At 46.9% G+C, this 112,823-nt stretch overlaps 1 protein-coding gene across 2 annotated transcripts; it reads right to left on the reverse strand.

The window, feature by feature from the left end:
• Nucleotides 1-10,741: 10,741 nt before the first annotated feature.
• On the reverse strand, nucleotides 10,742-87,979 carry LOC138796629 (tachylectin-2-like). Of its 2 annotated transcripts, XM_069976243.1 has the most exons (5): nucleotides 87,775-87,979; nucleotides 51,956-52,796; nucleotides 22,780-22,960; nucleotides 21,573-21,635; nucleotides 10,742-11,006 (listed from the first exon to the last, which is right to left on the reverse strand). In XM_069976243.1, exons 1-5 carry the CDS (start codon nucleotides 87,785-87,787, stop codon nucleotides 10,803-10,805), a joined length of 1,302 nt encoding a protein of 433 aa, XP_069832344.1. In that variant the 5' UTR covers nucleotides 87,788-87,979; the 3' UTR covers nucleotides 10,742-10,802. The 2 variants fall into 2 exon arrangements, with proteins under 2 accessions (XP_069832344.1, XP_069832345.1); XM_069976244.1 differs by lacking the exon at nucleotides 21,573-21,635 and having other exon boundaries at nucleotides 87,775-87,975.
• Nucleotides 87,980-112,823: the final 24,844 nt, after the last annotated feature.

Consider the following 112,823-nt stretch of genomic DNA (forward strand, 5'->3'; position numbering starts at 1 on the left):
TTTTTGTATTTTTTTCTGCTGCTCCTCCACCACTGACATGCCGGCGTCTCTGCACACAGGGACGCCGGCATCAGAGTGGGAGGTGGAGAAGCAGCAGGGCCCAGGTGACAATGCCGTCCGACCCGCCCCCCGCCCGTCCGAGCACCCTCACTGGTCCAGTCCCAGGCCCCGTCCCGCCGCGCCTGTCCATCCATGCGCCCACCCGTCAAGTCCGGTCCCGGCCGGCGTCCCCCCCCCCGGCCCGCGAGCGCTGCACATGTCAATGTGCTGTGTGTGCAGGGACGCCGGACTTGACGGGTGGGCGCATGGATGGACAGGTGCGGCGGTACGGGGCCTGGGACCGGATGGGTGGGAGGGTGGGGGTGAGGGCGCTCAGATGGGCGGGGGGCGGGTCGGGCGTTATTGTTACCTGGGCCCTGCTTTTCCTCCACCTCCCGCTCTGATACCGGCGTCCCTGCACATGTTATTGTGCTGTGTGTGCAGTGACGCCGGCATGTCAGAGCTGGAGGAGCAGCTGTACCTGTAGTCCCCTCAGTAACAATACAGGGCTGTAACATAGGAGGAATAATGGGCTGCAGCAGGCAGGATAAGTTATAGGAGACATTGTTGTGTGTGGTATCCTGCCTGCTGCAGCACATCTATTCCTCCTATGTTACAGCCCTGTATTGTTACTGAGGGGACTACAGGTACCAGCATGCACCTCCCTGTATAATACTCTCCTATCCGCCTGCCATCCCTATGTGCCCCCCAAAGTTACACGCCCCTATTCACCCCTCCGTATAGTCATACACCCCTATCTGCCCCCCTATGTGTAGTCATACACCCCTGTCCGCCCCCCCCCAGTATAATCATACACCCCTGTCCGCCCCCCCTATGTATAGTCATACACCCCTATCCACCCCCCTATGTATAGTCATACACCCCTATCTGCCCCCCTGTATAGTCATACACCCCTATCTGCCCCCCTGTATAGTCATACACCCCTATCTGTCCCCCCTGTATAGTCATACACCCCTGTCCGCCCCCCTATGTATAGTCATACACCCCTATCTGCCCCCCTGTATAGTCATACACCCCTATCTGCCTACCTGTATAGTCATACACCCCTATCTGCCTACCTGTATAGTCGTACACCCCATCTGCCCCCCTGTATAGTCATACACCCCTGCCCACCCCCCGTATAGTCATACACCCCTATCCGCCCCCTGTATAGTCATACACCCCTATCCACCCTCCCTGTAGTCATACACCTCCGTCCGCCATCCCTGTATAGTCATACACCCCTATCCGCCCCCCCCTGTATAGTCACACACCCCTATCCCCCTCTGTATAGTCATACACCCCTATCCCCCTCTGTATAGTCATACACCCCTATCCGCCCCCCCTGTATAGTCATACACCCCTATCCGCCCCCCCTGTATAGTCACACACCCCTATCCCACTCTGTATAGTCATACACCCCTATACGCCCCCCCTGTATAGTCATACACCCCTATCCGCCCCCCCTGTATAGTCATACACCCCTATCCGCCCCCCCTGTATAGTCACACACCCCTATCCCACTCTGTATAGTCATACACCCCTATCTGCCCCCCTGTATAGTCATACACCCCTGCCCCCCCGTATAGTCATACACCCTTGCCCCACCGTATAGTCATACACCCTTGCCCACCCCCCATGTAGTCATACACCTCCGTTCGCCATCCCTGTATAGTCATACACCCCTTTCCGCCCCCCCTGTATAGTCATACACCCCTATCCGCCCCCCCTGTATATAGTCATACACCCCTATCCGCCCCCTGTATAGTCATACACCCCTATCCGCCCCCTGTATAGTCATACACCCCTATCCGCCCCCTGTATATAGTCATACACCCCTATCCGCCCCCTGTATAGTCATACACCCCTATCCGCCCCCCCTGTATAGTCATACACCCCTATCCGCCCCCCCCTGTATAGCCATACACCCCTATCTGCCCTCCCTGTATAGTCATACACCCCTATCTGCCCTCCCTGTATAGTCATACACCCCTATCCGCCCTCCCTGTATATAGTCATACACCCCTATCCCCCTGTATAGTCATACACCCCTATCCGCCCCCTGTATATAGTCATACACCCCTATCCGCCCCCTGTATATAGTCATACACCCCTATCCGCCCCCTGTATATAGTCATACACCCCTATCCGCCCCCCCTGTATATAGTCATACACCCCTATCCGCCCCCTGTATAGTCATACACCCCTATCCGCCCCCCCCTGTATAGTCATACACCCCTATCCGCCCCCTGTATATAGTCATACACCCCTATCCGCCCCCTGTATAGTCATACACCCCTATCCGCCCCCTGTATAGTCATACACCCCTATCCGCCCCCTGTATAGTCATACACCCCTATCCGACCTCCCTGTATAGTCATACACCCCTATCCGCCCCCTGTATATAGTCATACACCCCTATCCGCCCCCTGTATATAGTCATAAACCCCTATCCGCCCCCTGTATATAGTCATACACCCCTATCCGCCCCCCCTGTATATAGTCATACACCCCTATCCGCCCCCTGTATAGTCATACACCCCTATCCGCCCCCCCCTGTATAGTCATACACCCCTATCCGCCCCCTGTATATAGTCATACACCCCTATCCGCCCCCTGTATAGTCATACACCCCTATCCGCCCCCTGTATAGTCATACACCCCTATCCGCCCCCTGTATATAGTCATACACCCCTATCCGACCTCCCTGTATAGTCATACACCCCTATCCGACCTCCCTGTATAGTCATACACCCCTATCCGCCCCCTGTATAGTCATACACCCCTATCCGCCCCCTGTATATAGTCATACACCCCTATCCGACCTCCCTGTATAGTCATACACCCCTATCCGACCTCCCTGTATAGTCATACACCCCTATCCGACCTCCCTGTATAGTCATACACCCCTATCCCTCTGTGACCTGTGTATACCCTGTAGAGGCTGTATACCTGTATATACACATGTCCAGGTCTCTGCTGAGACCCCCTAATAATGACAAATAATAATAATGATAATAGACTAACCATGGGTTGCTGCTCAGTGAGTTCTTTTTAACTTTTTTTTAATCAAAATATCGCCAGTTTGGCACGGCAAGTGGGTGTGGTTTGCAAAAAGGGGTGTGTCATAATTATCGTTCAATTATCGTTACCGCGGCTACATGTGCGATAAACCGCTATATTGATTTAGGCCAATATTGCCCAGCCCTAGCGCCAGTCCTGTGGAACAATCCCTGTCGTAATAGAATCTTTAAATATTAGGAATATCGGTCTGTCTAACACAGTACATAATTCCTGCAGTACTCTAGGATGGATACCTTCTGGGCCCGGTGACTTATGGATTTTGATGTTTTTAAGGCGTCTCCCCACTTCTTGTTGTGGTAGGCAGGTGAGATTTATGGGAGGATTTATATTATCCCTAGTCATGTCCTCTGTTATGGGATTCTCCTCTGTGAATACAGTAGAGAAGAATGTATTTAGTAGATTGGCCTTTTCCTCTTCCCCCTCCACCATTACACCCAGATTTTGAGGGGACCAACATTTTCAGTTTTAAGTATTTTGCTATTTATATAGGTGAAGAACATTTTGGGATTCCTGTTACTTTCTGTGGCTATCCTTCTTTCTGTTGCTATTTTTGCTTCTTTTATTTGTTTTTTTACACATTCTATTCTTCTGTCTATAGTAGCTCAATGCTTCCCCACTACCTTCTTGTTTTAGTAGTCTGAATGCTTGTTTCTTATCATTTATTGCCCCCCTTACAGCTGATATGCAAAACAAGAGTCCGTGGAGCCTCAGTTACGAGTCTCAAAAAACGGGATAGCCAGATATCTCTAGCCTGTTGCCCCAACTAGCCAGAATCCTACCCCACACTGACGAGGGGCAAATACCCCAAAACGGCTGTCTGTGGGTGGAGGCCTGCCTTTGCAAGCCCTTGTCATGATCGCAATACTCGCACCTTGAGTTAGACATTGACAAAAGGGGCCACCCTGTTGTTTCCCTGTCTATGTTCCAATACTCGCAACCGAGTAGGACTTAAAGCGTAACCGTCATTTCAGGGTCATTTTTTTTAAAAAACATTAAATATCAACAGTTCAAGCGATTTTAAGAAACTCTGTAATAGGTTTTATGTACTGAAAGAGTTAACTTCTGGACTAAAAAAGCCATCTCCCAGCCCCCACCCTCACTGCAAAAGAAGCAGGATTTCTGTGTCCATTATGTGTCTATGGAGAGGGGAGGGGCTGTTAGGAGTGAGTGAGCACGGAGCAGTCCTGCACAGCACAACACCCTGCAATCTTCTCTCAGTAAGTTCATAGATAAGCACTGACCTTTCTGAAACCTGAATCCAGCGTTTTAGGTGCCCAGAGAGTCTACAAACAGCTGACCTTCATGTCACCTCTTCCTGCTCCCTCATCTCCCTCGGCCCCTCCCCCCTTCATAGGCTTACAATGGAGAGAGCAGAACCCGTCTTCACTGGCTTCTCTGTAATGAAGACGGATTTGCCTGATAATGCACAGATAAGAAGTCAGGGGGGGGGCTGGGAGATTGCTTCTTGAGTACAGAAGGAGGCTTTTTTGGCTGATAAAACCTATTACAGAGTTTCTTAAAATCGCTTATACTACTGATTTCTGCAATAAAAAAAAACATGACAGTTACACTTTAACCCCTTAAGGACCGGGCCTGAAATGGCCTTAAGGACCGGAGCAAATTTTATGAATTTGACCAGTGTCACTTTATTCATTAATTACTTCGGGATGCTTTTACCTATCCGGCTGATTCTGAGATTGTTTTCTCGTGACATATTGTACTTCACATTTCTTGTAAATTGGAGTCGATACTTATAACGAATCTTTATGAAAAAACCCAAAATAGCGTGAAAAATTGTGAAAAAATGCATTTTTCCAACTTTAAAACTTTTCTGCTTATACAGAAAATGGTTATATCACATAAATTATATATTAAATAGCATTAGCAACATGTCTACTTTATGTTGGCGGCATTTATTAAACTATATTTCATTATTTTTAGACAATAGGAAGCTTAAAACATTAGCAGCAAATTTCCAAATTTTCTGTAAAATTTCAAAATCAGATATTTTTAGGGAACTGTTCAGGTTTAAAGTGTATTTGAGGGGACTGTGTGTTAGAAAGCCTCACGAAGCACCCCATTTCAGAAACTGCACCCCCTAAACTCTGCAAAAGCACATCCAGAAAGTTTTTTAACCCTTTAGGGGAGTCACAGAAATAAAAGCTAAGTGTGTAAGAAATTTGAAAATTTTAATTTTCTGTGCAGAGATTTTATTGTAATCCAATATTTTTCATAATTATAAACCTATTACCAGAGAAATGCACCCCAATATTGATTGCCCCGTTTCTGCAGTTTATAGAAATACCCCATATGTGGCCCTATTGCGCTATTTGACGCAACCACAAGCCTCAGATATAAGGGAGCGCCTAGTGAATTTCAATGGCTCCGTTATTTTTGGTCATTTTTGACTGTACCACTTCAGGTTGGCAGAGGCTCTGGGGTGCCAAAACCTAAAAAACACCCCTAAAGGGACACCATTTAGAAAACTACACCCCTCAAGGAATGTAACAAGGGGTGCGGTGAGCATCTGGACCCCACAGGTGCTTCACAGATTTTCCAAACAATATGGCTTGAAAAAAGACTAAAGTATTTTTTACACTAAAATGTTGTTCTAGCCTTCAATTTTTCATTTTCACAAAGGGATAAAAGGAAAAAAAAAAACACAAAACATGTAGCACAGTTTCTCCCAAATACGGAAATACCCCACATGTGGACATAAAGTGCCAAGCGGGCGCAGGACGAGCCTCCAAAGGGAAGGAGCGCCAATTGGCTTTTGGAAGCTGGATTTCACTGGAATGGATTTCAAGGGCCATGTCGCATTTACAGAGCCCTCGTGCTGCCAAGACACTGGAAACCCCCCACAAGTGACCCCATTCTGGAAACTACACCCCTCAAGGAATCTAACAAGGGGTGCAGTGAGCATATGGACCCCACTGGTGACAGGCACAAATGTGGAAAAATGTGACGTGAAAGTGAAAATTTTCATTTTTTCACTTTCATGGCACAAATGTGCCCGTCATCCAGGGGTCCATATCCTCATTGCACCCCTTGTTAGATTCCTTGAGGGGTGTAGTTTCCAGAATGGGGTCACTTGTGGGGGGTTTCCAGTGTTTTGGCAGCACAAGGGCTCTGTAAATGCGACATGGCGTTCATCATCCATTCTAGCCAAATCCAACCTCTAAAATCCAAATGGCTCTCCTTCCCTTCGGAGGCTTGCCCTGCGCCCACATGGCGCTTTATGTCCACATGTGGGGTATTTACGGACTCGGGGGAAATTGCTCTACACATTTTGTGTTTTTTTTTCTCTTTTAACCCCTTGTGAAAATGATAAATTCAAGGCTAGACCAACATTATAGTGTAAAAAATTTAATATTTCATTTTCACGCCACATTGTTCCACATTTGTGCCCGTCACCAGTGGGGTCCATATGCTCACTACACCCCTTGTTACATTCCTTGAGGGGTGTAGTTTCCATAATAGGGTCACTTGTGGGGGGTTTAACTGTCTTGGCAACACAGGGGCCTTTTGAATGCAACATGGCCCCTCGAAATCCATTCCATCCAAATCCAGCCTTCAAATGGCGCACCTTCCCTTTGGAGGCTTACCCTGCACCCGCATGGCGCTTTATGTCCACATGTGGGGTATTTCCGTACTCAGGGGAAATTGCTCTACACATTGTGTTTTTTTTTATCTTTTAACCCCTTGTGAAAATGAAAAAATCAAGACAAGATCAATGATTTAGAGTAAAAATTAAAAAAAAATTACACTAAATGTTGGTCTAGCCTTGATTTTTTTCCATTTCCACAAGGGGTTAAAAAAGAAAATGAACACAAAACGTGTAGGGTAGTTTCCCCTGAGTACGAAAATACCCCACATGTGGACATAATTTGCCATATGGGCACAGGGCAAGTCACCAAAAGGACAGAGCGCCATTTAGAGGCTGGAATGGGGGATGGAGGCCATGTCGCAATTACAAAGCTCCTGTGCTGCCAGAACAGTAGAAACCCCCGACAAGTGACCCAATTCTGGAAACTACACCCCATAAGGAATCTAACAAGGGGTGCAGTGAGCATATGGACCCCACTAGTGATGGGCACATGTGTAGAACATGTGCCGTGAAAATAAAAAATACCATTTTTTTCATTTTCACGTCCCAAATGTGGCCGTCACCAGGGGGCCATATACCCGCTGCCCCACTTGTTAGATTCCTTATAGGGTGTAGTTTCCAGAATGGGGTCACTTGTGGGGGGTTTCTACTGTCCTGGCCGCACAGAGGCTTTGTAATTGCATCATGGCATTTTCTAATGGGAATGGCGGCCATACCTATTTAGCTGGGGAAAAGGGACAATTCTAATTTATTTGGGGGTATTAGGCCAATTATTAGTTTATAAGGTTGGAAATGACAGGTGTCCATCAAATTCAACCTGTGTTGATCCAGAGGAAGGCAAAAAACCCTCGTGAGGCAGACGACAGTAGCCTCATCACAGGGGAAAAATTCCTTCCCGACTCCATAATGGCGATCAGAATAATCCCTGGATCAACGTGACCCCTGAAATAGGAATAAGGGACGGAATTTAGATAATGTAGAACTCCGATGACGTGTGGTGCGCCTTGGAGCGATCCAGTATGCTAAGGCCGGGGTGATCAGGACAGGTGTCACACGGGAAAATGGTGTCCTTCCTGATCCCCCTGTTACCCCACACTCTGCACTTCTTCTGGGGTCTCCCGTTCTCCAGTGTGGGGGACGTCACCTGGAGAATGTTGCCCTGGTGCGATAGGGGGTCCTTCATATCCAGAAACGCTGGGTCCGCTCCATGGCTGCTAAATATTAGGGCGCTATTACTACTTCTGATATGTTCGGATCGTGCCGCAAGCTACAGGGCAGCGAGGGACCGGAAGAGGGGGCGCTGGTATAAAAGTTATCCCCGTACAGGTGGTGGTGACCTTTATCCAGCAGTGGGAAGATCAGTTCCCGGACGATGTCCCCACTAACTCCGAGGATGGGGGGGGAGGGGGCATCTGGGGGCTGGATTCGAGTGTCCCTTCCTTCATACACTCTAAGGGTACGTGCACACTGCGGAATCGCGAAGGATAACCCTTTGTGCATTCCGCAGTTGGCACCCGCCGGCGGACTGATGCAAGCGCACGTCTCCGTCCGTGTCGTAGACTCCATTCTATGCACGGGCGGATTCCGCTCTGCGTCCAACGTGTTGATGGAATGACGGATGATGGAATCCGCCCATGCATAGGATAGAGTCTATGACACGGGCGGAGACGCGCCCCTGCATCAGTCCGCCGGCGGGTGCCAGCCTTGGAATGCACGAAGGGTTATCCTTCGCCATTCCGCAGTGTGCACGTACCCTAAATCTGTAAGTGTACCCTGAGGTACTCTCACAGAGTTTGTAGAATTTCACGCCATACCGTCATCTCTTATTGGGACGGTACTGGCAGAAAAGACGTGTCTGGGGGGCAGCGTACGCTACGCTACTCCCAGACACGTCACTGGATGATGAGGAGGATGAGGATGAATGGAGGAACAAAGGACCCCCCATTCATCCTCACTGGCTGTTTCGGTGTCGGAGGCAATAATAATGTATACGTCCGACGCCGAAAACACCCTAGGGGCCATCTTTATATGGGGATTGGTATATGGGGTATGTAGTGGTGTAGTGTCAAACTTTATTCAATGTAGTGTGGTGTAATGTAGTGTTTTTTTACGTGTTTTTTACAGTAAGTATACAAAAAAAACCTACGCCAAAAATGGTGTTGCTGATGAATGCCGCACTTATGTTCGGCACTTATCAGCAGACCGTGGCAGTAGGATATAAAAAAAAACACCCTACGCCAAAAAGGAGGAGTTGCTGATTAGCAGCGCACTTTCGTGCGATGCTGATCAACACTCAGCGGCGATAGGGTGCGGAAAATAGAAAAAAAAAAAATTGGGAAAAAAAAATTTTTTTTTACTACATTCTGAACATCCCTGTAGTGGCTGATACGTGTATTACACTTATCAGCCGCTAGGGGGCAGCAGAGAGCAAGATCCGAAAATAGACGACGCTGGAGCCGGAAAAATACGAAAAAAGACGACGCTGGAGCCGGAAACAGACGATCGGGACTCACGGAAGAAGCCGAAGTCCCGACAAGATGAAGAGGACGCCGGGAACCCGGAAGACGCCGATCAGGACCCCGGGACAGGTGAGTAATGTACAAATACCTGCTCCGGACCCCTCAGCTACCTAGCTGAGGGGTCCGGAGCAGGTATTTATTACTTGTGGGGACTTTGATCGCCGTGAACGGCCGGCCGGCTGGCCGGCCGTTCACGGCGATCGGGACGGTGGTACCGTGACCACCATTACTTTTTACAGTAATGGCGGTCGGTGCCGTCCTCGGACAGCACCGACCGCCATTTTTTTCCGGGTCATCGGGCCACCGATGGCCCGGAAAGGTTCCGATCGCCGCTATGGGCTTATCAGCCAATAGCGGCGATCGTCGGCATGGGGGGGGTTAACAACCCTCCATGCCGACAGGGAGAGATGGCCTGCTATGTATTATAGCAGGCTATCTCCCCCGATCGGGACCCGGCCGGCCGCGGCGCCCGTTTAAAGGGCTGACGTACCGGTACGTCATGGGTCCTTAAGTGACAGTGATCCATGACGTGCCGGTACGTCATGGGTCCTTAAGAGGTTAAGGGGTTATTTATCAGGGTGGTGTGGTGCTCTCCCCATCGTGGAGGCACCCCGTTGGCAACAGGCTAGAGATATCTGGCTATCCCGTGTTTTGAGACGCGTAACTGAGGCTCCACGGACTCTTGTTTTGCATATTTAAATTTTGGGGGGCATCAGTGGAGACTCTTGATTGAGTACTTCATTGGAGTTTTTTTCGCTGTTCTCCTTGAGTTCAGTGATTACTGTGTTTTGTTGACCCCTTACAGCTGAACTTAACCACATTGGATTTCTCCTATTTCTACTACTTTTATTCCCATATGGTATGTGTCTTCACACGATTTACCCAGGATGCTCTTAAATATGTCCCATTTCTCCTCTGCTATATAGCAGCTTTCAGGAGACTGGGCCTGGATACAGTAAGTATAGCTGTTATATAGCAGCCTTCAGGAGACTGGACCTGGATACAGTAAGTATAGCTGTTATATAGCTGCCTTCAGGAGACTGGACCTGGATACAGTAAGTATAGCTGTTATATAGCTGCCTTCAGGAGACTGGGCCTGGATACAGTAAGTATAGCTGTTATATAGCTGCCTTTCAGGAGACTGGACCTGGATACAGTAAGTATAGCTGTTATATAGCTGCCTTCAGGAGACTGGACCTGGATACAGTAAGTATAACTGTTATATAACATGTCTTCAGGGGACTGGACCTGGATACAGTAAGTATAGCTGCTATATAGCTGCCTTCAGGAGACTGGACCTGGATACAGTAAGTATAGCTGTTATATAGCAGCCTTCAGGAGACTGGACCTGGATACAGTAGGTATAGCTGTTATATAGCTGCCTTCAGGAGACTGGACCTGGATACAGTAAGTTTTGCTGTGTTATAAAGCATGAGAACTAAAAAAAAAAAATATCATGATTTTGAAAATTATAACAGAGACAGTGACTTTAATAATTTTTAATCCAATTTAATCATTATGATTTGGAAACAGTTTATCTTGGGACATGTGATCTACTTATCATAATCTTCCTGCTTAACTATCAGGTTGTAATGTGAGACCCCTTTCCACATTCCACGAATTTCAACCTCAGACCCAAACAGGGTGCGGGCGATCGCCTTGTACGGGACGTCTATTTCAGCTTTCATCACGGAGGACACAACCCGAATGGCGTTACCAGGCTCCAGCTCTATGATTGTGTTAGATTCAAAAGAAGTCTGTAGAAGATAAAGACAATAGGGCCCTTAGTGACCATGTGTTATTAGTATATCAGTAGAGCGAACAAAAGTCAGAACTGTCCAATATCTGGTATTTTTTATTGTTCTTTGTAAGAAATTCAAGGATTCAATGTGGTGAAAATGATTCTGATGACAATTTTGAATGACAAGATGAACAGTTCTATAGCCAAATCAGATTGATACCTTAGCTAAAAATAAGAATAAGGACTGAGCCTCATGAGCTTCCATAGCTATGACCCAGGAGGCTTCAAGGAAGCCTCTTGTTGTCATAGCAACCATTGCTTCTGCACAGCCCCGATGGTAAGCATAGGCAGGGCCGGCTCCAGGATTTTGTGGGCCCTTGGTCGAAAGAGCCTCAGTGGGCCCCTTTGTATAGCAAATTATGTGGCATCATTGTTAGAGGGTCTCGGGTCTCTATCTCTCGATTCTCTGTATGAGTGTGAATATATCTCCCCATTCTGTGTAGGTATACAGCAGTGTACTATATACTTATCATCCTCCTGTATGAGTGTGTATATATATCTCCATTCTGTGTAGGTATACAGCAGTGCATTATATACTTATTATCCCCCCCTGTATGAGTGTGTATATATCTCTCCATTCTGTGTAGGTATACAGCAGTGCATTATATACTTATTATCCCCTCCTGTATGAGTGTGTATATATCTCTCCATTCTGTGTAGGTATACAGCAGTGCATTATATACTTATTATCCCCTCCTGTATGAGTGTGAATATATCTCCCCATTCTGTGTAGGTATACAGCAGTGTATTATATACTTATTATCCCCCTGTATGAGTGTGTGTATATCTCTCCATTCTGTGTAGGTATACAGCAGTGTATTATATACTTATTATCCTCCTGTATGAGTGTGAATATATCTCCCCATTCTGTGTAGGTATACAGCAGTGTATTATATACTTATTATCCCCCTGTATGAGTGTGTATATATATCTCCATTCTGTGTAGGTATACAGCAGTGCATTATATACTTATTATCCCCTCCTGTATGAGTGTGTATATATCTCTCCATTCTGTGTAGGTATACAGCAGTGTATTATATACTTATTATCCTCCTGTATGAGTGTGAATATATCTCCCCATTCTGTGTAGGTATACAGCAGTGTATTATATACTTATTATCCTCCTGTATGAGTGTGTATATATATCCCCATTCTGTGTAGGTATACAGCAGTGTATTAAATACTTATTATCCCCCTGTATGAGTGTGTATATATATATCTCCATTCTGTGTAGGTATACAGCAGTGCATTATATACTTATTATCCCCTCCTGTATGAGTGTGTATATATCTCTCCATTCTGTGTAGGTATACAGCAGTGTATTATATACTTATTATCCCCCTGTATGAGTGTGTATATATCCCCCCATTCTGTGTAGGTATACAGCAGTGTATTATATACTTATCATCCTCCTGTATGAGTGTGAATATATCTCCCCATTCTGTGTAGGTATACAGCAGTGTACTATATACTTATTATCCCCCTCCTGTATGAGTGTGTATATATCTCCCCATTCTGTGTAGGTATACAGCAGTGTATTATATACTTATTATCCTCCTGTATGAGTGTGTATATATCTCCATTCTGTGTAGGTATACAGCAGTGTATTATATACTTATTATCCTCCTGTATGAGTGTGTATATATATCCCCATTCTGTGTAGGTATACAGCAGTGTATTATATACTTATTATCCCCCTGTATGAGTGTGTATATATCCCCATTCTGTGTAGGTATACAGCAGTGTATTATATACATATTATCCTCCTGTATGAGTGTGTATATATGTCCCCATTCTGTATAGGTATACAGCAGTGTATTATATACTTATTATCCCCCTGTATGAGTGTGTATATATATCTCCATTCTGTGTAGGTATACAGCAGTGTATTATATACTTATTATCCTCCTGTATGAGTGTGTATATATATCCCCCCATTCTGTGTAGGTATACAGCAGTGTATTATATACTTATTATCCTCCCCCTGTATGAGTGTGTATATATCTCCATTCTGTGTAGGTATACAGCAGTGTATTATATACTTATTATCCTCCTGTATGAGTGTATATATCTCCCCATTCTGTGTAGGTATACAGCAGTGTATTATATACTTATTATCCTCCTGTATGAGTGTGTATATATCTCCCCATTCTGTGTAGGTATACAGCAGTGTATTATATACTTATTATCCTCCTGTATGAGTGTGTATATATATCCCCATTCTGTGTAGGTATACAGCAGTGTATTATATACTTATTATCCTCCTGTATGAGTGTGTATATATCTCCCCATTCTGTGTAGGTATACAGCAGTGTATTATATACTTATTATCCCCCTGTATGAGTGTGTATATATATCTCCATTCTGTGTAGGTATACAGCAGTGTATTATATACTTATTATCCTCCTGTATGAGTGTGTATATATGTCCCCATTCTGTGTAGGTATACAGCAGTGTATTATGTACTTATTATCCCCCTGTATGAGTGTGTATATATCTCCCCATTCTGTGTAGGTATACAGCAGTGTATTATATACTTATTATCCTCCTGTATGAGTGTGTATATATATCTCCATTCTGTGTAGGTATACAGCAGTGTATTATATACTTATTATCCCCCTGTATGAGTGTGTATATATATCCCCATTCTGTGCAGGTATACAGCAGTGTATTATATACTTATTATCCTCCTGTATGAGTGTGTATATATCTGCCCATTCTGTGTAGGTATACAGCAGTGTATTATATACTTATTATCCCCCTGTATAAGTGTGTATATATCTCCCCATTCTGTGTAGGTATACAGCAGTGTATTATATACTTATTATCCCCCTCCTGTATGAGTGTGTATATATCCCCATTCTGTGTAGGTATACAGCAGTGTATTATATACTTATTATCCCCCTCCTGTATGAGTGTGTATATATCTCCCTATTCTGTGTAGGTATACAGCAGTGTATTATATACTTATTATCCCCCTCCTGTATGAGTGTATATATATCCCCATTCTGTGTAGGTATACAGCAGTGTATTATATACTTATTATCCCCCTCCTGTATGAGTGTGTATATATATATCCCCATTCTGTGTAGGTATACAGCAGTGTATTATATACTTATTATCCTCCTGTATGAGTGTGTATATATCTCCCCATTCTGTGTAGGTATACAGCAGTGTATTATATACTTATTATCCTCCTCTTGTATGAGTGTGTATATATCTCCCCATTCTGTGTAGGTATACAGCAGTGTATTATATACTTATTATCCCCCAGTATGAGTGTGTATATATCTCCCCATTCTGTGTAGGTATACAGCAGTGTATTATATACTTATTATCCTCCTGTATGAGTGTGTATATATGTCCCCATTCTGTGTAGGTATACAGCAGTGTATTATATACTTATTATCCCCCTGTATGAGTGTGTATATATCTCCCCATTCTGTGTAGGTATACAGCAGTGTATTATATACTTATTATCCTCCTGTATGAGTGTGTATATATATCTCCATTCTGTGTAGGTATACAGCAGTGTATTATATACTTATTATCCTCCTCCTGTATGAGTGTGTATATATCTCCCCATTCTGTGTAGGTATACAGCAGTGTATTATATACTTATTATCCCCCTCCTGTATGAGTGTGTATATATCTCCATTCTGTGTAGGTATACAGCAGTGTATTATATACTTATTATCCTCCTGTATGAGTGTGTATATATCTCCCCATTCTGTGTAGGTATACAGCAGTGTATTATATACTTATTATCCTCCTGTATGAGTGTGTATATATATCTTCATTCTGTGTAGGTATACAGCAGTGTATTATATGCTTATTATCCCCCTCCTGTATGAGTGTGTATATATCTCCCTATTCTGTGTAGGTATACAGCAGTGTATTATATACTTATTATCCCCCTCCTGTATGAGTGTATATATATCCCCATTCTGTGTAGGTATACAGCAGTGTATTATATACTTATTATCCCCCTCCTGTATGAGTGTGTATATATATATCCCCATTCTGTGTAGGTATACAGCAGTGTATTATATACTTATTATCCTCCTGTATGAGTGTGTATATATCTCCCCATTCTGTGTAGGTATACAGCAGTGTATTATATACTTATTATCCCCCTCCTGTATGAGTGTGTATATATCTCCCCATTCTGTGTAGGTATACAGCAGTGTATTATATACTTATTATCCCCCAGTATGAGTGTGTATATATCTCCCCATTCTGTGTAGGTATACAGCAGTGTATTATATACTTATTATCCTCCTGTATGAGTGTGTATATATGTCCCCATTCTGTGTAGGTATACAGCAGTGTATTATATACTTATTATCCCCCTGTATGAGTGTGTATATATCTCCCCATTCTGTGTAGGTATACAGCAGTGTATTATATACTTATTATCCTCCTGTATGAGTGTGTATATATATCTCCATTCTGTGTAGGTATACAGCAGTGTATTATATACTTATTATCCTCCTCCTGTATGAGTGTGTATATATCTCCCCATTCTGTGTAGGTATACAGCAGTGTATTATATACTTATTATCCCCCTCCTGTATGAGTGTGTATATATCTCCATTCTGTGTAGGTATACAGCAGTGTATTATATACTTATTATCCTCCTGTATGAGTGTGTATATATCTCCCCATTCTGTGTAGGTATACAGCAGTGTATTATATACTTATTATCCTCCTGTATGAGTGTGTATATATCCCCATTCTGTGTAGGTATACAGCAGTGTATTATATACTTATTATCCCCCTCCTGTATGAGTGTGTATATATCCCCCCATTCTGTGTAGGTATACAGCAGTGTATTATATACTTATAACCCCCCTCTTGTATGAGTGTGTATATATCTCCATTCTGTGTAGGTATACAGCAGTGTATTATATACTTATTATCCTCCTGTATGAGAGTATATATATCTTCCCATTCTGTGTAGGTATACAGCAGTGTATTATATACTTATTATCCTCCCCTCCTGTATGAGTGTTGATATATCTATCTCTTGGGCATATATATACATACTCATACAGAAGGAGGATAATAAGTATATAATACACTGCTGATCCCCTACACAGAATGGAGAGATGCTGTGAAGGGTCCCAGCATACAGGTCAAATAAAGTTTGACAAAATACCCGGAAATAAAAAACGTAATTCAGTAACTCACAGGTGACGTCTTCTTTGATCTGAGGGGATTGCTCTCCATTTTCTCTCCATCTAGCCCACACCACCATGATTATTTCTTGCAGCTACAATTCTTCCCTTCAGAACCTTTCAGACAAACCATCTTAGGCTCCGCACATTTCCAGCAACTTCCTTCCCACCCATAGGCTCCTGTACAGTAGTAATTCTGCTGCTTGGTGTTATGTGCAGTAAAGTAAGGAGGTATGTGGGTCCCGTATGTAGGATCCCGTGCTATGTCCCCAATATAGTAATAATGTCCTCATGTTGTGCCCCCCATATAGTAAAAATGTCCTTTGTCCCCATAGTAATGTCCCTTGCTGATCCCCCATAGTAATGTCCCCTGCTGATCCCCCATAGTAATGTCCCCTGCTGATCCCCCATAGTAATGTCCCCTGCTGATCCCCCATAGTAATGTCCCCTGCTGATCCCCCATAGTAATGTCCCTTGCTGATCCCCCATAGTAATTTCCCCTGCTGATCCCTCCATAGTAATGTCCCCTGCTGAACCCACAAAGTAATGTCCCCTGCTGACCCTACATAGTAATGTCCCCTGCTGACCCTACATAGTAATGTCCCCTGCTGATCCCCCCATAGTAATGCCCCTGCTGACCCCCCCATAATAATGGCCCCTGCTGACCCCCCCATAGTAATGGCCCCTGCTGACCCCCCATAGTAACACAAACAAACAAAGGCATACTCACCTCATCCGGCCAGGGGACGGGTCTTCCCTCTTCTAGCTCACCTCTCCCTTCTGTGTGCCAGGGGGATGGATCATCCGGCAGGCGCGATTACATCATCGCTTTGCCCTGCTGGGGAGATCTCATGATCCATCCAGCGCTGCGGAGGGAGGCCCAGCTCAGGACGTCATGGAGGGGGAGAGTGGCGTCCCGCCGCATCCCCTCCCCGAGACTCAGGGTCGGCAGCACCCCACCCGGGTGACAGCGATGCTGACCTTGATTACCGGGGAGGGGATGCGGCGGGACGCCACTCCCCCTCCATGACTTTCTGAGCTAGGCCTCCCTCCGCAGCGCTGGATGGATCATGGGATCTCCCCAGCAGGGCAGAGCGATGACGTCATTGCGCCTGCCAGATGATCCATCCCCGCGGCGCAGCGGAGGGAGGCCCTGGACGTCATGAAGGGCATGCGGTTAATCATTACTGGGGCAAGTGCCGGGGGGGGCCCTTGAGCGGCTGTGGGCCCCGGCACTTGCCCGAGTAAGCCGGGTGCTGACGACGGCCCTGAGCATAGGGGAATCCCTATACAGTACACTATAGGTACTGTGATTGCCCTGATCGCAGTATCCATAGGGTTGACTGTCAACATCGGAGCGTGGCTCTGATGCTGACAGTTGCGGCAGGTCCCTGGCTATCACAGCTGGGACCTGCTGTGGGAAGGCATGGTCGCATGTTTCATCCCAGGACGAAACTGAACATCCTTGAGCGGTAACTCACTGCAAAAAAGGACAGTAACTCCCTTAGTCCTGAAGAAGTTAATAACCTTTGTTGCCCTCCTGTGCACTCACTCTAGTTCAGCTGTGTCCTTCTTATATACCGATGCCTGGTGCTATACACAGTATATACCATGTGGGGTCTAACCAGTGATTTATAAAGAAGCAAAACCACATTCTCATCTTTAGCATCTATACCTCTTTTGATGCACCCCATTATTTTATTAGCCTTGGCAGCTGCTGCCTGGCACTGATCACTAAAGATGAGGTTACTGTCCACCAATACCCCCAGGTCCTTTTCGACAGCATTGTTACCCAGTGTTTTATTATTATTTAGCAATAAATGTACTTATTTTTATTTTTATACTTACATTTTACATTAACCTTACATTTATCCACATTAAAGGACAAGTTCCATGAAAAACTTTTTCCCAGTAATTGAAGCACATTACAAAGTTATATAACTCTGTAATTTGCTTCATTCACCTATCTGCCTCCCTTCCCTGTCTTTTCCCCCCTCCACCCCCCACCAGGAAGTGTAAGAAACTCACACAGACCTGATTACTGTTGTCACCGTCACCAAGCTCTTCTCTCAGCTCCTTCTCCTGTTACACCAGCCTCCCCCCTCCCCTGCCTTGTCAGGTGACAGGCTTGCTCAGCTCCCATTGGCTGAACAACTGCAAGCCATCACTTGTCACATCTCACTTGCTTATCTTCCCTCACACTGACTGCGGCACATAGGCAGCTCCCCCCTCCCCTCATACCCTCTCTCCCCCCTCCCCTCATACCCTCTCTCCCCCTCCCCTCATACCCTCTCTCCCCCTCCCCTCATACCCTCTCTCCCCCCTCCCCTCATACCATCTCTCCTGCTGCCGTGAAGGAGTCATGTCACTAGAGAAGATAAGCTGAGCAAGCAGAGTCACCTGACAAGGAGGGGAGGGGGAGGCTGGTGTAACAGGAGCTAGAGCAGCCCTCCTGCTGATGACTCATCCTCACAAGAAGTTCTGCCTGGTGACGGTGACGACAGTAATCAGGTCTGTGTAAAGGCCCTATTCCACGGAACGATTATCGTTCGTTTTCGGACGATATCGGCCGCTACGGACGATAATCGTCCCGTGGAATAGAGTGCAACGATCAGCCGACATCGTTCATGTCGGCTGATCGTTGCAGTCGCTTGTTTTTCAACATGTTGAAAAACAAGCGACTGATATAGCAGCGATCTGCTGCCGTCGCTCCGTTGAATAGGAGCGTCGGCAGCAGATGCTGCTATATCCTATGGGCTGCCCGGACGATCTAGCGTTCCCCCGGGCAGCCCCCCCGCAGCTCCCCGCCGCCCCCTCCCGCACTCACCCGCTCGCTGAGGCCGCGTTGAATAGCGGCGGCAGCGAGCGGCGAACGAGGAGCAAACGAGCACTGACAGCACTCGTTTGCTCTTCTGACGACCAGTGGAATAGGGGCATAAGTCAGGACACTTCCTTGTGGGGGGTGGAGGGGGGAAAAGACAGGGAAGGGAGGCAGATAGGTGATTGAAGTATATTACAGAGTTATATAATTTTGTAATCTGCTTCAATTACTGGGAAAAAGTTTTTCATGGCACTTGTCCTTTAAGCCTCATTTGTCATTTATCTGCCCAAGCCTCCAACTTCTCAGAATCCCTCTGTAATATTTTTTATCCTCCTCTGTGCTGATTACTCAGTTTAATATAATTTGCAAAAAATGATTCTACTCTACAAGGTCATTAAAAACATATTAAAAAGAAGCAGCCCTAATACTGCCCCCTGTGGTGCTAGTGGGGTACTGCCCCACTAGTAACTGTGACCCAATCTGAGCATATTCAGTCAATGACCACCCTCTGTTTTCTATCACACAACCAGTTACTTACCCATTTGCATACGTTTTCCCCGAGTCCCAGCATCCTCATTTTGTAGACCAACCTTTCATACGGCACAGTATCAAATGCCTTAGAAAAGTCCAGATACACAACATCCACAGCTTTCCCCAGATACACAACGTCCACAGCCTCCCCCGATACACAACGTCCACAGCCTCCCCCAGGCCCAGTCTATATACACAACGTCCACAGCCTCCCCCAGATACACAACGTCCACAGCCCCCCCCAGATACACAACATCCACAGCCTCCCCCAGATACACAACGTCCACAGCCTCCCCCCGATACACAACGTCCACAGCCTCCCCCAGGCCCAGTCTATATACACAACGTCCACAGCCTCCCCCAGATACACAACGTCCACAGCCTCCCCCAGATACACAACATCCACAGCCTCCCCCAGATACACAACATCCACAGCCTCCCCCCGATACACAACGTCCACAGCCTCCCCCAGGCCCAGTCTATATACACAACGTCCACAGCCTCCCCCAGATACACAACATCCACAGCCTCCCCCAGATACACAACATCCACAGCCTCCCCCAGATACACAACGTCCACAGCCTCCCCCCGATACACAACGTCCACAGCCTCCCCCAGGCCCAGTCTATATACACAACGTCCACAGCCTCCCCCAGATACACAACGTCCACAGCCTCCCCCAGATACACAACATCCACAGTCTCCCCCAGATACACAACATCCACAGTCTCCCCCAGATACACAACGTCCACAGTCTCCCCCAGATACACAACGTCCACAGCCTCCCCCAGATACACAACATCCACAGTCTCCCCCAGATACACAACATCCACAGCCTCCCCCAGGTCCTGTCTATATACACATATACAGCCTCCCCCAGATACACAACATCCACAGCCTCCCCCAGATACACAACATCCACAGCCTCCCCCGGGTCCTGTCTATATACACATATACAGCCTCCCCCAGGTCCTGTCTATATACACATATACAGCCTCCCCCAGATACACATATACAGCCTCCCCCAGATACACAACATCCACAGCCTCCCCCAGATACACAACATCCACAGCCTCCCCCAGGTCCTGTCTATATACACATATACAGCCTCCCCCAGATACACAACATCCACAGCCTCCCCCAGGTCCTGTCTATATACACATATACAGCCTCCCCCAGATACACATCATCCACAGCGTCCCCCAGGTCCTGTCTATATACACATATACAGCCTCCCCCAGATACACAACATCCACAGCCTCCCCCAGATACACAACGTCCACAGCCTCCCCCAGATACCCAACATCCACAGCCTCCCCCAGATACACAACATCCACAGCCTCCCACAGGTCCAGTCTATATACACAACGTCCACAGCCTCCCCCAGATACACAACGTCCACAGCCTCCCCCAGATACACAACATCCACAGCCTCCCACAGGTCCAGTCTATATACACAACATCCACAGCCTCCCCCAGATACACAACGTCCACAGCCTCCCCCAGGTCCAGTCTATATACACAACGTCCACAGCCTCCCCCAGATACACAACGTCCACAGCCTCCCCCAGGTCCAGTCTATATACACAACGTCCACAGCCTCCCCCAGATACACATCATCCACAGCCTCCCACAGGTCCAGTCTATATACACAACATCCACAGCCTCCCCCAGATACACATCATCCACAGCCTCCCACAGGTCCAGTCTATATACACAACGTCCACAGCCTCCCCCAGGTCCAGTCTATATACACAACATCCACAGCCTCCCCCAGATACACATCATCCACAGCCTCCCCCAGGTCCAGTCTATATACACAACATCCACAGCCTCCCCCAGGTCCAGTCTATATACACAACATCCACAGCCTCCCCCAGATACACATCATCCACAGCCTCCCCCAGGTCCAGTCTATATACACAACGTCCACAGCCTCCCCCAGATACACAACGTCCACAGCCTCCCCCAGGTCCAGTCTATAACTTACCTCTTCATAGAAGCCGATCAGATTAGTCTGACAGGACCGATCACTCATAAATCCATGCTGGTGCTGCGTCATAAGATTATTTTCATTAAGATTCTCTAGTATAGCATCACTTATATAAGATACTCCAGTATAGCATCTCTTACAAACCCCTCATATACTTTACCCATGATAGATATTAGACTTACTGGCCTATAGTCTCCAGGATCACTTCTTGAATATTGGTACCACATTAGCTATGCGCCAGTCATGTGGAACAATCCCTGTCAATATAGAATCTTTAAATATTAGGAATAAGGGTCTGTCTAACACAATACCTAATTATTGCAAAACTTCTTGTTGTGTTAGGCAGGTGAGAGTTATGGGAGGATTTACATTATCCCTAGTCATGTCGTGTGTTATGTGATTCTCCTCCACTATTACACCCAGATTATTTTAAAGGGGACCAACATTTCTGGTTTTAAGTCTCTTATTATTTATATAGGTGAAGAACATTTTGGCATTCTAGAAAAAAGTTTTTCGCTTTGCTCAGTTTACTTGGAGAAGTCATACTAGACCTCTGGGAATTGGGGCACCTAAACTAAAGAACTAATATTTCCAGACAAAATTAATTGGATTCATATTGGTACCCTAATGGGGACAGGAACTAAAAACACTATGTAAAGTGCTGTAGAATCAGTGGGTGCTATACAAATAAAAGCATTATTAGGCTATGTTCCTACAGCATGAGAGAACGGCCGTTCCGTGACCCAGCTGGGTCACGGAACCACCGGTCTCTGAAAAGATCATCCCGGCCGGTACTGCAGTTCCGGCCAGATGATCTTTCCTGCAGCAGAGTTCTGATGCGTCCGCAGCCGCTCGCTCAATAGTGTGTACATGGTTTCCTGTGGCTGCTATTCACTGAGTTCTTTGCGGCACCGTTAGGGATCCCGGCCAGAGTGTATACTATGTGTATACGCTCCGGCTGGGATCCCGTAGAAGATAATGCAGCATGTCTTTTTGTGTTTTTGCCGATTGCAACAACGGACGTGCATTTATGAAAAGATACTCTGTGGGAACATAGCCTAATACTGTCAGTTTGTTCTCCTAGTTATATGATCTTACAATACCAACTCCAGCTGGATGAGACGCCATTTACATTCATGTTTACCCCATTATAAATTACCCAAAGACCAGCCATGTATTTTATAGTGTATCCTCAGTGACCTACCTCAGTTTCATTAGTCTTTTCCATGTTCCAGTTGTGGGTGGTGTTCATGCTCATTGTGACAGTCACTTGTCCTTCAGCAACAACAGGAATTCCCGTCTTAACGGTAGTCTCAGCTCCGATTCCAAACGTAAATCCATGATCACGGGAAAAACTGCTGGATTCCCTTACAGTTTTATTGATCCTGATACAACATAAACAGCGTTATAAGGTCCCAATCCCTAATCCGTTGTTTTTGTCTGTGGCTGACTATAGGAGCTCTCAGTTATGGCCATAAGCCCTGGTTACAATACATCTGCACGTATAAGACTGTGGAGATATTCTACCCATATTGGATGATTAATATGTTATGATACTAATGTGTAAATTATATACTAAAATAGACGCAAAAATTCACATTATTAAGATTTATATTTGTATGTCTTATAATTCTTGTTCTCTACCTATCTAGTATCTAGTAGAAGCAGAAATGTCGCCCTCCATATCTGGGCAATGGGGATGAATCCAGAAGCTTTCTTTGTTAATGATGTTATTCTTCGCACCTGTTTATAAGCGGTACGGCAGATCTGAGATTCTGTTTTTATAACAATCTCTTATGATGATGTTTTAATCAGGGCTGAATTACAGGGAGTGCAAACTGGGCACATGCTCAACTGGGCACAGACATCCACAATATCGAGATGTGGAAGGTCTACACCAACTGAATTGACTGGGCAGACAATAGCTGATCAGCATTGTGAATGGAGATTCCTTTATGTAGCCCAGACACACAGCTAAAACACTTCCTCTGTATAGATGCTCCTTTACCAATGCTTTCTATGCTACTTTATTGGTCTAGCCGCTGCTGCAGTGCCACCACTGTCCATTAGTGAGCACCCATGGCAGCTTGCTGTGGATTTAAAGCGACACTATCAGCAGGTTCTTCCCAAAGAACCTGCTGATATGCCGCAGTAGCTGTGTCCCTCAGTAGTATATGGCCATTAGTTTCACCCCTCTCCTCCCCCACATTGTTTCTAAAATCGTTAAATGCTCTTAAGTAAAGGCCAGACATAACACAGTTTAAGGGAGGCCGGCATGACAGGGAAAATGGGACATAGTGGGTTAAGAAGTACTGCTCAGCTAGGGCGGGAGTTGCTAGGGGTGGAGCTGGTTGTGAGGGGAGGTATTATAGCATACCTCCCAACCGTCCCGGATCCAGCGGGACAGTCCGGATTTGGGGGTGATGTCCCGCTGTCCCGGAACGGCCCCCCTGTGTCCCACAGGCATCACTGAAGCCATCTGACAGTGTCAGATGGCTTACGGGACGCTGTTTGCACAAGCAGGGAGCTTCTGGAGCAGACAGCCTCACACACAGCTCAGCTGCTGCCCCGGAAGCTCTCTGCTCCAGCCCCGCACGGTACCTGCATTCTTCTTCTCTCCTCTTCTCTCCTGTCTGCTGCCGTGGCTGCTGCTGATGACGTCACAGGTCAGGGAAAGGCTGGAGAGAAAGCAGATACCGCTGGACTGGAGCTGTGAGCTGCGGGGGCAGGGAGCAGTGTGACGCTGTCTGCTCTCTCCTGCTTTGTCCCTGACCTGTGACCAGCTTGGAGAAAACCGTCAGCAAGCTGGGATCTGACTGCTCTCTGACTAGGTGGGTATATGTTGTTTTTATTATTTTCTGTCAGGGATGGGTCTGCCTAGAGGAGAGGGAATAGGGGGGGGGGGGGGGGGGAGGTTACTACAGAGGGACCTATGATATGGAGGTTACTACAGAGGGACCTATGATATGGAGGTTACTACAGAGGGACCTATGATATGGAGGTTACTACAGAGGGACCTATGATATGGAGGTTACTACAGAGGGACCTATGATATGGGGGGTTACTACAGAGGGACCTATGATATGGAGGTTACTACAGAGGGACCTATGATATGGAGGTTACTACAGGGGGACCAATGATATGGGGGGTTACTACAGAGGGACCTATGATATGGGGGGTTACTACAGAGGGACCTATGATATGGAGGTTACTACAGAGAGACCTATGATATGGAGGTTACTACAGAGGGACCTATGATATGGGGGTTACTACAGAGGGACCTATGATATGGGGGTAACTACACTGGGACCTATGATATGGAGGTTACTACAGAGAGACCTATGATATGGGGGAGGGTTACTACAGAGGGACCTATGATATGGGGGTTACTACAGAGGGACCTATGATATGGGGGTTACTACAGAGGAACCTATGATATGGGGGGGTTACTACAGAGGGACCTATGATATGGAGGTTACTACAGAGGGATCTATGATATGGGCAGTTACTACAGAGGGACCTATGATATGGAGGTTACTACAGAGGGACGTATGATATGGGGGTAACTACACTGGGACCTATGATATGGAGGTTACTACAGAAGGACCTATGATATGGGGGGTTACTACAGAGGGACCTATGATATGGGGGTAACTACACTGGGACCTATGATATGGGGGTTACTACAGAGGGACCTATGATATGGGGGGGTTACTACAGAGGGACCTAAGATATGGGGGTTACTACAGAGGGACCTATGATATGGGGGTTACTACACTGGGACCTATGATATGGGGGTTACTACAGAGGGACCTATGATATGGGGGGTTACTACAATCGGACCTATGATATGGGGGAGGGTTACTACAGAGGGACCTATGATATGGGGGTTACTACAGAGGGACCTATGATATGGGGGTTACTACAGAGGAACCTATGATATGGGGGGGGTTACTACAGAGGGACCTATGATATGGGGGTTACTACAGAGGAACCTATGATATGGGGGGGTTACTACAGAGGGACCTATGATATGGGGGTTACTACAATCGGACCTATGATATGGGGGAGGGTTACTACAGAGGGACCTATGATATGGGGGTTACTACAGAGGGACCTATGATATGGGGGTTACTACAGAGGGACCTATGATATGGGGGTTACTACAGAGGGACCTATGATATGAGGGGTTACTACAGAGGGACGTATGATATGGGGGTTACTACAATGGGACCTATGATATGGGGGTTACTACAGACGGACCTATGATATGAGGGGTTACTACAGAGGGACCTATGATATGGGGGTTACTACAGAGGGACCCATGATATGAGGGGTTACTACAGAGGGACCTATGATATGAGGGGTTACTACAGAGGGACCTATGATATGAGGGGTTACTACAGAGGGACGTATGATATGGGGGTTACTACAATGGGACCTATGATATGGGGGTTACTACAGACGGACCTATGATATGGGGGTTACTACAGAGGGACCTATGATATGGGGGTAACTACACTGGGACCTATGATATGGGGGTTACTACAGAGGGACCTATGATATGGGGGTTACTACAGAGGGACCTATGATATGGGGGTAACTACACTGGGACCTAAGATATGGGGGTTACTACAGAGGGACCTATGATATGGGGGTAACTACACTGGGACCTAAGATATGGGGGTTACTACAGAGGGACCTATGATATGGGGGTTACTACAGAGGGACCTATGATATGGGGGTTACTACACTGGGACCTATGATATGGGGGGTTACTACAATCGGACCTATGATATGGGGGGTTACTACAGAGGGACCTATGATATGGGGGTTACTACAGAGGGACCTATGATATGAGGGTTACTACAGAGGGACCTATGATATGGGGGAGGGTTACTACAGAGGGACCTATGATATGGGGGTTACTACAGAGGAACCTATGATATGGGGGGGTTACTACAGAGGGACCTATGATATGGGGGTTACTACAGAGGGACCTATGATATGGGGGTTACTACAGAGGGACCTATGATATGGGGGTTACTACAGAGGGACCTATGATATGGGGGTTACTACAGAAGGACCTATGATATGGGGGTTACTACAGAGGGACCTATGATATGGGGGTAACTACACTGGGACCTATGATATGGGGGTTACTACAGAGGGACCTATGATATGGGGGGGTTACTACAGAGGGACCTATGATATGGGGGTTACTACAGAGGGACCTATGATATGGGGGTTACTACAGAGGGACCTATGATATGGGGGGGTTACTACAGAGGGACCTATGATATGGGGGTTACTACAGAGGGACCTATGATATGGGGGTTACTACAGAGGGACCTATGATATGGAGATTACTACAGAGGGACCTATGATATGGGGGAGGGTTACTACAGAGGGACTCATGATATGGGGGTTTACTACAGAGGGACCTATGATATGAGGGGTTACTACAGAGGGACCTATGATATGGGGGTTACTACAGAGGGACCTATGATATGGGGGGTTACTACAGAGGGACCTATGATATGGGGGGTTACTACAGAGGGACCTATGATATGGGGGTTACTACAGAGGGACCTATGATATGGGGGTTACTACAGAGGGACCTATGTTATGGGGGTTACTACAGAGGGACCTATGATATGAGGGGTTACTACAGAGGGACCTATGATATGGGGGTTTACTACAGAGGGACCTATGATATGAGGGGTTACTACAGAGGGACCTATGATATGGGGGGTTACTACAGAGGGACCTATGATATGGGGGTTACTACAGAGGGACCTATGATATGGGGGTTACTACAGAGGGACCTATGTTATGGGGGTTACTACAGAGGGACCTATGATATGAGGGGTTACTACAGAGGGACCTATGATATGGGGCGTTACTACAGAGGGACCTATGATATGGGGGGTTACTACAGAGGGACCTATGATATGGGGGGTTACTACAGAGGGACCTATGATATGGGGGTTACTACAGAGGGACCTATGATATGAGGGGTTACTACAGAGGGACCTATGATATGGAGGTTACTACAGAGGGACCTATGATATGGGGGTTACTACAGTGGGACCTACTATATATAGGATTAACTGGGGGAGGGGGATTACTACAGTGGGATTAACTGGGGGAGGGGGATTACTACAATGGGATTAACTGGGGGAGTGGGATTACTACAATGGGATTAACTGGTGGAGGGGGATTACTACAGTGGGATTAACTGGGGGAGGGGGATTACTACAGTGGGATTAACTGGGGAGGGGGATTACTACAATGGGATTAACTGGGGGAGGGGGATTATTACAGTGGGATGAACTGGGGGAGGGGGATTACTAAAGTGTGTCCTATGGGGAGATGGGGGGGTTACTACAGTGGGAATTACCAGGGGGAGGGGGGTACTACAATGGAATATGGAGGCACAGAGGGGTTTGTACCATATGGGGCACAGAGAGTTACTGTGAAGCAGAAGAGGATGATACTGGAGAGAGGAGCCTAAAATGTATGTCTCGCAGATGGCCGGAGAGGTTTTCAATATGGCCGTGCATGATAGCGAAGAAACACAAAAGTGAACAACAAGAGAAGATGTCCCCTGTGAGTCACTGAATAACTGCAATATAATCACCTATTAGGTCTGCAGAGCCTATGTACAGCCTAATCTACAGCTATATGGTCAGTGTTGAGGGAGAGTATTGCTTTGTGTATATTGGATGTTATGTAGTAATGGTATAAGGGGGGGCTAAGTCACTATGTGGTGAAGATCTGGTGGTAATATTTGTTTCCTATATAATGGTAATAGGTGATGCCGTTATGGGGGCGTGGCACATTGCCGTGACTGTCCCCCTTTCCTCCTAGCAAAAGTTGGGAGGTATGTTGTAGGGCCTTTACAGCAGCGACAAGCAGCACACGTGGAGGAGCAGTGGAAGAGTGTAGACGTGTGTGGCTGTGTTCCCTGTGAGGCAGTGTGCATGTTGCTGACATAGTGCAGTGGTCGGTTTCGAAGCTCCTGCAGCACCTGAGAGAGGTGGCGGTGGCGTTCCACGACCGGGCCTGGCTGGACACCCAGATGCAGGCCATCCTGGCGACTCCTGCTCCTTCACTGGCAGTCGGCTCTCCTGTGCGGGTGGCCCCGGACCCCTCTGCGGGGGTGTCCCCTGTCCGGGAGCTGTCTCCTGGCTCTGCGTCCTCCCCTGCTCCAGCTGGCTCTCGGGAGGTGGAGGTGAACTCGCCCCTTCCCACCCGGCAACGGAGCTCGCGGTGCTCCAGGCCTTCAGCCCGCCTCAGCCCTACTTCTCCCCCTAGGTCTCAGCGCCAGAGCAGGAGCCCCTCCACGGACCTTCCATGTCAGGCTCCCCTCCTCACCACCCGAGGTCGGGCCTCCCGATCTGGGAGGAATCCGAGAGCGCGGCTGGGATCCGCGGGCCGGGGGAGGTCTCCGCCCCCATCTCTGGGCCCCCTCCCCCTGTCCGGACGTCCCATGCAGCTGTTTGCGGCCGGCTTCCCCGGTGATGACCTGGCCGGGCCGTCTGCCAGTCTTGCCCCCATCCTCCAGATGAACCAGGTTCCTGCACGCCGGCCGCTCCAGTGATGACGTCATCAGTGGCGGCCGGCCGTGTGTTCTCCTGCGATCTTCAGTTTACCAGCCAGCCTTCTGGTGTGGGGAGAGTCGCTCCTGCCTCTGGTTCGTCTTCCCTGGTTTGCAGTCCTGATTCTCTTGATGCCCTTCCTGTGCCTGGTCCAAGTGTCCTGGTGCTGAATCAACGGTTGGATCCGGAGTCTCCGGCTGGCGGGCCCACAGCACCCAGGCAGCCTGGTGAGTCTCTGTCTTTTATGTCAGTGGCTGCTAGCGTGCGTGGGGGGTCTTTGGGTCAGGGGGATTCGCCTTTAGCTGGGGTTGGTCAAGGGGGGTTGGGCCCTTGGGCTTGTCTGGGAGCGAGTTGGCTGGAACTGCTGTCCGGCCTGAGGGCCATAGTGGCGGGGTCTGTAGTGGGTCAAGGTGTGCTGCCTGCGGGGGTTGTGGAAGGGCAGGGGGCGGTGGGTCCCTCGGTTGCGGCTGGGTCAAGTGTTGCACAGGCGCCTGTTGCTGCGTGGGTGGGGGTTCCGCCGGTAGCTCCTTTAGCGGCTGTGGTGGGGCGTGAGCCTGTGGGGGTGGCGGTTCAGGCTGAGGAAGTGGACTGGGTGCAGCTGGACGATAGGGCAAAAGGTGAGGTATACGTGTGTTTCGAGGGGCCCTTGGGAGATTATGTGAAGATTTTCTCCCTTCTCCCGCTAGAGAAGTTTAATTTGGATAAGGGTAAGCCTTTTGAGTTGAAGAAGGAGGAGGAAGAGAAGTGCCGGCGGCGCCTGATTCCTCAAACGTTTACTAACTGGCTCCAGGCGTTTGCCATTTTGGCGAGCGTGATTGGGAAGAAGGCTCCGGCTAATTGCTCGGGCCTTTTTTGCTGCCTGGACTCAATTGGCAAAGCATACCGGGTCTACGGGGTCAGGCGTGGCTCCGGTATGATGAGCAATTTAGGCAGCGGAAGGCAGTGCGGCCGAGCATCAAATGGGACCAGAAGGACATTGGTCTTTGGTTGCGGGTTATGGGGCTGTCTCGTCAGGGGCAGCCCTTTCGGGGGGGGGGGGGCAGTCTTCCTTGCAGGGTCAGTCTTCCCAATCTGGGGGAGGGCGGGCCGGTTTGTGTTGGCAGTTTAATGACGGCCAGTGCAAATATGGGACGGCTTGCAAATTCAGGCATGCTTGCTGGACATGTGAAGGGACCTCCCACGGCTCTGCCCGATGTTTAGGAAAGGCAGAGGTCGTGGTGATGGAGAAGGGGGTGGCGCGATGCGCCCCTTTCTAGACAGATATCCGTAGAGGGTCAAGGCGGATCTGCTCATTAGAGGTTTTACGGACGGTTTTGTTATCCCGCCTCCGCCTTATGTGGTTCCCTTCTCGTTGCAGAACTTGCGGTCCGCGTATCAATACCCCTCGGTGGTTTCTGAAAAGTTGTCTAAGAAAGTGTCCCTTGGCAGGATGGCGGGCCCCTTTTCCACCCCTCCCTGGGGGGACCTGGTTGTGTCCCACTCAGGGTGGTCCCCAAGAAAGAGTCGAATAAGTTTCGGCTCATTCACCACCTCTCTCACCCCCATGGCAGGTCAGGTAATGCTGGCATAGACCCGGAACTGTGTTCCGTTGTTTACACCTCATTTGATGCGGCGGTGGAATGGGTGCGAGAGTATGGTCAGGGGGCATTGATGGCGAAGGTGGATATTGAGTCTGCCTTTCGTCTTCTACCTGTACATCCAGGAAGCATGCGTTTGCTGGGCTGCCACTGGGGGATGTCTTCTTTGTTGCTAGGTGTCTTTCCATGGGCTGCTCCCTTTTGTGCGCTTACTTCGAGGCGTTCAGTTCTTTCCTCGAATGAGTGATTCGGGATCTGGCGGATGTGAAGTCGGTCATTCATTATTTGGACGACTTTTTGTTTGTCGGGCCTCCCGGGTCGCCCATTTGTCGCACTTTGCTGGGAACCATGGAGTGGGTGTCTGGTCGTTTCGGGGTCCCGCTAGCTAAGGATAAGACGGAGGGTCCGGCGACTGTTCTTTAATTCTTGGAATCACTATTGATTCTGTTCGGATGGAGTGCAGGTTGCCTGAAGATAAGCTTGAGGCTCTAAAGGTGGAGGTGAGGCGGGCTCAGGCTTTGTAAAAAATTCAGCTGCGGGAGCTTCAGTCGCTCTTGGGCAAATTGAATTTTGCCTGTCGCATTCTACCCATGGGGAGGGTGTTTTGTCTGCGTCTTGCAGGGTGCAACTGCGGGGGTAAAGGCGCCACATAATTTTGTTCATCTGACTCAGGATTTGCGGAAGGATTGGGGGGTGTGGTCTTCGCTCTTAGACACATATAATGGGAGGTCGTTGGTTCTTGCCCTGATGATTGGTAATTTTGATTGGGAGCTGGGTTTCGTGGGTTTCGGGGCATATTGCCAGGCACAGTGGTGCGCGGGGTTGTGGCCCAGGGAATGGGTGGAATGCGGGCCTTGTGCGGAACCTGGCTCTCCTTGAACTTTTCCCCATTGTGGTTGCAGTGTCGGTGTGGGGGGAGAGGTTTCAGGACAGGAAGGGCCGTTTTCTTTGCGATAATCAAGCAGTAGTGTCGGCCATCAATTCGAGTTCGGCTTCTTCCCCTCCTGTGGTTTGTTGCTGCGTCATTTGGTGCTTAGCTGTTTGGCCCTTAATTCATGGGTGGTTGTGGTTCATGTGCCAGGTGTTAGTTACTCAGTCGCTGATTCTCTTTCTTGCCCGCAGTGGGAACGGTTCCTGTCGTTGGTCCCGGAAGCGGAAGGGATCATCTGCCCACGCCATCTGTGGAGGCTTGTCTGCTGAGGGCGGGAGAGCTCCTGCGATGTTCACTGGCAGAAAGCACCTGGAAGGCGTGTTCAGCAGCATGGGAAGAGTGGGAGTCTTGGGAGAGTGGGTGGGGTGATGTGCGGTCAGATCAGGAGCGAGTGTTGGTGGTTTTGGGCTGGTTAGGTAATGCAGCGGCAGTGGGTTGGTCTGTTGCGCGGGTGAATCGCTTTGTGGCGGTGCTGGCTTTTGGGCTGAAGTTGCGCGGGCTTCATGACATCACTAAGGATTTCATGGTGGGCCAGGCCCTTAAAGGTTTTCAGAGAGGTGGGTTGCAGGCGGATGCGAGGAGGCCTGTGTCATATGCTTTGTTGGAGCGGCTGGGGGCATGCTTGGAGTTGGTTTGTAGGTCAGCAGGGGAGGTTTCTTTGTTCAGGTTAGCGTATTCATGGGCGCTTTTTAGGGTGCTGAGGGTGGGGGAGCTGGTGTCCCCGTCGGCTAAAAGGGCTGAGGGGCTGTTGCAGGAAGATGTTTGGCTGGAGGCTGATAACGTGGTCTTCAGGATCCGCCTTTCAAAAACGGATCAGAAGGGTAGAGGGCGGGAAGTCTTGTTACGTGCGATGGGGGGGGGGTCGGAGATGTGTCCACTACGTTGTCTGGCTGCGTTTGCTTTGTTTGCAGGGATGGGGGTAGGCCCCTTGTTGAGGCACGCAGATGGTTCCTTTTTGTTCTGGTATCAATTTTCTGTGGTTTTTAGGTAATGTTTGGGGATTCTGGGGCTAGATGGGTCTGGCTTTGCTCCTCATTCCTTCCGGATTGTGGCTGCTACTGAAGCGGCGAGTTGGGGGTTGAGTGCAGAAGTGGTGCGCCGTATCGGTGGATGGGAGTCCGGGCGTTACAGGTCATATATCAGGCCTCATTTACTGCCGCTCTAAAGAGGTTGGGTACTTTTGTTGTTGGCTTTGGTTGCTTTTTTTCGCTATTTTTCCTGGCCCTCTTTTCTTTTTCTTTTGTCTGTTTCAGGGATCGGCCCCGCACTCGTGTGGATTATGGGGAATTCCTATGTCTGCAGAGGTGCGCAGAGGTCGGAAGTGCCCCCTGAAGGGTGTCAGCTCGGGTTTTCCAGGAGGACTGTAGTTGTTCGGTGGCTGGGGGTTAGCGAAATGGTGTAGAACCGTGTGCTTTCTGAGTTCCATCGTTTTGCGCAGCTGGACAGGCCCCCAGATATCTTGGTGTTACACGTGGGTGGCAATGATCTGGGGGTCTGTCCATTCCGTGAGTTAATTAGAGAGATTCGCTATGACATGGCATTGGGATTTGGAAGATTGTGCTGGAAATTTTTGGTTGGGGGATGGTGTCCACTTGAACATCATGGGGATCAACTTGTGGGCATTGGCATTACAGGACGGTTTTGAGAGGGCCCTTAGTTTGTGGAGGAGCTTGCACGTTTGAGGTGGTCAAAGGTGCTCGTTGTGGCGGGGTAGGGGGTCCTTGGGGTTGGCTAAAATGGATGGAAAAGGGGTACACGAGGAGTGGTGCACCCATCTTTAATTAATGGATCATCGGGTTACTTGGAGGATTTTGGGCTCCAGCAGGGTGGTGTCCCGGGGAATATTTGGGTGTTATGGATAATCGGCCAGGGTAATTGGAGTTGGGCCCCTGAGCCTGTGGTAACCGGCTTGGGGCAGTGATTATAATAATAACAATAATGCAGTTAATAGCATTAATGGAGAGTGCATTGTTATGGGTGGCCGGTTATGTTTTTAGCTTCAAGGACCCCCTCCTATTATAGAAAGCTTGGTATAGTTTGGGTAGCATATTTATTGCTATTGATATATTTACATTACTGTTAATTTTATGTATGTTATTTATTTTAATAAAATTGGCTGCTGTGGCCAGAAATTATCCAAAAGCCGGGTGTTAGAGTTCAGTCTGTGTGTGTGAACTCGGCTGGAAGAATCAGCCGACGCCAGATTTCTCTCTGACCTGTTCACACTTCTTGCTCTGCCAGGGAGCCGACAACCGGCTTCATGCTTCTCCTGACTCCTCTCTGGTGCTCGTGGGGTTAAGCCTTCAGGTGTTGCATTCTCCTGAGGCTTGCTCCTGTCTGAGTACAGTGGAGGGCTCCCTGGCTGCTATTGGAGTCTCATGCTGCTGTCAGACTCCTTGCTCCTATCAGAGGCCGGGGGCGGGAGCTCTGGTAGCATTTAAGCTGGTGATTTACACCTTGTAGTTGCCAGTGTATGTTTGGTCTCCAGCTATACCAGCATATCTTATTGTTCTAACATATACAAGATTTGGTCGGCACAACCCCTTCCACAGCGTCGGGCCCGTGCAGGAGACAGTAACGATGGGGTGCCAACTTTCCAAAGCAATAGTCTCTTGAAAACACAGTTCACGAAGAGGAAATGAATGAAGTGGCACTCACCATCGGATGAATATTTCTGGACTTTATATAAGCGATGCAGTGAACAACATGGCAAACGCCAGCAGGTGAGGGGTAACAGTCTGTTTCGCAGTAAAGTTGCTTCTATGGACCGCCTACCTGACAGGTGTCGTCACTCAGTTATATAGTCATATGACCGGTGACGACCATTTAAACAGATCATGTGATTAAAAGCATAAGAATATAACGTGAAACATATAACAAGTGCTTTTACAAATTTAAAAAAAACACATAAATACGCACAAGTATAAACAGTACATGAGACTCACTACACAAGATCAAATCAGGAAACTACGATCACTTTGTCATTCAGCCCAGCCGGGCCTTCTGCTTCTAAACGTAATATCCATTCTGTTTCTAACTTCATAAGCATATAATGTGTGTCTTGCCCTTTCGTATTATAAACTCTTTGTATACCAGCAAACCTCAAACAAGAGGTATCGCCATGATTCACGTCTCTCACATGTTCAATGAGTCTAGGAGCCCCTGAACCTGTTTTTATAGAATAGAAATGTTCTTTTATACGTATATGAACGGCTCTTTTAGTTTTACCCACGTAAAATCTGCCACAAGGGCAGAATATTACGTACACTACCTGGTTGGTTTTGCAACAAAAAAAGTCCTTTACCTGTATATCTAAACCATTGACAGTGAGAGACGTGCCTCTATGCACCTGTTTACATAGTTTACAATTACCGCAGCGGAAATTTCCACTTAGTTCATTTCTCAACCACATTGTGTTTTTATTTTTATTTTTTGTAAATCTACTGCGGACCAAAATATCCTTTACGTTAGTGCTACGTCTGAAGGTTATGAACGGTTTAGTTGTAGACCAAGCACCTAGAGTTACATCATTTTCTAATAGACTCCAGTGCTTAGAAATAACCTTGCGTATTTGTGACGCCATAGGAGACAGCTTAAATGAAAAGGCAAAGTGTTCACATTTAGTCTTCTGTTTAGGTCTAGTACTCTTGCGCAGTAATTCATCCCTATCCTTTTCTAAGGCTTTTTGTAGGGCGCTGTTTAGACTCTGTTCGGGATAACCTCTGTTCAGCAGGCGAGTTTTCAACTCATGAGCCTGCTGAACAAAGGAATCCTCAGAACTATTAATACGACGTAGACGCAAGAATTGGCCATAGGGAACAGCCCTTTTAGTGGCCTCTGTATGATAGCTATCGTGATGCAATAAAGTGTTACAAGCGGTGGGTTTCCTATACCCCCGAGTGGTAATTGCTCCGTTCTCCTTATAGACCATGACATCCAAGAATTCCAGGGACATTGGATCAATCTTGGATGTGAAAGCCATGTTCATGGTATTAGTAGTATTAAGATGGGCCACAAAGTCTCTGAATTCATCACCGGTACCTGACCAAACTATAAAAATATCATCAACAAAACGTGAAAAATATTTGATGAATTTAATAAATGGATTACTAACAGAGAAGAAGATGTGGCGCATCTCAAAATAAGCCAGATATAAATTTGCTACACTACAAGCCACCGGAGTACCCATGGCTACTCCGGAGACTTGCAGGAACCATTGGTCGTTAAACTGGAAAGCATTATTGAATAGGACTAACTTTAACCCTGCACATACAAAAGAGATAAAATCCTCTCCTTTTTCTGCCCTTTTAAGAAAAAATCCTATAACTTCAATTGCCATGTCTTGGGGAATACGTGTATATAATGACTCAACGTCAATAGACGCAAGCAAGGAAGAGTCCTCACATGCACAATCCCCCAGGCTGACTAGTAGCAACATCACTCAACATTGGCCCTAAGAGCCAGTCAATATATTGAGATAAAGGTTCCAGTATTGATCCTACACCAGACACAATGGGTCGACCTGGGGGATTGTGCAGTGTTTTGTGAATTTTGGGCAGAAAATACCAACATGGAGTCTTGTATGTGGAGGGGAACAGTTTGCGAGCTGTATTGTCTGATATTATGCCTTTTTCAGTATATATCCTTAAAAAGGTCTGCAATTTATCTCGTATCTTATTAGTGGGATCAGAAGATAGTTTTTGGTAATTCTTGATATCGTCTAGCTGTCTATGAGCTTCAGAGATGTAATATTCCCTGGTCATTAGTACGATCCCCCCCCCCCCTTATCCGCACTTTTTACCACTATATCTTCTCTTTGTTTCAAACATTGGAGAGCTAACCACTCTTCTTTTTTAACCCCTTAAGGACCGGGCCTGAAATGGCCTTAAGGACCGGAGCAAATTTTATGAATTTGACCAGTGTCACTTTATTCATTAATAACTTCGGGATGCTTTTACCTATCCGGCTGATTCTGAGATTGTTTTCTCGTGACATATTGTACTTCACATTTCTTGTAAATTGGAGTCGATACTTATAACGAATCTTTATGAAAAAAGCCAAAATAGCGTGAAAAATTGTGAAAAAATGCATTTTTCCAACTTTAAAACTTTTCTGCTTATACAGAAAATGGTTATACCACATAAATTATATATTAAATAGCATTAGCAACATGTCTACTTTATGTTGGCGGCATTTATTAAACTATATTTCATTTTTTTTAGACAATAGGAAGCTTACAACATTAGCAGCAAATTTCCAAATTTTCAGTAAAATTTCAAAATCAGATATTTTTAGGGAACTGTTCAGGTTTAAAGTGTATTTGAGGGGACTGTGTGTTAGAAAGCCTCACGAAGCACCCCATTTCAGAAACTGCACCCCCTAAACTCTGCAAAAGCACATCCAGAAAGTTTTTTAACCCTTTAGGGGAGTCACAGAAATAAAAGCTAAGTGTGTAAGAAATTTGAAAATTTTTATTTTCTGTGCAGAGATTTTATTGTAATCCAATATTTTTCATAATTATAAACCTATTACCAGAGAAATGCACCCCAATATTGATTGCCCCGTTTCTGCAGTTTATAGAAATACCCCATATGTGGCCCTATTGCGCTATTTGACGCAACCACAAGCCTCAGATATAAGGGAGCGCCTAGTGAATTTCAATGGCTCCGTTATTTTTGGTCATTTTTGACTGTACCACTTCAGGTTGGCAGAGGCTCTGGGGTGCCAAAACCTAAAAAACACCCCTAAAGGGACACCATTTAGAAAACTACACCCCTCAAGGAATGTAACAAGGGGTGCGGTGAGCATCTGGACCCCACAGGTGCTTCACAGATTTTCCAAACAATATGGCTTGAAAAAAGACTAAAGTATTTTTTACACTAAAATGTTGTTCTAGCCTTCAATTTTTCATTTTCACAAAGGGATAAAAGGAAAAAAAAAACACAAAACATGTAGCGCAGTTTCTCCCGAGTACGGAAATACCCCACATGTGGACATAAAGTGCCAAGCGGGCGCAGGACGAGCCTCCAAAGGGAAGGAGCGCCAATTGGCTTTTGGAAGCTGGATTTCACTGGAATGGATTTCAAGGGCCATGTCGCATTTACAGAGCCCTCGTGCTGCCAAGACACTGGAAACCCCCCACAAGTGACCCCATTCTGGAAATTACACCCCTCAAGGAATCTAACAAGGGGTGCAGTGAGCATATGGACCCCACTGGTGACAGGCACAAATGTGGAAAAATGTGACGTGAAAGTGAAAATTTTCATTTTTTCACTTTCATGGCACAAATGTGCCCGTCATCCAGGGGTCCATATCCTCACTGCACCCCTTGTTAGATTCCTTGAGGGGTGTAGTTTCCAGAATGGGGTCACTTGTGGGGGGTTTACAGTGTTTTGGCAGCACAAGGGCTCTGTAAATGCGACATGGCGTTCATCATCCATTCTAGCCAAATCCAACCTCTAAAATCCAAATGGCGCTCCTTCCCTTCGGAGGCTTGCCCTGCACCCACATGGCGCTTTATGTCCAGATGTGGGGTATTTACGGACTCGGGGGGGAAATTGCTCTACACCTTTTGTGTTTTTTTTTCTCTTTTAACCCCTTGTGAAAATGATAAATTCAAGGCTAGACCAACATTATAGTGTAAAAAATTTAATATTTCATTTTCACGCCACATTGTTCCACATTTGTGCCCGTCACCAGTGGGGTCCATATGCTGACTACACCCCTTGTTACATTCCTTGAGGGGTGTAGTTTCCATAATAGGGTCACTTGTGGGGGGTTTAACTGTCTTGGCAACACAGGGGCCTTTTGAATGCAACATGGCCCCTCGAAATCCATTCCATCCAAATCCAGCCTTCAAAAACCAAATGGCGCACCTTCCCTTTGGAGGCTTACCCTGCACCCGCATGGCGCTTTATGTCCACATGTGGGGTATTTCTGTACTCAGGGGAAATTGCTCTACACATTGTGTTTTTTTTTATCTTTTAACCCCTTGTGAAAATGAAAAAATCAAGACAAGATCAATGATTTAGAGTAAAAATTTTTAAAAAATTACACTAAATGTTGGTCTAGCCTTGATTTTTTTCCATTTCCACAAGGGGTTAAAAAAGAAAATGAACACAAAACGTGTAGGGTAGTTTCCCCTGAGTACGAAAATACCCCACATGTGGACATAATTTGCCATATGGGCACAGGGCAAGTCACCAAAAGGACAGAGCGCCATTTAGAGGCTGGAATGGAGGATGGAGGCCATGTCGCAATTACAAAGCTCCTGTGCTGCCAGAACAGTAGAAACCCCCGACAAGTGACCCAATTCTGGAAACTACAGACCTCAAGGAATCTAACAAGGGGTGCAGTGAGCATATGGACCCCACTAGTGATGGGCACATGTGTAGAACATGTGCCGTGAAAATAAAAAATACCATTTTTTTCATTTTCACGTCCCAAATGTGGCCGTCACCAGGGGGCCATATACCCGCTGCCCCACTTGTTAGATTCCTTATGGGGTGTAGTTTCCAGAATGGGGTCACTTGTGGGGGGTTTCTACTGTCCTGGCCGCACAGAGGCTTTGTAATTGCATCATGGTATCCTCTAATGGGAATGGCGGCCATACCTATTTAGCTGGGGAAAAGGGACAATTCTAATTTATTTGGGGGTATTAGGCCAATTATTAGTTTATAAGGTTGGAAATGACAGGTGTCCATCAAATTCTACCTGTGTTGATCCAGAGGAAGGCAAAAACCCCTCGTGAGGCAGACGACAGTAGCCTCATCACAGGGGAAAAATTCCTTCCCGACTCCATATTGGCGATCAGAATAATCCCTGGATCAACGTGACCCCTGAAATAGGAATAAGGGACAGAATTTAGATAATGTAGAACCCCAGTGACGTGTGGTGCGCCTTGAAGCGATCCAGTATGCAGAGGCCGGGGTGATCAGGACAGGTGTCACACTGGAAAATGTTGTCCTTCCTGATCCCCCTGTTACCCCACACTCTGCACTTCTTCTGGGGTCTCCCTTTCTCCAGTGTGGGGGACGTCACCTGGAAAATGTTGTCCTGGTGTGATACGGGGTCCCTCACATCCAGAAGTGCTGGGTCCGCTCCATGGCTGCTAAATATTAGGGCTCTATTACTACTTCTGATATGTTCGGATCGTGCCGCAAGCTACAGGGCAGCGAGGGACCTGAAGAGGGGGTGCTGGTATAAAAGTTATCCCCGTACAGGTGGTAACCTTTATCCAGCAGTGGGAAGATCAGTTCCCGGACGATGTCCCCACTAACTCCGAGGATGGGGGGGAGTGGGCATCTGGGGGCTGGATTCGAGTGTCCCTTCCTTCATACACTCTAAGGGTACGTGCACACTGCGGAATCGCGAAGGATAACCCTTTGTGCATTCCGCAGTTGGCACCCGCCGGCGGACTGATGCAGGCGCACGTCTCCGTCCGTGTCGTAGACTCCATTCTATGCACGGGCGGATTCCGCTCTGCGTCCAACGTGTTGATGGAATGACGGATGATGGAATCCGCCCATGCATAGGATAGAGTCTATGACACGGGCGGAGACGCGCCCCTGCATCAGTCCGCCGGCGGGTGCCAGCTGCGGAATGCACGAAGGGTTATCCTTCGCCATTCCGCAGTGTGCACGTACCCTAAATCTGTAAGTGTACCCTGAGGTACTCTCACAGAGTTTGTAGAATTTCACGCCATACCGTCATCTCTTATTGGGACGGTACTGGCAGAAAAGACGTGTCTGGGGGGCAGCGTACGCTACGCTACTCCCAGACACGTCACTGGATGATGAGGAGGATGAGGATGAATGGAGGAACAAAGGACCCCCCATTCATCCTCACTGGCTGTTTCGGTGTCGGAGGCAATAATAATGTATACGTCCGACGCCGAAAACACCCTAGGGGCCATCTTTATATGGGGATTGGTATATGGGGTATGTAGTGGTGTAGTGTAAAACTTTATTCAATGTAGTGTGGTGTAATGTAGTGTTTTTTTACGTGTTTTTTACAGTAAGTATACAAAATATACAAAAAAAACCTACGCCAAAAATGGTGTTGCTGATAAATGCCGCACTTATGTTCGGCACTTATCAGCAGACCGTGGCAGTAGGATATAAAAAAAACCACCCTACGCCAAAAAGGAGGAGTTGCTGATTAGCAGCGCACTTTCGTGCGATGCTGATCAACACTCAGCGGCGATAGGGTGCGGAAAATAGAAAAAAAAAAATTGGGAAAAAAAATTTTTTTTTACTACATTCTGAACATCCCTGTAGTGGCTGATACGTGTATTACACTTATCAGCCGCTAGGGGGCAGCAGAGCGCAAGATCCGAAAATAGACGACGCTGGAGCCGGAAAAATACGAAAAAAGACGACGCTGGAGCCGGAAAAAGCCGATCGGGACTCACGGAAGAAGCCGAAGTCCCGACAAGATGAAGAGGACGCCGGGAACCCGGAAGACGCCGATCAGGACCCCGGGACAGGTGAGTAATGTACAAATACCTGCTCCGGACCCCTCAGCTAGGTACCAGCTCCGGAGCAGGTATTTATTACTTGTGGGGACTTTGATCGCCGTGAACGGCCGGCCGGCTGGCCGGCCGTTCACGGCGATCGGGACGGTGGTACCGTGACCACCATTACTTTTTACAGTAATGGCGGTCGGTGCCGCACCGACCGCCATTTTTTTCCGGGTCATCGGGCCACCGATGGCCCGGAAAGGTTCCGATCGCCGCTATGGGCTTATCAGCCAATAGCGGCGATCGTCGGCATGGGGGGGGTTAACAACCCTCCATGCCGACAGGGAGAGATGGCCTGCTATGTATTATAGCAGGCTATCTCCCCCGATCGGGACCCGGCCGGCCGCGGCGCCCGTTTAAAGGGCCGACGTACCGGTACGTCATGGGTCCTTAAGTGACAGTGATCCATGACGTGCCGGTACGTCATGGGTCCTTAAGAGGTTAAAGTGTCACTGTCGTGAAATTTTTTTTTGCAGAAATCAATAGTCCAGGCGATTTTAAGAAACTTTGTAATTGGGTTTATTAGCCAAAAAATGCATTTTTATCATGAAAAAGCAGTTTGAAGCTCTCCCCCCTGTCTTCATTGTTCTCCTATGGAGAGAGCTAAAGAAAAGACCGAAACAGGACAACAAAGAGTTAATCTACAAATCCCTCACCCTTTATCTTCTTGGACAGTCACCAGTGACCTGTCTGAGCTCATATTACAGCTGTCACCCAGCTCCGTGCCTGTAATCCTCTGTTATCTGCTTTCTGCTGCCGGCTAACTCCCTCCTTCCTCCTCCCCCCTCCCCTCTCCATAGGAACAGACAGAGTGTGACTCATGCAACAAGTCACAATTTTCAGATTTTTTGGAGTGGATGAAAAAGAGGAAGGAGGGGGGGACCTGGGAAAAGGCTTTTTACATGCAGATAATGGCAGATTTGGCTAATAAACCCAATTACAAAGTTTCTTAAAATCGCCTGGACTATTGATTTCTGCAACAAAAAAAAATATGACAGTGACTCTTTAAGATTGTAAGTATCTGTAGGGTAAATAAGTGCTTTAATGTCTTCCATAACCTTTTTTTTTAAAACAGTCTAGATTGCTGCCTGGTGCAATAGGGGGGGGAGAATGAATGATCTGAACAGAGCCAAAGCGGAATTAAAAACAAGGTTATCGGATGAACAATTTATATTCTTTATGAATCGCCTGGAGAAAAAACTTGCAACCTTACAAAAAAATCACAAGAGAACAGAAGAGAGACAAATTTCTACGTGATAAAATAGATTATGAACAGAACAAAGTGTTTGAAAAGAAGGGAAAAACGAACAGGAAACAACGTAAGCCCAGATATAGAAACCGTTCCAACAATGACCACTGGACTACTGATTCTGATTCCAGTCGTTCAGTCTGCGACTAATCAAGGATCAGCTGGAGTGGAAACTAGTGTTACCAATGCCCCGGCTCCCTCACATCCAACACCCCCTTTAGGCGGAAGACGAGAAGAGGAGGTAAGAGGAGAAGGAAGGCATTGGCAAAAAGACGCGAGGGGAAAAAGGAAGAATGTCTCGTGGAGACGTTAAATGTGGGACTGAACGATGACGGTAATTCTAAGAATATTATAAATCTAACTGATCTAGTTTTAGATACCCCCACTGTATCTGTATTATCTAAGGGTTTGAATATTTGTATCCCCAGCCTTTTGATTGTGTTGAGTTTGAAACTGACCTGGTAAAAGCTATGCGTAAATTGAATATAAAAAAATATTTTGCTAATAAAGGTATAACTAATAAAAATAAAAAGGAAGGTGAGATACGTATATCCGTTGGCCCTATGGGCTTTATTCCACCTGATATTAATAGTGACAATGAAAGAGCAAGCTTGGCCATCTTATCCAATTTAGCAGAGGGTGAACCTCCGTCAGCCCCAAATTTTTTTCGGGATGACAAAGCTTTCACCAAAGGGGTTAAATCTTCCTTCTCCCCCCCCTATTGCACCAGGCAGCAATCTAGACTGTTTTCAAAAAAAGGTTATGGAAGACATTAAAGCACTTATTTACCCTACAGATACTTACAATCTTAAAAAAGAAGAGTGGTTAGCTCTCCAATGTTTGAAACAAAGAGAAGATATAGTGGTAAAAAGTGCGGATAAGGGGGGGGGGGGATCGTACTAATGACCAGGGAATATTACATCTCTGAAGCTCATAGACAGCTAGACGATATCAAGAATTACCAAAAACTATCTTCTGATCCCACTAATAAGATACGAGATAAATTGCAGACCTTTTTAAGGATATATACTGAAAAAGGCATAATATCAGACAATACAGCTCGCAAACTGTTCCCCTCCACATACAAGACTCCATGTTGGTATTTTCTGCCCAAAATTCACAAAACACTGCACAATCCCCCAGGTCGACCCATTGTGTCTGGTGTAGGATCAATACTGGAACCTTTATCTCAATATATTGACTGGCTCTTAGGGCCAATGTTGAGTGATGTTGCTACTAGTCGGCCTGGGGGATTGTGCATGTGAGGACTCTTCCTTGCTTGCGTCTATTGACGTTGAGTCATTATATACACGTATTCCCCAAGACATGGCAATTGAAGTTATAGGATTTTTTCTTAAAAGGGCAGAAAAAGGAGAGGATTTTATCTCTTTTGTATGTGCAGGGTTAAAGTTAGTCCTATTCAATAATGCTTTCCAGTTTAACGACCAATGGTTCCTGCAAGTCTCCGGAGTAGCCATGGGCACTCCGGTGGCTTGTAGTGTAGCAAATTTATATCTGGCTTATTTTGAGATGCGCCACATCTTCTTCTCTGTTAGTAATCCATTTATTAAATTCATCAAATATTTTTCACTTTTTGTTGATGATATTTTTATAGTTTGGTCAGGTACCGGTGATGAATTCAGAGACTTTGTGGCCCATCTTAATACTACTAATACCATGAACATGGCTTTCACATCCAAGATTGATCCAATGTCCCTGGAATTCTTGGATGTCATGGTCTATAAGGAGAACGGAGCAATTACCACTCGGGGGTATAGGAAACCCACCGCTTGTAACACTTTATTGCATCACGATAGCTATCATACAGAGGCCACTAAAAGGGCTGTTCCCTATGGCCAATTCTTGCGTCTACGTCGTATTAATAGTTCTGAGGATTCCTTTGTTCAGCAGGCTCATGAGTTGAAAACTCGCCTGCTGAACAGAGGTTATCCCGAACAGAGTCTAAACAGCGCCCTACAAAAAGCCTTAGAAAAGGATAGGGATGAATTACTGCGCAAGAGTACTAGACCTAAACAGAAGACTAAATGTGAACACTTTGCCTTTTCATTTAAGCTGTCTCCTATGGCGTCACAAATACGCAAGGTTATTTCTAAGCACTGGAGTCTATTAGAAAATGATGTAACTCTAGGTGCTTGGTCTACAACTAAACCGTTCATAACCTTCAGACGTAGCACTAACGTAAAGGATATTTTGGTCCGCAGTAGATTTACAAAAAATAAAAATAAAAACACAATGTGGTTGAGAAATGAACTAAGTGGAAATTTCCGCTGCGGTAATTGTAAACTATGTAAACAGGTGCATAGAGGCACGTCTCTCACTGTCAATGGTTTAGATATACAGGTAAAGGACTTTTTTTGTTGCAAAACCAACCAGGTAGTGTACGTAATATTCTGCCCTTGTGGCAGATTTTACGTGGGTAAAACTAAAAGAGCCGTTCATATACGTATAAAAGAACATTTCTATTCTATAAAAACAGGTTCAGGGGCTCCTAGACTCATTGAACATGTGAGAGACGTGAATCATGGCGATACCTCTTGTTTGAGGTTTGCTGGTATACAAAGAGTTTATAATACGAAAGGGCAAGACACACATTATATGCTTATGAAGTTAGAAACAGAATGGATATTACGTTTAGAAGCAGAAGGCCCGGCTGGGCTGAATGACAAAGTGATCGTAGTTTCCTGATTTGATCTTGTGTAGTGAGTCTCATGTACTGTTTATACTTGTGCGTATTTATGTGTTTTTTTTAAATTTGTAAAAGCACTTGTTATATGTTTCACGTTATATTCTTATGCTTTTAATCACATGATCTGTTTAAATGGTCGTCACCGGTCATATGACTATATAACTGAGTGACGACACCTGTCAGGTAGGCGGTCCATAGAAGCAACTTTACTGCGAAACAGACTGTTACCCCTCACCTGCTGGCGTTTGCCATGTTGTTCACTGCATCGCTTATATAAAGTCCAGAAATATTCATCCGATGGTGAGTGCCACTTCATTCATTTCCTCTTCGTGAACTATATCTTATTGTTCTGCTAGATATTTTGACACTTGGACTTCGCTTTTGCCTCATCCTCTGTACTGCGTTACCTCTCGTGTTTGACCTAGGACCGGACTCTGTTTACCCCTTGTTTGCTGATTCGGATTTTGACGTGACCTCCTGTTGCTGACTCGGACTGCCTGACCTGTTTGTATATACCTGTCTGTGTGTACTGTCTACCTCCCCATATCCCTAGGTAAGTTAGGGACTGTCGCCCAGTTGCTGCCCTAGGGGTTAGCCTAGGGGGGCAAGCAGGTAGGGACAGGGGTTGTGGGTCTAGACAAGGGACTTCCATCTTCCCAGACCCCAGGACTTCCTGACAGATACACTGGCCCACAAAAATGCTGAGTCTTATATAAGACCAGCAACGTTTTTTCCTCCAATGGATGAGATGTCTGCAATGGCGGTTCAGATTGATGCCCTTACCTCCCTGGTACAGGATCTGTCTGCTCGCTTACAGCATCAGGAGCAGAGTGTGGCACCCGCCCAAGTTCCAGTCCTTCCCGTCACTGTCTCTGAACCACATGCTACCTTGCCCGATTTTTTTTTTTTTTTTTGGGTGATAGGAGACAGTTTTTTGCTTTTCAGGAAGGTTGCACGTTATACTTTGACCTTTGTCCTCGCTCATCTGGCTCAGAGGCTCAGAAGGTAGGAATAGTAATTTCCAGACCTAGAGGGGATCCCCAGAACTGGGCGTTCTCTGTACCCTCAGACTCCCCCACCCGACAGACTTTGGACGCTTTTTTTTTCTGCGCTAGTTCTGTTATATGATGAACCAGACCGTACAGCTTATTCCGTGTCTCAGTTGATGTCACTCCGACAAGGCCGTCTATTGGCAGAAGATTACTGCGCACAGTTTCGCCAGCACTGTACTGAGTCTGGGTGGAACGACCTAGCCCTAAAGGATTTATTTTGGCTGGCCTCTCTAACTCATTGAAAGATCTGCTCATAGCCCATCCTGAGCCGAGATCCCTGGAAGAGGCCATGTCGTTGGCGATCCGTGCAGATCGACGCCTGAGGGCTAGGCGTTCCAACAGATCTAGTCCGGTCCGCTCCACTCCATCGTCATCAGCCAACACTGGGTTTCAGCCTCCAGCTGAACCCATGGAGCTGGATACTATGACTCCTCAGGAGCGGAGGGATTTTCGTTTTAAAAATAATCGATGCCTGCAGGTCAAGTGGAATTCTCTACTCCCAAGCTGAACCTCACGGTAGGAGTTTTGCATTCTGAAACCTGTTCATTTTTGGTAATGAAGAATTTGTCAGTGGATATAATTCTAGGCCTGCCATGGTTAAGGGAGCACAATCCCGTTATCGATTGGGAGACGTTAGATCTGATAAAATGGGGTCCTCAGTGTGCCGGTCACATAAAACCTCTCAGTTTGAATACCTCGGTTTGTGTTAACGGTGAATTACCTGAATACATTGCTGATTTCTCTGATGTATTTTCTAAACAGTTGTCTGAGATTTTACCTCCACATCGTAAATGGGATTGTAAAATTGAATTGTTATCTAACGCTAAGTTACCCAAAGGTCGAATCTATAACCTCACAGTACCAGAGAGAGAGTCTTTAAAAGAATATTTATGAGAAATAGAGAAACAGCGCTCTACAAGATAGTGGACATAGTCTTAGAATTTGGTTCCCTGTCAGGACTACGGGTTAACTGGGAGAAGTCCTCTCTACTGCCTCTGGATGGTGACTTTGAGACCCCCTGCCCCTTTGTGAAAATGTTGGGGCCTGGGGAATCGTTGGATTACTTAGGTGTTAAAATTCAAGCTGATGTTAGGAAATTTAAAGAAACTAACCTCACCCCATTTAAAAAAAAAAAAACCTGAAAAAAATAGATACCTGGCTGAATCTGCCACTTGCTATGGCAGACAGAATCGCCATTATTAAAATGGTTTTGTTGCCTCAGACACTGTTCTTCCTGCGCGCTTCCCCGGTCTGGATTTCGGACGCTTGTTGGTTTGTTTTGTTAAATTATTTGGTGTGGGGAAGGAAGAGGGCTCGAATGAAGTATGTCACTTGGACACTATTGGTTGGTGAAGGGGGTATGTCATTAGCTGATTTCCAATTGTATTATTGGGCTAGTAAGACCCAGGAATTGAAAAAGTGGGTTAAGTCACCGATTTTGAATTTTGTGATGAGTAGTTTGGAATATAAATACACGGATATATATGAGGCACTAGAAGCTGGATTTGGGGGTAATATGATTTTGATTCAAGTAGGAATGTATGTTAAGGTTTGGAAAGCACTTAAGAGAATCTTTGGAGTGAAGGGAAGTTTACCTTTCGCACCTATTTGGGGCAATTTTTACTTGGGAAAGTTTGTGAAGGGAGGGGATTTGTTATTTTGGAAAAAGAGAGGTTTATTGAGGATTGAGCAAATGGTGGAGGAGGGTAAGTTGTGTTCATTTGAAAATCTCAAAGTGAGATGTAGGTTAAGGGATAACCACATACTGAGATATGGTCAGTTAAGGTTTTTTTTTTGTAGTGTCACTAATGCAGAAATATGGCACATTGGGTCGCACACATTTTTTGATAAATTAAAGAATAATACAGGAGGTTGGAAATTCTTATCTTTTATTTACAGGTCCCTGATCCAGGAGCAGGGAAGCGTGCGGTTGGAGAGACTGAAAGATAGTTGGGAAGAGGACTTAGGTCCTCTTGCAAAGGAGGAATGGGATGCCAGTATTAGAAACATCAGATTCTCCTCTGTAAATACCTCACACAGTCTGGTCCAACTAAAAATTCTTTATAGATTATATCATTCTCCACAAGGGTTAGTTGATATAGGGTGTAGAAGTAACTCTGACTGCCATAGATGTTGGAATGAGAGGGCAGATTTTTTGCATTTATTGTGGGGTTGTCCCGATGTACTGGCCTTTTGGGGAAATATAGAGGAATGGTTTAAACAGAAAATTAACTATCCAGGGGTGATCGATATGAGAGGCCTTTTGCTTGGTGTCTTCCCTAACGTTGGAGATACTGGTTCCCTGTTGAATCGGCTATCCCTTATTGCCAGGAGGTGGATGGGGGAGGAAGTCCCTACGATAAGAGAATGGTGTGCTTATGTTAAAAATATTTTTAAAAATTGAAGAATATTTAGCAATGAAAACATCTGCCAAAGCTGTTAAAAGACATCATAGAGTATGGGGAAGTTGGATTAGAGGTGTGGAGGGAGAGGAGGAAAATTGAGTTATGTTTTACGTGTTTTTCTATTTTTTTTTTTTATTTTGATCTGTTGTCTCGCCTCTTCTAAGGGTGGGGGGGGGGGAGGGGGGTTGTATTTAATAATGTAATATTTGCTGTATGAAAAATGTCATGGTTGAAAAATAAAACATTGTTACATAAAAAAAAAGTATGTTTTATTTCATTTTTCCCATGTCATGCCAATTACTTGCATAAGAGCATTTAGGGCGTTGCTCGGGGTCCGGAGAGCATCGCCATGCCCCACCCAGCACGCCGCCTCCTGTCCCGCCCACTATGCATATTCTTATATGCATAGTGGACTCTATACAAGGTGGCTGCATCTCTGATGGGACTGCTTCCCATCGGGAATGCGTGAATCCCCCGGGCTGCCACCGATCTTCCCGGAGGTTCCTCAAGACATAAGTCTATCTTATACGTACGTCCTGAGGGACCTCCGGGAGGATCGGCAATGGGACTGCTTCCCTACGCAGCCCGCGTATAGAGCCCACTATGCATATATGAATATGCATAGTGGACGGGAGAGGGCAGGCTGGGCGGGACACAGCGATGCTCTCCGGCCTCGAGCAACGCCCTAAATGCTCTTATGCAAGTAATTTGCATAAGAACATTTAGCGATTTTAGAAACAATGCGGGGGAGGAGAGGGGGGAAAGTAGTGGCAATATACTACTGAGGGACACAGCTACGGCGGCATATCAGCAGGTTCTCTGGGAAGAACCTGCTGATAGTGCTGCTTTAAAACCTTTATTTACCTCTTTTTGCCTCCTCCCAATCAAATTCCACTTGCACCTACTTAAAGTCTTCCCACCCTCTCCTCCTTGCCTGAGCATTGTTGCATTGCTAGTGAAGGTGGCTTAGTACGATTCTGCTAATTCTCCATGTATCCTGACCTGTGCCTGTTTTTCAGTTTATGCTTTCTGCCTGGCCCCTGCCTGGCCCCTGTCTGTACCATGTGCCTCTCCTATTGCTGACTCCGATTTCCTGACCTTGTTTGAAGCCTCCTGCCCTGATCCTTCACCTTCCTGGCTACAATTCCTGTCTCACCCCTGGTACTGACTCACTCACTAATGACCCGGCCTGTTGACCACGTGGGCTCTGCATGTTTCCCGGTGCCTTGCATCCACTGTGTTTAGTCCATGAGGACCATCTACTGCTCATATCAAGCGACCCGGTGTCCTCCAGCCGCAGAAGTCCAGCTTCTGCATCCCAAGTGGGACAAAAGGTGAAGACCTAGAGGGAACTCTGTTCCCTGGTAAGGGCAAATCCAAATCGGTTAGCACGAAGGGCACGAGTAGCACGAAGGGTCCACACTCGCTGTCTGTTACATGAAAACTTTAACAGTAGTAGATGGGGTTAGGCACATAGGCATATGTAAGACAGAGGGAATTAGAATTTGTGGATTAGAGAGCTGGGATAATAAGTAGTATAGCCTGTGTAATATATGGGTCCATGGGAGAAGTCTGTGTAATAGAGGGGGGCTGTAGGAAGACATCTGTTATAGAAATGTGGACATGGATGGCAGTCTGTGGGGGATATCAATCCATTCCGGGGACTATGCTGGATCCTAGACAGTGATTATCACTGTAAATCGGCTATGCCCTAGACAACCAGGAATACAGACATTAGACTAGTGTTCAGAGCTTGAATACCAAGAATATCGACGTCACTGCCCTAGCGACTAGGTAAACCTTATCAAATACTTTATGTGGGACTCTTCACTTTATGCGCGATCCCATCCCGCTGTTATTCACTCTATTATAACAGACACTAATACTGGGCAGCTACAGTCTATCCAGTGTAATTTTGAGCTATTGTAGATTCTGGAGATTAGTTGGAGGCATATGGCCTTTACTTCCATTGTATTACATACTGTCGCATACTAGGGGTCTCTTCTGGATAGAACTATATTTGGGGGTCTGGTTTTAAGCTTTTGTTTCTGGAACAAGCAAGGGAACAAAGCTTTTAATTTTTTGCAAAATATGACAAGGCTTGGCACATAATTTTCCTGCTGGACTGGACCATGGTCAACTACCCTCTTGAGTCCCAGAAGTAAGACATATATGATGAAAAATGAGCCCCATAGTGTAATTTGTACACTACATTTGGCACATACAAATGAGTGGATCCAGCAGGGCATGCTGTGGTATATGTTGGCAACCCGATCTGCTGGTTTTCTGGCTTTATAACACCAACATATACTGTAGCCTTATAAAGGGTCGGACACCACACATGACATATAACATATATAACACCAACATATACTGTAGATGTCAGAACTTAGCCTTATAAAGGGTCGGTCACCACACATGACATATCGGTTACCATAAATACTAGTGTCTTATGAGATGCCATCAGGAGGAACGTTATCACACTCCTATTTGTTTCCTCCTGGAAATGTGCGACTGGATGACAACTGGTTTGTACTATTCCCTTCATAACTTAACAACTAAATGACAATTTATTGAAATATAAATATGATGACTATTAACCAATCCCTGTATGTGCTATCATTGGTTAAATAGGCGCTTGTACACACCTACACCTGTCGAGCCTTCTCCTAGACCACGTGGTTAGGCGTTTCTATGTTCTACTAGTGTTCTCCTCCTCCTGCTGATGGCGTGGTTTATATATTTAAGGGAGTGTCAAGAGGTGAGGCCAAATCAAGAAAATATTGCTACTGCAGCAAGTAGGGCATACCACTATTTCTTCCTCAATATGGGGGATAGGATATTGTCTATGGGCTGGTAAGGTTTGTAAGCCAGGGCTGCTTCATAGTCACAGGTTATCTCAGCATCACGGTCCAACAAGTAACAGTAATCAGGAGATAAACCATTCCCTGTCCAAACTCTGAAGAGCGGATTCTAAAGGTCTGCATACACCTTATATTTTTTTGGCCAAACTTACTACACATGGCGGGTTCGGCAGTCAAGGAGCACATGGCTCTCCAAAACAACAGATAGGGGTCAGGTGTGATCAAAAATCACGGCCGAACCATTTGTTTTGGGAGAGATAAGCCACAGCAAGAGTACTTTTCATACTGCTTATCCCTCCTCTCCCCATACAGGAACACAGGAACGCTCAGGCGTGATGAACATTCCCATGTATGGGAAGGATGGCCGACTGTCGAGAGAGATAACTGATGGCCGGACGATCATTCAGTCATCAGTTATTGAAAGCATATGGGAATCTTAAGAATCACATCATCTTTTAGTAAAGTACTTACTTGTATTCGTGTTTCATAGTAGTATTGCTTTTTCTGTTGTCGTAGAGCTTCTCCTCTAAGACCTGAGGGCTTTCGGACACTTTTTTCCCCTCATCAATCAGGAATTCAAAGCTGATAATCTTATGAATTGTTTTGTCCTTTGTAAAAGACAAAAATCTGTAATTATTATAGCCCCATCCTAAGATATCGGCAAACATCCAATTCCATGGTTGTAGTCTTGGCGAGTCTCCTCTGTAGAGGGTTCCTTTGGGTACATCTACAGCCCACATTTTCTTATCATCAGTAAAGGCCATAAAGTGAGTCATACTTTTCCAACAGTCCCCTCCAATAATAAGTTTACTCCATGCAACATTTTCATCAGTGGGTGGAGGTCCTGTGTAAAAACTCTCATTGTCCAAACCAAAAAGATTGCCATCTATATCAAAGAACAAGGCTAAAAACACATTCCAGTTCCCCCTTCCGATCCTTGTTGCCTGAGAATAGAGCCAAGGTACATGCTCATTATCTGGTGGGGGGCCCTTATAAAAATCTCCTTTATGGGTGGTGCAGTATAAATCTCCATTGGGGTGGAAGAAAATAAGTTTAATTTTGTTCCAGTCAAATCTTCCAACTCTTCGAGCCACCGTGAACCAATCAACATCTTGCTTGGAGGGCATTGGACCTCTGTACAGGTCACCAGAGCGGATGCAGAAGAGCTCCCCAGCCGGGCTGCAGGCTACATGGCTGACATTGTCAACCTTTCCTAAGAAGGCTGCTCTACTACTAAAATTATCTTGATGATGCTGGGGTGGTAAGCCGATCTGAACAGAGTAATCCTGAGTCACGGCCAGAAGAAGCGTGTCTAGAATAAAAAGAAGACTCAAATGAGATATCGAAGTATATACAGAATAAGACCATGTATCTATTATTGATTAGAAGCTCCTATGGTGCGGACTCTTACTTCTTCCACACTTTTTATAGATTGGTATTTGAGATGTGCGAGTAGTGAAATATTCAACTTTCGAGAATTCGAATCGAATAGGCACCGAGATTCGACTATTCAAACAAATATTCGATCCCATTATAGTCTATGGGAAATAAATTCTCGGCACTTGGAAATCCAAATTCGACCACTTGGAGGTCACCAAGTCCCCCATGAAACCTCCCTAAACGATGCCAACACCTCCGGAAACTCGGACATTAGGGGGAGAATGCCTGGGTGCACTCAACACCCCAAAATCGCAGTATAATGTCACTCTCTGCAGTTGCAAAGGAAAAATATTTGTGAACGCTTTACGAACGTTTATGGCAATGTTCACACATTTCGTTAGTATTGCTTGTGCAGCGTTATATACATGATTCCAATGTGCGTCTGTAGAGCGTCATGTTATTCGTGTGTATCATGCATTACGCTGTAGGTCACAGCAGAGCAGGGATTAGGAGAGGTAGAAAAATGTCCAGGCGATCGGCCCCTTTTGGCCATGAAAAGCTGAAGCTCATGGTCCAAATCATGGATCAAATGGATTATGGCCTAGAACGTATCCCTGTCACTAACCCCAACACACATAAAAGGCGTATAATGGACTTCCGGTTCCGGCGCAGGCATGTGAGGAAGGAGGCGCAGGAGCTCCCGCCGACCCTGCTAATTACCGGCTAATAACCGCCTGCCTGGGCGACCGATCCGCTCCTGGGGACACCCCTTCTCTCCCTGGCAAGCTCCGGACGCTGTAAGCCCGCCAGGACACCGACCCGCCGCCTGGAACCGCTGCGGCGAGCTGCCGCCGGAACGGAGCAGTGACGCGGTCACCATTACACAGACCCAGCGCAGAGGGTGAGGAGAGCGGTGGCTGCAGGGTCAGCGCTCACTGACTCCCCCGTACAGCCCCGCGAGTCCGCGGACAGTCGGCACGGCACTGCAGATACCAGTGCCATCGCATACCCTTCTCCTGGTGCTGGGGGAGGGGGCGCCATCTTTCCCACGTGGGCGGCCGGCACGGCAGAGGCTCCAGGCCATAAACCTAGCAGCACACTCCACTGCTGCCCCAACCAAACCTGCACCTGCAGTATTAAAGTTACAGTGCCTCAGTCAGTGACTATCTGCATCCAGCTCCCATCCTGGTGGACAGCGATCTGCTTAAGTGAGGTGTACAGGGACTGCCAGGGGTTAATTTGTTCGGGTAGTGAGGAGTTAACAGTCCCGTGCCTGGGTTCCCTCCCCTCTCAGTTCTATTGGAGGTTTGGTTGTTAAGGGGTGGTAGTTAAGCCCTGGTCCAATCAGCAGAGGCTTCTGCTCGTTTTAGCTCCTTCCTGTCAGTGAGCTTTCTCTTTCGGTTCAGACAAGCGAGGAAGAGGACGTCCCTCCCTCCCACCCTGTTATGGTTGGAATTCTAACATATGTTTTCTGTTACTAGATTTGAAGTTAAGTCACAGCTGTTGGCGGTTATGAGAAGCTAAGCCACGAGGTGAAGGTGGTAGTGCCCGCCGGGAGCGGCGGCTGGCATACCCTGAATGGAGACCTCCGTTTTCTGGCAGTTATAAATGGTTAAAAGAAAAGGTTATAAGAGAAATAAAAGCTGTGGCCCGAGACCGCCCAACAAAAGTTATTATGTCTGTGTTTTATTATGGGTTATATCACGGGACTAGGGGATTGTAGGATTAAGTGTTATCCTGGCAGTCTTTAGAGCATAGTGCCCAGCACCCTGACCTCTCCTACCACCCCTCTGCAACCATCCCTCTCCATAAGGGCCATCCCTTGTCGGACAGTACTTTTCCTCCATTATTTTATTAACCTGGATTACTGTGGGGTCACTATCCTCTTGTTCCAAGATCTAGAATATATCATGCATGGTATGTGCCTTCCAACACCTGTGCACACATCCTATACTCCTGTGTATGGACAATATTGACCTGTTCGTCACTCAGTATGCACATTTCCTCTATTTTCTGAAAATTCATTATAGTCCTGGTCTGATTCTCCCTGCTATTACTACCTGCTTTGTATGTCCTCTGGAGCCACCTAGTGGATGCTTGCAACAGTTTGCTCTGCTAACACACGTGTCTGGGAGCCTATTCTCATCCTTGCTTCTCTGGCGCCATCCGTTGACCTATCACAATACTGCTGGACCTGTTGTTTGCTCGTTCTCTATTCACAACACATATCGGCTGCAGATTCTACTTCAGATACTGTTTCCTTTTTCTAAGTTTATACAGTGCCATTATGGATCGTTTTGTGCAGCGGAACGCGGGCAACCCGCCAGCTACGCAAACAACGGCGGTTTCTCATGCTGCTGACCTGGATGTGCCTCCTAGCCAGACAGATATGTTCCCAGCCTCGTTGGGGGACACGGCCCCCATTTTGCCACAAGGTACCATACCGCGGGATGCGGACATAGCTGCTGTCTCCTCTGGCATCAATCATCTGCAACTAGCTGCTGCGGTAGCAAAACTATTGGCTCCTGAGATACAAAAGACTGTCAAGGAAACCATCCGCTCTACTTTGCATCAACTTAAAGCTGAGGTCACCGCGCAGGCGACTCGCTTTGACACGCTAGAGCAAAGGCTCACTTATTTGGAGGAGGAGAACGAGGACTTATACACGAGACTCAGCAAAACGGAGGAGAGGAACGTTAAAATGGCGGACAAGTTGGAGGACTTGGAAAATCATTCCCGCCGGAATAACCTCCGAATAGTAGGAGTGAGTGAATCTATACTGCAGTCCGAGCTACGGTGTTTCTGCGCGCATGATCTACCAAAAGCCTTAGGTCTACAACATGCATGCCGTGTGGAAAGGGCTCACCGCATTGGCCCTCCCCCTCCATCTTCTCCGCACGGTAAGGACCCTGATAATATCCGACCAAGGCAAGTTATCTTTAAGTTACTTGACTACAACGATAAAATGGACATTCTACATGCGTTCCGCAAGCGCACGAAACCCCTGGAGCTACACCGCACCAAACTCTTGATTTTTGAAGACTTCTCGGCCGAGGTTGCGAAGAAACGGAGAGCTTTTAGCCACATTTGTTCCGGTCTTTACAAAGCAGATCGTAGATTCCATTTGCAATACCCTGCCACCCTGAGAGTGTACAAATCGGATGGTACATCTCGATCTTTCACCTCTCCTGAGGAAGCTGAAAAGGTTCTGGTTGATATTATTACACCTTCCAGGGGTCCTCGGGGTACTGGCAAAAATCGCTCGCCGTCGCCGATGGAAGCCAGACCGTCCAGAGCACCTGCGATGCACCGAGATGCTCTGCAAACACCAGCTGAGCGCAAAAGGAGGCGCAGATACTCTGGCAGACGCCCTGACGATGAACGATCTAGATCACCAAATTGAGATAGTTTGTATTTGCTAACGCCTATTCCTTCCTTTGTTCCTTTATAGGGGTCACATCTATGGTAAATTTGATGGTGATTATTCTCTATGTGCCTTTGTGCAGGTTTACCCTTTGGACTCTATCACAGTGATTCTTGTGGGCGAGTCATGGCGGGCAGACGTCCACAAATGTCTTGCTGCTCTCACGGGAGCCAGTTTAAATTGCGGGGGGCGGGAGTCTCCAGCGTTTATGCCTGAAAAAAGGAAGTCCACTACTACCATAGTAGAGAACTATGAAACATCGAGCTCTCTATTGGGTTGTTTTTTTAAGTTTTGTGTTTTACGTTAAGTGTTTTTGGGTTAATGTTGCACTCACAGTTTGTACCAGGTGGGACAGACTTCGTGTTTTACTTGCTCATCCAGTTCCTGTATGGCCTCTATATTCCATATGTGCCCTGCCTGATGCTTTTCCATATTTAACGGTATTTTTCCTATGCTTTATATGTGTCCTGCCTGCTGCTTTCCCATCCTCAACGACACTCCTCCTTTGCATTTACCGGTCACTTGCCCCTCTGAAATGGCCTCCCTATGGCTGAGACGATTAATGTAGTAACGTGGAACGTCAAAGGCCTCAATTCACCCCACAAACGTATTAAACTGTTGAGACACTTAAAACGCTTTCATCCCGACATAGTGCTCCTTCAGGAAACGCATTTAGATGCTGAGGATTTTGTGAGGATGCGAAAGTTGTGGGTGGGGCATGTCTTTGGGTCTCCAGCAGTAGGGGGGAAAGCGGGAGTGCTAACCTTGATCCATAAAAATTTCCCGTTCCAACTTTTGTCCCATGACTCTGATACTGAGGGTCGTTTTTCTCATATAATGCTAGATCATAGGGGTCAGACCCTAAGTATTTACAACCTGTATGGGCCTAATGCTGACAACAAACAATTCTTTACTACTGTTCAGGGTAAGCTGCAAGGGGATACTGAACCTTGGAAATTGGTGAGGGGAGACCTCAATTCAGTGGTTGATCCAGCGTTGGACAGGAAGCACCCCTCTAGACAACGTATGCCCATACGACCCAGTGACAAACTACTCCCTGTGCTCCTCACTGCCGCAGACCTGTGCGATATTTGGCGACAGCGCCATCCTGATACTTGTGACTTCACCCATTTTTCACATGTCCACCAATCGTGGTCACGTTTGGACTATTTTTTGGTGAGTCCTTTGTTATCGTCTAGGACTGCGGCAGTGGCAATTGGGGACATGGTGATCTCTGATCATGCTCCAGTGACATTGGAACTTTATACTTCTTGCCCCAAAGCTACCGACTATATCTGGCGCTTTCCCTCTTATCTAGCCAAAGATGAAGCTTTCCACGAGTTGCTGAGAGGTTGGTGGTTGGAGTTCGAATCCTATAATGCTGAACATAGACAGGTCGAAGCTATTTACTGGGAGACCGCGAAGGCGGTCATACGGGGTAGAATAATGGCTTACCACTCTACTATGAAACGTAAAACTACGGTACATTATCAGAAAGCCAGCGCACAATTACAACTAGCTTACTCTCGCTTCTTGCTCTCCCCTACTGACCTGACTAAAAAAGGATGGCAAGAGGCGAGACAGTCATATGAACTCTGGTTAGATAGACGAGAGCGGATGTACAGATCTAACATGGAGACGGACTTCTTCCGGCAAGGCAACAAGGCAGGACGCCTTTTGGCTAGACTAGCCAAGGGTAGTCACTGTCAATCCCATATCCTGGCCCTTAAAGACACCAGCGGTCATGTTCATAGGCAACCTCGTAAGATTAACGATGTTTTAGTTAATTTTTATACGACACTTTATAAATCTCCCACGACGAGTCCGCCTGAGAGTGTGGATTTTTTAAAAAGTTTGCACTTGCCGTCACTGTCCGATGATGACTGTGCTTCCCTTAGCGCTGCGATCTCTAAGGAGGAGGTTGTTGCCACCATAAAATCTCTAAGTAATGGAAAGGCTCCCGGACCCGATGGGTATCCGGGAGAGTTCTATAAGATTCTGTCAACGCAAATCACCCCGGTGCTTACTGATTATTTTAATTTTGTTCTGAGTACGGGCACCCTTTCCCCTTTGGCAAAGCAAGCACACATTAAAGTGCTCCCCAAGCCAGGTAAAGACTTAACAGACCCAGGATCATACCGGACCATCTCCCTGATAAATCAGGATATAAAGTTAATTACTAAGATCCTTGCGGATAGGCTGGCTGCTTTACTCCCTGGTTTGGTGGGGGCCCATCAGGTGGGTTTTGTGAGAAACAGGTCATCTGTAGTGAATATTCGCAAAGGTCCTGACAGTGATGGACTTCGTGGGGCGCAGGTCTCAGACAGATTCCCAACCGGTGTTACTGACACTGGACGCAGAAAAAGCGTTTGATAACGTGAAATGGGACTGGCTGGGATCTGTGCTCGATGAATTTGGGATTCGAGGCAACTTTAGGACTTTCTTATCGGGGTTATATCAGGATCTCACAGCACGTATTCACACACCGGGCATACTCTCCCCACCCTTTCCAATGGAAAGAGGCACCCAACAGGGGTGTCCCCTATCTCCCCTTTTATTTGACCTAGCCATAGAACCCTTAGCGAGGCACTTATTATTACCTGATGCCTTTGAAGGCATACATCTCCGCCACCACACTGTAAAGCTAGCAATGTTTGCCGACGACGTGCTCCTTTTTTTAAGTAATCCCGTGTCTGATTTGCCTCGCTTATTTCAGTTTTTCTTCTGGTATGGCTCATTCACGGGCTACAAGATTAATATAACAAAGAGCGAGCTCTTGCCACTGGGGAAAGCCGGTGCTCAGTTACATTCAGTAGCGACTTCGCTAGGTCTGGTGATAGCCTCCTCCTTTATAACGTATTTGGGCATCAAAATAGGGAAGACGGTCGGTCAGTTATACTCCTTGAATTATACCCCGGTTATACGGAAGGTAGCCACCGAGTTGCAGTCTTGGCGCTCCCTTCCGCTTTCTTTCATGGGGCGATGCCATTTAATCAAAATGATAAGTTTTGCTCGCTTGTTATATCCCTTGCAAACCTTGCCACTCCTGATAAAACATGCGGATATTAACACGCTCCAGACGGCCTTTACCAAGTTCATATGGAATGGCAAGCGGCCGCGGATATCTCTAGCCAAACTTATGTTATGCAAGGCGGAAGGAGGTGTTAACTTTCCAAATGTGCGTGGATACAATCTGGTGAGTCTTTTCCGCCACATTGTGGATTGGCTGCATAACTCCTCCCGCTTCTCTAATCTTCTCTTGGAAAAGGATCTTGCTTTTCCGTGGAAACTTATAAGCCTCTTGCATACTACCTATACCAAATTACCCGCGGAAATAAAGCAATCCTGTATACTCCGTGACTCGATAGTGTCATGGAAAGTACTCAGAAAGATGCTTGGACTTCCTTTTCTACTCTCCAAACACATGCCGTTAGATAGACATCCAGAATTTTTGAGGGGCCAAAATGTGGACTGGCTGCGAGTTTGGCATGAACAAGGCTTTAGCTGCGCTGGTGATCTTATGGATCCTAGTCAGCGACGTTGGCTTACACCTCAGGAAATTCGGACGAAATTCCAGTTGCCGCTTGCACATAATTTGTATATTAACCAGGTCCATGCATTTTGTACCGCTAGGCTTAAAAACGTCAGGAAGGAATCTCAACAGCATGGGCTAGACGGGATTATTGGTGACAATGCTAATAAGACATCCATATCTATCTTATATAATGCCCTGAGGAATGATTTCCTTAAGGTTGATCCCGCAAAGCTTTTTCACAAGTGGGCACTACTGACAGGGGACGAGAATATTACTGAAGTGATTTTGTCAGGATGGGCGGTTGTCAGGAAATGTGTTATAAATGAGAGATGGAGGGAGACATATTTTAAACTCTCACATTCAGCATTATATGGATTCAATATTCCTCCATCGCCTTCCTTCCCTTATAGGATCACTGAATGTCCTAAATGTCACTCTCCCCTAACCAACCTATGGCATGGAGTGTGGACTTGCCCCTCCACAGTCTCTTATTGGACCAGGATAATCACTTACATTCACACCTCCTACAAGATTAAACTTGATTTGGCTCCAAAGGTGCTCTTATTTCACCAATTGAGACCCCCCGAATCGGAATCGACATCGGATAGCGGAGCAATACCGCAATTGGTGCACATCACTTTACTGATTGCTCTACGGTGCCTGTTCACCAATTGGTTATTGCCTCATGTACCTGACCTTGATATGGTAGTGGCACAGAAAAAACTCTTTTTTGGAATTGATAAGATTGATACGCAGAGGCATAAAGATTCTGGTTCTAAGAAGTTTTTCCAGAAATGGAGACCCTTTATTTTGCAACATTATGATACGCAGGCCATTCATGACATAGTGAAGCCCTTCCAGTTCACAAAATGGTATTGCACGGAGGCGCTGAAAGGTACATTGGGGCTTTGCAGCTACCACATTGATTCTTTTTCTTTGTTACGCTGCTTGTATCTTCCTAAGCACCTTAGCCATATAGTATTGTGAACACCTTTCTTTGTATGGTATGTTGGCCACTTTATACTTCTAGGGGTCTCCTCCTATATCCGGATCTTTTGTGTTCTGATCCCATTATCGGGCTATGTTTTCACTGGGTTTGCTTTGTATGTGTTATAATCTTGGTGTCCTGCGTGACACCTTATTGTTGTTTTTGCTCATTATTTCTGAAAATCTAATAAAAAATATTTGGAAAAAAAAAAAAAGGCGTATAATAAGAAAGGTGGTACGTACCCTCCAGCAGGATCTCAACAAGAGAAGGACCCCTGTCCAAATCCAAAAAAAATGGTCAGACCTGAAATATGAGTCCCCGGAAACTTGCAAAGATACGGCACAGTGAGTAATATGCTGTGAGCCTGATCGTGGGATGTGTAATATACTGGAGTTGTGATACTGGGATGTGTAATATACTGGATTCCTGAGACTGGAATATGTAATATACTGGGATCTGCTATTGGGGTGTGTAATATACTGGGGACTCTCACAACCCTTTTACTTTGTACCCACAGAACCCCCACCCTATTTCCAACACATAGGCCCACATATATCATATGTTCCCTCCACCTGTCATGTGCAGCCCACAGCATATGGCCCTCCTCTCATAATATAAGGATTGAGCTTTTTAGGAATAAAACAGCCTAGGATGATGATGCTAATGATGATGTTGATGACTTCTACAGTATACCTTTTTTGTTGTTGTTTTTTTAAAGATCTAATGGATGAACAAAGGTGGCGCCCACAGCTGTTCGGGACCATCTTGTAAGTGTAAACATTGTATATTTAGACTATGTTCACACAATGTAACAGGACTTTCAGCCGGTGTCGGAACCTTTCACATTACTATAGCGACTTTGCACAGTGCTGTGTATGTGACCAGCAATGCTCGCGTACTGTTAAGGCCCTATTCCACCAACAGATCTGACGACAGATTATCTGCCAAAGATTTGAATCCAAACTCAGGAGTGGATTTGAAAAGAGGAGAAATCCAGTCTTTCCTTTATGACCTGCTCTCTGTTTATAGTCTGTTCCTGGGTTTGGCTTCAAATCTTTAGCAGATAATCTGCGTCACATCTGTTGGTGGAATAGGGCCTTAAGTAACTGGTCAGACACTCCAGGCATGATGGGAGTTGTAGTTTTGCAACAGCTGGAAGGCAGAAGGTTCCCCATCCCTGTTCTAGTGTATAGGAGCTGTCCAGGCATGATGGGAGTTGTAGTTTTGCAACTGCTGGGGGGGTCAAAGGTTCCCCATCCCTGCTCTGTGCAAACAGCACAGCCGTCCACTTAAGTTTCTTGAAAGGTGAGGTCCAATAAAACTAACTGGGGGATTATATGTCATCCTGAAGCTGCTAAACAGGGATACAGACCTCCTGCTCAGGGGCCCACCAATGGTTAGGGCCCACCGGGGGATTCCCATGCTCCCCTGTGGGCCAGTCTGAGCCTGCTTGCAGCACAGGCCGAGTGCATTACACACCACATGTGCTCGGAGGGAGAGGAGAAGAGCCACCGATACGGGGAAGCGTGTGGCAGGTGTTTGTTTTTATTTATTTATTTTTGATAGTTCATACAACACCACCGAGGACAGACCCTCCCACACCACCACCACTGAGAAGCCCAGCCCCTCTGACCCCATCGCCAGCAAGGACCCCATCTCCCCAGAGGACGCCTCCAGCATCGAGCCGGTCTTTAAATGGAAGGTAAAATAACGTGATACAGCTGCAATTTCTTTCTAGAAAACATCGGCTAATTTGCGCTTTTATTTTTTAGCTCCGACCCCCGGGGACTGTCTGGGGCTTTTTCGCCAGAGCCAACCAAAGCAAAGCCCTTATCAGCGAGCGGTAAGAACCTTCCCCTAATCCTCCAAACTCCTCTAGCATATACGACATGGAGAGAGAGGAGCGGCTGCACATCACACCTATGGCTGATACTAATGCTGCTACGCTTATTTTAAAAACCAACGTCAGGATGTTGGAATATATTTTGATTAAACCATACTGCCCCGTGTACCTCGTGCAGGTCTCCTGGTTCTAACGGGTCCCTACGCTAACTCCACACTGTGTCGGTCGGCCGCCAACCCCGCAAAGCGTGCACGTGCAGGGAAGGGGGGGCAAGGAATGGCCCTGCAACCCCAATGTCACAGGACCAAACCCAAAATGCCCCACCAATACCCAGCCAGCACCACCGGCGGAGAAGGCTGCCCCCAAACAACACAAGTATGGAAATGGTATTGCACTCACCATTACTGCTGCAAACAGAATGGGAAAACCATGGAGGTGCTGACATGTGAGCACAGGTATATTCTGCTGATTTGGGTCACATGGGTCTTACAAAGGGGAGTGCTAGCTGCTCAGAAAGGGGAGAAATGTAAAATACGACTTGGGTTTGGTCCTGTGACATGGGGGTTGCAGGGCCACTCCATGGCCTCCCTTCCCTGCATGTGCACGCTTTGCGGGGTTGGTGGACACCGACCGAAACAGTGTGGCGTTAGCATAGGGACCCGTGTGAACCAGGAGACCTGCACGCGGTACACGGGGCAGTATGGTTTGATCAAATTATATGCCAACATCCTGACGTTGGTTTTTAAAATAAGCTTAGCAGGATTAGTATCAGCCATAGGTGTGATGTGCAGCCGCTCCTCTCTCTCCATGTCGTATTTTACATTTCCCCCCTTTCTGAGCAGCTGGCACTCCCCTTTATAAGACCCATGTGACCCAAATCAGCAGAATATATACCTGTGCTCACATATCAGTACCTCCATTTTTTTTCCCCCATTCTGTTTGCAGCAGTGATGGTGAGTGCAATACAATATTCATACTTGTGTTGTTTGGGGGCAGCCTTCTCCGCCGGTGGTGCTAGCTGGGTATTGGTGGGGCATTTTGGGTTTGGTCCTGTGACATTGGGGTTGCAGGGTCATTCCATGGCCTCCCTTCCCTGCATGTGCACGTTTTGCGGGGGTGGAGGCCGCCAACCGACACAGTGTGGAGTTAGCATACGGACCCGTGTGAACCAGGAGACCTGTACGCAGTACACGGGGCAGTATGGTTTGATCAAATTATATTTCAACACCCTGACGTTGGTTTTTAAAATATGCTTAGCAGCATTAGTATCAGCCATAGGTGTGATGTGCAGCCGCTAGTGATGAGCAAATACTGTTCGATCGAATAGATATTCGATCGAATATTGAGATATTCGAATATACGATATTAATGCAAATATCCCACGAATATTCAAAAAATATTCGATAAGCGTTCAAATCCCCCAGCTTCCGGTTTTACTCTCCAGATGGTCGAATAGATGTTTTTCACTTATCGAATACTTGTTCCCATAGACTTAAATGGGATCGAATATTCGATCGGGATATACGTACAAATATCGAATATTCGAATATCTCACTATTCGCTCATCACTAGCAGCCCCTCCTCTCTCTCCATGTCGTATCCTCTAGCATATAGTAAAGGCAGAAACCTAAGAAACTACAGGATAGAAATGATCGCTTTTCATCACCTGTATAAGTTTTCTAATCATCACATAACTCTTTTCTACCTCAACAATAATAGAGACCCTCAACCAGCTGGCGGAGGAGACAGTCAACCTCTCTAGAAGGGCATATGGCGCCATGCACACCTTAAGGGATGTGCAGCTGGGGCTGAGAAATCTGAAGGGGCAGATTGACAACTTTTTTCTGTTTTTTTCTGTTTTTCGTTATTTGTTTTCCTAATTTTAATAAGTAAAATATGTTATTTAGATCTTTATGCGGTGTTTGTATTGATTTCTTCCGTTCGTTTTTGAATACACTATGCTCAAAGGGAGTCACTTCAGCTCAGCCTTCCAAGAAAAAGGTAGCAGGCAGGCACTTCAGCTCAGCCCTCTAAAAATTAGGTTCAGGCCCATCAAGCAAGCCCTGGAAAAATTAGGTTAAAGCCCATTGGGTGAGCCCTGGAAAAATTAGGTTGAGGCCCATCAGGTGAGCCCTAGAAAAATTAGATTGAAGCCCATCAGGTGAGCCCTTGAAAAATTAGGTCGAAGCCCATCATATGAGCCCTGGAAAAATTAGGTTGAAGCCAATTGGGTGAGCCCTGGAAAAATTAGGTTGAGGCCCATCAGGTGAGCCCTTGAAAAATTAGGTTGAAGCCCATCATATGAGCCCTGGAAAAATTAGGTTGAAGCCCATTGGGTGAGCCCTGGAAAAATTAGGTTGAAGCCCATCAGATGAGCCCTGGAAAAATTAGATTGAAGCCCATCAGGTGAGCCCTGGAAAAATTAGGTTGAAGCCTATCAGATGAGCGAGCCCCCGGGAAAATTGGGTCTAGTAGGCCCTACAGGTACAGTCAGTGGTTAAAGGAGAAGTCCGGCCAAAATTATTTTTTTTATATGTTATTACTTATGGAAAGTTATACAATTTTCTAATGTACATTAATTATGGGAAATGCTCATATACTGCTATTTCCCTTAATTTAGTGTATCAGGAAGTGTTAGAATTCTCTCAGAACCAGTGACGTCACGACGAATGGTGTAATTCCTATGGAGTGTCCAGCAGGGGGCGCTCTATATATAGAAGTCAATGAGTACCATTGACTTCTATATATAGTGCGCCCCTGCTGGACACTCCATAGGAATTACAGTGTATGTAATGTAATGTTATGCACTTTACTTTTGTGACTTTATGAATACATTTATGGAATACTTTGGGGAGCAAGTGTCCTTGCTCCCCAAAGTATCCCATAAATGTATTCAATGAATAGATTTGCTGGGCACCGAGCAGGGAGGGAGAGAGGTGCCATCTACCTCCCCCCTCCCTGCTCGGTGCTGGGAACATATACAAAGTACTACTCCCCCATTATCTGCAGATAATGGGGGAGTAGTACCTTTTGCTATCCCTATCACCGCCCGCACTGCCGCCGCTCACACAGGGGCTGCTTTTCATGCCCCCCGCCGCTCCCTCCCGGCTTCAAACATGAAAAGCAGCCCCTGTGTGAGCGGCGGCAGCGCGGGCGGTGATAGGGATAGCAAAAGGTACTACTCCCCCATTATCTGCAGATAATGGGGGAGTAGTACTTTGTATATGTTCCCAGCACCGAGCAGGGAGGGGGGAGGTAGATGGCACCTCTCTCCCTCCCTGCTCGGTGCCCAGCAAATCTATTCATTGAATACATTTATGGGATACTTTGGGGAGAAAGGACACTTGCTCCCCAAAGTATTCCATAAATGTATTCATGAAGTCACAAAAGTACAGTGCATAACATTACATTACATACACTGTAATTCCTATGGAGTGTCCAGCAGGGGCGCACTATATATAGAAGTCAATGGTACTCATTGACTTCTATATAGAGAGCGCCCCCTGCTGGATACTCCATAGGAATTACACCTTTCGTCGTGACGTCACTGGTTCTGAGAGAATTCTAACACTTCCTGATACACTAAATTAAGGGAAATAGCAGTATATGAGCATTTCCCATAATTAATGTACATTGAAGACCCTCTCTGACAGCACACTTGCGGCAGGGCAGGCCAGCACCTCCAAAGCATAGAGAGACAGCTCCAGCCATGTGTCCAGCTTGTTCACCCAATAGGTGTATGGCGCCGAGGGATCAGGGAGGACAGGGTCACGGTCTGCCATGTACTCCCTTAAAATCCGCCGATACTTGTCCCTCCTGCTGGTAGGAGGCACTTCAGTGGTGGATGTTTTGCGCTGGAGTGTCATTAAATTTTCCCACATTTTGTCCATTATTGGCTTATTGTCCGTGGACCTCGCAGATGTTGTAACATTCCCGCATGAACTCTCCTCTTTTCCGCTAGCGATGGTGGGCGGGAAGATCTCCATCATCGTCTGCAGGAGTTCTAACTTTAGCCTTTAGCCGCCGGGTCCTCTCCTGTAGGGGAATAAGAGAGCAAACCTGGTCTCTATACCGGGGGTCCAGGAGTGCAAAGATCCAGTATCGGCTACTGTCCATTATACGGACAACGCATTGGTCCCTTTCCATGCAGTCCAACTAGGTATAAGCGAGTACTAAAATGCTCGGGGGCTTGTTACTTGAAACGAATATCTCCCGATACTCGAGTGCTCGTTTCGAGTAACGAACCCCATTGAAGTCAATGGGAGACTAGAGCATTTTTGCAGGGGACCCAATTTTGGTAGAGGGAAGGTCGTGTGAAAACCTGTCAACCTCAGAAAATGATGGAAACACAAAGGAAATGAACAGGAAACAGCAGGGGCAGCATATAGGGAATTAGTACAGGGATCGGCATTACCGGGGTTAGCGAAGTTTCTGAGCGCCAGGTGCGTTTGCAGAGCCCCTGTAGTGTCAGCAGAATAGAACCCCCCAAAAGTCACCCCATTTTGGAAAGTACACCCCTCAAAGAATACATCTTGGGGTGTGGTGACCATTTTGACCCCACAGGTATTAGAAGAAAGTATTCAAAAGAAGACAGTAAAAATGAAAAAATAGAATTTTTCCAGTAACATGTTTGTTTAGTTTGAAATTTCTCAATTTCACGAGGAACAGGGGAAAAAACTCACCACAATATATGTAACGCAGGTTCTCCTGAGTAGAACGGTACCCAATACATGGGTATAAACCACTGTATGGGCACACAGCCGGGCTCAGAAGGAAAGGAGCGCCAATTAGCATTTTCAATGCATGATTTTTCTGAAGAAGTTTCTGAGAGCCAGGTGCGTTTGCAGAGCCCCTGTAATGTCTACAGAATAGAACCCCCCCAAAAGTCACCCCATTTTGGAAAGTACACCCCTCAAGGAATTCATCTTGGGGTGTGGTGAGCATTTTGACCCCACAGGTATTGGAGGAAAGCATTCAAAACTAGACTGTAAAAATGAAAAAAATAAAATTTTCCAATAACATGTTTGTTTGGTTCGAAATTTTTCAATTTCACTAGGAACAGGGGAGAAAAAGCACCCCAAAATTTGTAATGGAGGTTCTCCTGAGTACAATGGTACCCCATATGTGGGCATAAACCACTGTATGGGCACACAGCAGGGCCCAGAAGAGAAGGAGTGTCATTTTAGTTACAGGCAATATGTGGGTGTTTACTGATTATCTGGGGTGGTAATGGGCAATCTCGGGGTGTTTACTGGCTATCTGAGGTGGCAACAGGCAATCTGGTGTGGTTACGAGCAGTCTGTGCCAATCTGGGGTGGTTACGGTCAATCTGGGGTGGTCACGGGCAATCTGGGGTGGTTACGGGCAATCTGGGGGTGTTTACTGGCTATCTGGGGTGGTGATAGGCAATCTGGGGGTGTTCACTGGCTATCTGAGGTGGTGACGGGCAATCTGGGGGTGTTCACTGACTATCTGGGGTTGCAACGGGCAATCTGGGGTGGTGACGGGAAATCTGGGGTGGTGACGGGCAATCTGGGCTGGTTGCGAGCAATCTGGGCTGGTTGCGAGCAATCTGGGGTGGTTACAGGCAATTTGGGGTAGTTACAGGCAGTCTGTGGAAATCTGTGGTGGTTACGGGCAATCTGTGGTGGTTACAGGCTGTCTGGAATGGTTATGGGCTATCTGGGGGGGATACGGGCAATCTGGGGAGATTACGGGCAATCTGGGGTAGTGACAGGCAATCTGGGGTAGTGACAGGCAATCTGGGGTAGTGACAGGCAATCTAGGGTGGTGACGGGCAATCTGGGGTGGTTATGGGCTGTTTGGGATGGTTATGGGCTATCTGGGGTGGATACGGGCAATCTGGGGTGGATACGGGCAATCTGGGGTGGATACGGGCAATCTGGGGAGATTACGGACAATCTGGGGAGATTACAGGCAATCTAGGGTGGTTACAGGCAATCTGGGGTGGTTACGGGCAATCTGGGGTGGTTACAGGTAATGTGGGGTGGTTACAAATAATCCAGGGTGGTTACGGGTAATCCAGGGCACTTGATTTTGGTGACAGGTGTAAAAAAGTGCCGACACCATTTGGAACAAGCGATCAGTGGTGTATAGTATATACCGATGATCACCTGTACTGGGACCACACCGGGTGGTCACCGATCATTGCCCCATGCTCTCCGCCACCTCCGGTGGTGGAGAGAATGAAGCTTTGATCATTTTTAGGAATCCATCACTGTGAACAGAGTCTGTTCACAGAGATGGCGGCGGCCATCTTGGATCAGATGGCCGCCCTGGGAGGGGAGGGTCAGTGACCAGGTCACTAGGGTTAATTCTGGGGACAGGGGGGGACATGTTCTCATCTCCTCTCACTGTGGATTCACGGTGAGAAGGATGAAAGCGTTCAGTGGGCTGGCAATGTCTGTTACCGGTGGCCGCCGTTACACTGATAATAACGGCGATCGCCGGTGAGGGGACTGGCCGGGACTGACCCCAAACTCTGCCTCAACCCCTCAGCTACCTCCGGTACCTGAGAGGAGGGGGCTGCGGGCATTACCGGTGCTGCTGCACTATTCTGCACCATCGCCATAAAGAGATGATGGCAGCAGAATAGAGCCCATTAGTGATCGCCGTAAAAATCCGTATCGGCGGTCACTAATAAAATAATACATATATTCTCTGGGTCACTACAGTTACGGCGATACCACATTTGTGTAGGTTTTTTTTAACTATTATGACTTTGGCGCAATAGAAACTATCTTCCTAGCAAAAACCCACAAAAACTGTCGCCGCATTGCAAGATCCATAGCGTTCTCATCTTTTGTGTGACAGAGCTGGTTTTGGGCTTATTTTTTGCGGGAAGATCTGTAGTTTCTATTGATACCAAGTTTTATATGTATAGGACTTTTTGATCTCTTTTATGACGTATTTTCTAAAGTGGATTGATAAAATACAGCTATTCTGGTACTGTTTTTTTTTTTTTTTTAGAGCGTGTGTCGTGCGGTGTAATTATTGATATAGTTTTATAGATTGGGTCGTTACGGACGTAGCAATACCAAATATGTATAGGATTTGTGTTTTTGATCACTTTTATGTCACGTTTTATTGGGTATGGGGAATGTATTGCATCTTTATTATTGGGGGGGGCTGGGGGGGCTGTGCTGTGTTTGGTGCACATTTTTTTTCACTTTTTTTTACTTTTACACTAGTATACATTACTGTACACTAGTGTAAAATACTTTGATCACTGATACAATACATTGCAGTACCTGATGTACTGCAATGTATTGTATCATGCATCATGCTGACAGGCAATAGCCACGGCCACCCCTGTCAGCATGAGGCATCTCCATGGTGACCCCGGGGACCTTCATTAGGACCCCGGGATTACCATCGAGACATCGGGACCCCGGCGCCGCGGGACATCTCGATCACGTAAGTGGACCTGCGGCGCCGTCCGGGATCCACCGGGACCCGTTAGATGCAGCTGTCACGCTGTCACCGCTCCAGGCAGTTACAGGAGGGTGTCAGCGGTCACACTGACCGCTGATCACCCGTCCTGCAGCTGCCGCGGGGCGGTAATTTATTCCGATGCGCCCGCCGTTGAAAGGCGTACGCATCGGAATAAAGCCCATTAGTGGCCGCCGTGAATATGCGTGCGGCGGTCACTAAGGGGTTAAAATAAATATATAAATAAATGTATATTTATATATATATATTTATTTACAGTATATTTAATTGCAAAAGTATAGATTTGTTTTAATTAAATTATTGAACAATAAAAATAACTTCATTTGAACGAAAATGTGATTTATGAATTAAATATTAACTATTACAGGAAGCTCTATTAAAGCCGTTAATTCATATTCCCGGTAATAGAGCTTTCTGTAATAATTAATACTTTACTTTAATTAAAACATCAAATGTTTCTTTTAATTATGCTATAACAATTATTATTATTATGCTATATAGCATTATTAGAAGAAACATTTTGAATCATATGTGCGCTCACCTGATTGGCTTAGTGGACACATATAGAGCGGGTCCACAGCACAGTGACTTCATTGTGCCGCGGACGGCGAAGAGGGAAGATAGAAGATCGAGACATCGGAAGTTGATTATAAAGCTCTCCCCACCCCCTCCCCTGCACTGCACCCATCCCAGCAAGGAAGGGGGGTCACTTAACCCCTTCCTTGCTGGTATGGGTGCAGTCCGACTGGCCCCCATCAGTCTGGCCCCCAAGGGGTTAAGGGGGATGCAATGCATCCTCCCTTAACCCCTTGGGAGCATGACTGTAAACAGCGATCTGTAAAGATGATGCAAACTGTAAGTAGAGATGAGCGTACCGGTTCACCCGGTATGGGATCCGTTTCAGAGATTTCCAAAAATCCGAGTCCGATCGGATTCGGATTTTTGGAAATCCGTTTCGATTTTTTTTTTTTTCTTGCTTTCTAAAATGGCAGCCGCCATTCTAGAAAGCAGGAAGTGTTCCGGGCGGGAAAAGCGCTTTCCCATGATGCCCGGAACACATCCAATCAGCAGGGATCTTGTACTAGCCCACCCCCTGTGTGACATCGGTATTGCTTTAAAAGGAGTGGTCACATGACCGCACCACGCAGTGTGTAGAGGGAGAGAGAGAGAAGAAGCAAGCCAGCTTCTAGACTAAAATACCTGGTTCAGGTGTATAGCATTAAATCTTAAAAAGGTGCTATATATATATATATATATATATATATATATATATATATATATAGACAATTTCTATAGTTGTCCTATATATTACAAGTCCTATATGTGTGTGTATATATATATATATATATATATATATATATATATATATATATATATATATATACACAAGTCCTATATATTACAGAAAATACTGTTCTCATCTACCAAGTGTAGAAATCATAATTTAAATATAAAGTCATGGCACAGGGGCAGCAGGAAACCTCACAAAGCGTTTCAGGCATAGGGCAGGGCAGAGAGTCTGGCTCCAGGGGCAGAAGAGGAAGTAGCGCAGAAAGAGGGTCCAGTGGCAGGCCTGAGCTTCCTTTGTCACACCAGGGTCGTGTCCACATGTCTAATTCCACAGTCCTGGAGTGGCTGGCTCACACTTCGACGTCCACAAGGATGAGTAGTGAGACAGCCAGCCAGGTATCTGTGGGTACCTCAGACACGACCGTGACTTGGCATGGGCACGCAGCAATTCCCCCACGTCCTCCATCTGACATCATCAGCAACATCCCGCTAACTTTTGACCCGCAGCCTGAAAGGGAACTGTTGGCGTCTATGAGCAGCAAACTGCTCTTTGATTACGATGAGCACATGGGGGAAGAGACAGGGGACAATCAAGTGGAGGGCATAGCTGTGTCAGAGGCGATATCAGAGCAGGCCCATGATAGGCCTGGCAGGAGAGCAGTAGGCAGTAGAAGAGAGAGGGCTGGGCAGGAGCCTGATGAGGATGATAGAATCATTCTGGAACCGGATGGTGCTAAATCGAATGTTACATGGGATCCACGGCAGGATTTGGCTTATTCGACGGATTCGTCAACCGGGAATCCGTCCGCCCGCCACAACTAAAAAGCAGACAGGCAGCGGTGGTTAACTAACAAGTCGGAAGCGTAGCCGGGACAAGCAGATGACCACTGGGGAAACCTCCTCCACTGCAGGTCCTAGGATCGGCAGCGCCTGCCCATCCTCGCAGCCTATCGGTACTAGACTGTACACCTCGCCTGTATAGCAGTTTTTTAAAAAGTACCAGGAGGATACCTATGATGTCATCTGTTGCCTGTGCGACTGGCGCATTAAAAGAGGCAAGAGTTTCCATCCTGGCACCAGCGCCATAACTGCCCATATAAAGCGCCACCACCTTTCCACCTGGGAGAAACGGGGTGATAGTGGGTCACAGCAGGCCCAGGCAGAGCCGCAGTCAACAACAGCAGGAAGCAGCAGTCAGGGCTGGGACAAGGAGTTTTGGTGCCCTAGGCAGAGAAGGCAAATGGCGCCCCCCCCCCCCAAGCCACTGTTATCAGATTTGGCACGGCACAGACAGTGTAAAGCCCAGAAAGTGCCCCCACACTGTATTACGAGCCCCAGGACATTCGGTAGTTATCTTATAACATTCTTACCACCATACAGTGATTACATATTGCCTCTGGAGAAAACCAAAAGATATCACTAATGAAACCATTGAATAATACCGCCACACCATGACCACTATCACTACAACCCAGATAACAGAGTGCAGTTACATCCAGTTACTCACAAGTGACGTCTTCTCTGATAAGAGTCTTTCACATTTTCTTTTTCTCTCCATCCAGCCTAGGCCACCTTGAAGTCTTCTCCTGGCTGTGAATCTTCTCTCCAGAATCTGCCAGAGAAACATTTTAGGCTCCGGCACATACAGTAGTTAGGTCCCCTGTACCCCTATATGGCCCCATACTTTTAAGGTATCCCTGTGCCCCCACTTAATAATTAGGTATGCTCTGTGCCCCAGTATATTAGTAAGGTCCCTCTGTGCAGTCCCAATGTGTTATAGACCCCTGTGTGCTGTCCCCAGTAGTATATACAGCCCCTGTGTGTTGCCCCCAGTTGTTTATATATCCCCTGTGGGCTCCACCAGTTTTGTGTGTGTGTGTGTATATATATCCACTGTGTGCTCCCACAGTTGTATACATATCCCCCGTGCGCTCCCCCAGTTGTGTATATACATATGCCGTGTGTTCTCCCAGTTGTATATATATCCACTGTGCGCTCCCCCAGTTGTGAATATACATATCCCGTGTGCTCTCCCTGTTGTAAGTATATATCCCCTGTGTGCTGCCCCCAGTAGTATATAGACCCCTGTGTGCTGCCCCCAGTAGCATATAGACCCCTGTGTGCTGTCTCCAGTAGTATATAAACTCCTGTGTGCTGCCTCCAGTAGTATATAGATGCCTGTGTGCTGCCCCAGTTATATATAGACCCCCTGTGTGCTGCCCCCAGTTATATATAGACCCCTGTGTGCTGCCTCCAGTAGTATATAGACCCCTGTGTGCTGTCTCCAGTAGTATATAGACCCCCTGTGTGCTGCCCCCAGTAGTATATAGACCCCCATGTGCTGCCCCCAGTAGTATATAGACCCCCTGTGTGCTGCCCCCAGTAGTATATAGACCCCCTGTGTGCTGCCCCCAGTAGTATATAGACCCCCCTGTGTGCTGCCCCAGTTGTATATATATCCCCTGTGTGCTGCCCCCAGTTGTATATAGACCCCCTGTGTGCTGCCCCCAGTTGTATATATATACCCTGTGTGCTGCCCCAGTTGTATATAGTTTTGTGTATATATATTTATGGATATACACACAGACACACACATTTCTGCATATATATATATATATATATATATATATATATATATATATATATATATGCATACTCACACACACAGGCACATACTTATGTATACACACACATTTATGTACAGTTTATACATACATACACACACACACAGATGCACACACATTTATGTACAGTACACACACAGGCACACACTTACGTATATATATTCTCACACACACACACACACTCACTCTCTTATCTATACACACCACACTCACACTCTTATGTATACACACACACACACACTCTTATGTATACACACCACACTCACTCTCTTATGTATACACACTCACACTCTTATGTATACACACACACACACACACACACACTCTTATGTATACACACCACACTCACTCTCTTATGTATACACACTCACACTCTTATGTATACACACACACACACACTCACACTCTTATGTACACACACAGACACACAAAACAGCTACCTCTCAGCTAGGTTGCTTGCACTTTCTGTCCTCACCATCCTAGGACTGTCATGGAGGGGATGATGATGATGATGATGATGATGCAGCAGAGATGAGCAGCTGACAGGAGAGGCCGGGGCAGACACTTCCTGGTCCCCCTGTGTGGTCTCTGCAGGCTGCCGTTCCTCACCTCCTCCTCCTCCCTGGCCCGACAGCTGAGCAGCTCCCAGAGCCTGGAGGATGTGCAGCAGGGGATGTCAGTACTGCTGCCCCCATGCTGGCGTCCTGGAGCAGGTCAGAGCCTCCTGGAAGTGGGAGCTCAGCCAGAGCAGTGTCCCGGCAGGGAGCCGCCCCTCCCCCTTCCTATGTACAGCAGCAGCAGCTGAGGACCCGACAGACCTGTGCATCTCCCGGCAGGGGGCTGATGTAATCAGCTCCTGTATGCTGCTTCTGGGTTCGGCCTGGTGGCGCCCCCTGCTGTTTGGCGCCCTAGGCCATCGCACAGAGTCAGACCTCCTCTGTGGAAGGGAGTGTGGCTTCACTCCCTTCCGGCTGGTGGCCCCTGTGTTGCTAGCAGTAGGCAGCCTGGCTGTCAGGATGGTATCTTTGCGGAGCGTTATGCGTCCCTCTGCTCGTGCTGTGCGGCCGAGAAGGCGCTGATATTCTCTTTTCTGTTCTGTGTTTTGTTTTGCTGTGTCTGAACACTGGTTTATTTGCTCTCTTTGGGAGACACACCCGACTTCACCTGCTGAATTCTGTCTGGCCATGTTATGGTTAATCTGTGTTCTGGTTCTGCTGTGACTGACAGGTCTTCCTGCCAGTGGATCTGTCTTGTTCTCAGGTGTCTGTGCTTGGAGATCAGGGGGATGGTCCAATTATGTTCTGGATCAGAACCCTGGCCTCCTATATAACTACCTCAGTCTCTGCACTTATTGCTGGTTATTGACTTAGTCTCTGCCTGCTTGTGGATTCTGTTTCTTTGCATCTCCTGACTACTGCTTTGTATCTCTGACCTCCCTTGCTTGCTGTCTGCCACTGATCATATTGCCTATATTCTGATTACGCCTTTGGATCCTGATTTTGTACTTTTGCTGCCCGACTGTTGTGACCCGGATTGTGGACTATTCTTCATTGTGTTTGTCTGTCTGTTTTGTATTTGTGTCCCACCTAGCCAGTGCAGGGACTGCCGCCCAGTTGCTCGCCGCCATCTTAGGGCGGATAGTGGCAAGTAGGTAGAGGACAGTGGGCGGGGCTGAGCTTAGGGCTCACTGTCTTGTCTTGTCCTGCTGTCCGGTTCCTAACAGAATAACCAGCCATACCTCTTTTTTTTTTTTCTCTCTCCCCACCTGATTATGGACCCCGTGAAAGCTCTTGTGGAGCAAATGCAAAGTCTCAACCAGCTTGTTCTGGACCTTACGCAACGGGTGCAGCAGGTAGAGTCTTTCCTGGGCCAAAATGCCATGCTATCTGCTGCTGCTCCCCCAGAACCTCCAGTGCAGCTTCCTGATAGGTTCAAAGGCGAGAGAAGGGCCTTTCGAATCTTCAGAGAGGGATGTAAGTTGTTTTTCAGACTTTGTCCCCGGTCCTCTGGGGATGAGAGCCAGAGAGTGGGCATTATTATGTCACTCTTACAAGGACCTCCGCAGGAGTGGGCCTTTTCTTTGCCTCCAGATGCCACTGAGTTATCTTCTGTGGATCAGTTTTTCTCTGCATTGGAGTTACTGTATGATGACCCTGACAGGGCAGCAGCAGCTGAGAGGCAGTTGACTACTTTGAGACAGGGCAAGCGACCGGTGGAGGAGTATTGTGCTGAGTTCCGCCAGTGGTGCGTTCCATCTGGGTGGAATGATCCTGCACTTAGATGCAAGTTTAAGCAGGGGTTGTCTGATGGCATTAAGGATGCCTGGACAGGACAACCAGATCCTTCCACCCTTAAGCAGGCCATGAATTTGGCTATTCGCATCGACCGCAGGCTCTGTGACAGACATAGGGAGAGAGTAGACTCTGACTCTTCTAAACAATCTGTCTCCTATTCTGTCAAAACCCCTCTTGTTACCCCTACTATTCCTGAGGACGAGCCCATGCAGCTGGGACTATTAGACGCCAAGACCAGGCGAGAACACCGGAGACACAACGGTCTATGTTACTACTGTGGTGACAGCGGCCATTACATCAGTTTCTGCCACAAGCGTCCCAAGCGGCAAGAAAACCTGCACCCAGATCATCGGCGTCCAGGTGACTCCCAGGAAGGTCACTTGGGCGCACAGGTACCCTCATGTGAAATTAATATTTCTAGTTCTGTTGTACCTGATTTGCCTGTATCTGATGTGAATTTAACATGTTGTTCTGCTCGTCCTGTCAGTAAGCCTGTTCTCCATGCCATGGACTCGTCTTCTGATGAATGGGAGTCAGATGGCAATCTTCTAAGTGAAGTTGAGTCCTGTGAGGGTCCTGAGGCCCCTCATAAAAGGGGGGGTACTGTCAGGATGGTATCTTTGCGGAGCGTTATGCGTCCCTCTGCTCGTGCTGTGCGGCCGAGAAGGCGCTGATATTCTCTTATTCTGTTCTGTGTTTTGTTTTGCTGTGTCTGAACTCTGGTTTATTTGCTCTCTTTGGGAGACACACCCGACTTCACCTGCTGAGTTCTGTCTGGCCATGTCAGGGTTAATCTGTGTTCTGGTTCTGCTGTGACTGACAGGTCTTCCTGCCAGTGGATCTGTCTTGTTCTCAGGTGTCTGTGCTTGGAGATCAGGGGGATGGTCCAATGATGTTCTGGATCAGAATCCTGGTCTCCTATATAACAAACCTCAGCCTGTGCACTTATTGCTGGTTATTGACTTAGTCTCTGCCTGCTTGTGGATTCTGTTTCTTTGCATCTCCTGACTACTGCTTTGTATCTCTGACCTCCCTTGCTTGCTGCCTGCCCCTGATCATATTGCCTGTTTTCTGATTACGCCTTTGGATCCTGATTTTGTACTTTTGCTGCCCGACTGTTGTGACCCGGCTTGTGGACTATTCTTCATTGTGTTTATCTGTCTGTTTTGTATTTGTGTTTCACCTAGCCAGTGCAGGGACTGCCGCCCAGTTGCTCGCCGCCATCTTAGGGCGGATAGTGGCAAGTAGGTAGAGGACAGTGGGCGGGGCTGAGCTTAGGGCTCACTGTCTTGTCTTGTCCTGCTGTCCAGTTCCTAACACTGGCATCATGGAGTCCCTATACCGGAGGCAGACATATGCACCCAGCAATCCTGCAGCAGTCAAGCTGAACGCCCACCTGGCCAAGTTGCTGGTGCTCCAGGTTCTGCCGTTTAAAGTTCGAGTCGACACTACTTTTCCAACACAGCTATGCCGGCCATGTACAGCTATGTTCGTGAAAAGGTTGCTGACTCGCTGAGCCATTCAGTGAGCAGACATGTACATTTAACCACAGACATCTGGAGCTGTAATTACGGGCAAGGGCAGTATATGTCCATTACTGCTCAGTGGGTAAATGTATAATGGCCGGCGGACCCCCAGCAACTTGGCCAGGGAAGGGCGATGACACCACCCCGTTGTCACAGCAGGGTTCCTATGTTGCGGTCCTCCTCCACATCCTCCAGAAGGTCCAAAACCTCCTCAACCGCCAGTGTTCCTCCCTTGTACCACTTGGGTGTAGCACGGAGGTGTCATGCTGTGCTGCATCTAGCCTGCCTGGGTGAAAGGAGACACACAGGGGAAGAGCTGCACCGCCTGCTCGAGAAGGAAATCCTCTCATGGCTGACTCCACGCCATCTGAAAGTTGGGACGGTGGTGAGTGACATGGGAGCAACATTTTCTCCACGCTGAGTCGAGGAGGTATGAGGCACGCCCCGTGTATGGCACATGTTTTAAACCTAATAGTTACACACTTTCTAAAGTCTTCATCCCATTTACAGACTGTGCTGTCAATGGCTCGAAAGCTGTGTAACCATTTCAGCCATTCAAGTTGCTCTCACCACATCCTCCTTGACCTACAGCGGAGGAATGGTCTTCCCAATCATCATCTCATTTGCGATGTAGCCACGCGGTGGAACTCCACCCTCCACATGCTGGACCGGCTCTATGAGCAGAGGAAGGCCTTGACTGATTTCCTCTTGATGCAGGCGGACACGGCGACTCCCCTGTGTAACCTGGAGCTCGGGCAGTGGCAGCTCATGCGTGACACCTGCCGCTTGCTACGACCCTTTGAGGAGGCCACCTTTCTGGTCAGTGGGCAAGACACAGGACTGAGCGCCATCATACACATGCTTCATGTACTGGAGCTGATGCTGATGGCGAGGGGGAACAGGTCTTGCCACTGTCACAGCCTGGGTCGCTGGAGGAAGGCTTGGCAGAAGAGGAGGGAGAGGAAGTTGAGGAGGAGGACCTGAACGCACAGGAACTCTTAGGGGAGACGGGTGGAGGAGAAGGAAATGAGCCTTCCTGCCAGACCAGAGGGGGGCCAGAGGAGGATATACAGGGCTATGAGGAGGATGAGAAGGATGGAGGCAGTACCCATTGGCAGTATTCTGTGGAGACGGAGGCGGGGACTCCTTCCCACTCCCTGGTGGAAATGGCTAAGAGCATGTTGAAATGCTTTCGGGCCGACCCACGCTTGCAAAGGAATCGTCAACGAAAGAGTTCTGGTTGGCCACACTACTGGACCCATGGTATCGCAACAAGCTGTGTGAATTCATTCACCCTTCCCCCCAGGAGGAAAAAATTAATTATTATAGAGAGGAGCTGGGTGCACAGTTAGTGGCAGCCTTTGGAACACGGCGCTCTTATTCACGCCATTCCCACCAGGACCACACCGGCAGCGCTGCCTCCTCCACATCCTTCTCTAGTACCTTGGGTGGCATGAGCAGCGGCACCAGTCTGAGCCTGATGTCCATGATGCACGCTTTCATGCAGCCACAGGCTGGGGTAACAGGAGCACCCGCACAGCAGCAGGACATGGCGGCACACCTCAAACAGCAAGTCCAGGTGTTTTTGGACTCTATTTTGCCACCTAACGTCCCCAAACCCCTGGACGACTGGGTGGGAAAATTATATGTCTGGCCACAACTCGCTGAATTTGCTTTGGACATACTCTCCTGTCCGGCCAGCAGTGTGTCATCCGAGCGAGGTGTCAGCGCAGCAGGTCATATTGTCAGTCCCAGGAGAACCAGATTGTCCTGTGATAGTGTGGAACGTCTGACTTTTATCAAAATGAACGCCACATGGATAGATAAGGACTTTGTGACACCTTCTCCTGATACCACAGAGTAGGATTTGGTCCTGTTGTCACCAAGATGTACTACCTTTTCTGCATCTATTATGGCCTATATGTAAACTAGACCTTACTGGTCATTCCACCCTTCCTGCTGCCCTGCTAACTCTCACCTGTCCATGGACCTCATTATTCTGCTTCTGCTGCTCATGTTATCCCATTACAACTGCTACTCCTGCCCTGGCCTCCATATTGGCTACTGCAGGGCCTTCACTGGCCTCATAATTAGCTACTGCTGGGCCTTAACTGGCATCCATGTTGACTACTGCTGTGCCTGCCCTTGCCTCCTTGTTGGCTACTGCTGGGCCTTGACTGGCATCTAGGTTGACTACTGCTATGCCTGCCCTTGCCTCAATATTGGCTACTGCTGGGCCTTGACTGGCATCTAGGTTGACGACTGCTGTGCCTGCCCTTGCCTTAATGTTGGCTACTGCTGGGCCTTGACTGGCATCTAGGTTGACTACTGCTGTGCCTGTCCTTGCCTCAATGTTGGCTACTGCTGGGCCTTGACTGGCATCTAGGTTGACTACTGCTGGGCCTGCCCTTGCCTCAATGTTGGCTACTGCTGGGCCTTGACTGGCATCTAGGTTGACTACTGCTGTGCCTGCCCTTGCCTCATTGTTTAGCTGTTTTATCGAACTGGAACCCGAATCTTTACAAGATGGTCGTCCGAGTAACGAGTACCATCGAGTACCCTAATGCTCGAACGAGTACCAAGCTCGGACGAGCATGCTCGCTCATCACTAAACACGTCGTATTACTACTTTCACATAAATTTCCAAACAATAATTCCATGCTGTACAGAAATATTTAGCTATACTAAGCTCTTAATGAACTTTTACCATTTCTTTAATATCTCCGTGTTGGAAGTCTCCTGACCACGTCCAACCACCCATTTTAATACGTAAATTAATTGCATGAATCATGCTAGGAGAAATTAAAAACAGTCGTCACTAGTGATGAGCGAGTACTAAAATGCTCGGGTGCTCGTTACTCGAAACGAATATCTCCCGATACTCGAGTGCTCGTTTCGAGTAACGAACCCCATTGAAGTCAATGGGAGACTCAAGCATTTTTTTAAGGGACCCAAGTTCGATAGAGGGAAGGTCGTGTGAAAACCTGTCAACCTCAGAAATTGATGGAAACAGAACGGAAATGGACAGGAAACAGCAGGGACAGCATGTATGCATACCTCTGAGGCTGCCTAATTGCACCATTATGCCTAATTCTGTGCAACAGCCTGGTTAAAACAGAGGTAGGCATATGGACCACCCAAAAACTCAGCCTAACACAGCATGGCAGTGAGAACACAGGGAACCATTAAAACAGAGGTAGCATATCATGAACCACCCAAAAATTCAGCCTGACACAGCATGGCAGAGAGGACAGAGGGAACAAGGTAGAAGCGGTAGCCAGTCAGCCTCCCCAAAATTAGGCCAAACACAGCATGGCATTGAATACACAGAGAACCATTTCAAGTGAGTGAGGAAGCAACTGAGCCTCTCCAAAATTAGGCTAGACACTGCAGGGCATTGAACACAGAGAACCATTACAAGTGAATGAGGAAGCAAGTGAGCCTCCCCAAACTTAGGCCAAACACAGCATGGCAGTAAGGACACAGAGAACCATTAAAAATGAGTGAGGAAGCTAGTGAGCCTCCCAAAAATTAGGCCTGACACAGCATGGTATTGAGCAAACAGAGAACCCTTAAAATTGAGTGAGGAAGCTAGTGAGCCTCCCAAAAATTAGGCCAGACACAGCATGGCATTGAGCAAACAGAGAACCCTTAAAATTGAGTGAGGAAGCTAGTGAGCCTCCCAAAAATTAGGCCAGACACAGCATGGCATTGAGCATACAGAGAACCCTTAAAAGTGAGTGAGGAAGCAAGTGAGCCTTTCAAAAATAAGGCCAGACACTGCAGGGCCTTGAACATACAGATAACCATTACAAGTGAGTAAGGATGCAACTGAGCCTCCCCAAAATTAGGCCAGACACAGCTTGGCATTGAGCACACAGAGAACCCTTAAAATTGAAAGAGGAAGCAAGTGAGCCTCCCCAAAATTAGGCCAGACTCAGCATGGCAGTGAGGACACAGAGAACCATTACAAGTAAGTGAGGAAGCAAATGAGCCCACCCAAAAATTGGAGTGAGTCCAGGGGCTGGGATATATAGTGGACATGAACCCGGGTGCTGACAGCTAACTGGCTAGGCCAGCTGTCAGTCACCACTCACTATCAAGGCTACACTTGATGCCTCTCGACCGGGGGTGGTGAGGCCCCGGCCACGGCTTGACAAAAAAAATAAATAAAACAGCTGGCCGGTTGGCGGGGGCGCAATCAGCGGGTCCCCGGCTACCAGTCCCGCTCCTCCGCAGACGTAGTGTGACGTCAGAGCATGGCAGTGAGGACACAGAGAACCATTAGAAGTGAGTGAGGAAGCAATTGAGCCTCCCAATAATTAGGCCAGACCCTGCATGGCAGAAGAAGACTTGGCAGTTGACTGAGAATTGTAGGAGGAGGAGGAGGAGAGGAGATACCAAGAAGCTTCATGTTCAGCTGCTTTCCCTGGGTGGACAGTTGAATTCAGGTGAAATCCAGGCTTTGTTCATTTTTATAAACGTCAGCCTGTCAGTGGACAGGCGGGTGCGCTTATCAGTGATGATGGCACCAGCTGCACTGAAGACCCGCTCTGACAACATGCTAGCAGCAGGGCAGGCCAGCAGCTTCAAGCGTAAAGCGCCAGTTCGGCCACGTATCCAGCTTTGAAACCCAGTAGTTGTAGGTAGCAGAGTGATCGGGAAGGACGGTGGTATGGTTAGCAAGGTACTCCCTCATCATCTTTCTGAAGGCCTCCCCCCTACTCTGTCTAGACTGGGGACGCTTAACATAGTCTTGCTGTTGTGCCATGAAACTGTAAAAGGCCTTGGAGAGTGTTCCCCTGCCCCTTGACAAGCTGCCTGCTCCACCCCTCCTCTCCCCCGCTCTTTGTCCCACATAACTACGTCCTCTGGTGCTAGTGGTGTCAGATGGGAAGTACATTTTCAGCTTCTGCACCAGGGCCTGTTGATATTGATTCACTCTCATACTGCGTTCCTCGGCAGGAATGAGAGTGGAGTAATCTGTGTTGTCACGGGAAAGACAGCCTAACATAAAGTCAGCCATGTACGTCAGGCTCCCAACACGCAAGAACTCCTTCTCCTGACTAGCCTCAATTTCCTCCTCCTCCTCCACCAATTCCTCCTCTTCAGGCCATACACGCTCAACAACTAAGGATTGAGCATGGGTACCCTCTTCAGTGGCGGCACCAGTCTGCTCCTCTTCCTCTTCTTCATCCTCCACTCCGTGGTGAGAAACTGACGTCAGGGTGGTCTGGATATCTAGCGGCGGCTGTTCTTCACCCGTCTACTGAGACGAAGGCAAAGTCTCAGACTTCAGGCTGAGCAGGGAGGTTTGAAGCAGACACAGCAGCAGGATGGTGAGGCTGATGATGGCGGCATCTCCGCCAACCATCTGTGTTGACTCCTCAAAGGGGCCCAGTACCTGAAAGATAGTGGACATCCAGATCCACTCCTCTTTGTAGATTTGAGGTAGCTGACTGACCTGACTACCGCTTCTTACCGAGGTTGACATCTGGCATTCCACAATGGCTCTGCGTTGCTGGTAAACCCTTGCTACCATCTGGAAGGGGGAATTCCACCTTGTGGGCACGTCGCACAGCAGTCTGTGAGCCGGCAGTTTCAAGCGCCTTTGCACTGCCCTAAGGGTGGCAGCATTCGTGGTTGACTTGCGGAAATGCGCATGGATGCGCCGCACCTTGGTGAGCAAGTCAGCCAAATTGTGGTAGGTCTTAAGAAACCGCTGCACCGCTAGGTTGAACACGTGGGCCAGGCATGGTACATGTGTGAGGCTGCCGAGTTGCAGAGCCGCCACCAGGTTTCGCCCATTGTCACACACAACCATGCCTGGTTTGAGGCTTAGTGGCGCGAGCCAAAAATCTCACTGCGCCATGATGCCCTGCAACAGCTCCTGGGCCGTGTGCCTATTGTCGCCTAAGCTCAGCAGTTTCAACACCGCCTGTTGGCGCTTACCCACTGCACTGCTGATGCTACAAGATTGAGGCGACGTGCTTGTGGAGGGTAATAGAGAGGAGGAGGAAGAAGAGGAGGAGAAAGAGGTGTACAACTCATGAGAGACCGCAACCGAGGTAGGCCCCACAATCCTCGGGGTGGGCAGCACATGAGCAGAACCAGGGTCAGACTCTGTCCCAGCCTCCACCATGTTGACCCAATGTGCCGTCAGGGAGATATAATGTCCCTGCCCACCAGCACTTGTCCACATGTCCGTGGTTAGGTGGACCTTGTCGCTGACCGCGTTGGTCAGGGCACGGATGAGGTTATCCGACACGTGCTGGTGTAGGGCTGGGATGGCACACCGTGAAAAGTAGTTTCGGCTAGGGAGGTTCCTAAAAGCCTCTGTCTCTATCAGCCGATAGGGCAGCATCTCCAAGCTCAGCGGTTTGCCAATGTGCACATTTAGGGCTTGTGCATGCGGGTGAGTGGCAGTGTATTTGCACTTCCGTTTAAAGGTCTGCTGCAGGGACAGTTGAACGCTGCGCTTGGACACTTTGCTGGAGGGTGTGGAGCATAGTGGAGGTGAAGGGGTGCGTGTAGGGCGGGAGGCGATTGTGCCCAGACTCAGGGAAGGGTCCAGAAAACAGTTCCTGGGAGCATGGTGGTGGATCTGAATCCCTTCTTTCCCTGTAGGGGCCAGGCTGTGGGGAAGGAGGCTGAGCTGATGGAGTTCCACTACCTTAGCTAGCATGGGTGGACTGCGTGGCAGACTGGGTGGTGGATAAGTTACTGGACACATTATCCGCTATCTACGTGATCACCTGTTCACACTGCTGCAGTTTCAATAACGGTGTACCCTGAGACCCCGTAAGTTGGGCAAAGAAGCTAGGGAATGGACGTCTGCGGTGTGCCATTGCTACCTCCTCAACAGGTGCTGCGGTGTCACCCTGCCCTGAACCATGGCTTCCAGCAACCATATCACTTGGAACCCCACACCCTCGACCCTTACCCCTGGGGTTCACCATTTTACGGACACTGCACAGTATGGAACTTAGATAGGCCTTGCGTATGAAATACAGAAATCTGGAAAAATACCCACTGGTTTGGTGGGGCTGTACGGTACAATCAGGTATTGGCCAGAACTATACACACTCTCTGACACCCCCTTACAATGAGCAGTGAAGTTCTATGCAGGATGTACTACAAATCCCAGCAATACAGTGTAATATAGCAGCACCACCAACCCCAAAATAAAAAAAGAGTACACTGAGCAGTGCTGCACTTCTTAGGGGTGTGTATGCAACACCTAATGCCCCCTTTCTGCCAGCAGCCGGTCACCACAGTGTGCTGGTTAAATTGCGGTAGCAGCACTCCCAGCCAGCATTCTGTAGTAATAGTATTACTAAAAGCTTTTAAGCCCTGAAAAGGTCTGTTTGTTTGTATTGCTAGTATATACCCTGCTAGTATATACCCTGCCTACTGGAACGCTAAATCCTACACTGACACTCTCCCTGACCAGCAGCAGCTCTGTCCCTGATCTCTCACAGCATGCGTCTGAAGCGAGCACTGCCTGCGCAGTTTTATATGGCAGGGTCATCTGATCTGGCCAACCAATCGCTGCTATCGACATGTATGGGTCCCACGTGATCGCAGGATGTACCAAAGAGTCTCCTGCATGTTTATTGGCTGCGAAATATCTCCCAAACTTACAGGGGTAGGCGATGGCCTAGGGCGCAAAACAACAGGGGGCATTAATTAATTAATTCATTTATTTACTTATTTACCCATCCATCCTGCCCCCGCTCGCCCGCCGGCCGGCCCGCCCTGCAGTGTAACCAGGGCTGCCATCAGGGCAGCAATGCTGGGAGTGCTGTAAGGGGCCCGGGCCTGGTGACTCACAGAGAGGGGCCCTGTGCTGCTGCCTGTACACTGCAATGCTTAGTGACAAGAACGGACTTTTACAGACCTGTTCTTCTCACTAAGCGGCAGTCTGGGGGGTCCTGCTCAATCTCCCTGTGCTGTCTGGAGGTCTCACCGACTCTCCTCTCCCCTCATGGCGTTCACAGACTCCTTACTGCTGTCTCTGCTGTCCCATGCAGAGAGGAGGGGGAGGGGCAGGAGAGCGTGGTGCGAAGGAGGAGGACAGAGGATCTGCAGGTGCTGGGAAGATGTAAAGAGAAGATCCCTCATGGAATGTAAGTGCCTGTTTCTATGTTTGGGAGTGTGTGTGGGAGAAAGTGAATGAATGTGTGTATGTATGTATGTAGGTTGTCAATACATGCTGGGATTTGTAGTGTTGTCACATGTTGTCAGTACATGCTGGGAGTTGTAGTGTTGTCACAGGCTGTCAGTACATGCTGGGAGTTGTAGTGTTGTCACAGGCTGTCAGTGCATGCTGGGAGTTGTAGTGTTGTCATAGGCTGTCAGTGCATGCTGGGAGTTGTAGTGCTGTAATAAGCTGTCAGTGCATGCTGGGAGTTGTAGTGTTGTCGCAAGTTAGCTGTCAGGCTGTGACAACACTACAACTCCCAGCATGTACTGACACAACACTCATCTATACCTGTACTTCTTCACCCTTTATCCACTCTACTTCCACTACCACACCCTTTATCTATGCCTGAACTACTACACCCCTCATCCACTCTACCTCCACTACTACACCCTACCTAGATGGAGGCACGAAGAAGATCTCCTATACTATATGGGGGCGTATATTTGGCAAACCTATTTATATGGGGTGCTTGCTGACTCAAACCTTCCCCGCTGCTGTGTGATCTGGGGTCTTGCTAAAAAAAAAAAAAAACATTTTTATCCCATCCGCCTCTGCCGCCTCTCTGCGGGAAACTGACTGCCGATTCTGATAACGCTGGGTTGGGGGAAGGCCATTTGCTTTCTCTGCCTAGGGCACCAAAACTCCTTGTCCCGGCCCTGACGGATGATGAGATTTTCTTGAGTATCGCGAGATGCTTGTCCAAGTATCGAGTGCCATCGAGTACCCTAATGCTCGATCGAGTACCAAGCTCGGACGAGCATGCTCGCTCATCACTAGTCGTCACAATACATAAGATATAATAAACCACACACAAAAAAAAAAACACAAAAAAAGAAAAATATATACATATACAAAAATAAATGTAACTCTCCCCAAATCCCCCTATTCCCCCCCCCTATTCTGTATCCGAAAAGATCTAAGTATCCACGCAACCCACTATAAGGGCATACTCCTGAGGAATGCAAAATCGGGCCACCATAGCCAAAAATCTGAGCAGTGCCTTTGCGTATGCTGAAGAAGAGACAACGCTGGGGTGAACTCTACCCTCTCACCCAGGACCACACGGGTCACTCTTTTAATTTCTGTCCAAAAGGCCAAAAGTGCCGCGCACTCTCAAAAAACATGTAATAAAGTTCCAGCTGGAGAGCCATTTAGTCATTTACTCCTCAGTTGGGTAAGACCGTTAGGAGCACCCCCCCTGCTCCCAGAGTGCTGATCCATCCCTGGCCCGTCCAGAGGCAGATCAGCGCTATGGGGGCAGACCGGCCGGGGGTGGGCCAAAGGAGTCCAAGACCAAGGAGTCATTGTCTAACTGCATGGGAATGGCACCAAGGATGAAGGTAAGAGCCATACCTTCATCCTCTGTGCCTCCTGTGCAATTGGGGGCTTTCAGATTTTTCTAACCTGCTGAAAGATGCCCTTTTAGCCTCTCCACAGGTAATGATGATGAAAAAGAAGATAAAGAGGTAGTGCCAAAGATAATGAGGAGATAAGGAGGATGAAGAGGGGTAAAGAGAGAGAAGCTGGATAAGAAGAAACATGTGATTACAGAAGAAGGTGATGGAGGAAGAGGATGAAAACGAGAAGAAAGTGATAAGACAGTAAAGAGGACGCTGATTAGAGGGAAGAAGAAGAGAGAAGACAATGATATAAGAGAAGTACAAAGATAAAATAGTGGATGATTATGATGAAGCAGAGAGCAGTTACCTGTGTCGGCCATTGTTGGGTCTTGTTGGGTGTCCCGGTGGATCTGGCTGCTCTCTGTAAGGAGACTGCAGGTCACTGAGGAGAATTCTGCTCCGGACTCTTATATAATCCAGAGGAACGGTGGAAACTGTGGGAACCTGTGTCCTTCTCCTCCTCCCTGCAGCGCTCCATCATGACTCCTCATCTCTGTTTACCCCCATGTGTTTACTCTGTATCTCCTGTTCTATGACTTGCTGATAGTGAAATGCTTCTATTCGTTGCTTCCAGATCACACCTTGTATAAAGAACATAATTTTATTTGCTCCTGTCATGGGATGATCATTATTATACATGCTGATGGCAACTTCTCTCAAAAATATTTGATTTTCCCACAAATGTTTATAATGAGAGAGAAGCATGTGACAATAAACACCAGAAAAACGTGGCTCGGCACTACCACAGGGGAACCTGACTTTCTGAACTCTGCCCAAAAGACCTTGTTAGACAACCAGTGGTGCTTAATCGTCCATGCAAGTCTACCCGAAACCACTTGACAAAGTAAGGGAAGGATAAGGCACTCACCATTCTTGTCTTCATAAAAGTAGATAACGTTTATTTTACATTAATGCAGGTAACCTGACATAGACATGTGGACGGGCGACAGCCTGTTTCTCATGCGTAAATGCACGCTTCCTCTCGGCCCTACGTCACTACGCTCCCATACTTCTTTTCAAGATGTGTTAATTATTCAAAAACAATTAAAAACATAATTGTGCAAACATACAAGAACATGATCGTTTCAGCAATGATATCGGATGACATTATCTTGAGTAATATCCATGTAAATCGGACCTATCATTTAGTCCTAATGGTCCAATGGCATCTGTTTTCATAATTAATTATGTTTCCTTTCTAATGAGCTTGGTATTTCTACCCCCTCTCTGTACCTGTAAAAGTCCTATAAAACATAAATTAGACGTCACTGTTGTGCACTGAATGCATGTGTGATATTACTTTTGGGCAACCTTTGCCCGTCCTCATCGAACGCATATGTTTTGCAAATCGTTGATAAAGAGGACGGATGGTCTTACCTATATATTGAAAACCACAACGGCACAACAGGGCATATACTTCAGTGCATAGTCTGTACGACATGTAATAAAATCACGAATTTCACAGATTAAACTCCCCAAGCGAATGGACTTCCTTTCTTTTAAGTGCTTACAATAACTACAATGGCAACATTTATGGTTTCCTATTATGTTCTTTTTCTCAAGCCATGTGCCTTTTCTCTCTTGTTGTGGGCAATAACGACCTCTAACCAGCATATCCCGTATATTTTTACATCTCTTAAAGGCTATCAATGGTCTCTGTTTGCTTATTGCACTGAAAGCCTCCTCACCTTCAAGCATATTCCAATGTTTAAGGATCATAGAACGAATCATGTAATCCATTGGGCCGTGCCTGAATGTAAACACAAACTTATCCTGCTTGCTCTTCCTATCTCTTCTTTTCACCAATAGTTATGACCGCTCCCGCTAGCTCTATCTCTCACCTTTTCTATTATCTCTTTTGGATAACCCCTATCCAGTATTCTCTTACTTAATTTATCAGCCTCTTTTTCAAATAATTGGAACGTACAGTACTATCAATGCGCCTCAACCGTATTAACTGTTCATACGGTACTGCCTGTTTAACATGGTGGGGGTGGTAGCTTTTGTAATTTAACAACATGTTTGTAGCAGTAGCCTTCCTATATCCGCTTATAACTTCTTCCCCTTTCTCTACCTGTAAATGGACATCTAGGAAATCTAACCGGTCTCCTCCAAACTGTGACGTAAAGGACATATTAAATGGGTTGCTATTCATATATGTTATGAACTGGTTGAATTCTTCCTCTGACCCTGACCACACAAGCAGCACGTCATCGATGTACCTCAAGTATAAAGCAATCATGGACACAAAAGGATTCTGGACATTCTAAACTATGTGTTCCTCCAACTCTGCCAGATAGAGGTTTGAAAAAGTTGGTGCCACCAGTGTGTCCATCGCAGTTCCAGCCCGCTGGCAATACCACTGGGCAGCGAACTGGAACATGTTGTGTCCAAGAACAAATTGTAGCAATTCACCCAAAAAATCAGCCAATTTCTCCTCGCACTGGCCTCCATTCAGCAATCGACGTCTTATTGCCTGTACACCTGCATCTTGAGGGATGCGGGTGTACAGGCTTTCGATGTCGATACTGGTTAACTTGTACTCTTCTGACCACCGAAAATCATTCATAATGACCAACAAATCTCTAGTATAACACAGTTTGGATGGAACATTTTTTAACAGTGGGTGGAGAACCCAGTCTAGATACTTGGATACTGGTTCGGTAACCGATCCTCGACCCGCCACAATCGGGCGCCCAAGAGAGCTCAAGAAGCATGTGGGCAATGTGCTTAGGTGGATGCAAGGAAAGGTGAAGGCCTCTTGTATCTTACATGTACCTGTTAGCGCTGGGCGGTTAAAAGGGCAGTAAGACAGATACCACACAGACAGTGAGCCCTAGCTGTTCCCACCTATTGTCCCTGCGAACTTGCCACAGACAGCCCTAGATGGCTACAGACAACCACGAAGGGGGTCCCTGCTCTGTAACAGGTGAAAAGACAAAACAAGGACAAATAAACAAAATAATTCAGGGTCAACAGTCCGGGTCGGCAATGGCAGGCAGCAAAGGTACAAAATCATCAGGCAAAGGAAGGGACAAGTAAACAAGCATAAAGGTCAAAGCCAAAGGTAAATTCACAGACAGGTAGCAGAGTAGGAGCTGTAACAGAGTAACACTCAATAGCCAGCATCTAACTGCTGGAGTGTCAGGTTTTTATAATAGACCAGGAGCCCGGTCCATAACCTCATTGGACCGCCGACTGAATCCACCTGTGCAAGTAAACCCTTAGCAAGGGATCTAGTAGCAGAGTAACTCCTTCACTGCCAGAACTCTGACAGACAAAACGGTTGGGGCAGAACAAACAAGACAGATCCCTGTTCAGACAAGGCTCAGGAATCAGCGCCTTCTCCGCTGTGCAGCCTGAACCGAGAAGTGCAAAGGCACAATCCTGACAGTAGCCTAGGACCCTACACGGGGATGGGCAGCGGCACCAGGGTTCTCTCACCTCAATGTCTATAATGGAATCCCAGCTTCATAGGTCACAAAATAATATCAGCAACTCCTCCCGGTCCACTGTGGGATCAGATGATGGACAAGGCACATAGGTTGGGAGAGCTATGGAGATTATAAGGGCTGTATCCACCCTGTCTCATACTCTATAATGGTTTCTATGTCATTAATCACCGAGTAGTCAATCCGACACTGTTGGTACTAGAAAAGAAAAAAAATACTAAATAAAACTTAGAGACAGACACCAAGTTTTAAAAATCAAATTGGCCGTATATTTTTATTAAGAGTTACATGAAAATTATATATAATCGATAAAACGTCATAAACATTTTCTTAAAGCATAAAATGTTACTCATCAGCTAAACATTGGCGCAGCCTAAGGTGGCAACTCCCCCACTAGCCACAAAGACGGAGACTTCACGGCCACCCTTAAACGACACGGCCCTTTAAAAAAAAAAAAATTATAGCAAACACTTTTATTTGTCACCGTAGCACAATACAATCAATGCATACATTATATAAAGCTTATAAAAGGAACAATACAATAATTATTTCAAGCATTGTATAGTACATAGGGATGGCAGAAGTTTTTTGTTTTTATGTCTTAGATACAATGATATTAACAGCCATAAAACCAAACACGCACCGCAGTATCTACAAGGAAGAAGAGAAGCACCTTGGCTGCACAGACAGGCAGCGGACACCCACCCAGCCACTGAATTAGGTGATAAGAGAGGAGCCTTGCACAGAAAGGGCCCGGAGAAGGTGGAGGGTTAGTGACGCAGCAGGGCAGGAACATATAGCTGGCTGCCATTCTCTACCTGTGCTGTGCAGCTCCCTAGGAGTTTAACAACAACGATAATGTGGCTTCCTCTGAAAACACCACCAACACCTCTGCACTACTACATATATATAATAAAAGCGACATGTATAATTGGGGACATTTCCACTGTCCACTGCTTTGTCAACATATTGGTGACAACACAACTAATTCATCAAGAATTCATTAAATAACACTGGTCAACAAATTTTCAAAAGTTATTTGGTTCAGAAATAAACTTCTTCATTTCTTAATGATTTTTATGTGCTGAATTCAAATATCACAAGGAAAAATGTGAATTGTCTCTAGTTTCTATGATATGGGAGAGTTCTCATGTTACTGTTTTGTGAATTGTATAGAATCCAGTACAATAGCCAACAGATTTATTACTTCTGCATCATAAGGAAGCTCGGTTACTGTTCATAAACTCCTGAAATATATTCATAGGAAACTTAGTTCTATATGAAATCAACCACAATTTACAGGCAGATCCCAGAATTTTTACAAATTATTTATGTTTATTGACCTCTGTAATGTCGCTCCTTATTCCATGGCTTCTCTGTGCATTTACACCTGTCTTTTGTATTCATACATGGGATTGTCTCTGATAACTGTCCAACAGTAATCTGCAAGCATTAATGGCTTCCATTTACCCCGATACCTTAGGCTAGGTTCACACTGCGTTTTTGCAATCCGTTTTTTAATGTTTTTTGCAAAAAAAACGGATTAAAAAAAGGAATGCGGGGGGGGGGGGGGGGCGGGGCTAGCTATGGTGGCGTGAGGCCGCATGTTCCCTGAGCTCCGGCCCGGTTCCCGCTATCCCCGCTGACAACAGGCTGCCAACATGGGGAAAATCGCTAAAAAAGCAAAGGGGAAGCCCCTCACCCGCCCCTCATCACCCTAAAAGGACATAGAGGTGTACTTGACCCCCACCCAGCGACCGAGCGCCAGCCAGCAGGGACCGGGAGCAGCTACTGCAGACCCCTCAGACGTCGGGATGCCGGCCGCTCTCCTCCGCGACTCTGGCTTGACTGAGGCGGCTCCAGCGAGTTCCTGGAGACAGGTGACACCCCCCGTGAGCGAGCAGACGACCCGCTCCTCACCCCCACGAGCCCCGCTTCCTCATACCCTCTCCCAGCAAGATGGCGCCGCCGGAGAAGATCCTTCCCACGCTCCACAAGATGGCCGCCGCAACTACAGCTCGAGCGGGATCCCGCAACACTGCGCCTCTCAGGTGGGACCCCCTTCACCCCAGCAACGGCAGATGGGCCCTCCTAGCCCCCTCTACTTGCCCAGGGGCCAGGATGGACACGTGGCTACCACACAGCAGTCTGCCCCCTCTCCTCAGGTCGGGCCCTCCTCCATGCCCCACACTCAGGGAGCCACCATCTTGCTCCCAGCTCCGGCAAGTGCGGCATCCCCATACCCCCAGCAGCACTCCTCTGCCACAGAGACATTCTCCAGATCTGCCTCCCCCTTAGTGGATCTCTCTACTGAGGAGAACAGTCTGCCTCCAGGAACATTGCTGGGGTCACAGACTCTCATAGGGCTCCCAGCTCATAGTCCTGGGCATGCCAGCCCTCACCACCCTCTATCACAGACTGACTGGGCAGCCCCCCCACCATCCACTGCTGCACAGCACCTATATCAGGGGTGCCCTGCTCCCTCCCCACACTGGTCCAAAGGCTCCTCCTGGGGTATATCCCCCCAGCACATGTCAGCATCACCTACTGGGACTATGATGCCTGCCATTTCATACTTGCAACCCCATCAGCTTCAAGGGGGAAGCAACAGCTCACCGTTGCGTGCTGAGCTTCCCAACAGTTTGGATGCTACACCTTCTATCCTTCGTGCATGCACCTCACCTCCGATGTCATCCGAAGTCCACTCTTTCACTGTGATGCAGCTTCCAGCAGTGGCCCCGAGGCAAACATTCAACACGGAGAGCTGTGTGACTATGGCGGACCTACGCTCCTTAGTTTCATCCCTGCCTACGAAAGAGGACTTTTCCACTCTAACCAAACAAATCGTTGAGGAGTGTAGGCAGGAGTTTGCCCAATTTCGCAAGGAGTTGTCCTCCCTCTCCACCAAAGTAACCTCCCTTGAGGCATCACAAGACTCTACCTCTACCACTGTCCAAGCATTGCAATCTCAAGTTCGAGAGCACTCAGACCAGCTTTTTGTCTTACAACAGCACCTCGATGACATTGAAAACCGGAATCGGAGGAACAACCTCCGCATCAGGGGCCTACCAGAAACCATTGCGCCTGGCGACCTCTTCGATGTTCTGTCTTCTATTTTCAACGACCTTCTGGATCGCCCTCCGGACAATCATATTGAATTGGACAGAGCTCATAGGGCATTGAGACCCCTTAACCCGGACGACCAATGACCACGCAACGTCATATGCCGAGTGCACTTCTTCTCCACTAAGGAAGAGATCCTACAGAGTGCTAGACGGCAGTGCAAATTGTTCTACAAGGATACCCAAATCTTTCTGTTTTCTGACTTATCCCGCCACACATTGGCGCAGAGAGCAGCTTTGAAACCTCTCCTGTCAGAGCTCCAAGACAGGAATATCCCCTATCGCTGGGGGTTCCCTTTTGCCTTGACAGTCCGAAGGGGGAATAGGTCCACTACATTGCGCTCACCGGACGACCTACCTGGCTTCTTGCAAGATCTGGACCTACCTAATGTAACTCTTCCGGAATGGCCGATGATTAGTACGGCCCCCTTAAAGCGCCCGTCGCCAAGACAACTACCAGGCCCCCGCAGGGCTCCCCCGGGAGGCCTCTCTCCGAGAGCCCCACGACAGAGAGCGGCCAGGCGGTCCGGAGCAGCGGAGGAGGGCACCCGGCACTCTAACTCACAAACCTGAACTGTGTGACCCCCCCTGCCAACTTACTTATGTGCCTTATTAATGCTTAACCTTAGCACAGCTCAGGGTACCCCCTGACAGTATATGGGCCCCTCTATTTTACGGTTTACCCCTTATAGCTTTTCCACAGCTCCCTAAGGGCTGGTTATACACCTGTTATTAATTCCCCTAGCCTGTTGTTAGTAGTCTCATTGGCTCACACCCATTGGACCAATGACCGGTTCTCATTCCTCTCACTCACATACCTACCTCCTTCCCCCCAGTAGGTGGGAGACCGTTCTGGGTTTATCCCAGGCGTGATTTCTCCGTTGTTTACTTTCTCTAGTTACCGCAGCAGTCGCTTTACTACTGCTTGTATAGTGTTCTAATTTTTCTGTGTTTTCTTTCCCTCCCGTCTTCCCCACAGCTCCTCCTGTTCTGCTTCCTTCTCCGTTCCCTGCTGATCCATTTAGCTGAAGCGGGCGTATTCTACGGCCCACCCCGGACGCCCGGAAGCACTACATCAACCTGTAAGTGATGGCTGAACTCCACATAGCCTCATTTAATGTGAAGGGGCTAAACACCCCAGAGAAACGAGCCCAGATACTACACCACCTACATCGTAAGCGCACGCACATAGTCTGCTTTCAGGAGACCCACTTTAAGTCCGGCCATGCTCCTAACATCAAACACAAACAATACACTCAATGGCATTTTGCCAACAACTCTGAATCTCGGTCTAAGGGGGTGGCGATAGCCATCCATCGCTCTTTAGCATGTTCGGTCCTGCAAGTCACTGCAGACCCAGCTGCACGCTACATAATGCTGTCCCTCTCCATAGCTGGCCACGAAATCACCATTATTAACGCCTATGCCCCCAGCCAAGCTAATGGATCTGGCTCTGCCCCTGGTCCGGGGGACTGTCGTGTTATGCAGGGACTTAAATATGACTCTGGACCCTACCTTGGACAATTCCTCTGGTCGGTCCGCACTATCTTACTCCTCTATCAAAAGAACTAAGAGGGCACTCCTGCAACTTCAGCTATGCGATGCGTGGCGGATGCTGCACCCCACGGATCGAGAGCTTCTATTCGTCCCCGCATGACACGTACAGCCGTCTGGACTATATCATGATACAACATAGCGCCCTGCCCTGGCTGTCCTCGTCCACAATAGGCAATATTCTTTGGTCGGATCACGCCCCAGTCTTTTGCTCCCTGAAGCTGCCCAACCTCACCAGGTCGGCTTGGTCTTGGAGACTGAATGAGTCCCTCCTATCTGACCCTGTTTGTATAGCGGACCTTAAGCAATCGATTGCAAACTTTCTACAAGACCAAGCCGATGATTTGACTGCCCCCTACGTAAAATGGGAAGCACTTAAATGTGTCCTCCGCGGAGTTTTAATACGCAAAGGGGCGCAGCTGAAAAAAGATAAAGCACGTAAACTGTCTCCAGCGCTTCAAGCCGTTTCTCAGCTTGAGCTGGCTCACAAACGAGCACTCTCGACTCCGGTCCTTCGAGACTTGCAGGCGGCTAGACTTGAAGTCAAGCGCTTGTTGGAGGCCTCGTGGGGCAGAGCTCTCCAGGTGTACGGAGACAAGAGTGGGCGGATGTTAGCCAGGTCACTGAGGGCCCGCATAACCCAATCACATATTCCCTCTGTTAAAACCAAAACCAACTCCACAGTCCACACTACACCTGACATTTTGTCCCAATTCCATTCTTTCTACTCCAACCTATATCACCTCCCGCCACCGACCTCTCTTACTCCCCCGCCCTCTCCTTTCCCTACCCTCTCGGATGAGGCCATTGCCTCACTGGAGGTGCCCTTCTCCGCCTCAGAATTGGCTTCTGTGGTAAAAGACCTACCAGGCGGCAAAAGCCCGGGGCCGGACGGCTACTCGGCTAAATTCTATAAGGACCTCCAGTCACAGCTAGCCCCCATTCTCTTGCCCGCGTTTAACTCTATCTCCTCAGACTCTCCCTTCCAGGCCCACTCCACACTTGCCCATATTGTGGTAATAGCCAAACCGGACAAGGATCCCCAATTATGCAGTAGTTACCGCCCTATTTCCCTTCTTAACGTCGATCTAAAAATTTACTCCAAACTACTGGCGATTCGCCTTAAAAATGTCCTGCCGGCCCTCATACACTTGGACCAGGTCGGGTTTGTGCCGGGGAGGGAGGCCAGGGATAACACTATAAAGACCATAGACATCCTACATCATGCCAGATCGCTGAAGATCCCCCTGTTGATCCTATCCTTGGATGCCGAAAAGGCCTTTGATAGGATCTCTTGGTCCTCCCTGGCACAAACCCTCCGTTGTGTCGGATTGGGCCCATTGTTCTCCTCTAAAATAATGGCATTATACCAGTCTCCGACGGCCCAACTAAAGGTTAATGGTGCGCTCTCCGATCCATTCCCCATACATAACGGCACCCGCCAGGGGTGTCCGTTATCCCCGTTATTATTAGTCCTGGTGATGGAGCACTTGATGGCCTCTATTAGGGCGGATCCAAGTATTCACGGTATAACCATAGGCGGCAAAGAATATAAATGCTCGGCCTTCGCCGATGACCTCTTGGTCTACGTCACGGACCCTATGGTCTCCCTCCCCTCCCTGATGGCTCGATGGTCGGAATTTGGAGCTTGGTTCAATTTCAAAATCAATTTGTCCAAATCAGAGGCCCTCAACGTCTCCTTACCTGCCCAACTGGTGGCTTCCCTTCAAACTTCCTTTCCCTTCACGTGGCCTGCGGCGGGTATTACTTATTTAGGCATTAAACTCCCTCCCGATCTCACACTCCTTTTTTTCAGCTAACTTCCTCCCCCTCCTCTCACGCTTCAAAAAGGACCTGGAGCACTGGGACCGCCCAGAGTTTTCATGGTTTGGTAGAATCAGTATTGTTAAGATGAATCTCCTGCCTCGGCTCCTGTATATATTGCAAACTATACCGATTTCTATCTCCTCCTCTTTCTTCCATCAAATCCAGAGATGCTTTGGAACCTTTGTTTGGGCTTCCCGGCGCTCTCGTCTTAGCAGGCCGATTCTTACCAGACCTAAACTCATGGGGGGTACTGGTCTCCCAGACTGCCGCGTATATTACATGGCCTGTGTCCATGCTAGGATCCTAGATATGGTCCACAACGAGAGGACCAAGCTATGGGTCCGATTGGCCCAGGCACTTTCTTCCAAATCCCTTGCCACCCTCCCCTGGATATGGACCCCCTCTGTGTCGGATACCTATGCCATGTCGTTCTCCACCCGCCACACGTTGGCAAGCCTCCACGTCGGTCGGGTCGGGACCCCCCTGATTGATCCCCTAGGCTCCCTCCCACCTATAACTGACCACCCCGAGTTCCCCCCTGGTGCCTCCTCCACCCTGTTCTTGGGGTTTTCTAAACACACTCCTCTACGCTTTGTCCATGTCTTAGACAAAGGTTCCCTCAAACCTCTCTCTGCCATCCTGGGAGACAGGGCCCCGGTTGCTAGGGCACCGTTCGCTTACATGCAGCTCACCCATTTCCATTCCTCTATAGCAAGGGACAAACGCCTCTCTCGACCCCTCACAGATTTTGAGCGCCTCTGCACATCCTCCTCTCCCCCTACCCATTCTATCTCCATTATCTATCTGTAGGAAGTGGGAGGTAGAATTAGGTAAACAATTCACTGCAGAACATTGGTCCCGATGCTTTTTTCTCACGCACAAAACATCCATTGCTACGAGAGCACAAGAGACCTGTTACAAGATACTAACCCGGTGGTACAGAGTCCCTGTTACTCTCCACAAATGGTTCCCACTGGTACCGGACGTGTGTTGGAGGTGTACGAGCGAGCCGGGAACTATGGCTCATATCTGGTGGGGATGCACTCGTCTTCAGTCTTACTGGACACAGGTGCTCTCCCTCATCTCTGACATCACGGGCGTCCTCATCCCCAACGCCCCTGAATCCGTCCTGTTATTCATGTTCCCTATGGCTCAGCAGAAATACAAGCGGTCTCTTGCTCGTCACCTGCTGCAGGCCGCCAAAACGGTAATCCCCAGGCACTGGAGATCTTCGGATGTCCCGTCCCTGGAGGAGTGGTTCAAGGAGGTCACCCATATCCAGCATATGGAAGACTTGCTTGCGGTTACCCCGAAACAGGTTTCCTCATACACATCTACCTGGTTTGCCTGGCTGGATTTTCTGTCCTCACCCAGATACCACACGGTCGGAATAGCCCAGCCTTAATCCTCACACATATCACTCCCTTTTCCCTCTCTCCTGGCAGCAATAGACATGGGTTGGTGTTGCTCTGGGGCGTCCGGGCCTCCTGAGTCTGGCTTACAACTGAGTGACAATGGATCGCATACCTCAACCACCGTACTCTCTTCACCATCTTGTTCTTCTTCTATACCGCTCCTTCATGTGTTACCCTCCTCCCCTTCGTTCTCTGTCTTTCCATTCCCCCCCCCCCCTCTGGTTACTTCCTTAACCTGCTGCCATTAATGTCGAGAGCAGGTCTAGAATGACTCATCATGTAGTGTATATCTAGTGTTCCGCATGTGCATTAGCTGTTTGACACATGTCCTCGAAGTGTTCCTTATGTTTTATGTCATATTGTTGCATGTATTAGCATCTGCAGGTTCCACCTCATTTCTGCGGTTAAATTGCAGGCCTGCGGAGATTGTTGCTTGATAGCTCTTTCCTGCACCCTTATTGTGCCTTTTTGTGCCTGGTTGTCGATTTTATTGTATTCTGAAAAACTTTAATAAAACTTTTGAATTTAAAAAAAAAAAAGGAATGCGTTTGTGTGCATCTGTTTTGATCCATTTTTCCATTGACTTCCATTGTAAAAAAAAACGGATCCATTTTTTTTAACGGACACAAAAACGTAGCTGACACTACTTTTGTGTCCGTCAAAAAAATGGATCAGTTTTAATCCGTTTTTTTTTTTACAATAGAAGTCAATGGAAGAACGGATGCACACAAATGCATACATTTTTTCATCCGTTTTTTTTTTTTTTTTTAAAAACAGATTTCAAAAACGCAGTGTGAACCTAGCCTTACCCTGATACCTTTTTTTCATATTGGTCATTCTAAGACGATGCAATATACCAGTTGATGATGCAATACTGATGATGCAAACTTTTCCTAGTATTGTATCACAGGCTGTGAGAAATATAGAAAGTACGTCTATATCTTGAAAATTTGAGCCAATTTCAAAATTTAAACATCAGTTTCGATTTCAGCACCCCAAAAGATCAACTGTTTTCATGTCGGAACCTTTTTGGCCGTTGACCAGTGTAATCAGCCTACCTAAAGCACAAAAAGATTCAAAACTTCTGCATTTTACTTCTCTTCAAGGGCGTAACTACCACTATAGCAGCCATAGCAGCTGCTATGGGGCCCACCACATCAGGGGGCCCCATTGCCCGCTCTGCAATACACTGGGCCCCTGAGCTGTCATCATTTGCAGCAACAGGTGGACAGCTTAAAGTCAGTTGGAAGGAATGGGGGACCCAATCAAAAGTTTGCTATGGGGCCCAGTCATTTCTAGTTACACCCCTGCCCCTTCTTAAAATCTCAGACAGGAAGAGAATTCATATTCTTTACTGTTTCTTCACTGACTTTCCAGCTATCCATACATAGCTACTACGCTACTGCTCCTTTGTTTTTCTATCCAGTACTTTAGATTTGAGCTGACAATTTATTATTATTATTATTATTATTATTATTATTATTTATTTATAAAGCGCCCTTAAATCCAGAGCGCTATACAATAGATAGGGGTAACGAGCAGAAACAACACAAGATCGAAACACATTACATGAAGGCAAATTGCAGACTGGTGCATGGAGAAAGAGGACCCTGCCCACAAGGGCTTACAATCTATAAGGTATGGGGAGAGAGACAGGAAGTAAAGTGCAGCCAGTCACAGTGTGATACAGAGTTATTATAGGTTATAGCCTAGTTTGAAGAGATGGGTTTTCAGGTTACTTTTGAAGGACTTGATGGTGGGTGAGAGCCGGATGTGTTGGGGCAGTGAGAGCCGGATGTGTCGGGACAGTGTGTTCCAGAGTATGGGGGAGGCTCGGGCAAAGTCTTGGAGGCGGGAGACGCAGATGGAGGTCAAGGGGGGAGCTCAGACGGAGGTCACTGGAGGATCGAAGGTTGTGTGAGGGAAGGTAGCAGGATATCAGGTCAGAGATGTACGGAGGGGACAGGTTGTGGATGGCCTTGTACGTCATGGTCAACAGTTTAAAGTGAATACATAGGGCAATGGGTAACCAGTGGAGGGATTGGCAGAGGGGAGAGGCTGAGGTAAAGTGAGGGGAAAGGTTGATTAGTAAGGCAGCATAGTTAAGAATAGACTAGAGGGGAGCAAGGGAGTTAGATGGAAGGCCAGAGAGGAAGATGTTACAGTAGTCCAAGCGGGAAATAATGAGAGCATGTACCAGAAGTTTGGTAGAGTCAGGGGGGAGAAAAGAGCGGACTCTGGAAGTGTTTTTGAAGTGAATGCGGCAGGAGGTGGTCAGGGCTTGAATTTGGGGTTTAAAGGACAGGGCAGAGTCAAAAGTGACCCCGAGGCAGCGGACTTGTGGAACAGGGGACAGAGTGCAGCCATTGATAGTGATTGACAGATTAGATGGCAGGGTGGAGCGAGAAGGGGGAAAGAGGATAAGATGATGGAGAAGAGAAGAGGCCCAAGTACAGAGCCTTGGGGAACACCAACAGTGAGCGGGCGAGGAGAGGAGGTGGTGTGGGAGTGGGAAACACTAAAAATGGGGTTGGAGAGGTAAGAGGAGATCCAGGAGAGGGCTGAGCAAGTGACGCCAAGGGATGAGAGAATTTGTAAGAGGAGAGAATGGTCAATTGTGTGGAAGGCAGAAGATAGGTCAAGAAGAAAGAGCACAAAATATTGGCGTGAGGTTTTGGCAGTTATCAGGTCATTAGCCACTTTGGTGAGGGCAGTTTCTCTGGAGTGGTGGGGGCGGAAGCCGGATTGCAGGGAGTCAAAAAGCGAGTTGGTTAAAAAGTGGGAGGATAGTTCATGGTAGACATGTTGTTCCAGGAGTTTTGAGGCAAAGGAGGTAGGGTCAAGGGATGGCTTTTTAAGGATGGGTGTTATGTTTGCATGTTTGTATGGAGATGGGAAGATGCCAGAAGTTAGAGATAGATTGAAGAGATGGCTTAGTGCTGGGACAAATGCTAAGGAAAGGTTGGGGATAAGGTGGGATGGGATTGGGTCAAGTGCGTAGGTGGTGAGGTGTGATGTGGAGAGTAGTTTGGAGAGATGTTCTTCCGTGATGGTGGAGAGGTGAGTTAGTGGGGAAGAGCACTGGACAGGCATGAGGGGGAGCTGAGGGGACTGTAAGGTGAAGCTTACCCTGATGTCATCGATTTTCTGCTTGAAGAAAGTGGCAAAGTCCTCAGCAGAGATGAGAGAAGTGGGGGGTGGCAGTGGGGGGCAATTGTTTCCAACACTGACAAAATAAATCATATATAATCCTCCTCAACTATCTGACGAGCTCCACAGCACACCTGAAAAAGCTGGTTAAGCTGGATCTTTTAAACACCCCTAAACATAACGGACGTCAAGAAAATCTCCACAAACTCTTAGGTTCTAAAGTGTCTTCCCCAACACAGTACCCACCGTCACAGATGGAGGAAGGGGCAGATATGCTCTGAATTGGATCAAAATGTACTACAAGTCTCTGGTGCTCTAAATGTCTAAATCAACCTCTTGCACCTCTAAAGCAGGACTTGAAGGAAATTAAAACAGACCTATATAGGCAATAGAGTGGAACACCTTGAAAACAAACAAGAGATCCTACTCTCACATGGAGATGCTGTCAGAAACAATGTGTTAACCCAACAAGACCACTTGAATGATGCCTTCCTTAAGCTAGAAGACCAAGAAAATGGGAGCCGTCACAAAAATATCAGGCTCAGAGGCTTGCCTGAGTCGGTTACCCATGATGCTCTCCCTTCAGCGGCTAAAACTATACTTAAAGGTCTACTGGGTGTAGATAGAGCTTCATCAATCATGATTGAGCGAGTACACAGGGCACTTGGTCCTAAACCAACACAAGACGATCCACCTAGAGATGTCATCTGTGGCCTACTTAGTTATGTGGATACTGCTGACCTACTCCAGGGAAGCTGACAAAAAATTATATGATGGAGCCCAAATTCAATTTTTTCAAGACTTGGCAACCAACATTCTCGCTAAAAGAAGGATTCTAAAACCATTAACAGATAAATTGCGTGAAAAAAGAATTCCATTTCGCTAGCTCTTTCCTTTTGGGCATTCTTATATCAACAGAGAGCAATACGACGACCGGCTGATCTGGGCAACCTCTGGGAAAAGATTGACCTCCCCAAGATGGACATCCCATCCTGGTTGCCGATTGATCTCCATACTCCCTTCCCAAAATTACCAGCAAAAGGAGAATGGTCTACGATCAAGAAAGCGAAATCTCGTACTACTAGAAGAACCTCTGACACCTGAGAGACTCTAGTCGGCAATTATTCTTGTCCCATGATCTCTGCTTAATCAGATGTTTAGAATTTTCCTTGTTCTAAATCTTAAAAATACCACTATCATTTGTGATAGATTTTTTACCTTGGTTAATACCTAATTCCAAATTACCATACTTTACTAGTATTATTTCTGTTATTTCAGGTCAACTTTACCTCTTTTTACTTGGTTAAAGGAGCCTGTCACCCCCCGTGCCGGGGTGACAGGCTCCCGACCCCCAGATACAGCCCCCTATACTCACCTGATCCCGCCGGGTCCCGCTTCCTGATCCGGTCGGGTCACGGAGATATCAGCTCCTGAAGCCCATTCTCTATGGGCATTGGACTCTCCTGTCAGCGCGCGCGCCGGGCTTCAGGAGCTGATATCAACGTGACCCGACCGGATCAGGAAGTGGGACCCCGCGGAATCAGGTGAGTATAGGGGGCTGTAACGGGGGGTCGGGAGCCTGGGGGGGGGGAAAGGTCCTCTTTAACTATAGAGAGCTCATAGGTAGGTTATAAGCAAATACTTTTCTCACAAACCATAAAGAAGAAACTTTCTTGTTATACTATAGCAGGAATACCTTCAGTTTGACAGGAACCTTGTTCCTTATTATGCTGACATCTTGTTTCGCTGTTTTGCTTAGTTATAGCATCACTTAATTTTATCTCTTGGAATGCCAAGAGACCTCAACATACCCCAGAAAAGGAGCCAATTTTTTTTTTTCCCAGGCAGAATACTCCAAACATTTCAGACCCTCCCACATCCCCAAATTGCACAATTACCCCTACTCACAGTGGTTCCATATCACGCACCCATTTGCATCAAGAGGGTTTAGTTTAGCCATTCATAAGTCAGTCCCATTTCAAGCCTCCTCCACTTTAATTGACACAGCCGCCAGATATGTCTTTCTTAAAGGCTCCTTATATGATACTACAGTGACGCTGGCCAATATATATGCTCCAAATACTAATCAAGCAACTTCTACTAACAGAGCTAGCCGCTTTCGCTATTGGCATATTAATTTTTGCAGGTAATTTTAATTTCAAATTGGACTCAGAAATGGATACCACCTCAAAAGCTCAAAACTTATCACTTAAAGCCAGACGCAGTATACAAAGAGCTCGGGCTAATTTGCATGTAGCAGATAGTTGGAGACTCCTTAAGGACTACTCATTCTACTTACCTGTACATGGTACTTAGAATGACATAGAATTGATTATATATTTATTACGGATCGATTTTCGCATAATATTGTCTCAACTTAATTAGGCACCATAATGGTATCGGACCATGCCCCAGTGTCCACACGTTTATCTTTGCGAAACTTTCCTTTCAAATTTAAGTTTTATTAAACCATAAAATATATTATACATGTGCTTATCTTGCAAATTGCTTGAAGCCATATCAACATTTAGTTTTATTCTTAAGTCAAATCAATAAGTAAAATGAACCAGGGTGATAACCATCCTGAGTATCAAAAAGAAAACTAGTTAGGAGATGGGGGAAGGGGAAAAAGGAAAAGCAAGAAAGGAGGGGAGGGGGGAGTGGGAAGAGGGGGGTGGGTAAGAGACGGTATTTTACAGCTAATATCTAGTCACATGTGAATGCTTGAACAGATTCTAGGTACTTGCTAGGTACTTGGATAGAATGCGATACAAGGCCATGAAGTCCCCGACATCACCAGAAGCGTCCATTAGTGGAGGAATTATCTACGAGGAGCTGAGTGTTTTGTGTTCAAGTTCTAAAAGTAAGTGTTTTAATGTATATTGAGGGAGTGGAACGAAGGAGATTCTTTGAAGGAGACCCATTTCTGCCATTTGTTGTAAAAGTTCTTGTTGCTATGTAGGTCAGTCGAGACCAATTCTTCCAACCTGTGAAGTTTGTTTACCTCCTCGATCCACTCCCCCATAGTTGGGGGGTTTGTGGACTTCCATTTCCTGGCCAAAACAGTTCTTGCGGCGACTAGAAGAAAGCCCACAATTGAGTTTTTGCAGATGTGGTTGTGTCCGGGGATCATGGATAGTAGGACGTGTTGTGGAGTGTTGGAAATTTTTTGGTCTAATATGAGATTGGAAGTGGAGATTATTGAGGACCAGAAGCCTTGTAAGGCGGTGCACTCCCACCATGTATGCAGCATAGTGCCTCTGGCTTTCCCACATCTCCAGCAGGTGTCGTCAGCAGCCGGGTAAATGCTTGCTATTTTGGTTGGGACCGTGTACCATCTGGAGAGAAGTTTAACATTTCTCTCCTGGATGCTGCAGGATATTGAAGTTTTGTGGGCCATGTGAAAGGCCATGTTTATCTCATCCGGTGTGAAAGATGTCTTAAGTTCTTTTTCCCAACTAGTCAGGTAGTCGGGGGGAGCATTGCACTCCTCGTCTAGTAGTAAGTTGTAGATTTTAGAGATCGCTTTTGAGGTGGGAGAGCCAGAGACACAGAGTCTTTCGAAGGGCATAAGACTTCTATTCAGCTGGAGTAGTTTTTTCTGCCTATTAAAAAAGGCAGTGAGTTGGGCATATTGGTGTTCTATCTCTTGATTGGGTATGAGTTTCCTTTCCTCTTTGTAGGGAAGTTCCTCTATGGGGCAAATTTCTCCTTTTTTTATAAGGGAGTGAAAAGTGACACCAGCATTGGTAGGAATGCCAAGGAAGGATTGTTTGTGGAGCCCAGGAAGGAAACAATAGTTGTTCCCTAAGGGGATGAGGGGGCCGTTCGATCGAAATTGTGTGTTGCAGGGGGGGTTTTGAGAATTTGCTAAAGCTAGAATCGAAGCACTAATGGGGGAGCATGAGAGGGCTTTGTACATTTTAAGAGATTCTTTTGTTGTCCATAGGATGGCTGTCGGATCCATATTGGTGATTGCCGACTCTAGGTTGACTCAGAGTTTCCTCTGCCTATTTTGAAAGCAGTCCAAGACTCTGGTCATAACTGCGGCCCGGTAATACAGTTTACAACTTGGGAAAGCCAAGCCTCCCTCCAGTTTCGGTCTGATTAGTGTTCTGACAGCAATCCTTGGAGACTTATTTGACCAAATGAATTTGGAAAGCATGGAATTCATTTTGTTGAGGTATGTGTTTGTCAGGACTGATGGTACTGTTTGGAATAGGTATAAGATTCTCGGGATAATGTTCATTTTTAGAGTGCTGATTCTGCCTACTAATGAGAGATCTTTTTTGTCCCATATCAGCAAATCTTCTTTAATTTTTTTGAGCAATTGGGTAAAATTTTTCTTTATAGTGTCACTGGGTGAGGTGGTGATATGGGTGCCTAGGTAGCTGAGCGAAGAGTCGTTCCATTTAAATTGGAAGTTCTCTTTCAGCGTGGTTTTTATGTTGTCTGGGATCGCTATGCATAGCGCCTCACATTTTTTCAAATTCAGTTTATAATTGCTAAAGGTCGAAAATTCTTTAATGGTGGCAAGCAAGGAGGGGAGGGAGGTATGTGGTTTCGTGAGAAAAAGGAGAAGATCATCAGCATATGCTGAACATAGATGTCTCCTGTCCCCTACTTGAATGCCCCCAATGTCCGGATTCTTCCTTATTGCATTCAACAAGTGTTCCATGCACAGAATGTAGAGTAGGGGGAAGAGAGGGCAGCCCTGTCGTGTGCCATTTCTAATGTGAATTGTATCTGAGAGGGTGCCATTAGTTTTGATTCTGGCTTGTGGATTGTTGTAAAGGGCTTTAATCTTATGCAGTAGATTAGGGCCCAGTCCAATCTGTATTAAGGTCGCTTCCATGAACCCCCAGTCGATCCGGTCAAAGGCCTTCTTTGCGTCGAGCGCAAGCATTACTGTTTGAAGCTTCTTATTTTGAGCATAGTTGGCGGGTGCAAAGGCTCTGAGTGTATTATCTCTTGCCTCCCTGTTGGGGACAAAGCCAACTTGATCCGGATCGACTAGGGGTTCGAGGAGACCAGCGAGTCTATTTGCTATTGCTTTCGCAAAAATTTTTGCATCTGTGTTCAGGAGTGATATGGGTCTAAAGTTTCCACAAAAGTTCGGATCCTTCCCTTCTTTTGGGATTACTGATATGAAGGCCTCAAGAAAGGCTGGGGCAAATTTCTGTGTGTCTGAGATCGAATTGAACAGTTTCACTAGTAGGGGGGTGATAGCGTTTGGGAATTTCTTGTAGAAGGCTGCTGTAAAACCGTCTGGTCCGGGGCTTTTACCTGCGGGGAGATTTTTAATGATGTCTTTTATTTCGTCATTTGTGAACGGTTCCTCTAATTGTGTTCTAGTTTCTCTGGAGATGGTGGGAAGAGCAGTTTTGTTGATATAGTCCGTGAGATTCTCTGCTTGTTGAGGACGGGAGTGGGTTTGGCCGTGATTTGGGGGCGGTAACTGATACAGGTTATCGTAATAATCTTTAAAAGTTTTCGAGATTTCCGCCGTGTTATACGGACATGGTCCCTTAATGGGACACTACTTGGTAACCTCTCACATATTGCTTTGATAAGAGAAAAGCTACAAGATTATTTTAAAAATAAGGCCATCCCTGAAACTCCTGTACCGTAAATCCTGTGCTCGTAAATCTTTTATAAGGGGTGAATTTATATCACTTGGTACGAGAGTTAAATACACTAAGAGTTGCTCATATAAAAGCAATAGTTGATAGAAAATCACTGCACTAGAAAATCAACGTAAGACAAAAGCTCAGGCACAAGTCAAGGATGTACTCTATAAGTTAGGCATGGAACTTAAAGATCAATTAAACACACAAGCGGCCAAAGCCCTACAAAGCTCTGTAGATATAAACACTACGCCCATGGAGATAAGGGCTGTAAAGTAATGACTGCCCTAATTAAACATAGGAAAGAAAAATTATTTATATATAAAATTGCCAATTACAAATCACAAATCACAATAGTTTGAGGTTTTTCTAAGTCAAATTAATTTGCCCACTAGATCAGATAAAATTTTATTGTTGGCTCCGATTACTTCTGAAAAAGTTTCCGAGGTGCTTGCTTCAATCCCCATAGGTAAAAGCCCAGGGCCGGATGGTTTACCCATCATTTATTACAAGAAATTCACAGATATTCTTTACCAAAACAATCATTAGAAGCATATATAACTATTACCAAAAGAAGGGAAAGATCCCACTCAATGCGGAAGCTATAGACCCATTTCGCTTCTCAACTCTGACTTGAAATGGTGGGCTAAACTTCTAGCTTTCAGGATGAAAAAACTCATTCCCATTCTCACCACACAGGAACAAACTGTGTTAGGTAGAGAAGGCAAATTTAATATGTCCAGGGTTTTACATGGGATAAACTATGCAAAGAGGTCTAGAGTCCCATTAATCCTTCTTGCACAGACGCCGAGAAGGCTTTTGATAGGGTTGCTTGGGACTTCTTACTTAAGACCTTACAGAAATTTGGGTTCCCCTCACAATTTAAAACAGCTATAATGTCCCTATACACGGAAACTTTGGACAGAATTAGAGTTAATGACACCCTGTCTGGTCCATTCCAAATTTGAAACGGTACTAGACAGGGATGCCCCCTATCCTCTATTCTGTTTGTTCTCACAATAGAAATTCTTCTACAGAAAATCAGACAAACCCCTGCTATTAAAGGTTTAAGAGTGGGATCTACAGTTCATACTACAGCCGCATTTGTGGACAACTTATTATTGTTCATCGCTAACCCCAAACAAGCTCTCCGGTCATACTTACTATATTTAACCCCTTCACGCACAAGGGCGTAACTGTACGTCCTTGCGTGGGTGGGGGAGTTCAGAGCGGGGCCGCACGGCGACCCCACTCTGAACCGCCGCGGTCCCGGGTGCGGCATGTAGCCCGGGAAGGCGGCTATTAGTGAGCACGGTCCGATCGCCGTGCCTGCTAATTAAGTCTTCAGATGCAGCTGTCAAAGTTGACAGCTGCATCTGAAGACTTACTGCAGCCGTTCCCTGGTGGTCTAGTGAGGAGATCGCCCCCTGTGACGTTGTCACAGAGGGGGGATCACTGCTTCTGGTGCCGGCCGGGGTCTGTGCTGTAATGGTGCTGATCCCGGCTCGGCATTCTATAAGCAATAGAATACTGATCTCATCAATCTATGCTGTATAACTATACAGCATAGATTTCAATGAGAGATTGAAGTCCCCCAGAGGGGGCTTCTAGTATATGTGTAAAAAAAAAAAAAAAAAAGTTGTATTATTAATAAATAATCCCCTGCCCTAATAAAAGTTTGAATCACCCCCCTTTTCCCATTTTATAAATAAAAATAAATAAATAAACATGTTTGCTATCGCCGCGTGCGTAATCGCCCAAAATATTAATTAATCACATTCCTGATCTCACACGGTAAACGGTGTCAACGCTAAAAAAATCCCAAAGTGCAAAATTGCGCATTTTTGGTCGCATCAAATCTAGAAAAATTGTAATAAAAAGCGATCAAAAAGTCGTATATGCGCAATCAAGGTACCAATAGAAAGTACAGATCATGGCACAAAAAATGACACCTGACACAGCCCCATAGACCAAAGGATAAAAGCGCTATAAGCCTGGGAATGGAGCGATTTTAAAGGAGAAGTCCGGTGAAATTTTTTTTCCCCCATTTCCTCCCCACATAAAAAGTTATATAAGTTCCTAATGTACACTCATGTCAGATTATAGCCCCTTACCAGACTTTTCTCTGTGTCCCCAGCTGCCGGAAGTGGCTTACTTCCGCATTCTGGGCTGACGTCACGACGAGTGCAGGGTCCCTGCTGCAGCTTGGGTCGTGATGTAGGGCTGACCACGTCACTGTGCAGGCGTTCCTATGAGCTGCTGGCACGCCTCCCAGCCTCATACATATGCATACAGAAGCCTCCCTCCTGTGTAGAGGCACCCGTTCTGTGTAGAGCAATCAGAATGCTGATGAGGAGGGGGAGGAGCGAGCACGATGGAGGGCTGGAGCAGGCAGGCTGGGAGCTCCGTGTCAGCTGTGACCAGAACGCTGACAGGTGGGGGCTGCAGGGGGAAGGAGAGAGCATGGCAGGCTGGAGCAGGGTCACTGAGAGCTCGGTGCTCTGCTGCAGGGGGGGGAGATACAGCATGACTGGCTGGAGGAGGCTGGGAGCCTGTGTGTGCTGGGATGAGAAGGGATGGGGTGGGGGCTGCTGGGGGGAAGGAGAGAGCATGGCAGGCTGGAGCAGGGTCACTGAGAGCTCCATGCTGTGCTCAGAACGGGAGGAGCTGTGCTGCAGGGGGGAGATACAGCATGACTGGCTGGAGGAGGCTGGGAGCCTGTGTGTGTGCTGGGATGAGAAGGGATGGGGGCTGCTGGGGGAACAACACATGACAGGCTGTGTAGGCACACTATAAAGACACTGTGTGCTGTGATCAGAAGAGGAGGAGAGGGGGGTTGTGTATAGTACCTGCTGAATTGTAAAGTGTACATTAGACACTACAAGTGATGCCACAGAGAATGCATGTGGCAGGACTACAGGCTAAGCATTAGGGGGGCTGGTAACATTCAGGGGGTGGGACACAGAGCAAGGCTTTACTGAGTGGGCTGGACAAGCAGCAGAGGGGAGTATACAGTGGGCGTGACAGGTACAGCAGCAAGGAAGAGGGGCTGGGACTTCTGACAGGAAGTGTGGAGAGACCAGCTGATAACCAGAACAGGCGATGTGGGGGTCCTAGAGTGGCGATTTGGGGCTCAAACTGTTACTATTCCAAAGGGGGAAAAGATCCCTTGTTTATTTGGTGATTGGTTTTTTTGAACAGACCCCGGAATTCTCCTTTAAGGAACGTATATTTGGTAACAATGGTTTGAATTTTTTACAGGCCATCAGATACAATATAAGTTATACATGTTATATATCTTTGTAATTGTAACGACTTGAGGAGCATATATAACATATAATTCTTTTCTGGTTTCTCAGCATATTTTATGCAAAAATTCAGCCTGTCATTGTAAAATACAATTAGTGACATAAAAAAATAAGGGCTCAGGTGGGTCTGTAGGTGGAAAAATGCAAGGGCTATGAGCTTTTAAGCACAAGGAGGAAAAAATGAAAACGTAAAAACAAAAATTTGCCCGGTCCAGAAGGGGTTAAGGAATATGGCATACTCTCTAACTTTAAGATTAATTTTGAGAAATCTGAAGTACTTCCCATTTGATCCAGCTGTCATTCTGTTATGGGTTCCTTCACCCTCATTTACTCCAGCCAAAAACCACCTTCCAACTCTCCTACTATCAGCAGCAAAATTGCTCATTCCGATTCGCTGGAGGGAAGAAAGCTCACCTACTATTCATGAATGGCTGGAAAAAGTACAACAAATTGCTTGTCTTGAGTAATTGTGTAGTTGGGTGTAGATGGGATCACATGATAAATACCTTAACTTATGGGAACCATGGATTGATTTCTATAAAAAACTATCTATCTGACCCCTCGACTCCTTAGGAAGTTAGTATTACGTTGGTCTTGGGATCGACCCAGAATATTGACTCCACCTTCTATATTAAGTATCTGGTATTCTCTCATACCTCTCTCCCCCTCTCCCTTTTAGCCTCATTTTACTAAGTGTCAACCTATTTTATCCTGACAAGGTTCCTTAGTAGTTGTTGTTAATTTTTTTCCGTTCTCTTTTTAAGATGTAAGCTACCTCTTTTTTTTTTTAAATTTGCGAAATTTTGATCTCAATTTTCTTTAGACTGTTATTTTAGTTATCATTTGTATATAAAGTTATAAAATGAAAATGCTTTGGTCATTGTAAAGGACGTCTTGAATGCCTTGTAATAATTATCGGACCTGCGAGTCCACACTACTGTTTGCTTTTAAGACGATGTTCTTATTTTCTTACTTTCTTTCAATAAAAATTTGTTTGGGGAAAAAAAAAATAGTATCCATTATGTCAATTCAGCTCCTCCTAGTGTATAACTGAGGGAAATCCATTTTAGTTACTACATGAAGCAGTCTATGCTTTAAATTTCTCTTATCCAAATATGCCAGATGATTTTTTAACACATTGGGGGATATTTACTAACAAATCTAAAAACACGATTTTGTCAAAGAGGTTTTGGCATAATTTCCAATCTAATGTGTTTAGTCAAATTTATGTAAATTGTCTAATAGCATAGTAAATGTGTCTTAAAAATAATGGTCTTTTAATTAGTCTAATAAATTCACCTGGTTCGGAGCAGACGTAGCGATGCGCCAATATATGCAACTTTTTTAAAAAAATTGCACAGTTAATAAATTTAGCTAAAAAAGAATTCTGGCGCACTTTCGATCTAATTAACAACAAAAAATCTAATTCAAAAGGTCGCATCTAATTTGGATAGTCTTGTCTAAAAAAGCTTCATAAATTCATGTTAGATTTATTTTGAGCGCAAACTACATATATTAGACTAAAAACAGGCGCAATTAGCTTGATAAATGTCCCCCATTGTCCTAAATGTAACGAACCAAATGCAAATATGTTGCATTGCGTACGGTCATGCTCTCAAGTTCAGACATATTGGCAATTGGTGATTTCTCTTAAGGAAACTATACACTGCAAGATGCTAGATGCAATTCGTAACACAGACACTATTACCAAGAGTTTCACTTAAAAATGGAAACCCTTTTTAATTAATGTTATGTCAATGGAGGAAAGAGAGTCCATTATGAAACAATTTGGTAACACTACTTGGTATTATATTGCGGAGGTGAGGCACACTAGGAGCACTCAGAATTACGTCTTCGTCATGATATAGAGGTTCCATTTCTTTTCCCTTATTCCTGCAGAG

The sequence above is a fragment of the Dendropsophus ebraccatus genome, chromosome 7 (assembly GCF_027789765.1).
Source record: "Dendropsophus ebraccatus isolate aDenEbr1 chromosome 7, aDenEbr1.pat, whole genome shotgun sequence".
NCBI classification, from domain to species: Eukaryota; Metazoa; Chordata; class Amphibia; order Anura; family Hylidae; genus Dendropsophus; species Dendropsophus ebraccatus.

What these genes read in the sequence shown, in the direction of transcription:
- LOC138796629 (XM_069976243.1), bottom strand. An exon ending in ACTATGAAACACGAATACAA is followed by an intron (nt 22,961 to 51,955) that starts GTAAGTACTTTA and finishes ATGTTGTATCAG; the next exon opens with GATCAATAAAACTGTAAGGG. An exon ending in AAAAGACTAATGAAACTGAG is followed by an intron (nt 21,636 to 22,779) that starts GTAGGTCACTGA and finishes CTTATGACGCAG; the next exon opens with CACCAGCATGGATTTATGAG.